At 51.0% G+C, this 139,511-nt stretch overlaps 5 protein-coding genes across 20 annotated transcripts; 3 read left to right on the top strand and 2 right to left on the bottom strand.

The window, feature by feature from the left end:
• Positions 1-4,976: 4,976 nt before the first annotated feature.
• Positions 4,977-25,190, top strand: LOC133629475 (immunoglobulin lambda-1 light chain-like). Its single transcript, XM_062020122.1, has 7 exons — positions 4,977-5,267; positions 13,428-13,447; positions 18,044-18,102; positions 22,694-22,978; positions 23,551-23,613; positions 23,940-24,056; positions 24,607-25,190. The coding sequence occupies exons 1-6, from the start codon at positions 4,977-4,979 to the stop codon at positions 24,053-24,055; spliced, it is 834 nt and encodes a 277-aa protein (XP_061876106.1). The 3' UTR covers position 24,056; positions 24,607-25,190.
• Positions 25,191-44,052: 18,862 nt separating this feature from the next.
• LOC133629479 (dolichyl-diphosphooligosaccharide--protein glycosyltransferase subunit DAD1-like) lies at positions 44,053-45,746 on the bottom strand. Its single transcript, XM_062020149.1, has 3 exons — positions 45,458-45,746; positions 44,714-44,864; positions 44,053-44,254 (listed from the first exon to the last, which is right to left on the bottom strand). Exons 1-2 carry the CDS (start codon positions 45,690-45,692, stop codon positions 44,734-44,736), a joined length of 366 nt encoding a protein of 121 aa, XP_061876133.1. The 5' UTR covers positions 45,693-45,746; the 3' UTR covers positions 44,053-44,254; positions 44,714-44,733.
• Positions 45,747-45,975: 229 nt separating this feature from the next.
• Positions 45,976-94,631, top strand: LOC133629473 (histo-blood group ABO system transferase 1-like). 15 transcript variants are annotated; one of them, XM_062020105.1, is made up of 14 exons: positions 45,976-46,080; positions 46,395-46,552; positions 47,370-47,496; positions 77,521-77,592; positions 77,902-78,092; positions 78,739-78,845; positions 79,816-79,872; positions 80,688-80,726; positions 81,673-81,711; positions 84,144-84,179; positions 85,321-85,455; positions 86,361-86,994; positions 94,237-94,323; positions 94,409-94,631. In XM_062020105.1, the coding sequence occupies exons 6-13, from the start codon at positions 78,781-78,783 to the stop codon at positions 94,321-94,323; spliced, it is 1,092 nt and encodes a 363-aa protein (XP_061876089.1). In that variant the 5' UTR covers positions 45,976-46,080; positions 46,395-46,552; positions 47,370-47,496; positions 77,521-77,592; positions 77,902-78,092; positions 78,739-78,780; the 3' UTR covers positions 94,409-94,631. The 15 variants fall into 15 exon arrangements, with proteins under 15 accessions (XP_061876089.1, XP_061876087.1, XP_061876091.1 ...); XM_062020106.1 differs by having other exon boundaries at positions 45,999-46,061; XM_062020103.1 differs by having other exon boundaries at positions 45,976-46,552.
• Positions 52,061-61,133, bottom strand: LOC104551214 (olfactory receptor 6B1). The gene is made up of 2 exons (XM_062020100.1): positions 60,187-61,133; positions 52,061-52,100 (listed from the first exon to the last, which is right to left on the bottom strand). The coding sequence occupies exons 1-2, from the start codon at positions 61,131-61,133 to the stop codon at positions 52,061-52,063; spliced, it is 987 nt and encodes a 328-aa protein (XP_061876084.1).
• On the top strand, positions 94,623-101,576 carry LOC133629474 (uncharacterized). Of its 2 annotated transcripts, XM_062020120.1 has the most exons (8): positions 94,674-94,748; positions 95,463-95,600; positions 95,844-96,020; positions 96,113-96,268; positions 96,530-96,631; positions 96,920-97,025; positions 97,149-97,205; positions 97,466-101,576. In XM_062020120.1, the coding sequence occupies exons 1-8, from the start codon at positions 94,716-94,718 to the stop codon at positions 97,618-97,620; spliced, it is 924 nt and encodes a 307-aa protein (XP_061876104.1). In that variant the 5' UTR covers positions 94,674-94,715; the 3' UTR covers positions 97,621-101,576. The 2 variants fall into 2 exon arrangements, with proteins under 2 accessions (XP_061876105.1, XP_061876104.1); XM_062020121.1 differs by lacking the exon at positions 95,463-95,600 and having other exon boundaries at positions 94,623-94,702; positions 97,466-101,574.
• The last annotated feature ends 37,935 nt before the right edge of the window (positions 101,577-139,511 follow it).

Consider the following 139,511-nt stretch of genomic DNA (forward strand, 5'->3'; position numbering starts at 1 on the left):
TAATCATGAGAAGGGGAAAATCATGGTCATGAGGGGAAATTTATGGTTGTGAGAGGAAATTCGGGGTCATGAGGTGAAATTTGGGGTCATGAGGTGAAATTTGGGGTCATGAGGTGAAATTCGTGGTCATAGGGAGATGAAATTCATCTGCTTCAGTTTGCAGCACTGTTATGTCAGCAGCTGAAAGCTGCTTTGACATCAGCATATGGAGAGGAAAAAACCCAAAGCTAATTACAGGGGAAGAGGGAGGAGTGGGGTGAAGTGTTTTAAGAGTTAATTTTGTTTCTCATCTCCCTGTTCTTACAGTTTATTAACAGATCAAACCTTTTTCCCCCCAAGTTGAGTCTGTTTTGCCCATGACATTAATTGCTGGGTCATCTCCCCATCCTTCTCTCGACACACAAACCCATTTGTTATGTTTCTCTCTCCCATGTCCAGTTTAGGAGGGGGAGTAATATTGGTGGGCACCTGGCACCCAGCCAGGGCTAAACCAGCACAGCCCCACGCAGAATTTACCATCCACAGTAGAGGTAAAGAGTAAAATGGGAAACTCTCAATGGGGTGGTCATGTAGGGGAAATGTGACACTTGTGAGAAACACAAGAGGAAAGAGAAAGATGAACCCAGCTGTCACTACCTGGAGTGACGGGGTAATAAATAACCAAATCAGTTATTTATTGAGTCAGTTATTTACTGTCAGCAGTGTCCAGTTTTGTTACAATGCCAAAGAATTCAAGCATGACAAATGAAAGACCATCTGTTGCACTTCAGGTATCACTGCTGGGTTCTCTCCTTTTGACACAAGAGCTTTATGAAAGAGAACATCTGATACAGAATTGTGAATAGGGATCCGTAACAAGAAAGGTTTTGCTGAGGCATATTTTCAGCTGGAGTGGAGTGGACTTCACTCTGTAAAGTTGACTTCACAGCTCATATTTCTTCACTTTCCTGGCAGAAGCAGCTGGTGTCAGTTATCAGATACCCATAGAGCTTGTGGAATCCCTCACAGTGCAGCTTTGTGAGGGCAATAAGGAGTTTCCAGTCAACACTCCAACGTGATGAGATTGACAGTGGCGGCTGGACACGAGCAAAGCAAAGACAAGGAGAGGAAAGAAGCTGCCAGGAAAAGCTTGCTGGGAGCTGACATGTCTGAAAAAAGACCTTGTTGAGGGGCTGAAGCCTTTGCTGCTCTGCAGGAGGCCGTCAGCGAGGCCGAGGCCGTGTGGCTGAGCTGGGACATGCACTGGAGGATGGCAAATGGAACACACACCTGCAGGAAGAGCCAGAAGGATTGCAATTGCAGTATGTCACTGCAAATAAGTTCCCTATTTGAGTGGGGATGCCCCTCAGGGTTACCCTCTGGAGCTGAGTGAAGGAGAACCAGCTGCTGCCATCCATGGGGGTGAGTTACATCAGTCTCTATGAAACAAGTCAGCTTTGACCTGTGAATTCAATGAAGCAGTGGCTGTGTAGTAAATGTTCCTCTAACTCCTTGCCTCCTGAAACAGAATGTGTGTCGTGGAAACAGATATTTTATCCTGATGGGGACTGTATCTACAAGATGTTTCCAATTCAGTCATATTGGTACTGTGCAAGAATCAGAGAATCTGTGATGAGCCTGGCTGGATGCCAGGTGCCCACCACACCGCTCCTCAGCAAGCCAGGGGAGGGGAGAAAATAAGATGGGAGCTTCGTGGGTTGAGATAAAAGCAGTTTAACAAAGAAATAGCAAAGCCAGATGTGTGAGAAGCAAAGCAAGGCAAAGCAAGATGTGCCCCTCTCCTTCCCATCAGCAGTGATGTCTGGTCACTCCCCAAGGAGCTGGGCTGTGGGACGTGGAACAGTTGCTTTGGAAGGCAAAAGGGGCTCACAAATGCCTCCCCCTTCCTGCTCCTCTCCACAAGTTTCTGTTGGTGTCATATGATGTAGAATATCTCCTTAGTCAGCTTGGGTTAGCCGTCCTGGCCTTGGCCCCTGCCGGGACACAGCTACTGGTGAAGGAATGCTGGAGGGACAGCCTTGATGCTGTGTGAGCAGCAGCCAAAACATTGATGTGCTATAAATACATGTTCCTAGCTACCAACAGAAGGCACAGCTCTACAAGGGCTGCTGTGCAAAATCAGCACCACCTCAGAGCCAATACAATGCCATACAAAGTTACAGGGCATCTCTGCAGCATGAAGGCAAGAGGTACCTGCGTTACCACTTCAGGAGATAAAGGTGATTGACTGCAGGAGTGTAGCAGGGCACTGTGCCCAGCAAAAAGAGATAAAAGTCAGGCTGGTTTTTAGTGCCAAAAGTCATTATCAAGGAGCCTGACTTGATCAAAGCCCAGTCTCATTTCTGTGGGATGTGGGATTCCTACTCACTCTTCTTTGGAGTGTGTCTGGAAATGCCCCCAAGAGTGGGGACTCCCCTCAAGGGTAACCCCAGGAGCTGAGTGAATGTGTCACCTGCTGTCAGTTGTATGGGTTAATAACACCATTCTCTGTGGAATAAGTCATCCCTATGAGAAGTGATGATCAAGCTTGCTTTGAACTGTTAATTCCACTAATAAGCAGCAGCTACAGTACAAATCCCGTGTAGGAAGTGTTCCTCTGACACATTGCCTACTTAAACAATGTGTTTCCTTTCCCAATGTGTTTCCTTTCCCTATGTGTTTCCTCTGAGACTGCATATAAAATACACTTCCTAAAACACACTCTCATGGTCCTTTTGGGATCTCACAGTGCCAGGGTGGGTGGTGGCACCAAGGAGAGATTCCCATCGCCATCCCTGGTGCCCAACGTTGGGTCACTGGGGCTACAGGTAGCACCCACGGTGTGCAAGTAGTAGGAGCTCAGGGCAGAGAGTGGCACTGAAGGGGACACCCCAGAGTATTCCCAGCTGCAGCAGCCATGAGATGATGGAGGTCAGGATCCTGCAGGGGAGAAGCAGGACACCAAGCAGGACAGCACCTTAAACTTCAGGGGAGGTATCTTTGCCCTCCTGAAAGACCTGCTGGGTGGAATCTCATGGGTTAGGACCCTAGAAGGTCGAGGTGCCCACAGAAGCTGCTTCATTTCAAGTGCCATGTCCTCCATGCCCAAGAACAGTGTATCCCCAAGAGTAGAAGATCAGGTGAAGGAGGTAAGATGCCTGCATGGATGGCCTTTGGTTCTTGTTCCTTCTCTTTTTAAGCTGCCAAGGTGTTGGTGGGTGGCTGCTGAATGGGGCCAAATAGGCCCCACACAGGCTCATAGACTCATCATGGGGTCACAGAGTCATCAGTGTCATAGAGTGGTCTGAGAGTCATCATCGAGTCATCAGAGATTCACAGTCATCAAAGAGGCATCATAGCTAAGCCATAGAGTCATAAAGTCATCATAGAGTCATCATAGAGTCACAGAGTCATCAAAGAGGCATCATAGCTAAGCCATAGAGCCATAAAGCCATCATAGAGTCACCATAGAGTCACAGAGTCATCAGAGTCATCATAGCTAAGTCATAGAGCCATCATAGAGCCATAAAGCCATCATAGATTCACAGTCATCAAAGAGTCATCATAGCTAAGCCATAGAGCCATCATAGAGCCATAAAGCCATCATAGAGTCATCATAGATTCACAGTCATCAAAGAGGCATCATAGCTAAGCCATAGAGCCATAAAGCCATCATAGATTCACAGAGTCATCAGAGTCATCAATGCCCCTTTGGCACCTGGATGGGGAAGCAAGCTGTGGATTGCATCCCCCCTGGCAGTGCTGTTCAGCTCTATCCTCATCCTCAGCTCCACTCCAACAGCTCTGAGGGTGAATTCAGGATCTGGCAGGGAATGCAGGACACCAGGGAGGGCCAGGACTGCCAGGTGATATCTGCAGCTCAGCACCAGCTAGACCTCCTCTCCTGTTTGGGGAAGACAATTGTTCCCAGCAGACAGAGGAAAGAAACAAGAGATGGGGGGAACACAAGAGTCTCCTGTAACAAGAAGCTCCCAGGAGCTGAGGCCCCCAGGGGAAGATGGGCAACCTGGGTGAGTAAGAAAGCCCCTGAACTGCCCAGGGTCCCAGCAGTGAGTGTGCAGCAGAGCAGGTTCCTGCAGCTGGGGAGGTGAGGGCTGCTCTGGGAGCTGAGCTGGAACAGCCCCTTCCCAGCACTGGCACCCCCAGGGACCCCCAGGGCTGGCTGCTGCAGCAGGGACAAGCCCACAAGGAGCCTCTCAGGCACAGCAACAACACAGCCCTTCTCTCCTCCCTTTGCTGCCCCAGCACAGTCGTTTCCTGCAGCTCTGGCAGCTCGGGGCTGGCAGCTGCTTTGCTCACTCTCTCTCACACAGCAAACAGGCAGCTTGCTCTCGCCATGCACCTGGGAGCCCTCATCCTTCTGGGGACACTCCTGGGTAAGTCCTGCCTTTTTTGAGCTCAGCACCTACTTCTTCTTCCCCTGGGACACCCTCAGCAGCCTCCTCAGACCATGTGGGGAAATGCTCTTGAAGGCCAGGAGAGCGCTGGGCAATGTCAGCTGGCATTTGTGGCTCTGCCCTGCTGCTCTCAAGGTGCTCTTGCTGTTGGGAAGCACAAAGGAGAGATCCCTCAGAGCCCTTCTCCATCTCCTCTCTGCCTTTTCAACCCTGCCTCTCTCTGCCTGTCTCTTCTGACCCACCTGCTCTCAGCACGGGAGCTCTCAGCTCTCTCTGCTGTCCCTCTGTTCTCCCTTTCCCATGCTCATCAGCACATCTGCTCACAGCTGCCCCGGGGCCCTTCAAGCTCCCATCCCACTGCCATGAGCAGGGCTCCCATTCTGTCTGCTGCCTGCATGTGTCTGCCATGGCCTCCCCTTTTCTCCTGCTTGCAACCCTTGCTGCCACTCAGCTCAGCCCTGCATGTGCTCAGGGAGCTGAGGAGCCCTCTGAGCTGACAGGGATGGGCAAGCAGGAGGAGTGTTGTTGCCCAGAGCCTTTCCCTGCACAGCTACTGACCTTCTCTTCCTTCCAGGCACCATGGGGCAGGTCAGCATCACCCAGCCTGAGAGACAAGTCACACTCAAGCAGGGACACACCTTCCAAACTACCTGCACTTACCAGAGCCCTAACTTTTATGGTTTGCTCTGGTACCAGCAGAGGAAAGGCCAAGCTCCCCAGCTGCTCTCCCTTCAGGCAAGATCTGCCTCCCAGGTCAATGGGCGACTCAGGACCGTGCTGAACACCACGGGGAAATACAGCCTCCTGCAGCTGGAGGCACTCAAGGCCTCTGACAGTGCCTTGTACCTCTGTGCTGTGCAAGACACGGCGGTGCAGGGAGCTGCCTGGGCTGTGCAACAACCCAGGCCAGGCAGGGGCTGCTCTTGCTCAGCTCCAAGAGTCAGTGACTGCAAGGGCCCCACTGCCCCATGTCGCAGCTTCTCTTTGCTCTGGCATTGATCAGAGCCCAGCTTGTGTCCCCACCTTGTCCCTGCCACCCAAGGCACTGCCTTTGCTCCTTGGCAACACGAGGCAATGCCCAGCAGCAAAAGGATTACTCAGAGTCCTAAGCTGGGATGCAGAAAACTTGCATGGCTCTGAGGTGGGAAACTTGTAGAGGAGGCAGCCAGAGCAGGGAGAGCAGCAGCAGCAGCTGCAGAAGGTCTGTGCCCATCACCCACAGGGGAGATGCCACAGGGCATCCATCTGCCTGCCCCACGCAGGGCCAGCGGCCAGCACATGCCCCAGCTTGGCTCAGGGACTCCTACAGCCCAGCACAACAGGAGATGGGAGAGAGAATAAGGCAGGGGAGGGAGATGTTGGCCATGATTGCAGAGCCCCCTGTGCCCTGCTGTGCAAGGGCAGCCCTGGCTGCTCAGCCTCTGCCAAAGCGATGCCATGAGCTGTGTCCTCAGCACAGAATCTCAGGCTGGGCTCCTGGGGTTCCTCCTCTGGGCTGGCCACAGTTACTTTAGCAGGGGGAGAAGGGAAAGAGAAGGGGCTCCAGAGTCACCTGTTCCTGAGGAGGAGGCAGGAGAGGTGGATGAGAGAGCAGGGACTTGGGCTGCCTTTTCTAGCTGCCCTTCATGGCTGCAGGACCTGAGGCAGCCTCTGCAGAGGTAACAATTGCCTGAGGCATTTCCAACACTGCTGCCTTTGCATTTCCAGCTCTGGGCCATGCCCATTGCCCAGTGAAGGCTGCATCTGAGCTCTGGGATGAAAGGTCCCAGCATTTCCAAGGCAGGAATGCAGCAGTGCAGGCAGCAGACTCAGCTCAGGTGCTGGAGGGGATAACACAGGCAACTGGTGTCAGCCTGGGCCACTCTGGTGGGGCTGCTGGAAGTGTCATTGTCAGGGAGAGGATCCAGCCATCCTCAGCTGGATGTCCCAGAGCTGCCAGGCATGAGGATGTGCCATGTGCAGCTCTTTCCCTCCTCCATCAGCTCAGCCTGAGGGTCTCTTGTTGTTGCCTCTGCAGCTGTGTGGAGTTTTCCCCATCTCTCTGGAGCTGCTTCTGCTGGGGAGCCAGTGTAAGCCAAAGCCTCTGCTGAGAGCATTGCCAGGGAGCTCTGCTGGGACAGGGCTGAGTCCCCTCTCTCTGGAGCTGCTTCTGCTGGGGACCAAGTGTAAGCCAAAGCCTCTGCTGAGAGCATTGCCAGGGAGCTCTGCTGGGACAGGGCTGAGTCCCCTCTCTCTGGAGCTGATGCTGGGCTCGAGCTACTCCAGAGCTGATGGTGACAGAGTGAAGCTTTTACCTTGTTACTTCAGAGATATAAGATGTGACAGCGCAAAGACACTGGTCAGTAAAGGGTTTGGGGACTGCAGTGGGTCCATAGCTGAAGTCAGAGTGCTGTGCTGTCACAGGGAAGGGGGGATATGAGAGCTTAGTCCTTCCATGTCTGAGCTCTGGAGAGCTGTCAGATGAACATCTGCATTCATTTCTGGGCACTGAGTGGCAATGAAAACGTGAATCAACTGGAGAGGGTGCAAAGGATTGGACTAGGAGTGAGTGATGAGAGGTGTGCAGCACATGGCCTCTGAGGCAACCTGGAGAGAGGTGCACCTTCCCACACTCGGCTCTGTGCCAGCAATTAACGGCCACTTCCCTTCCCCTCATCATCTGAGATATCTGGAAGGAACAGCATCACCCTTTGAGATATTTGGGTCTTTCTGTGCTGGCCACTAAGCACAAGCACGTTGCACTGGAGCAGATGCTGGGCTCGAGCTACTCCAGAGCTGATGGTGACAGAGTGAAGCTTTTACCTTGTTACTTCAGAGATGTGACAGTGCAAAGACACTGGTCAGTAAAGGGTTTGGGGACTGCAGTGGGTCCATAGCTGAAGTCAGAGTGCTGTGCTGTCACAGGGAAGGGGGGATATGAGAGCTTAGTCCTTCCATGTCTGAGCTCTGGAGAGCTGTCAGATGAACATCTGCATTCAGTTCTGGGCACTGAGTGGCAATGAAAACTTGAATCAGCTGGAGAGGGTGCAAAGGATTGGACTAGGAGTGAGTGATGAGAGGTGTGCAGCACATGGCCTCTGAGGCAACCTGGAAAGAGATGCACCTTCCCACACTCAGCTCTGCGCCAGCAATTAACGGCCGCTTCCCTCAGGGTCCCGCTGACACGGCTGCAAACTCTTCCCCTCACCACCGGGCGCGTTGCTGCGGGGTTCGTCCGGGCAGCAGCAGTCGGGGCTGGGCACAGAGCAGCTTGTGAGCGCTTTTCCCTTCTTTTCCCTCGGCAGTGGCTGCGGGCAGAGCTCAGGTGTAGCAGGAGCCGTGGGCAGAGACCACCGAAGGCATCGCCATCACCATCAACTGCTCCCACCCCAACATCAAGTTAACCGAGTTCATCCACTGGTACCGTCAGTTCCCGGGCCGGGCTCCCCAGTGGCTCGTGAGCTCTCTCCGAGGGTCCCAGGAGCTGCGGTCGCCGTCGGGGCGGCTGTGGGTGTCTGCAGACCGGCGTTCCAGCGGGCTGTGGCTCTCCAAGCCCCGGTGCGGGGATGCAGCCGTGTACCGGTGCGCGTTGTGAGACACGGCGAGACGAGCCGGGGCTGCGGTCGGACACGAACGGGGCGACACAGCGGAGCCGACAGCGCTGCCGCCCGCCGCTTGGGTCGCATCCTGCCGCGATCGCTCCCGAGCGCTCCTCGGGTCGTTCCTGGTGCAAAACGCATCGGCGTGGGGGGTGACTCCGCTGGAGGAGTTCACTAAATTATACCAGCCTGGGGCATGCTTTTGGGTGTCTGTGTTCCACTTGGCAAGTGGGCTGTCTGTCCTGGCTTGGACCCAATTGAGAAACAATGTGCTGGTCCTTTTTTGCCTCCTCGTGTTTTAGAGCAGGGAGGGAGGCATTGGAAGAGGTGTAGGCTCCTCTGAAGGTCTCAGAAAGGCAGGCCTGACAACAAATGTGTGATAAAATGTCTGGGTTTAAGGTCTAGATCGTTGAAGTTGCCAATCAGAGCAGGCAGCAACACTGAGCCCTGGGGAATCATGGAATGGTGGGGTTGGGAGGGATCTTTAGAGATCATCCAGTCCAACCCCCTGCAGAAGCAGGGTCACTTAGATCAGGTCACACAGGAATGTGTCCATGGGGGTCTTGAAGAGCTCCAAGGAAGGAGCCTCCACACCCTCCCTGGGCAGCCTGTGCCAGGGCACTCAAACACTGAAACAGTTCCTTCTTATATTTAAATGGACCTTTTTGTGTTCCAGCTTTGTCTCACCATCCCTTGTCCTGTTGCTAGATACTATAGGAAAAAAGGGATGTCCCAACCACCCACCATTCACATATTTGTAACTATTAATGAGATGCCCCCTCAGTCTCCTCTGCTCCAGACCAAGCAGCCCCAGGTCCCGCAGCCTTTCCTTGTATGGAAGATGCTCCAGTCCCCTGATCATCCTGGTGTCCCTGCACTGGCCTCTCTCCAGCACTTCCCTGTCCCTCTTGAGCTGAGGAGCCCAGAACTGGACACAGGACTCCAGATGAGGCCTCACCAGGGCAGAGCAGAGGGGCAGCAGAACCTCACTTGACCTGCTGCCCACACTCTGCTTGATGCCCCCAGGCTGCCATTGGCTTCTTGCCCACGAGGGCACGTTGCTGCTCATGGTCAGTTTATTATCACCCAGCACTCCCAGGTGTGTCTGTGCAGAGCTGCTCTCCAGCAGCTCACCCCCAGCCTGGCCTGGTGCAGGGGGTTGTTCCTTCCCAGCTGCAGGACTCTGCCCTTGGGGAGTCTCAGCACCTTCCTCTCAGCCTGCCCACAGCTCACTGACTGGCAGCACAGCCTCTGGGCAATCAGCCAGTGCTCCCAGTTTGGTGCCAGCAGGGAACTTGCTGAGGGTCCCTCTGTCCCCTCATCCAGGTGGTTGATGAAGATGTTGAACAAGACTGGCCCCAGATCCCATCCCTGTGCAACTCCACTGGCCACAGGCCTCCAACTCAGTTCTGTGCTACTGATCCCCATCCTCTGGTCTCTGTCATTCAACCAGCTCTCAGGAACACCACAGGTGACCAGCATCCAGCTGAACCTCACTCCATTTCCCACCACTCTCTGGGCCTGGTCATCCAGACAGTTCTCTCTCTATTTCTCCACTTAGAGGCTCCACACACCACGATTTTACTTGTCACAGTCTCAGTCCCTTTCCTCACCACTGTGCCAGCAGCATGTGGGGGAGCCCCAAGCCCTGTCTTTATGCCTTGCATAGGTGTAGAGCTGCACTGGGGATGGGGCTGCAGGTCCCTCCATTCCTGCTCTGCCGCAGCCAGCACTGAGCCAACCCCTTACACATTAAAATATCTTTCTTTCCCTTTTATTCGCTTCCTCCCCATCTCCAAGTCATTATGCACAGTCAAATACTGAGCAGCTGCTTCCAAAACGAAGGGCTAAAAGACACCTGAAACCTACATCTGTGTTTCCCAGAGCCCTGAAGGTTATGAGAAGCTGCTGTGCCTTCAAAAGCCCTCCCAGCAACAAAGAGCACACAGAAGCAGATGCACTCTACAGCAAGGGAGAGATGTTCCCTTACACAGAAGAGCTTACAAAGGGAGAGGAAAGGCATGACAACGTGCAGAAAGCCACAGAGACTGTCGCTCTGCTGTGAAGACAAGCAAAGGCAATGGGTGAATGGCCTTTGTTCTTGCCCTCCTCACCCCAGAGGTGTGACTGACACGTGCTCTGGAACCCTGTGCTGCTGAGAGTCTGGTTCTACAGTGTGCTGAGGGATTCTCAAGGAACAGGGATATGGGAGGCAGGAAAAATCATCTTCACCATGGCTGTGCCAGTGTGTGTCCTGCTAATCCAGTCAGGTGGATGTATGTGTGATTTTCCTTTTGTCTCTCACAGGTTCTAGTAGGCTACACAGAGGTCTGTGCTGACAAGATGGAGAAGGGACAAGGGAGAAATGCAGAGGGGTGATGGAAGTAGATACTTTCCTTTGGAAAGACAGACAGGTTTGGGGCAAACACAAAAGACAGAACAAGTGAGAGAAGGAAGCAAGCTGCTCTGCAGGTGTATTTCTGCCTGTGTTGCAGGTCTGGTTGGAGGTGATCCACCAAAGCAATTCTTCTCTGAGGTGTCAGCCACAGTTGGGAAGCGAGTGCTTCTGCCCTGCCAGTCCCCCAGTGAGGACAGGGACTGGAATCTCTTCTGGTACTGGCAGCTCCTGGGGCAAACACTGGCATTCCTCCTGCAGGCATTCAGATCTCCAGGGAATGACAAGTTCCACAAGGGCCAGTTCTCTGTGGAAAATGAAGCAGCTCCCTTAGAAGGGCTGATTCTGTCCTTCCAGGATCACTGTGCTCTGAAACACCACGTTAACATGAGCCCCATGTCCACTCATGCAAAATCTGCCTTGCCAAGGAACATCACAGGAGGGGTGAGGAACAGGAAAGCAAAGATGATGATGATGAAGTTACCCTGTGGTTGCACTTACTGTTTGACAGCACTGAGAACCCAAAGGTGATTTGGTTTGGGCAACCCAAGGACTCAGCTTGGCCTGTTCTATGAAGAGAACAAGGAGCCTCCTGCAGCTGCATCACGTCTACTACAAGAGGTTTTTACTCAGTAGCACGAAAAATGAAGTACACAGAGCATCATCAGACTGGATCTGAAGGACACCTGCTTGTGTCATGGCAGGAATGACAGGCAAAGACACCCAAAGGGTACCCTGGCAATTGAAACAACTTTCTCTTTACCCACCTCAGCTGGAGGGGTGGCACAGGGCAAGGAGCAACAGCGGTGTGTGGGATCATTTAAGCCTTGATCCCTGCAGACAGGGGATGGGAGAAGGGCCAGGATGGGATGGGGGGGAAGGGGTACAGGGAGAGACCCGCGAGTTGCCGCTGACAGCCAGTAGGATGGGAGCAGAGGGAGAGGGAGAGGGAGAGGGAGGGGAAGAGGGAGAGGGAGAGGGAGAGGGAGAGGGAGAGGGAGAGGGAGAGGGAGGGGAAGAGGGAGAGGGAGAGGGAGAGGGAGAGGGAGAGGGAGAGGGAGAGGGAGAGGGAGAGGGAGGGGTAGAGAGCGCAGGATGCCACTGTCTGCCTTTGCCTCCGACGCCCGTTGCTGGATCGCGGCCAATTTGGTGTGCACCACAACCCTGCAGTGTTTCCCTGCAGAACGTCCCGCCCCGCTCCGCCCGTGTGGGTGCTCGGAGGGGCGTTTGGTGCGGGGGGCCGGGCCGGGCCGGGGCGGCCGTGCGGGCTTCGGGCAGAGGCGCGGGCGCTGTGGCGGCGAGGGGCCGAGGCGACGGGGCGGGCAGCGGCGGGCCCGAGCTCGGCTCCGCTCGGCTCGTGTGCGGCCCCGCCGGGCCCTTGTTCCGCCGATGGCGGCCGGGCCGGGGCCGTGGCTGCTGGGCTTGGGCTTGGCCTTGGGGCCGGCAGGTGAGAGGCGGCGGGCGGGGAGGGCGGCGAGCCCGGGGCTGGGGCGGCGGGAGATGGAGAGAGAGGAGGAGGAGAGGGAGAGAGAGAAGGCGGGAGAGGGCGAGGGCGAGTGAGGAGGAGAGAGGGAGGAGCAGAGCGAGGGAAGCGCTGTGTGTCCGGCTTGCCCCAGTGCGGGAGCAGCCGCGGCTGAGCCCCGACGAGGGCCGGCGGGGCATTGTCCCGGGCGCGGGGCTTTGGCGGCCAGAGCGGGGTGGCGGCTGTGTCCGGGCCGGGCGGGGGGCGCTGGGGCGGCGGGTGCCCGTCCTCGGGCCGTGGGCGCGCCGTGCCGGGTGCCCGCGCTCTCCGTCCGTCCGTCCGTCCGCAGGCGTGTGGGCGCAGTGGACGCTGCTGGAGGCCGGCGGAGGGCAGCGAGCGCCCGGGGACTCCGTGCTCCTCTCCTGCCGCGGACACGGCTTCGACTTCGGAACATCCTATATGTGGTGGTACCGTCAGGCACCCGGCGGCAGGCTGGAGTGGGTGTCCCTTATCTACCGTGATTCAGCAGTGATTCGATACGGACGGGCAGTGGATGGTCGAGCCACGGTGTCCCGGGACGATTCCCGGTCTGAGACAGCTCTGTCTCTAAGTGCCCTGAGCCCACAGGACTCTGCCCGCTACTTCTGTGCTGCTCGTGTGCACAGAGAGAGGAAACGAAGCTGAGCTGTAACAGAAACCTCCTGGCTGAGCTCCAACTCTGGGTCTCGAATCTGGGCACTATTCCCACACTCTTTCAGTGCTGCTCCCAGAGAGATGTGTAGTTACAGCATCAGTGTTCCAGTGTTTGACTCCAAAAGGGACATTTTAATTGGTTTTGTCCCTTTCTGCCCTGCCCCTGCTGATTGCCATCTCCCCATGTCTTGGGCTGATCCTTACCCCTGACACACTCCAAAACCTTTTGTGCTTTGGAAACAGTTGTTGCTGTTTGCTTTGGTTCCCAGCAGGACAGGTACCCAGCCACAGCCCAGCTGGTGGGGTCTGTTAATAGCCCTGCTCTGCTTTTGGGCATGGGTCAGGTCCACTCAGTTCAGCTTAGCTGCCTGAGGACTGGGCAGAAGAAATGAGGGAGGTAAAGTGTCATTTGGGAGCTTTTCAGCACAATGAGGTATTCTGTGCTTGTTTTTCCCCCCAGATGTGAGACTGTAACAAGAGCAAGAGACAACCTGCCAGCCCTGGGGCCATCTCCAGTGTCCCAGCAGCACCAGCCTGCAGTGCAGCTCCAGTGGAAGGTCGGGGTGGCCCTACAGCACATCTCCTTTTGCCCAGCAGAGGTTTTGCTGCCAAGTGAGCTGTGGTGGTTTAGCCTGATGTCCACCCAGTCATAAAGTCACTGCCTCTCCTAAACTGGACAGGAAAGAGAGAGAAATACACCAAATGGCTTGTGAGCTGAGATAAGGATGGAGAGGTCACTCAGCAATGAGCATCACGGGCAAAACAGACTCAACTTGGGGAGAAAAAGGTTTGATTTATTAAAGGAACAGTAACAACAGGGAGATGAGAAATAAAACTGAATCTTAACAACACTTCTCCCCACCCCTCCTCTGCCCAGGACTCCCCTTCCTTCCCCCCAGCAGCACAGGGGATGGGGATGGGGGTTGTGGTCAGTTCATCACAGATGGACTTTTCCACTGCTGCTGCTCAGGGAGAAGCCTCCTCACACTTCCCACTGCTGCACCTTGGGGTCCTTCCCATGGGACACAGTCCCTCACCAACTGCTCCAGTGTGGCTCCTTCCCATGGGCTGCAGCTCCTCACCGACTGCTCCACTATGGAGCCTGTCACAGGGCAGCTCCTCACACCCTGCCCCAGCGTGGGTCACCCATGGGAGAACAGTCCCATAGGGACAGACTGCTGCAGCCTGGGGTCCTCACAGGGTCACAAGTCCTGACAGCAAAGCTGCTCTGCATGGACACCTCCCCCAAGGGCTCCCAGGTCCTGCCAGGAGCTCGCTCCAGGATGAGCTTCCATCAGTCACAGCCTCCTTCAGGCATCCACCCACTGCAGCCTGGGCTCCTCCAGTGGGTCTCTGCTCCCTGTGGCCTCCATGGGCTGCAGGGACACAGCTGCCTCAGCATGGGCTGCACCATAGGGGAGCCTTTTCAGTGCCTAAGCACCCTCCTCTCCCTCCTCCACTGACCTTGGTGTCTGTGCAGATGTTTCCACACTCTTCCTCCCTGATGCTGCTGCAAATTTGCAACTGCTCAGCAACTTCTCCAATCTGTTATTCACAGAGGTGTGACCTCCATCAGTAACTGGCCAGGTCTGGGGCAGGGGCAGGGTCCAAGCCCTAACCCTGTGAGCTACATGGGATGCCTCTGGCAGCTCTTTGTTTAAAGAAGCCACCCCTGGAGCCCCTCTGCTACCAAAAACCTGGCCCAGGCAAACCACTACAGCCTTCTTCAGGCTCAACAGCCCCAGCTGCTCCTCATCAGCCTTGTGCTCCAGCCCCTTCCCCAGCTCCACTGCCCAGCTCTGGCCACACTCCAGCCCCTCAGTGTGTCTCTGGCAGTGAGGGGCCCAGCACAAGGGATAATCCCTGCCCTGGTTCTGCTGGCCAACACTATTTCTGATACAAGCCTGGATGCTATTGATGTTTTTGGCTGCCTGGGCATGCTGCTGCCTCATGTTCAGCTGCTGACAATAAACACTCATGTCTTTTCTCTCTGGGCAGCTTTCCAGCCTCTGTGCCCCAGTCTGTAGCATTGCTTGGGGTGAGTGTGGTGATCAAGGGTGAGGGAGGGAAGATGTGGGCAGAGCTGGTCTGCAAGCAGAGAGAAGCTGCAGAAAGGCAGAGTGAGTGGCTCTGGCCATGTGTGCTGCTGTGTGTGTGGTGGTGTTCCCCATCACAAGGGGTGATGCCTCCTGGGAACTGAGCTCTCCCCTGTGCTCTGCAGGGCTCTGTGGAGCTGTGCTGGCTGCTGCAGACCAACCAGCCCCTGGCTCCCCTTCTGCCATCCCTGCAGGGCTCAGTGGCATTGGGCATCTGACCTCCTCTGCAGAGGGGGGATGGGGGATGCACCAATCTGCTGCTCACTCATCCTGTGTTGCTGGTGCTGTGCACTGGGGCTGGACACTGCTCATGGGGCACTGCAGCCCATCTTGAAAGAACAGGTTTCAGGAAGGGCAGAGTAGGGGACAAGCCCCATGTGCCTGAGAGAGGTCCTTGTCCCTGCTGTGCTCATTCAGAGCTGTTCCAGGGACAGGAGAGTGGATTCATCACCATCCCAGCTTGGGGAAAGACAAAGGGCTTTGTCCTTCAGGTGTACCCACTCTTTTGAGTGGATAAATCAGAAAAAGCTCCTTGTCTGACACAGAAAAGGAGAGAGGGGAAGGTGTTGCCTCCTTCCTTGTGTGGCCTGATTCCTGGTGCCAGCTCTGTTTCTCTGCCAAACTCTTTCAGCTGAGTTCACAGAGAACAATTTATCCTCCTACCAGTCCAGTGTCAAGTGCTGCAGCAGCATCACTCCAATCTTTGCCCCTTAGAGTGATCATGGTTGGTTTCTCCTCATTGAAGCAGACAAACACTGGCCAGGTGGCTTTTGAGCAACAGACCAAGGAATTGGTTGTGTGAGAGGCTGATGGAGTCATCAGCAAACAGCACCCTGGAGAAAGAGACACCATGGTTTCTGGTGCCCCATGGAAACAGGGTATCACCTCACCCCCCTATTTCTGCAGCCGCAGAGGGCTGGCAAAGGGCACAGTGTTTGCAACACAGGCAGGGCCAGGGCAGACCTGGAAAGAGGGGGGTTAAATCCATCCCAGGCAGTTGTTGTTGGCCTCAAGGCAAAGCACTTGCTGCACCTCTCTGAGCTGACTTTCCTGGCAAGGGGCATAGAGGTACTGCAACAACTTGTGGGAGGCTGTGATGGCAGCTGTGTTTCTGTGGCCAACCAAAGGGAAAAGGGTGTTCAACTGCATCTGAGATCCCAGTGACAAACTGTGTGTGTTCTCACTGCTCTGGGAAGATTTGGCAGCAGGCAAAGAGTATGAGAGAGAGAGCTGTAAGTACCCAGGTCTGTCACAGGAGGCATTTAGGGCTTGTTCTGTTTCTCCTGCCAACATTTCAAGAGACTGACACTGTCCCATCAGATAGTTCAACATCTTTCTGGGAGGAATGAGGGAATGAGGAGGAGAAAACACTTTGACACAGGAAAGGGAACAGCAGATGAACATGGCAATGTTCACAATGGAAAATACAGCAGCACTGGCACTAAAGATAGGGATTGGAAATGAGAAATAGAGCTTGGTGCTTAGTAACAAGAGTGATGCAAAGAGACACGTGGAGTAATAGAGTGTGGAACCACACAGGGCGGTGATAGGATGAGTTCATGCTGTTTCCTTGTGTGTCTTAGAGGATGCAGAAACTGCTCCACAATCAAATGAAAAAGCCAGCTTTAGTCAGGCATGACTAGATATTCCCCACCTTCCAACTCAGCCAGAGGCTTCTGTCAATCAATCAAGAGCCCAAAGCATGGTCAGCACTGTGGTCAAGAGCAAAGAGGCTGAGGAAACAATGGTGTGTGTCATCAGGAAAAGTCTTCCAAGACCCTCATGAGAATAACTCAGACAAGACACAGTAAAATCAAACAGGTGAGAACATCAGCACCTTCAGCACATGAAGCTGAGTCCATTAAACCACATCAGCTAATCCAACAGATCTCGTCCAGCTGGAGAGTTGGGCAGAGAGGAACCTGCTGAGGTTCAACAAGGACAAGGGCAGAGTCCTGCAGCTGGGAAGGAACAACCCCCTGCACCAGGCCAGGCTGGGGGTGACCTGCTGGAGAGCAGCTCTGCACAGACACACCTGGGAGTGCTGGGTGATAATAAACTGACCATGAGCAGCAACGTGCCCTCGTGGGCAAGAAGCCAATGGCAGCCTGGGGGAATCAAGCAGAGTGTGGGCAGCAGGTCAAGTGAGGTTCTTCTCTCCCTCTGCTGTGCCCTGGTGAGGTCTCATCTGGAGTCCTGTGTCCAGTTCTGGGCTCCTCAGCTCCAGAGGGACAGGGAAGTGCTGGAGAGAGGCCAGTGCAGGGACACCAAGATGATCAGGGGACTGGAGCATCTTTCATACGAGGAAAGGCTGCGGGACCTGGGGCTGCTTGGTCTGGAGAAGAGGAGACTGAGCTCAGGGGGATCTTATTAACACTTAGAAATATCTAAAGAGTGGGTGTCAGGAGGTTGGGACATCCCTCTTTTCTATAGTAGATAGTAACAGGACAAGGGGTGATGGGATGAAGCTGCAACACAAACAGTGTTGGGAGCCCTGGCCCAGGCTGCCCAGAGGGGTTGTGGATGCTCCTTCCTTGGAGCTCTTCAAGACCTCCATGGACACATCCCTGTGTGACCTGATCTAGGTGACCCTGCTTCTGCAGGGGGTTGCACTAGATGATCTCTAAAGGTCCCTCCCAACCCCAACCATTGTATGATTCTATGATTTTGCCTACTTCATCATCTTGAAACAGCATCAAGACTTTCTAAGGCACTAAATGACCCTCAGACACCAACTTCCAGAGCCCAGATAAGGCACATTCCTCAGGCTCCTGAGAACTGAAACCAGATTCAAGGGGAAGGAGATGGTCAGAACTGAAACCAGATTCAAGGGGAAGGAGATGGTCAGAAATGCTTTGAGATAGCACTAAAAGTCCTGATTTTTCATGTTCCTTCCCTGTTTACAGACATCACCTTTCTCTGTGTGGTAGATTGAGTCAGAAACCACTCAAGAAGTCACGTGGTTGTATAATCCAAACTCTGTGTAGTCAAGAAGCAGGAAGAGACAGTTTTTGCAATGAAATCCATCACTGTGAGGGCTGGGGGTACCACAGTGATATAAGCAGCATAGGGCCCTGTACAAAAACCTAGAGGAGGAAAACAGGCAACATATTTTGGGGGAGAAAAGGAGCTGGGTGGCTGAAATGATTAAGGAGGCAAATGCAGCATTGTTCTAATACTTCTATTTATCCTGGGGGTGCAGAGCTCAAAGCAGTTGTAAAAGATGGAAGAAAAGGAGACCTTGGGATTCCTGCCCTCACTTTGAAATCATTGAACTGGTTACTTAATGTTTTCTCCTTTCCAGTTTTGGAAGGAAACGTGGCCTCCTGGGGATGATTAGGACAAAGATCTGGCTTTTCAACTCCTGTTCTTACACCATTTGTGAATGCACAAGGAGAGTGAGTTATTGCAACACGTGTCAGCAGCGTGCTGACAAATAAGCTCGTCTTTGGCAGCGGGACGACTCTCACCGTTGAACCAAGTAAGTATCCTGCTCCTTGCAAAATATATTGTCAATATGGGGTGGGGGATGAAGGGATTTAATGGTTTGGGTTCATTGTAAGAACTTTCTGCTGCATTCATCCTTCTGTCTGGAGTTTCCAGCTTGAGTCTGCTTAGGAAGGCTTCACAGCAACAACTGGGTGGCTTTTAGCCATTGCTATTGCTCCATCACCCCCAAGCACCTGGTGTGCAATACTTAATGTGGTTGTGTCTTATTCCCAGTCTGGACAGCACTCTGGCCCAAATTTACTGTGAAGTGTCTTATCCTCCAGTGGATTTGCACTGCCTCATTTTGAGCAGGAATGCACAGCTCAGTAATGAGCTGACAGTGGAGAGATGTTTTGAGATGGATCTTTAGCTCTCAGGTATGAGAAGTTAGTTTTTGACCCTAATACCACATTTGTAGTGTCAGCAGGTAAATAATTCCACTAGCATGCAAACAGAGGAGAATCAGAGAATGGTAGGGGTTGGAAGAGACCTTTGGAGATCATCTAGTCCAATCCCCCCTTGTAGAAGCAGGTCAACCAAAGGTGGTTAAATATCCTTGGGCTTAAACTTTCACAGCTGCCTCATATCCAAGGCTGCTTAGAATGAAAGAAAATTGGCTATGAGGTTGCCCAGGCTTTGAAAATGCAGCTGTGGTGAGTAGGGATTACAACAAGCCTTAGTCCTTCCCAGCTCTATTTGGTGCCACCCCAAGATTCCCTGTGGGAGTGTGAATAATGGGACAGGAGATGAATTTGTTAGGTAGATCTTTGTTATCCAGGTGCATACCTTGAGACTTGCTGTGATGCTTCTAGAGGTCTGCAAGTCCTTAAAGTGCTGCAAGAATGGCCCATGTAAAACATATCTAAACTGCTCTTCCAGAAAGCCATGGGACTCCCTTAGTCCCAATATCTATCCCAATAGCTGTCCAGGACTGTTGAGTGTCTTGCATGGGAATAAATGTCTGTTTTGGAGCCATTTAAGTCCATTTCTAATTCCAAAGGGCTAAAGGCATACAAAGTTATCATTCTGGAGGAAGATCTGTTCTTTCCAACCAGCAAATCCTCAGTTGGAAGTGTAGGGCCAGTAGAAACTGCCAGATTCCATTGTTTTAACACCAGTCTGCATTGACTGGAAGCTGGTATTTGCTTATTTGTTTGTCAAAAGTAGCAAAAGATGCCACAGAGAATAGTGGAACGTGGCAAGAAGAAACACTCAACAAAAGACAGGGAGGGAGAATCATAGAAATGCCATTTCATTCACAGAAATGCTGGCATGCCACTCTTTATTTCTCACATAAAGGGTCCTATATGTACATAAATCAGTCCCCAAAGCAAGCAGCTGTAGGGATTTGTGTGTGTGTTTTCAGACAATGCAAAATAGTGGGGCTCAGTTGATGCTTCTGGAGCCTGATAAAGAAATCATTCTCTTTATCAACTGCAATTGCACTGTGTAGATTTGCTCCTGCTGAAGATCTTGCTCAGTGCCCTATGCCAGAGAAGCAGCTTGCTACTCTACTGACTGTTTAAAAATGCTGGAGATCAGAGAACACAAAAAGCCTCTTGTCAGATAACAAAGAAGCCACAGGACTAGCAGGCTCTGGCAGAACCATGTTACAGCACCTGGCAAGGAAATGTATGTGGGGGGAATAGCAAAATGAGCCTTTGATGTGTTTAACTATATGTTAAGGCTGGGCTTGTTTTTGGGAGCAGGACTCAACTGACTGGGGAGCTGTATCCTTTGTGTATGAACCTTGTCTGAGTTGTTCTTGTCTGGATTCTTACTTTTATTCCTTTCCCTCCTCCTTAAGCTCAGCCAGTGACTCCCTGATGCTTTAAAGTAGCTGCTTAGACTTTAGGCTTTCTGTGTATTACATTCTCAAATGCAGTTAGATGCTTTAAGTATTAAAGTCATGCTTTGGCAATCTGAAGGGAAATGAAGTTTCTGTGCAGGCTGACACTGAAATTCATATGAATTCCCATTATGTCAGGACTAGCAAGACAGCACTGAGATAAGGATGATGTACAAAAGCATTGAATGAAGTCTCATGGACGTTTCTCTACTAGTTTAATCTTGCTAAATGATTCAGAGTTGGGGTCCAACTGAATGTCTGATTCCTCTTTGGTATCTGTTTGCTGTAGGTGAAGCTGTGTCAGGGTACTACTTGGCTTGCACCTCAGTTCCTCAGTATTGGGGTATGGCATGCAAAGGGAGTAAAATCAGAGCCCCTTGATCAAGCCTTGAAATAGCACCCTGTATAGAGCAAAATGTTCCACCTGAAGGATCTCTTGACCAGGCTGCCATGAAAATTCAAAGCTTAATGCATCTCTTTTGAGCAAAGAGATCCATCAGCAAGCTCCTGACAAAGTGGACATGGAAATCTTTTCTTGTGTGTCTAACAAGCCTTCACCAGCTGAGCTCTTTCTGGCAAGGAAAGATGCTGGATGACTCCCTTCAGTTTCTTGGCTTTATCAGAGTTCACGTTGCTACTCTTGTCCTGACATTTGTATGTGGAGCCAGCCTGGTTTCTCCATCTTATCATCAGAGGGCAAAGATGGTTTCTTTTCCAATAAATCACAATGATTTGTTGGCTATTGAGGTATTTTGAGACCAATTGTCTCCTTCAAAGACATCCCCTTCAAGTTCATTACTTGTATGTCCAACGAAGCTGCTGCTGTGTAGTTGAAATTAAGCCTCTTGCAGTTGTGAAACTGAACTCTAAAACCCTTTTGAAAGTAAAAAAAAACCCAAATGTATGCAAAAGTTTCAGAGTAACTCTTTGGGAAGATGAGAGAGCAGGGATTTCAAATCCTCTGAAAGCTTGTCAGCATCTTGTAGGCTCTTTCAGAACTCCAGTGCTAGAGCATGATTGTCATGCCTTGAGCTTTGTTGCTATCTTAACACTAAAGCATTACCTCTGAAGGTTATTGTGATAATCCAAGGAAGCTTGTAAGAAGATTTCTCCATGGACATCCCAAGTTCATTGGTTCTTCCCTTCAGATCAGTTTATTACACAAATTCTGCATTATACCTCTACCTGCCCCTGGAGCTGTGGAACAAACAATATGTTGCAGCAGATCATAGAAGCACACAATGGTGGGGTTGGGAGGGATCTTTAGAGATCATCCAGTGCAACCCCCCTGCAGAAGCAGGGTCACTTAGATCAGGTCACACAGCGATGTGTCCATGGGGGTCTTGAAGAGCTCCAAGGAAGGAGCCTCCACAACCCCTCTGGGCAGCCTGTGCCAGGGCTCCCTCACTCAAACATTGAAAGGGTTTTCTCTTTGTATTTAAATGGAACTGTTTGTGTTCCAGCTTCATCCCATCACCCCTTGTCCTCTTGCTAGATACCATAGAAAAAAGGGATGTCCCAACCTCTTGACACCCACCACTGAGATAATTGTAACTAAGATGCCCCCTCAGTCTCCTCTTCTCCAGACTAAACAGCCCCAGGTCCCGCAGCCTTTCCTCATATGAAAGATGCTCCAGTGCCCTGATCATCTTGGTGGCCCTGCACTGGCCTCTCTCCAGCACTTCCCTGTCCCTCTGGAGCTGAGGAGCCCAGAACTGGACACAGGACTCCAGATGAGGCCTCACCAGGGCAGAGCAGAGGGGAGCAGAACCTCTCTCGCCCTGCTGCCCACACTCTGCTTGATTCCCCCAGGCTGCCATTGGCTTCTTGCCCACGAGGGCACGTTGCTGCTCATGGTCAGTTTATTATCACCCAGCACTCCCAGGTGTGTCTGTGCAGAGCTGCTCTCCAGCAGGTCACCCCCAGCCAGATGGATGAGAAAGGTCACATAAGAGTTTTTGTTGAACCAAGTACCAGTATTACTCTTTTTCATTGTCTCCTGCATGTGTTGGAATAACTCACAGCACGTGCAATGTCTAGTGAGGAAAACTTTCCCCCCAGCTGAAAGTTCTTGACCTTGTCAGAAACTCCTGGAGAAGTGGAGATGCACAATGCACAGACCTCTGATGGCTTCTCTCCTACTCCCCTCAGAGACAAAAGTCGTTCTTGCATCTGAGCATCTGTTATTGAAAAGATCAACCTTGTCCCCCATTCCAGCAGCAGCACTTCATTTCTGCAAGTGATGTCAGTCATTGGAGTAAGAAGCAACAAACTGACTTCTCTTTGTCCTGTTACTCTCTCTCTGGTTAAACCTTTTAGAAGATTTGGGGGAGGGAGAGTTAAGGACAACCAGTTATTCTCTCCTGTCTCATGAATATGCCAGACAGTCCTTGAAGTGTTATTTTTAGTAGTTAAGTTGTTGAGAAAGCAGTTATGAGTTGACTCTTGGAGTAGAAGGCATAAAAGTTCTCATTTACTTATCAAATAAAGAGTTCACACAGTAGGAATGAGCTTTGGATAAAGGAGGCTTAGAATCCTGTGAAGTTAAAGCCCCCATGGAAACCCTTACCCTCTGTCTTTTAGAAGCAGCAGGAAGAAATAATGAGGGGAAAAAAAGGCAGGTAGTCATTGGTGATGCCAGGAATTAGTCACTACACATGAACTTCAAGTGACAGCACTCAGGCAAGTTGGCAATCAAACCCAATCATGCCCAAACAATGCTGTCTTTTCACAGGCAATAGAAACCACTCTGAGCCTCAAGTCGTTGTGATGAAGTCAAAGCAACTGGAAGGAGATGGCAACACTGGGAAAGCAGCTTGTTTGGCAAGGAAGTTCTACACCAAGAACGTCACCTTGGAGGTGTCCTCTAGTGAAGTCATATACCAGCAAACTACACCCATCCTGTCACCAGAAGGGTTGTATGACACTGTTAAGGTGGTCAATGTGACAAAAGGCACAGAGGTGTCCTGCACAGCCAAATATGATGGCAGAGATGTTACAGCCAATGAGACACCAGCAGGTACAGTTTTGTGCTACAGATGTGACTTATTTCTTGGGGCAGCATCTTCTGATGCTGTTTCTCCTGCTAGTGAGGGCTGTGCTGGGTAACCAGCAGAAATGGGGAGGACACCTGGTACTTAAGCAAGTGGGGATGAAAGATATTTGAAAGCATAAGTGTTCTGAGCTGTTTAACAACTTTTTAGGGAGAAAAGTAAGGCACAATCTTGTTAAAGGTTTAATTATGACTAAATACTTGGCCCCATGGCAGCAAACATCTTGGCACAGCCTGAAACAGCCTTTCTAACCACAGCAAAAAGTTACAGTGGTGTCTTGAAAAAGGGGATTGTTTCTTTCCTCATGAAGCTCATTCAAATACCAATCCCCAAGCAATTCAACAGCTCTTTTGGCTTCTGCAGATGCATGGAGGAATGTTCTCCTCTCCATTAAGGTCAGAGTTAGTGAGTGGTTGGCTGAGCCTCAGGCTGTACTGCCCATGTGTTCCCATGGGAAGGCTCATGTGAACATTTTGTTTGGCCCTTTAAAAAAAATGTGACCATGGCTTTGTAACACATTTTCATTATCATGCTACAGAAAAGGAGGCTGGAGAATCAGCACCAGAGGACGTTTGCCACACCACGGACACCTCTGCACAAGGTCAGTTAGCTCAATAGGTGGTGAAGCCACATGTTGGTGGTAAATGCATGCAAATCTGTTCTCTCAGGGGTATCAAAATACAACATATTCATCAAACAGAACCTGCTTTTCCAAGGTTTAGCAGCAAAGCAATACAGAGCAACATAGCCAGACATCCCCCTCCCATGTTGTTGCCATGTATCTCTAGCATCTTTCCTTTTGCTGTTGTGTCTTTCCCCGAATTCATAACCTGTGGGTTTGGGTTTTTTTTTCCCCACTTTCTGACAGTGTCATAATGTTAAAATCTTGGCCATGATTTCTCTCAACTTTTCTCTGTCACTGAGCAGATGCTGAAGGGGAGAAAACCAACATGCTGTCTGTGGCTGTGTTGGGCTTGAGAGTCCTGCTGGCAAAAAGTATTGCCTTCAGTGCACTCATGAGCATCAAGCTGCTTCTCTTCTGAGGTAAGGAAGCACATAGCTTGAGCTGTAGAAGCACTGGAAGCTCATGCCAGGAATGAGCCCTTGTCTTTTTGTGCTTCTCTATCATTATACCTGTTCTCCTCCTCCCTTGAAATAACTCTTTGTTAGGTTTGTGGGGAAAAGAACAACAATGCTTAACTAAAACCTCACCCCCAACAACCACCAAAAGACCCACCTGAAAATGCTCCCAAACCACAAAGAAAACAGCCCCTTTCATAGCCAAAGCTCAGTTTGGATATGAAAGTTCTCACTCAGTTCTCACTTTGGCACAACAACTCAGGTATTGCCTGAGAGAGATCTCATGGACTATTTCCAGTGGTAGAAAAATGAAGACAAATAAGGGGTTAAAAGCAAGGCTCTGAAAACATTTAACATGTGAAGTAGTGGGAGGAAAGAGAGGATGGAGTCTTAAAGTATACAGAGAAGCATAAAAGATAGTCCAGGCTGAGTTTTGTGTCTGTCTTGGTCTCACAGCTATCAGACAAATGTAGCCCCAGTTGCATTAAATGTAGTATAAATGTCACTTTTCCAGCTGGTGGAAGCAAGGCAGCAGCACCCTGAAGAGCAGCTGGAGAGAGCTTGTCCCAACGGGTCAAACAGCCAAATCTGCTGACAACAACCATCCAGAAGGCAACAGAGCACCCTCCCCTCCAGACATTCCATACTGCTGAGTCCTGCCTGTCTAGCTGATTGGATTTTAAGGCTTGTAGCTGCTTTTGCTGTTTCTTTTCCTCTGTGAACTGAGGAGACTGTGTTTGTCCTCATTGCCCTGCTAAGTACAAGTTGATCCCCTCCACTGTTCTTGCCTCTGCATAGAAGCATCCAGCCTGCTTCAATAGCTTTGAAAAGCCCAGTCCTCATGGACATATGACCCTTTTAAAACAGCATTTACAGGCATGTTGCATTACTGCTGTACTACTGCTGGGAGAATCCAGGCAGAGCAGATGCTCTTTATAGCTTTAATGTTTCTTAGCTAGCTTTAACACCAACAGTTTCCTAGTGTGGATGAGAAGACCTGTGTTGGATGTGAAGTGATTCACCCAGACAATGTTGAGCCATGGAAGTGTTTATTAAACCTGCCATTTCTTCTGCCCAATGGACACAGCATTTTAGTTTAGTGACCAAAATAAAGCTTTGCTAAGCCTTAAAGCTGTGGTTTGTTCTGTGCTTTCTCTTATGACTTTGAGATAGAGATTGCTGGGAAAACAACAGATCTAATGACCAGTCAGAATAGAGATACAGATGAGGTCAGGGCTTTCAGATGCATCTTTTGCATGGTAACAGAGACACTTGCAATCAGTTAAAGACAGTTTGATAGGAGGGTGAGGGAGGAAAATGCATGCTGGTTTTTTTCCACTTAGTGATAGCAGCAACAGGCCATGAGGAATTGATGTAAGGGGGTGTGATGGGATGATAGTTCCCATAGCAACTTGGTTATTAGTGGAAAAGCCCCCAACACACACCCCTCCCACATCCTCTTTCTCTCCCAAACAACAGACAGGATGCTGTGGTCAACCTTATGACTAAGTTACACCAGGCAAGACTAAACCCCCCTTGGCTTGAAAAACAAGTTAACCACATCCTGAAGGGGGAAAGAAGGTTTTTCATATATTGACTCTTCTACTGATGGCTTTAAGACAGCTTCTATCAGTGATGGTGCTACAGCCTCTGGAATAACATGGTCACATCCTGCACAACACCTGCAGCAGCCACAAGAGAGGAGTGAGACTATGGGAGAGAAACACCCTTATAGGCATCAAAGTCAGTGAAGGAGGAGAGAATGGGGTGCTCTAGGCTGAGAGCAGGGGTCCCCTTGCAGCCTGTGGTGCAGCTCATGGTGAGACAATGAGATCTAATGCCATGCTGTTGTGTCAGACCACATTGCTTAAGGAAGAGACTTCCATCTGTATCCTTGGAAGAACATCCCTGGTACCATTTTGAAATGCCTCTATGCTAGCTGATATATTGTTTATAGCCTTTTCCTATTCACTTACCCCTAACCATGGGAGGAACCATTGTGCAAAGTCCTGAGGCTTTCTCACCCCTGATCTGTGTAAAAGCTTTAGATCTCACTTGGCTCCTCTCAGAACCAGTTTCTGCCTTCTAGGAAGCTGGAGGACCCAGGGGTATTGTGGAAGGAGATAAGCACGACCTTTTTACAGCTTGTGTGTGAATTTTGCCTGAGAAATAAGCTTTATACTATTGGGATAAGGTGGTATGAGGTTTATTAGTACATGTTAGTGTAAAGCTCTACATCAGTCCCCCCTTTCTTTATAAAAGTAGTAAATCCTTTTACTATTAGTACAGAGCTTCCTTATGGAGCACTCTGTCAAAGTACTTGCTCAAGCTTATGTCTTAGCTGGTGTTTCTCCCAGCTTGAGTAAGCATCCCCAGTGCTCTGACAGCACCAGAGGAAACATTTGATACTGATGGTGAATGGCAAAATCATAATTATTAGCAGAATTGTTGCCACAAAAAGTTGTTTCAACCAGGCAAAGTTAGGTAACCATGAGGTTAATTCATTCCATAACTCTTGGAATCCCCATGATGTCTTGAGTTACCTGGTGAGCAATTCTTGTTTGTTTCCACATATCTTCTAAATCTGCCTCAGTTTCTTTTTCTTGATTAATATATGCACAGCAGCTCTGGTTGATTACCATGCACACTCCTCCTTCTTTAGCCAGTATTAGGTCTAGTGCCATGCGGTTCTGTCGGACCACATTGCTTAAGGAAGAGACTTCCATCTGTATCCTTGGAAGAGCATCCCTGGTATCATTTTGAAATGCCTCTGTGCTGGCTGATATATTGTTTATAGCCTTTTCCTATTCACTTACCCCTAACCATGGGAGGAACCATCGTGCAAAGTCCTGAGGCTTTCTCACCCCTGATCTTTAAAACACCTCTTTCCTTCCAAATTGCTCCATGAGCATGGACAACTCTTGAGCACCTCAAAACCCAAAGGTTGTGATGCTTCTGTCAGGACCTTGGGCATTTAGGGATATAAAGGTAATTTCTTACCCTAGTGAGAAACTTTCCACTCTCTTGTTTCCACAGTTAGTGGCTGTGTCATGTTGTAGAGTCATAGATTGGGGGGTTGGAAGGGACCTCCAGGCATCATCCAGTCCAACCCCCCTGCAGAAGTAGGGTCACCTAGATCAGGTTGCATGGGAACATATCCAGGTTTGGTCTCTGATACAAAGCATTCAAGGTTAAATCTGCTGACTCAAGGTGATTTTGCTTCTGTCTCCTTTTTTGAGGACTTTTAATATCTTCAGCATGAGAACTGTGCTTGAAAAGTGCTTGTGCTTCTCTACTGGTTATAGAGGGACACTGGAGCATCTGTACTAAGGTCAGGTAGCTCACATGTGGAGGATATGGGACAAGGGGTGATGGGATGAAGCTGCAACACAAACAGTTCCATTTAAACATAAGGAGGAACTGTTTCAGTGTTTGAGTGAGGGAGCCCTGGCACAGGCTGCCCAGGGAGGGTGTGGATGCTCCTTCCTTGGAGCTCCTCAAGACCCCCATGGACACATCCCTGTGTGACCTGATCTAGGTGGGAGCTGCTTCTGCAGGGGGGTTGCACTGGATGAGCTCTAAAGTTCCCTTCCAACCCCACCATTGTGTGATTCTATGACAGTTACCCAGTGGGCTTTCCACCAGCTCTGCAGCTGTAGGGTTACATGCTGATTGATTCCCTCCAGGACAGGCAATAGTCTTCCCAAATGGAGTTTCTATCCATAGGTCCAGCAGTGCTCTTGATCCCACAGGCACATCACAGAGGTGTTCCCTTCAGCATGCAGCTGACTGTGAGTGACAATGAGCAATGTCTGGTCAGGGTTTGGGTGCCCAGCTTTGCCAATACTCTGCAAAGGTTTTTGTTAAGGGAGGAAATGCTGTGTGAGCACAGGAGCTGCTGCATATGCACTTGTCTTTGGCTCTGGAACAAGACTCACTGTCAGTCCATGTAAGTCCAACCCACTCCTGTGCTTTCTGCTTGCTTTGGGGCATATCATGGGGTGGTTGAGAGCAGCAGCATGGTTGGGTGTTTGCCTTATTCTGTGTAAGTGAGTTAATGCCTGTGTGTTGTAACCTCACCCAGCAGTTTGTCAAAGGCTCAGGAGAAGCCCACAGGGGAGGAAAAGCAAACAGAGCTCTCAGGGCAGGCTTGTGCTGGTGCTAAACCAGAAAGCACAGTGCAGGAGAGCTGAGCAGAAACATAGCACAGGCTGGTCAGACTCAAGGAGAAACCCCATGGGCAGAGTGTGCTTTTCCTGTTTTGCACAAGAAACCAAGAGAAAGCCATGGTACCACTGTGTCCTGCAAAGCCTCAGTGCCACTGAATGGCTGGTACTCTCCAAGCAGCCTGAGAAAGCCCCTGAGGTTCTGCCTTGCTCTGCTGCCCTTGTTGCAGTTCCCAGGGCAAATCCCAGCTCCTGGCCACGGGGTTCATCCCCCCTCCTGAAAAAAGGAAAGCACAGGAGGGGTGACTCACAGCTGAGCCTTAGGTTCTTGTCGTGGTGTGTGGCACTGTGGGACCAGTTACACAGGATGGCTCCAGTTTGGAGCAGGGACCAAGCTGCATGTTGTGCCAGGTACGTTTTCTCCTGCTTCTCCATGCTGTCTCCTCTTGCTGTGTCCCTACTTTTTAGCCAGGTGAAGACCAAAAAGAGAGCTCAGTGGCTCAGCACAAAGACACAGAAGGTGTTTCCTGAGCCTTGGGATGGTTGGGCTTGCTGGGGCCATTGCTATGGAAGGAAATGCTGTGTGAGTCTGACTCCAGCTACAAGCTGTTTGGCTCTGGGACCAGACTGTGCACCCAGCCCAGGGAGTGTGCAGCTCTCCTGTGTGTCCTCTGCCAAAAGTCCTTGAGTGTCCCACCTTTGTGCCCTGTTAGACATGTTGTGCCTGGGTCATGTTACAGCTGGGGATGGAGCAGGGGCACTCTTTCCTTGAGAGCAGACAGGGTGATGCATCAGGGGAGTTTCTGAGCTGGTGCACATGCACAAAAGCTCCTGCTTGGGGGAGAAGCTGGACCTGGAACAGTTGCAGGGACAGATCTCCCCGTGTTCTGGGTGGCAGCACTGCCTTTGAGCCTGTTGTGTCAGAGAGCTTGGTGGCACAAGGTCCCTGGCAGGGCTGAGGGGGGCATCTTTGTCATTACACGTGTCAGCACGTGTCTGAGGCACAGAGGGTCACTTTTGGAAGGGGAACTGTGCTTTCAGCTGCAGCCTCTGAGGAGCAAATACACACTGGAACTGCTTCACTTTCCTTCCTCACTGTTGAGCTGGGAAAGGTTTAGGACTGAACAGCCAAACACTTGCTTTGGGGCATATCCTGGGGTGGTTGAGAGCAGCAGCATGGCTGGGTGTTTGCCATCTCTGTGTGACCAGATGTGCTGATGGGCTTTGCTTGCAGGGAATGTGCCAGCTTGATGCAGAGCAGCCTTCCTTGCTTGGATTTTGGCTGGGATGCACAGACTGGCCACACAGCCAAGCCCAAAAGTGCCAGGTGCCCTGTGTGAGGCTGTGCTATGGCAGGGGATCCCAGCAGGGTTTGTTCTGCACTGGGAAGCAGTGTCAGTGCTGTGCTGTCCCTCCAAGGCAGGACAGGGCTGGGCAGAGGTTTGGGGAGAGCTGCTGCTTCTGCAGGGGCTTGCTGGGGCTTTTTGCTAGGGAAGGCAATGCTGTGTGACACTGGTGCTGGCTACAAGCAGCTGCTGTTTGGCTCTGGGACCACACTGTCCATCCAGCCCAGGGAGTGTGCAGCTCTCCTGTGTGTCCTTTGTCCAAAGTCTCAAAAGACTAAAGCCACCATCCAGCTGAGGAGGTGGGTTAATGCCTGTGTGTTGTAATCTCACACAGCAGTAGAGTCCTGGAGGCTGTGTTGTGACTTGACAAGAAAAGGAATTGGCTATTTGAGATGCAGAGCAAGCATTTTAACCCCTCAGCTGTGAAAATACCCACTTTAGATGGAAATCTGGGCTGAAAGTGGAGTTCCTTAGCTACCAGCTACCCCAGACTGGGTTCACGTTGCTATTCCAATCCCTTTTTGCCATTGCATTGCAGAAATGCTTTGGAGCAGGGATCATAAAGTGTTCCCTGCTAACTAAGGTGTAGGATCTTCCTAGCTCTGGACCTTGAGGTGGCTGGAATCCAATCTAGTTATTCCCATGCACTGAAACATGAAGGAGCCCATTTTGTAAAGAGCTGTCACACAGTGATGATGCTGGATGGGGAAAACTCACAACGGGGAGTGCAATCAAGCTTCTTGTTATCCCAGGTGAGCTGCCTCTTCTCTGACTCAAGGTGCACAGTGTGGACAGATTTGTGCTGTAGCTTCAGAAATAATCATGTAGTGGCAATTTGGGATGATTTTAATGTCCCTTGGGAAGATGTTTGGGCTTCAAGCAGAGTGTGGGCAGCAGGGTGAGGGAGGTTCTGCTGCACCTCTGCTCTGCCCTGGTGAGGCCTCATCTGGAGTCCTGTGTCCAGTTCTGGGCTCCTCAGCTCCAGAGGGACAGGGAAGTGCTGGAGAGAGGCCAGTGCAGGGCCACCAGGATGATCAGGGGACTGGAGCATCTTCCTTATGAGGAAAGGCTGCAGGAGCTGGGGCTGTTTAGTCTGGAGAAGAGGAGACTGAGGGGGCATCACATTAATAGTTACAAATATCTCAAGGGTGGGTGTCAGGAGGTTGGGACATCCCTCTTTTCTATTGTAGCTGTCAACAGGACAAGGGGTGATGGGATGAAGCTGCAACACAAACAGTTCCATTTAAACATAAGGCAAAACCCTTTCAGTGTTTGAGTGAGGGAGCCCTGGCCCAGGCTGCCCAGGGAGGGTGTGGAGGCTCCTTCCTTGGAGCTCTTCAAGACCCACCTGGACACGTTCCTGTGTGATCTGATCTAGGTGACCCTGCTTCTGCAGGGGGGTTGCACTGGATGAGCTCTAAAGGTCCCTCCCAACCCCACCATTCCATGATTCCTGTTTAATCAGCGTGCACCAGAAAAGTGTCCATCCTATGGAAAGGAAGAAAAAGTCCAAACAAGTGAGGGAGCTGGGAGAGATGTGACAAAACTCTGATGGTCCTTAGTGAGTGGTGCAGGTCTGGATTTGCCAGAGATGCTGGTGGGAAGGGAATTGCCCCGTGGCTCTTCTTTCTGGTGCAGGGAGGAAAGAGCAGCAGCAGTGGACATGGGGGTAGGATGTCACTGCAAGTGTGTGCATGGGCAAGGGTGGGATTCCCCTGAGCAGTGGCATTCAGGGGCATTGGGGATGCACAGGAGTGCACAGAGCTTTTTGCTATGGCAAACACCACTGTGTCTATAAATACTTACCAGCTGACATTTGGAGCTGGAACCAGGCTGGTGGTAAAACCAAGTAAGTTTTCTCAGGTCTGGGGCACTGAGTTCATTGGTGGAAAGATTCAACCCCCCCCAAAACCAAGGTGAATGTTTGCTGAGAGGGTGGTGAAAGGCAGTTGAGAAGCAGCTCCTGCCCAAAAGCAATGGGTGCTCTCTGGGTTGCTGTAGTGTCTGCTGGGTGCTGTAGATGGTCCACAGAGCAATGATGTGATTTTACAAGCTGTGGAGCTTTTCTGTGGGGCAACACAAGTGTTGAAAAGCTGTGAAGCAAGAAGGTGGGATGGCACTTAATAGAAAGTCATCAGAAGGATGGAAGAGCTTGGAGAAGGATGGAGTTGACTTGGAGAAGGCTCTGAGGAGACCTTATTGCAGCTTTGCAGCACTTAAAGGCAGCTTATGAGAAAGATGTGGACTGATTTCTTAGCAGTGGTAGCACAAGGGGTGATGGTTTTAAACTGAAATGGATCATAACCAGACTAGATGCAAGCATTTTGCAAAGAGGATGGTGAAGTGCCCACTGGTTGCCCACAGAGGTTGTAGATGCCCCATCCCTGGGTGCATTCAAGGCCAAGGCTGGACAAGGCTCTGAGAAACCTGACCTGGTTGAAGATGTCCCTGCTTACTGCTGAGGAGTTGGACTAGATGGCCTTTAAAAGTCTGTCCCAACCCAAAGCATTCTGTGCTCCCCTGACTTAGAAAAGAGGCACTTGTGGTGGTTGTCACCATTTGTAGCTGGTCTTTGCCTGGAGCAGAACCCCACCAAGGAACAGCCTATGTGTAACCTCTATAATCCTGGTGTTGGAATGGGAAGCTGACTGCCTTTCAGTTGGTTTGATGCACAGATACTGCATCATCCACAGCTATTGCAAGTGGAACCTGCTCACAGCTGGGACTCAAATGCAGCTACAAGGCTTTGCTTAGTGCTTAGTGCTGCTGTTGCACAGCTAAGGGAGAGTACAGGAATCCTGAAGGAATGGAGCTGGAATAGAGCTGGATTCTCTTTGCAACTGCCTGGGAAGCTTTAAGATCCAGGCAGAGCCACAGTGTGCCACCTTTTTGTAGAGGTTGACACCAGTGTGCCAATCAGGGATATGGGGAGCTCACATTTGGAGCTGGGACTCAACTTCTTGTTATCCCAAGTAAGTTTGAGCTTACTGTTCCATATTAACCCTGGGTCTGATTTGTTCATGGGGTAGATGGACTAGGGACTATAGTGGAAGCATGTTCCAACATCACTTTGGCTTCCCTCAACCAAATCTCAGTTGAAGTAGAGATGCTGCCCTGGAATTCAGGGAATGCTTGTCTATGGTGTGGCAGCAAGAATGGCCAGAGAAGATGGTAACATCCACACAGGTTCAATAGTCATGGCATGGTGCAGTCACACAAACACTGCTAAAAGCAGCTCCCACACAGCTGAAGATGAGATAAAAAGTGTAGCAGGTTGATAGTTTCTGGCTATGAAAGGTTTCAGACTTGGTTTTTGCAGCCTCAGAATAATATCTGGGGGTTATTGTGACTAATGGCTTAGAGATCAGGATCCCTAACTCAGCCTAGAGGAGTGTGTCATGATTTTGGGGGTTTAAAATCCAAAGCTGAAGTTGTTGCTCCATAGCAGTCAGGAACTAGGAAAAAACCCCTGTTGGGAAGGAATTGTATTTGTTTTGGTACTGGACAACTCTTTAGTCCATTGAACACTTGATTTCTCCTCACATACTGGGAATCTTCCTTTGTTAGAAGGAAGGAGTTTTGGTTCAGCTGATAATCTTCCCCTTTACATGATCTTGGAATGATTTTGGTAGTTTGAGTCCCCCAAGTGTAATTACAGAGGCAATGACAAAGGATGGTGCCCAGGATTATGCCTGAAGCAGCATACTCATGTTTGCAAACACTTGAGTCTCTGCACAGAAACGTTGTGCTTTGCATAACTTGGCTGATGCTGGAGTAGAACCTGGCTTCTTTTATCTGAGTGCCTCCAGACAGGAGCACTGGAGGTCTGGTTCAGGTACTAAATGTGCTGTAGACACCCTGGCATCTGTACAGGGCTGGCACATCTCACAAGGGACCTGTGGTAAGCCTTTTGGAACTTCCATTGGAGGACAGCAATCAGCACCAAAGCTCTTGTTAAGTCAGCAGAGCTGCTCCCCTGGGGTCAGGATGAGCCTGTGTGAGTGTGTAAGGGGCTGTGTATTTCCCCTGAGTTGGGCACTAGCTCCAGGCTGGCTCAAGCTGTGGAATGTGGTTTGGGGATATGGTTTAGTTTAGTGATGGGTCTGGCAGTGTGAGGTTAGAGGTTGGACTCGATGATCTTAAAGGTCTTTTCCAACCATTATGATGCCATGACAATATAATGCCCCAGGCTGAGGAATGGCAAGAGGATTGAAGACCTCTATTACACCAGTCCCAGTCTGGCCAGGGGTTCACATGGTTTGCTTTGGACAGGATGGAGAATGAGATAAAGCTCTATAATATGAACTGTCTGTTTAAACCAGTTCTGGCTTTGTACTGCAAGTTGTCTGGAGGAGGTTTGGGGAAGGCACAGGTCCCACTTGGAACAGGCTTCTGCTGTACCCTCCCTGACATGAAGCTCTGCAGATGGCTTTCTCTGTAGGCTGGTCAGCATCCAACAGCTCCTGTTCTTCCACCTGGAAGATAATCCTTCAGGAGAGATGAAATTGAGCAGGATGGACAGCAGAATGATTTTAGTTCTCAATCCCTCCTGCAAACACACATGCTGAATGTCAGTACAGCATCTCCAACCCATCCACCAGCTCACTGCGACAGAATAACAGGAAACATAGGTCACAGTGCTGTGGTTATCATAGCTGGTACTTTACCTGCAGACTTTCATAGCAGTGTGCAAATGTGCAATGGAACTTAGCAGAAAAGACTGCAGTCTTTTCTGGTGGTCAGAACCTGTGGTCAGAACCTGTGGTCAGAACCTGACCACAACCCTGAGCAGGAGTGAGAAATGAGTGTTGTGCAAAACAGCTGCTGCTGAAGCTGCCTGCAAAACACCACCAGACTTAACTTCTGTCTGCTCAAGACAAAAGCATTGCACAGATTGGAAGGGAGAAAAACACCCTAATTGGGACAGAGGTGGGTATGTAGCTCTTCAGAAAGCACAGTATTCATGGTGAGAAGCAGAACAGCTCAAGTCCTCCTCTTCTCTTCCATGTCCATGTACTCCATGACTACCCTGGTTCATCTGTTCCTTACACAGGGATCTACCATCAAGCTTTTTATCTGCTCCCATCTTCCTCTCTCTGAATAGGGAGTGGGGTCAAAGGAGTCAGAACACATATCAGACCATATTCTCCATAGTTGGGAAAGAGACTCTGAACAGGTTTTTCAAAGCCAGGGCAAAGCTGGAGGAGAAGAACTGATATTCAGAAGGGCCAGAGGATGAATCACTGGGCTTTGTGGGTCAGTATTTTGCTGGGACCATGCTAATAAACAAGAACCATTTCCCCAAGGTGCTGACCGCTGGCAGTTGAGCAGCTTATCTCAGTGACAGAAATACAGTTGTGCATTTGCATCAGCTTGTGGGACAGTTTCTACAAGGCAAGATTTAGCCCAAACTTTCCCCTTCTGAAGAAAATGTGGGAGCTAAGTTGTCTTCAGTGTTTCTACAGCATTGATCAGTGTGGTGTGTGAATAAGGATGAAGCATTACTCTAACCTCTTAATCCTGCACAGTAACACTTCACCAGTTTAGAAATGTGACCTGAAGCTCCAGTTCAAACCAGTGATTGTGAAACCCAGTGGAAAAAAGCAGCCAGAGAGCCTCAGATCTGCCTCTGGGCTACAGTGCATCTCTAATGATGCTTCATCTGCTCATTATGAGAGCATTGCAGTGCCCAGAACAGCTCACTGTTACCCAAAGATTCCTTCTCAAAGAATCAGACCTCAAGAGCTGGAAAAGATGAAATGTGTGCTTAGAGCACAAGCTTACAAAGATAACAAAACAGTTTAACCACAGGTATTGGGTTTGTGGGTGGAAAATCCCAGCCTGGCTGCACTGCTAGCAGAATCTGAAGCAAGGAGACAGAAACAAAGCCCAGGTAGCTTCTATCTGCAGCCTTTAGTTCTCCAAACCCTTCTCCTGTGGGGCAAAGCTGGGTTTAAAGAATCTTGAGCTGCACTGGGAGGTGATGGAACAGAATGGAACATTCCTGTGTTTCATCTTTCCTTGAATGCAATCCTGTGTTCCCACTTTGCAATGGGTTTTCCAGCCTTTCTCCTATGGGAACACAACTACCTGCACTGGTGGTGAGTGTAGACATCATTTGACTTGGCAGTTTTATTTGTTGCCATAGAATCTTTAAGGGTTGGAAGGGACCTTGAGGTCATGCAGTCCAACCCCTGTGCCAGAGCAGGACCAGCTAGAGTAGGTCACACAGGTCCAAGTGGGTTTTGAATGTCTCCAGAGAAGGAGATTCAACAACCCAATCTGGGCACAGCCCTCAGGACAGGAGGAGCTGGGGTTTTGGGTGTCAGTGGTGGATTTGATGACACGAGTTGCAGCAAGGGCTGAGTGCTCAGTTCTCTCCAGACAAGGGGGTGAAGCAAGAAGAGAATCCTCCCCAGCCTGTTGGACACAATCCTGAGCACCCAGGCCAAGGTCCAAAAGGAAGCCCAGGCTGACAGGCTGAGCTCAATGAGTGCTTAAAGAATGACTGGGTTAGGTGTGGATATCTAAGGTGGGGATGCATCACTTAAGATGCTCCAAGGATCCTGCCTGACCACTCTCTGTGTCTCCATAAGTCAACATAAGTGTCATGTAGCTCCTGCATCACCTGCATTGGATGCCTTAAAGTTGTCCTAGTGCAAGATTCTTGTGATGAGGCATCTTCCTGCTGGAATAATGGGAAGACTCCCATACCTAAGCACCTGCATGTTAAGGCTGAAGCAACTATGACTGTGGTCCCTTATCTAATGCCTCTTCTTTATTCCCAGATACAGCTCCATCTCCTTCAGTCTACAGGCTGCTCTCTAAAGATGCTGAGGATTTGGAAATGTGCCTTATCACAGATTATGCCCCTGAAAACATGACCTTTGGCTGGGGTGATAAGCAGACAAATGCTGTGGTGGAGGTGACAACACCCACCAATGAGCAGGAAGCCAGTTGCCTGTCAAGCTACTGGGCCAAGAGAGATGAAATGCAATGTACAAGCAAATCACAGGGGCTTTGGACAGCTGCAGCCTGAGGATCCTGAAAGTGGTAATGGCATTGTTGGATGTGTGTAGAGGGCTACAGGTCCCCTGGTCTCTGTGCTGTTAGATTTGGTCACATCTCCCAAGCCTGCAAGACGTGATGAATTATGCTCCCAGGCTCCAGAGTAACGTTGCCTTGTTGCCTCCTGTTCTCTTTTGCCTTCCTACCAAGCAACATCAAGGGTCAGTGGGCTGGTGCAGTCACAGCAGAGAGCCCTTAAGATCACACTGTGGGGGATAGAGATCTTTTTCCAGTGGGGCACTAAAGGTTTATGAGTTAACAAGTTGCTGCTTGTCCTGTAAACAGCAGAGATGAGTATTTATGGGAGGGTTTACTGGCCAGAAACTCTAATCCAGCCTTTCTAAGTAGAGATCTTGATGAATTTCTGAAGTACATTCCTGTTAATGACATTTATTGTTACTATCTGCAGGTGCCAGCCCTGTCTGTGTTACAGGGGTGTCTCTACACTTCAGGACAGGTATGTCCATGGCATTTTGGGAATGCTAAAGTTCCAACAGCAGGATTCCTGCTGCAGCAAGAAGCTCAGGCTGGAAGTTTCCAGAAGGGCCCAGAGGTTTTAAACATCAGGGCTGGAAGTCATTGGGTTGATGCAGCCTTCCATAGCTAAGCTGGTACTTTTATGTGACCAGTGCAGCCAGTGCCTGCATGCTCTTGCTTGGACCAGTGAAACAACTGCTCCTCATCACATAATGATTTAAGGTGCTGATATGAGTCACCCTTACTGGATGTTTGTCCACATTTCAGACTTCTAAAAGCTTGTTTTTTCCATTTTTGTGTGCACAAACACCTAATGAGCCAAAAGATAAGCTGGTGGTTTCTGCAACACGTGCTCAGAAGCAGGGTTGCACTGAAGATACCGTGCATCTGAGCAAGCTTTGCTGCAGCTCAGGGCTGGTGGGACTACAGCAGCCAGTGCTGGAGCCCAAGCAGTTGCAGCTCCTGCTCACTCAAAGGAGCTGAGCTCACCTCTGCACTTGCCCTGTTTGCAGAGTGTGGGTACCTTTGCAAAGGTGCAGAGAGAAAACAGACAGACAAATGTTTCCAAAACACCACCTGAGAAAAACTGTCTTGAGGAAACTCATTTGCTCAGGCATTGGAGAGACAGATTTACAGAGTTAAACAGAAGATGACTGATGACAGCTCCCTGCTTCCCCAGTGCAGATGGATGTGTTTGCAAGTGAAAATGGTTTGTAACTGAAGATTACAAGAAAATCCAAACAGGCTTTGTGTTCTTTCCATAAAATGCAACTTGCTTTCTCCCTGCCCCTATGAAAGGAGTCCAGGGAGAATCTGGCTTCATGGTACACTGTGTTTAAAAGTAGCTGGATGACTGTCAGACTTGCAGATTGGGTAATTGTTATTAAATGCAAACCCAGCCCTTGAGCACCAAGAAATGAGTCTCTCAGTGCAAGTCCTGCTCACCCTCTCCTTAGCTGCCCCTGCCTGCTCAATCCCACCAACTTCATCAACAAGTGGTTTTGGGTCTGTTTGGAAGTGAGCCTCAGTGCCCTTGTGATTTGTGTCCTCTGTTACAGATGAGAGCCTGAACATGCTGTCTTTATCTCAGCTGTGCCTCAAAGCAGTTCTAATGAAAGGGATGATTTTCAACGTGGTGATGACGATGCTGATGTGGAAAAAGAAGTGAGTGTGTGCATGGGAAGGGATAAGGCCTCAGCCAGAGAAGATCTGCATCAGTCACTAGCAGTGTCTGTTCATTCTGTTTATTCAGTCTGTCCATGTCACATTTGGCTACTGACAGTAAAACCCCCTCTGCTCCTCTGGCCACCCCTCACATCTATTTACCATTCCTCATCTACATACAAATTACACTTTGCTATTCTTTCTAGACATCTCTCCCATTTCTCCATCCATCCTTCCCTTGTCTGGGTGTTTGTCCATCAAGTTCCTCCCCTGACCAGTCTTGGTTTGGTGCTTATTAAGACTCCAGACTCGATCTATTCTTTTTGCCCCAGCATCACCTCTCTGTCCTCCTCCTGTTGCCTGGACACTTCAGGTCTACAACTGAGCAGCAGTGACCAGATTCCAAGCAATGATTCAACATCCCTTTATCTTTCTTTTTTGTATAGAAATGAAAGTTACCAGATGGTTCAGTCCTGAAGTACCAAAGCATCTGCTGAGGACTCTTCAACAGAGCATCGTGTGCAAGAGGGAGCACAGGCATGCCTGCTGCAAGGGATGCCACTTACACATGCATGCCTGCTGCAAGGGATGCCACTTACACATGCATGCCTGCTGCAAGGGATGCCACTTACACATGCATGCCTGCTGCAAGGGATGCCACTTACACATGCAGGCCTGCTGCAAGGGATGCCACTTACACATGCATGCCTGCTGCAAGGGATGCCACTTGCTCTTTCTGTGTACCATGTTGCAGTCTGAATTGCTTTACTTGCATTGTCACACAGCTACTCAACAACATGCTTAAAACTCTCATCATCCCTCCACCCCAGCTGCCTGATTGGTTTGGCATGACAGTGCCTGGGTTCATGCATGAGCATCCCTTGCTATAAATTGCCAACCATCACTGTTCCTTGCATTACAATGACACATGATTTCTGCTTGAGACACTGCTGGTTGTTGAAACCTGCAAGTGAGGCATCACTTGAGTGGGATTTGGTCCCATTTTTGGTAGCTTTCAGGTATGCACATCTCAGGGGGTGTGTATGGGAGTGTGTTCTGTTTCCCTGAGGAGCTTAGACTGCTGAGCACAATGCCTTGCTAGCTTTTGCTAGATCAGAGCAGGCTCCTTTTCCTTTCCACCCCCCACTAAGTTGAAGCCCTGCACTCAGGGACATTCCCACTTTAACACAGAACAAGAGAACCTCAGCCAGTGTTTGAAAGCCAGTCTTAACGTGCTGAGTCTAAACCAGCTTAAGTCTTGGCTTTGCATTGAGTCAAAACACAAACCACCTCCTTTTGCTCAGCTCTACCCATGTCAGATCTTCCCCCTTCCTCTATAAAATCAGTGCATGAAATCACACTGAAGTGTTGCCCCATCCCTGTGTGTGCTGCTTGCAGCTGCCAGCTCGTGCAGGGCACTGGCAGCCACACTGATGTCTTGGCATTTCTTTGGGCCTTTGGCTGCTATTAAACAATGCTCAAAAAAATCAGAAACTTGTTTGTCTTTCTGTAAAACAGCCAAATATGTCTGGCTTAGGGTGAGAAGAGCAGTAAGTGTCCAGTTCTGGGCTCCTCAGCTCATGATGGAGAGGGAAGTGCTGGAGAGAGGCCAACACAGGGCCACCAAGATGATCAGGGGACTGGAGCATCTTTCATATGAGGAAAGGCTGCAGGACCTGGGAATGTTTGGTCTGGAGAAGAGGAGACTGAGGGGGCATCACATTAATAGTTACAAATATCTCAATTGGGTGTCAGGAGGTTGGGACATCCCTGTTTTCTATTGTAGCCAGCAACAGGTGATGGGATGAAGCCGCAACACAAACAGTTCCATTTAAACATAAGAAGGAACTGTGTCAGTGTTTGAGTGAGGGAGCCCTGGCACAGGCTGCCCAGGGAGGGTGTGGAGGCTCCTTCCTTGGTGCTCTTCAAGACCCACCTGGACACGTTCCTGTGTGACCTGATCTAGGTGACCCTGCTTCTGCAGGGGGGTTGCACTGGATGAGCTCTAAAGGTCCCTCCCAACCCCACCATGCTGTGATTCTATGAAGTGTCTGGGTTCCTGAAGATGGATGCCTACTGCTATGGGGAACAGAGGCACCTGAAGGGTCCTGCCTCTCAATATTCCAAGTGTCCCTAGAGAACAAGGTCCCTGCTGTATGTTATGTGAGGGTGACAGCACTGGAACAGGCTGCCCAGGAAGGGTGTGGAGGCTCCTTCCTTGGAGCTCTTCAAGACCCACCTGGATGTGTTCCTGTGTGATCTAGGTTGACCTGCTCCTGCAGGGGAGTTGGACTGGATGAGCTCTGAAAGTCCCTCCCAGCCCCCACCATGATGACACCAGCCAACTGGCCTGTGCCTCCAGGTTGAGCCTATCAACAAGGCTGGAAAGGAAGTTTTCTCCTTCTGTGACAAACATTTCTCCATCTTCTTGAAGCACCAGAAATTCCCCTTGAGGGAGAAGTGAGCAGGGTGCTCTGAAAGGCACCTCCCTGCAAAGCTTGCACCTCGCTGGGGACCTTGCACTGGTGCCCCAGGTGCCAGGGAAAGCCCCACCAGACTGGATGCCTTCTACTTCCAGGTTATTTCTCACCCTGATGGATTCACAGCCATTGCAAGAACTCCTGAGTTGGGAAAGGCTAAAGTCTGAAGTGCTTTTAGGCAAAAGCCTTGGTGCCTGGTGTGGGAGAGGGTTCCTGTGTGCAGACCATGCCAGCATCCCTACCACAGGGTCTGACTCCACAGTGCTGAGCAGCAACACAACAGCCATCCCCTAGTCTGCCATGGTGCTGCCAGGAGTGACAGTGTCACTGACCTCTCCTGCCAAGGAGCAGCTTGAAACTTTATGGGTCTGTTAACCTGATTGTTTTATAGTACAGATGTCCAGGGACTCATTCTCTTGCCTTGACACAGAAGTCACTCTCGTTTGCCTCCAGCTGCAGACAGCCTGTGCAAGGCTCCAGGCAGCTCTTGGGGAGCTGAGATCTGCCATGGCACAGGGAGGCAGCTCAATGAAGCTGCCTAAACCATATTTGGGTTACAAAGCAAGTCACTTCAGGGATGTGGAAGAAAAGTTGCCACACTCCCTGACCTGCAGCACCTCCTTGGTTTCATGCCCATCTTGGCTTTACTTCTGTTGCACTTCACACCCACTCCCAGCTCTATGGGCAAGGAGGCAGGACACTGTGCTGCCTCTGTTCCCACATCCCAATTTCTTCTCTTCCAGGTGAAGCAACCCCAGTGCTGAGATTTGCTGAGCTGAGGGGAGGAGTGCACAGATAAATGTTGGGACTAAGGTGATATGTTTGCATGTGACATTCAAAACACTGAAGCTGTGGGTCTAGTTCAAAGATCCCCAAAGATATTGAGCGTTCAGTCTCCCATCACTTTGTGCCCTGACTCCCATCACAATGTGCCCCTGACTCCCATCACTTTGTGCCCTGACTCCCATCACCACTTTGTGCCCTGACTCCCATCACAATGTGCCCCTGACTCCCATCACTTTGTGCCCTCACTCCCATCACTTTGTGCCCTCACTCCCATCACCACTTTGTGCCCTGACTCCCACCACCACTTTGTGCCCTCCCTCCCATCACTTTGTGCCCTCCCTCCCATCACTTTGTGCCCTGACTCCCATCACTTTGTGCCCTGACTCCCATCACAATGTGCCCTGACTCCCATCACTTTGTGCCCTGACTCCCATCACAATGTGCCCTGACTCCCATCACTTTGTGCCCTCACTCCCATCACCACTTTGTGCTTTCTTGTTTACTTCAAGGAAGGAAAACCACAGTGCAAAGCACAGGCAGCAAATAACAGAGTCAGGGCAGGGTGTGGAAGGGGTCTCATGGCCCAGGTGGGGCAGGAAGGGGCTGCACCACTTGTTCCATGATGCCACCAGTGAGATCTGGGTCAGCTTTTGATGCTCCCCCACAGCTCACCACAGAACCCACTTCCTCTGGAAAGTGGAGCAGCAAACAAGGGCACGTGGCAGGAGGAGGAGGTGGTGTGTGGGTTGAGACACCTTCCCATCCTGCCCCCATAAGCACAACCAGCCCTTGGGTCTGAGGGAGTTGGTTGGGGAAGGATTGAGCTATGGATAGTGTGGGCAGGGGAAAGGAGGGGAGGAAACACATTGTATGAGTGGTGGGGAGAGAGCACACAAGTGAGTGAGCTTTGTGAGTGCTGACAGGTCTCTGTGCAGCTACACAGGTACTGAATCCATGCAGAAACATCTCAGAAGACAAGGGAGGAAGGTGGGGTGGCACAGAGTCTCCTCACAGTGGCAGGGAAGATGCTGCCATGGTCCATGGCCTCTCCTCTGTGCCAACTCAAGCCCCCAACACCTACCTATGGATAGGAGATGAATTTGCCTGCTTTCTAGGGGTTTGAGGGGCTTTGCTGCAGAAAGCACCCTGCCCAGTGTTTGCCATCTCCCATCAAACATGACCCTGTACACAGAACAGCCTCTCTGCTGCCCTCTTCTACAGTGTGGACTCAAGCAGCCTCCTATAAGCCTCCTGAAGCTCATTCAGATCATAGAATCACAGAATCATTTGGTTGGAAAAGAGCTTTAAGCTCCTGGAGTCCCAGCCCTGTCCTCAGGGGCACTGACCCCTGGCCCTCAGCACCTCACCCCACGGCTTTGGGGTCCCTCCAGGGCTGGGCAGTCCCCCAGCTCCCTGGGCAGCCTGGCACAGGGGCTCACACCCCTCTGAGGGAAACAGTTCTGCCTCAGCTCCAACCTCAACCTCCCCTGGGGCAACTTGAGGCTGTTTGTGTCCTTCCCTCTGTGCTGTCCTGTCCTTCAGGTACCACTGTAGCCCAGCTTAATGCCTGAGGCTGGTGGTGTCAGAGCTGGCAGCAGCTCTCTGTTCCTACTTCAGAGCCAGGCAGCATCCTATGAGACAGGACAGAGCCTGCTCCCTCATACCTGACCCTTCAGGGGCTCAATTAGCAAGAGGCTTAGGAACAGCAGGTTTCACACTTTCATGAGTTTAATGGCTGCAGCACAGCTGGAAATACAAAAGGAGGAAGGTGGTAAAGAGGATCCATAACCCAAAGCCATCAGACTCAAGCACCAGCAGACAAGCACTTCTGTTACACAGCCCCAACACACCTTTTACCTCTCCACAACAAACTGGACAAGTGTGAAGCAGCATCAGCACAAGGATGGAGCCTCATGCCTGAAGGTAAATTCTGCAGCCAAAGGTGTGGGGGAGGCTGGCTGGGGTTAGGATCTCATCCTGTGCCCATAATCAGATCACCACAGGGCTCTGACTTTACATCAGGACAAAGCAGCATTGGGACACAATGCAGGAGCACATCAGACTGAAGGAAAGCCAACACTGTGGGCAAGTGGCTGCACCAGTGCCCAGCCTTAGCCTGAGTCCAGCTGGGACATCCAGCTGAACCCCATGGGCCTGTGGGGAGACAGGTACACTTGGGGATGTACTTCTGCTCATGAGTGCTGACCACAGCCTAACCCAAACCTTCCACAGCTTGGAAGCCTGGGGCTACACTGGCAATGCAATTCCCAGAAGATAAAGGTGCAGCAAACAGGGAGATGGAAAGGGGAGGTGGCAGCTGGGTCTCCATGATTCCTTGTCTCCTGCTTCCTTCTGAAAGTGGGGCACAGAAACAAAACCTGCTGGGGAGGGAGGGTAAAAGCAGGGAGTTATGCCTCAGAGGGAACCTGAGTGTCAGAAGAACCTCTGTGCTTGCCACCAACAGGGAAAAGACTGCAGTATCACAAAGGGTTTTATTGACAGGCAGGATTACAGCAATGAGGTAATGTAAGGGGGCAGCAGAGCCCTCCACAGGGCAGTTTGTGGGGAAAGCCCTTGAGCATTGCCCTGCCAAGGAGGCAGGTTCAAGAGTCTGCTGCTGAACCACACGCCCTGGTGCCAGGCTTTGGCAGCAGAGCTCAGGAGCAATTCCAGACCTGGAAAGAGAGGAAGGCAACAGAAGCAATGTCTCTGCTAAAGGGAGAGGAAACATCCCACAGGCTCCAATGATCCTGTAGCCTCTGGCAATAGTAACAATAAGGCCTCTCCTCCACCTTCCTGCACCAAACTCTCTGTGTGTCCTAAACTCCCACCTCTGTCCTGCACCTTCCTGCACCAAACTCTGTGTGTCCTAAACTCCCTCCTCTCATCTGCTGAGAAACACCAGCCATGCCATGGCCTCAAACAGGACATCTCTGGGAGCTCCAGCTGCCAAAAGCCCTTTGAGTGAGGCATTTCTCTCAAGAGAGAGAAACACAGGTGGGTTTCTGTAACAGCTTGTCCTTGGCCAAGGTGAAGCCTGGAGCGCTGCCTCTCTTATTTCTCTCCCAACTCTACAACAGTACTGAAGCTGTGTGAAGTGTGCTTGCCCCTTTTGTGACCCCAGGGATCAGTACCTCACAGTGTGTTCCAGAGCTCAGCCAACAAAGTTGATGACCACGAGATGCAGGATGGTGCTGGCGAAGAGGAAATCAGCGAACGCCCGCTCGGGTGAAATGCCCTGGAACTGCCCCTTGTTCTGGGGGTTGATCTGGATCCGGAGGCAAACTGCATGGCAAAGAATGACACATCACAGAAGGAAGCCACAAGGCTTCCTGGGGCAGTTCAGCCCAGTCTGGGTCACTGTTCCACCAGGGCATAGGAACTCTTGTCTTTAAGGTGAGCAGGGGATTCACACGGGGCTTTATGCAATCAGCTCTCCCACTGAGAGAGCTGAGCCCTGAGAGGAACAGGCTTATAGCTGGATGGGCCTTGCACAGAAATGCACATTTCTATGGCCTCCACCCTGCGTGCTGGGGAGGGCTTTGGGTGCTGTTGTAGGAGAGCAGCACCTCAAAGCAGCCACTGCTTGGCTTTTGGTTTCATCACGGGGCAGCTGCTGAAGGAGCCCAGTACAAGGGGAAGCTGGGAGCCCTGGGCTGGCAGGGTGGCCAGGATGCTGCAGTGGGGTTGGAAGTGCGCTGCAGAGCTCCCCCAGCCCCATCCCCTGGTTCCCCTCCATCACGCCCCAGCGGGGAAGGTGCTGGGGCTGCCCTGGGGGCTCCGGAACGATCGCTGCAAGGGCTCGGGGGCGGCGCCGAACGCCTCGGGGAGCTGCTGCGGGATGGGGTGTCGGGCGGGGACACCGCGCGGGCACTGACCGCCGAGGATGAAGCTGCCGACGGCGGAGATGAAGCCGCTGAGGAAGGAGTTGAAGGGGAAGGTGCCGACGCCGAGGCAGTAGCCGAACTGCAGCGCGCCGCTCAGCAGCACGTACAGCAGGTAGGCGTCCAGCACCTTTAGGCGGCTGGGCGTGCCGCTGCCGTACTCGGACAGGCAGCGCCTCAGCACCGAGCCCAGCGAAGCCCCGGCCCCGGCTCCGGCCGCTCCCGACATTGCGATCGCTGCCGCCCGCACCGCGGAGCCCGGCGCGCCACCGCGCACGCGCCCTCCCGCCACCCCCGCCGCGCGCATGCGCAACACACGTGCCAACACGGCCGGTTCTCGCTCCCCCCCACCCCGACAGGCGCATGCGCAGGGCGATCCGCAGAGGCCACGCCCACGAGGTTAGGCAGCAGCCAATGGGAGCGCGGCGGCCGCTGTTGCCGGGCAGATTAAGGAGCGGCTCGCGCAGCCCGCACTTTTCCGCTCCTCCCTCAGCCTTCAGTCGACGGCGCGTCCCGCCGCGGCCCAGCCGTGAGGACCCGGCCCAGCCGTGAGGCCCTACCCTGGGGACAAAGCTGTTATGGAGGCGCTGCGAAGCCCGTAGGCACGCTGGCGGGACGTGAGCAGCGCAGAGAACCCCGGGGGGGAGGTGGGATCCCTCAGCCCCGTGTGAGGGGATGTGCCGGGAGTCAGAGCCAGGCCCATGGAAGCGTGTTGTGAGGGGCCGAGGGCTGTGGATCGGGGTGTACGCGGGTAAATCACCCCCCTGGGCACAAGGGAAGGGCAGTGAAAAGGGGGACAGCCCTGCTTGGGCATGCAGCCCTGCTTGGACATGACACAGCCCTGCTTGGACGTGTATCCGTGCTGGCCTCTAGAGGAGGCCGCCACCAGCCGTGTCCAGCCTTGTTTAAGCAAGGGACCACACCTCCACAGTCTCCTCCAGGGTTTGCTCTGTTCTTGCTGTCACCACATGCAAGCAGAAGGGGTGTCCTGGCTGAACAGGGAGCTTCAGCTGGAGCTCGGCAGGAAAAAGAGACTTGGAGGCCTTTGGAAGAAAGGGCAAGCAGCACAAGAGGACAACAGAGGATGCTGTGAGTCTTGATTGATAATAAGCTAAGTATGAGGCAGCATTGTGCCCTCGTGGGTAAGAAGCCTGGGATGCATCAAGAAGAGTGTGGGCAGCAGGTCAAGGGAGGTTCTGCTCCCCCTCTGCTCAGTCCTGTGGCCAGTTCTGGGCTCCTCAGCTCCAGAAAGACAGGGAAGTGCTGGAGAGAGGCCAGTGCAGGGACACCAAGATGATCAGGGGACTGGAGCATCTTTCATATGAGGAAAGGCTGTGGGAACTGGGGCTGTTTAGTCTGGAGAAGAGGAGACTGAGGGGGGATCTCAGTTACAAATATCTCAGTGGTGGGTGTCAGGAGGTTGGGACATCCCTTTTTTCTTCTGTAGCAACAGGACAAGGGATGATGAGATAAAGCTGCAACACAAACAGTTCCATATAAACATAAGAAGGAACTGTTTCAGTGAGGGAGCCCTTGCCCAGGCTGCCCAGGGAGGGTATGGAGGCTCCTTCCTTGGAGGTCTTCAAGACCCACCTGGACATGTTCCTGTGTGACCTGATCTAGGTGACTCTGTTTCTGCAGGGGGTTGCACTGGGTGATCTCTAAAGGTCCCTTCCAACCCCACTTTCTATGGTACAGAAGAATATTAGAAGGGCCAAGGCACAATTGGAGTTTAGGCTGGACACTGCTGTAAATGACAATAGGAAAAGTTTCTATAAATACACCAGCAACAAAACCAGGCCTGAGAGGAATCTTCATCCTCTCATGGACTTAAGGGATGCAGAGAGAAGTTTTGTGACAAGGGGTGGGAAACAGGCTGAGATACTTCATGCTTTCATTACCTCAGGCTTCAATGGGAAAACCATCTGTCCTCCCACAACATCACCCTGGAGACACTAGCTGCCCATGGCTTGGATGGACCCCCTCTGTGTTGGGTGGTGAAGTGTCTGTGTGGACAAGCCCAGAGAGTGCTGGTAAGTGGGGGTAAATTCAGTTGTTGGTCATTCACCAGTGGTGTTCCCCAGGGCTCAGTGCTGGGGCCTGTTCTGTTTAGTGTCTTTATCAGTGATTTGAATGAGGGGATTGAGGGCGCTGTCAGTCTGTTTGCTGATGACATGAAGCTGGGCAGGAGCGTAGATCTGTCTGAGGAAAGCTCTTCAGAGGACCTTGGCCAGGCTGGAGTGGTGGGCTGAGGGCAATGGGATGAGGTTTAACATGGCCAAGGGTTGGGTCCTGCTCCTGGAGCACAACAATCCAAGGAAATGCTCCAGGCTTGGGGCAGGGGGGGCTGGAAAGCTGCTGGAGGGAAAGGACGTGGGGGGTGTTAATTGACAGCAGCTGAACATGAGCCAGCAGCGTGCCCAGGTGGCCAAGAGGACTGGTGGCATCATGGATTGTGTTAGAAATAGAGTTGCCAGCAGGAGCAAGGTCTTGATTGTTCTCCTGCACTTGGCACTGGTGTGTTCAGTGTTGTGCCCATCATTACAAGAGGCACGTTGAGGGGCTGGAGCATGTCCAGAGCTGGGCACAAGAGCTGGTGAAGGGTCTGGAGCACAAGTCTGATGGGGAGGGGGCTGAGGGAGGTGGAGCTGTTTAGCCTGGAGAAGAGGAGGCTGAGAGGAGACATGATCACTCTCTGAAAGGGGGTTGTGATGAGGTGGTGGTCAGTCTCTGCAGTAGTGACTAACAGGACAAGAGGAAACAGCATCAAGTTGGCCCCAGGGGAGGTTGAGGTGGGAGCTGAGGAAGAACTTTTCCCATGAGAGGGGTGTCAGCCCTTGTGCCAGGCTGCTCAGGGAGCTGGGGGAGTGCCCAGCCCTGGAGGGATCCCAAAGCTGAGGTACTGAGCTGAGTGGTGGGGTTGGCACTGGACTCAGGAGCTCAAAGGTCTTTTGCAACCAAAACAGTTCTCTGAGTCTTACTGGCAACTGTTTGGACTATTTCTTAGAGTTTGAGTGTAATTGAGAGGGAAAAATTGAAGGGGCAGTGGCTTGGGAAACTCAACTTTTATTCTTCAACCTAAAGTAAAAGCTTTTGGTTTTTGCTGAGGGATGTTGTTGCTCTAAGGAATTGCTTGTTCTGAGCTCCCAGATAACACCTGTCCATCTGTGGTGTTAAAAAACATGTCCAATGTTTTATGTGCTGTGAAAGGGGAGTTATTTCGTGTCTTTTGAGAAGCAGGTATGAGATGATCCCTTCCAACCCCACCATTCTATGGTTCTATGGTAATGATGATGGAACCTTGCATTTTGCTGGAAAAAAAGCAATTAAAGGGAAATGATTTCATGGGAATGCTGTGATAAGAAGAGCTGTGATATCAGCATCCTGGCTTCTATGTACCCTTCTGTTGAGCATTGTGGAAGGAGGGTTTGAAGAAGGAAAACTGAGTGGCAGGTTTGATATGGGCTGTGAGCTTAGATGTTCTTGCTTTTGCTAGAAAGTCGTTCTTTAGCATCTGAAATGATTCCAAAGCCATGTTCAAAGATGCAGACACAACAAATAAAACCTGGTAGGTCTGAGTGCAAAATGAGACATGGGTCTGTCTTTAGGGCAAGGAGGACTGGTGTCTGGGAGAAAAAGAGGAGGGAAGGCAGTTGAAAACCTAAAGGAGTGAGATGAAAACTCAGGTTACAAGCAGAGAGAGAGTGTTCCATGGAACAGCACAGTAGGGAGATGAAGTGAGAAGCATTGGCCACCTTGACCTATGTTCTTCCCAAGCTCCTCCAGCATCTCAGCTGAGGTGTGTATGTGTCCAGCACCCCAACACCAGAGCACAGCTGTGCCTCAGCACCCATAGCTATGCTCTCTAGAGTATCAGAAGGGATAAGCAGGAGAAAGACAGCCATGAAAGGGCAGAACTAAACTACACATCTTTGTCTCTGGTTTTCACTATATAAAGATCCACTGGCTAAATCAGAGCACACCAGATGTGCCTCAGCCACCACAGCACCTTCCTCCAATCATCAGCATCAAGCAGTGACCTTTCCTGTGATGTTGCCTGGGAATAAAAGCTCAGGTCTGGGTGTCCCCTGTTCTGCCCCATATTGCTCCCCTCCCTATTCTCTGTGACATCCCTTCTCACAGGAGGGCCAGCAGAAAGTTCAGCTCTTTCACTCTTCTGTCTTCCATCTTCAACTCAAAGGAAGGAGAACATTGCCTGACTGCTTTGCCAATCAAAAGCTCCTGCAGTTCTACCTCCAGCATGCTGCCAGCTTGTGAATCATGAGTTCTCTTGGAGGTTTTGATGGCATGGATCTGATGTACACAAGTGCTTTATTTCCCAACCAGTGGTTTCACGTGGCAGTCCAGGTGTGGGAGTTGCTGAGGCAGCCTTGGCCTGTTGGGGTAAACTGAAGATGTCAGCAAGTGGGGTGCAGCAGGAGTGCTCCATCAGGAGTCACTGTTCTTGTGCCTGCTGCTGCCACCTCTAAACATCTTTTCTGCTGTGTGCACAGCACTCTTGTGAACACAGAAACCATAAAATCATAGAGCCATTTAGACTGGAAAAGACTCTTAAGATCACAGCTTCACCTGTTAACCCAACACTGCCAAGTCCACCACTAAACCATGTCTCTGTGCCAGCATCTTTGTGGAGGCCAGTAGCCCATTTTGCCAAAGCCTCATTTGGGAAGGGCAACCACTGTTGTGCTTCCTTCCCACTCCCAACTCTGCCCAAACCAAGGAGGCTCTGAGCTAGAGCTTTTCTGGCAGAGTTCAGCATGACACAGCTTCAGCCCAGCTAGTGTAAGACATAAGCAGTGAGAATGTGTCTGTACCACAAGACCCTGGCTGGTATCCCAGCATGGCAGCTGAGTTTAGGCTACACTTTCTGACCCATATTAGCTCTGCAGGTGCTGCCCATCTGTAGCACAGGGCAGGTGTTGGGCTCAGAGCCTGAAGATTCTTAGGCCAGTTCTTATGGGCTAGTTGTGACCCTTGTAGCAGCCAGGACAGAATGGACTCTTGTTTAGCTTCTGAGATTCATGCCAGTTGTTATACTCATCTTTGGGTTGCCTAAAACAGCTGTACAGAGCTTGGTTCATTTGTCCAAACATTTGAGGTGCCCAGGGCTGCCTGGACATTCTCAGCAGGCCACTAAATGTGATGTAGTAACCACAAGAAAACCCCCACTCTTCTGAGAGACTGGTAGGATCAGAGAGGGGAGCAGGGGCACTCTTAAACTGTGTGCAAGCTCATGTTCTGCTTTTCTTGTGAGAAAGGCTTGAGGTTTCCCTCCAAAGGGGTGAACCAGCACCAGTTCAGCAACTGCAACTCAGCTCCATGAGTGGGAGGGAGAGGAGCAGTGCCAAAGGGTCACTTGGTCAGTCTGTTCTACCTCCATTGTAACAAGGAGATAACGTTGTTGGAACTTGTTCTTACATCACTCAGAGGTAAACTATTGTAGTCCCTTACTTGGAGCATTGTCAGAGCTCTGGCAAAGGGTGGTGGCATATGTTGACCTCATGGTTTTCAAGGTGTAGTGTAACAGAGGACTGGGGCTGAGGTGCAACGTTGAACCTCTCTGTGTAAATCCCAAGATGAGCCAGATGAGGTTGGAAGGAGTGAGCTGTCAGCTAGGCTGGAGCCTGTCTGCAGTCCATGAAAGTGTCAGCAGGGTGTGTTGTGGTCACAATCTTGGCTGATGGTTATTCCAAGCAAAGCAGGACCTGTGCATCTACCAGTGTCTTGGAAGAGCAAGTTTGGAGAGATGGGCCCAAAGCTTTTCCTTTCCACATGCCATGGGTGCAGGGGAGAATTGCTGACTGCAAGGAGCACCTTCCCAGCACTTGAGGATTGCTGCTTGATACCTGCAAGGGAAGTTTGATACTGGAGAAGTCAATGGCTTTTCAAAGTTTGAGAGTTTCTGTTCTAATGAGCCCCTGGTGGGAACACATTGTCCAGCTGTGTTTGTAGTCTCACATCTCACACTGGGCTCCATCAAAACTTTTCCTTGCTTCTGCTCAGCATCTCTTCAAGGCAGCTTGCTGGATTTTGCCAAGGTGCAAAGTACCAGGGAGGCAGCAGCACACTCCTCAAGGGGCTCATTAGAATGCTGACAGCCATAATGAGCTCTGAGTTTGGTTTTCTGCCACTTCCCATAGAGTTGTAAGTGCTGTGTAGTTAATAATAAGCTCTCAGGTGTGTTTCAGTGAACACATACAGCATAATTGCAATTTGGCATTCGTTGTAGTTGTGTATGACAGGAAGAATAGAAATGAAGAAGCTCTGAAGGGAAATTAGTCTGGTTTATGTCCCTGTGGGAATCAGGCAGAGAGAAGAGTTTTGTGATCAAGCAACAAGTGGCCACAACTTCGATTCATGCTCTGGGAGTGAGACATTATTACTGTCTATTCTCTTGTCCCTGCAACCCACAGCAGTGTCAAAGGCTTTGTGTGCTCTAATCAGCACTGTCTTTGCTCTGTAGTGACTATGCACACAAAGGGAGGGATATTCATTGCCATTGCTAAAGGATTTCAAGGCCTGTTTTTATTCATAGTGCCTCTTGAAAGGGATCTGCCCTGCAGACATGCTTTTGTTTCACTCCAGACAGTGAAGAAGCTGGAGACTGGGGTCAGTTCTATCCTGTGGGTAGTCAGGAGACCTGGCTGCAGGGGTGGAGAGCAATGTTACTGGGCAGAACTAAGGAAAAGCCATTTATTTCTGTGAAAGACAAACCCCAGGAGAACATGTAGGGAAGAATCTATTTTAAGCAGAATGGGGGTATCAAACACACTTTCCTTTCCTAGTTATTTTAGTAAAATACAGTGAAGCTGGACCCTCAGAGAACTGATCCATCCATGGTTTGATGCCATCATTCCACTTTAAATGATCTGTACCCTTACCTTCTAGACTTGGTCCAAGAGCACAGTTCAACAGTGTTGCAGAAGAGTCAGGCTTTACAGCTTCTTCTGATTCATTTGTGGCTGAACTCAAGCTTGAGGTGAGGATGATTAAGGAGAGGAGTGCTTTGCATTGTAGGTGAGGTCAGAAGCTTATGGTGAGGTCTGTCTTGAGTCACAGGTAGTGCCATCATTATTTCTAGCTACTGAAGTCAAGCACAGATGAGGGAACAGGGGAAGCTGGAGTTTCAGCCTTCTGCACTGATGACCCCTTTGTCAATGCCCTTTGATCTGTGCTGGTAAGAGACTGTTTCAGCCAGCAAATGCAAAGAAGTCTCACAGGAGCACGTTTTAGAATGAACAATATGACTTGGCTTATGGAGAGGGCTTTTCTTTCCAAATGCCTTTCCTGAAAGTCAAAATCAAGGATGAGCTTCCAGGCAATCCACAGAACTGTAGTTGCTCTTTAACTAAATCCATAACAGAGATGAATGAGAATTGAATGGGAAAATGGGCAGCTCTGGTCCAGGGCTAAACCCAGCCAATGGAGAAATGTATGGACACTACCAATCTGCTATATAACTGAATGACCTGTCTCTTGCTGTGCCAGGCTCACCAGTCAGAGTGTCTCTAGTTTGGGATCCTTGAGAAGTTCAAGTATACACACAAACCAAACTGCCAGATGACATGAAGTTCTTAGACCATGGACCAAAGGGTGAGGGAGCCCTGGCCCAGGCTGCCCAGGGAGGGTGTGGAGGCTTCTCAGGAGGTTTCCAAACCTGCCTGGACACGTTCCTGTGCCTCCTGAGTGAGGGGAACCTGCTTTAGCAGGGGGTTGGGCTGGGTGATCTCTAGAGGTCCCTCCTGACACCTACCATTCTGTGATATGAAGAACTCTATGGGTGGAACAAAGAAAGCCTATTCATTTGTTGTGATACCTAGTTGAGACAACAGCAGAAGACTGGAGTAGGAATAGTTCCCAAGAGGAGAAGGAGGAGTTCCCATGAAACTTTCAGGAGGGTTAGTTTGAGATTTTGCTCATTGTTTCATACACATTGCCAGCTGCATCCCCCCCTGCCCCAAGTGTGCAAACTACAGGCACCTGTCAAACCTGTGCTCACATTTAGTAAGAGAGGAAAAGAAGCTTCACAGTTATTCCTTTAACCTTTAACTCTATTACCTTTAACTCTTTAACTCTTTAACCTTTAACTCTATTTTCAGTAGGATGAAGTTTAGCTCCTTTCAGAAAGGAAGGTGAGGAAGCTGAGCTTTGTGTGTGAGGTACCCATTGCTTTCCAGTCCTCTGACAACTATTTTGCTTACTGTTTAAGTTCTCTTCCCTCACCACTGCTGTGAGTGTTACCTGTCAAGTGTGGTGGGGAAAGGAGCCCACCTGCAGTTCATCTTTGTGTCCTTCCAGGTACCAGCAGCTGCAGGGAGATGCTGCCCTGAGGGAATTCCAGGGATTTAGATCTGCCCCATGGAGACAGGGAAGAGGTTTGGCAGAGCCTGTGTCCTCAGGATCCCACAGGCTTTCTCCAGGAGGGCTGCAGAGTTTAGCTGCACCTATGAGAGGGACACCAGCAGCAGGTGGATCCCATTCCTACAGAGCCAGTCTGACTGGATGCAGGAAGAGGTGACTCTGCTTGTCCTGATCCCTGTCTGCAGGCAACACCTTTGCTTTGGGGTGAGGTTGACCTCAGCTGTGTGTATGACTAGAAAAGCTAAGAATGTGATTTCTAAATGGCAGGAGTTAACGTGGAACCCTTCCTATCTGATGTGCAGTGTAGACAAATGGGCACCTAGAGAGAATTGTTTCCTTTAACACCTCTGTCCAAAAGAGGTGAGTGATGGAACTGATGTGCATGGGCCCTGCCTGCCTTGCTGTGCTGCCTCAGATGAGAGCATCAGGGCTCCACGTTGACTTTTCTTTGTAGCTCTTAGAATTATAAAGCTGGATGAGTTAATGATTCTCTCTCTTTTCATCATTTGGGCCATTGGATGAGACATGGCTACGTGGGAATTGGCAGGTGATGCACAGAAGGCCTGTGTCCTCCAAGAAGCCTCAAATGTATGTGGCTGTGGAGAATGCTTCAGGTCATCCAGAAAGTCCCCCAGTGCTTATTTTTGGGTAACTGAGTTGTGCAATTACTGTGCTGTGTCTATGCAGAGGTGAGATCAGAGTGGTAACAGATCCCAGGCTTTCAGGCCTGAAGGAACTGAATTAAAACCAAAGTGTTTTATCTGACTGTCTGCAGTGTGTCAGGCCTCTGACAGTGACAGATTCCTTCCTCCCATGACATCTTCCAGTGATGGTGTCAAGGGAGCTGTTGTCTTTAGGTCCAGTCAGCCCTTTCCTTCAGTGTTGTACATTCCCTGGGGAGAAGAGCTTTGTGCAAGGAAAGAAGGGTGAAGTGGGAAGAAGCAGTGAAACAGAAGCAGGAGAGGTTGTCCCAGTGAGTGGAGGGACCAGTGCATCTGTGGAAGATCTTAATGTAGTGTAAGGAGTGTGTGATCTCAGCTTCAGGGCAGCAGGAAGGCAGTTGTAGGGTGATATTTTGATAGCAGGGTCCTTGTGTGAGCAGCAGGCTCTGGCACAGGTCACTAACATGACTGGCATGGCACAATGCTCTGTAGTTTTTGTCTGCACAGCTGTGACAGAATCCTGAGTCAGGAGCTCTGGCAGGGTTATGGAACTCCTCAATGTTTAAGGTGAAGACAGAGGCATACAATATTCTTCTCATGCACAAGAAATCAAAGATGCTGCCAATCACAATCAGCATATCCTTTGAAATAAAGCATGCTTCCTTGCTTAGGATTGGCCATGCTTGACAAAACACTTGTAAAAAGGTGTAGGGACAAACCCTACAGGCCCTGAGGAAACAGCTGGTGTCTCCTAACCCCCCCTAGGGTGTCTGATTCTGAAGATGAATTGAAGATGGTGAAGTCCTTCAACCTTCCTTCCAACCTCCCTACCTTCCTACCTTGTAATAGAAGATAAAGCAACCAATACAGCAGTGGAAGTAATTATGGAGTGGAAGTAATCCATGGGCTGCAGGGGCACAGCTGCCTCAGCATGGGCTGCACCACAGGGCACAGGGGAGCCTTTTCAGTGCCTAAGCACCCTCCTCCCCCTCCCTCTGCACTGACCTTGGTGTCTGTGCAGATGTTTCCACATTAATAGAATCACAGAATGGTGGGGTTGGGAGGGACCTTTAGAGATCATCCAGTGCAACCCCCTGCAGAAGAAGGTTCACCTAGATCAGGTCACACAGGCATGTGTCCAGGTGGGTCTTGAAGAGCTCCAAGGAAGGAGCCTCCACAACCCCTCTGGGAGCCTGGGCCAGGGCTCCCTCACCTCTCAGTGAAATAGTGTTTCGTATGTTTAAGTGAAACTTTTTGTGTTGCAGCTTCATCCCATCACCCCTTCTCCTATTACTATCTACTGTAGAAAAGAGGGATGTCCCAACCTCCTGACACCCACCCTTTAGATATTTATAAATGTTAATAAGATCCCCCCCTCAGTCTCCTCTTCTCCAGACTAAACAGCCCCAGGTCCCGCAGCCTTTCCTTGTATGAAAGATGCTCCAGTCCCCTGATCATCCTGGTGTCCCTGCACTGGCCTCTCTCCAGCACTTCCCTGTCCCTCTTGAGCTGAGGAGCCCAGAACTGGACACAGGACTCCAGATGAGGCCTCACCAGGGCAGAGCAGAGGGGCAGCAGAACCTCACTTGACCTGCTGCCCACACTCTGCTTGATGCCCCCAGGCTGCCATTGGCTTCTTGCCCACGAGGGCACGTTGCTGCTCATGGTCAGTTTATTATCACCCAGCACTCCCAGGTCAGTCTCTGCAGAGCTGCTCTCCAGCAGGTCACCCCCAGCCTGGCCTGGTGCAGGGGGTTGTTCCTTCCCAGCTGCAGGACTCTGCCCTTGGGGAGTCTCAGCACCTTCCTCTCAGCCTGCCCACAGCTCACTGACTGGCAGCTCAGCCTCTGGGCAATCAGCCAGTGTTCCCAGTTTGGTGCCAGCAGGGAACTTGCTGAGGGTTCCTCTGTCCCCTCATCCAGGTGGTTGATGAAGATGTTGAACCAGACTGGCCCCAGAACCCATCCCTGTGCAACTCCCCTGGCCACAGGCCTCCAACTTGACTCTGTGCCATTGATCCCCACCCTCTGGGCTCTGTCATTCAGGAGCTCTCCATCCACCTCACTGTCCACCCATCCCAGCCACACTGCCTGAGCTTTCTGATGAGGATGTTGTGGGAGACAGTGTCAGAAGCCTTGCTGAAGTCAAGGTATATGACATCTGCTGCTCTCCTCTCATGTAGCCATTCTCCCTCCCTGTTGCTGCTGCAGTTCAACAACTTCTCCAGTCTGTTATTCACAGAGGCATTACCTCCATCAGTAGTTGGCCAGGTCTGGGGCAGTGGCAGGGTCCAGCTTAGAACTGACTGGCCCCAACCCTGTGAGCTACATGGGAAGCTTCTGGCAACTCTTTTTGTTTAAAGAAGCCACACCTGTAGCCCCCTGCTACCAAAAACCTGTCCCAGGCAAAACCACTACAGCAGTTCATACATAAGCCTGAAGTTACAGAGAGAAGAGGAGCAGCTGCAGTTCAGTGGGAAAACCCAGGAGAATGAAATACATGGCCCTGGTTTCATTCCTCCCAACCATTCTGTAGGGGAAAGACAAACCTGCAATAAATTAATGCAATGAAACCTAACCAGAGGGTCCTAAATTCATAGCCATGTGTGACAGCAGTGCTTCAGACACTGTAACAGCTGAGGTGCTTTGTTGCTGGGTTTGTAGGACTTTATTGTGAGGAATTGCTCATTTCAGGCTTTGTCACTGTGAAAATGTAAGCATGTGTTTCACTTTATACTCCATGGAGATAATTGGGCACTGGCAGTCCTATCTCATCTAAGACACTGGTGTAAAATAAGCCAGGTGCATCATGCTGTCATGTCCATCTTGTATAAAGAAGTGTCAGGTTATGAACTTACCCATTGACATTGCCAGTGCTTCAGTTTCTACATCTGCATGTTTCTAAAGTGATACCATGTCTGTTCCATGAACTGTGAGGGAAGGGCTACACAAGGATAGATGCAATTCTATGTCAGAATCTCCCAAGACATCTGAAGGATCCCAAGTGGGGTTTCTACATCTGGCTTTGAAGAGCCAGCACCACAAAGCTTACTGAGGTACAGAGGCACACAGAGCATCCCAGGTACAGCCTCATTGCCAGGTCATCACAGTTCTGTGCCTTGTTTGTGGCTACCTCAGATTCCTCCTTCAAAAATAAGAATGCCTCAAGCCTATGAGGTTAAAACTAAAACTCTTCTCAGCCTTCTGTAGTGGGAATTCAGGTGGAATCCATCACCTTAGTTCATCCTGGAGAATGTGATCAGTAGGGAACAGATGATGTGTGGGCTGTTTGTTAGCTGCATGATTTCTATTGACACAGATAAACCAACCCCTTTATTTACCTTTATTTACTCATAAGAGTTAACCTAGAAATTGCAGCTAGGCTCCCAGTGGAAGCAATCTCCTGTAGAGGAGGGATGCTGTTGTTTCCTCTGTGGTTAGAAGCCCTGAAGATGTGTAAGATGTGTGAGACACTGAACAATGAAGTAACATGAGCTAATGTCAAGTGGTTTTCATGGGGCAGAGGAAGTAAAAACCCCAAAGCCCTGAAGCAGAGGATGTGGCAATCACTCACCAAAGGCTACACTAGAAAAATATGGTAGTGCCCCAAATCCAGAGCCTTACCTATTTATCAGGTTTGGAGTAGATATGTAGGAGTTAAGTGATACCCTGGAGTTAACTGTACAACCTCTGAATGGCCAAACTGTGTCTTTTCTGAGTAGCAGAGTACAGCACAAGTGTTCTCTTCTAGTCAATGTGAGGCATGTAACAAAAAGATCTGTGTAATTCCACAGAGATAAAGGGGTTTGAGGCTTCCCACTCCATTGGTAGCATTTGTCTTTCCTGACACTGCAGATACAACAAGGAAAATATTCATCATCCCTCATTTCAAGGCCTGTTGTGAGGTTATACCTCTACAAGCTAGTTAGCTTGAGCAGTCAAGAGAAAGAAGCTTTGGGTGGGGATTGTCTCATCCCGAAGACAGCAGTTAAGACACAAGTTACTGAAATTGTGCTCTGGAAAGGATTGACCCATTAGAAAACAATCTTACACAGTGAGCTGGACTGGAACTGTCAGTGCTGGGCAAGATGAATCCCAGCCCTGGCTACAGATCTTCCTACATGCAGCAGCTTAACTGAGCTGCAGAGTTAAGGATTCAGCCACTGATCTTCGTGTCAGCAATGAGATACTGACATCTTCATTTGTCCCTCTTTCTGCTCTTTGTTAGCTACTCCTACACTACTGAAGGGATTAAGAAGAACCAAAGCAGGGCAAGGGGTGCAGAGGAGTGCAGTTGATGAAGCTCTGGGCAATAGCCTCTGTAACTGTGGGCAAGGTGAGAAACACAAATTGTGCTGAAATGGCTGCAGATGGCTATGTTTAGGAAACTGGATCCTGCCTTTGTACTTAATCATGTCAGTAGATCTCTGGACACTCTTTTTATATTGTTTAGAGATCTATTCAGTGCCCAGGATAGATGTCTGTTATTGTTTTGAGCATCCCAGAGTATCCAAGCATCTTATAGATATGACACAGGTTCTGTGTAAGGCCAATGTCCTCCTCAGACAACAGCTAGAGGACAGCCAGCAGAGTCATTTCAAGGGGTGCTAAACACAAAAGTCTATTTCAGTGTTTCAGTGAGGGAGCCCTGGCCCAGGCTGCCCAGGGAGGGTGTGGAGGCTCCTTCCTTGGAGGTCTTCAAGACCCACCTGGACACATTCCTGTGTGACCTGATCTAGGTGAACCCGCTTCTGCAGGGGGTTTGGACTGGATGGTATCTAAAGGTCCCTCCCAACTCCACCATTCTGTGATTCTATACCTCTGTGATGCCAGGCATCTGACACTGTGATGTATTTAACAAAATAGCCACACTCCCTAGAGTAAAGGAATTTATTGGTGCAGATGTTGACAGCTGAGATGCAGCCACTGGCTTGTAAAATACACAAAATGCCCAAACTGTGTATTTATTCCTGTCCAAAGTGACTTCAGCAGAGTTTGTTAGAATAGAAAGTAATGAGAATGTCTTAGAACATGGAACAGAGTTGTTCTATTTACGGAGACAAGGACTGAAAGTCTTCAGTTTATGAAGAGTATTTGTTTTGACCTCCCTTAAGAAGCTGGGCTTCTCCCAGTCTACTATCAATACTTTCTTTCCTTCTGCTGTTAGTCTCTTCCAGGCAGACTCAGGTTCCTGAGCCCTTGCAGAACATGGAATACTGTGGAGTGCCTGAGACCTCCTGTTTTAGAGAGGGAGATATGGTGTGGGAACTGCAGAAGAGACCATTACCTTTGTCATTGCATCTGTAGATCTTGTAGGTCTTTAAAACATGAGGCCTGTGCCTATAGTTGAGTTGCCTGTGTAGGTACATGCATCTCTCCTTAGGTGTCAGGTGTTACCTGGCATCGTGCACGTGCTATTAACAGAACACTCCAATGACATGTCTGCTTGTTCCTTGAAGGGCCAGGGAGTCAAATCAGTTAACTATTGTGCATAAGCCTTCATCATCTGAAGGTAATAGGTAGAAAGGTGACTCCTTGTTGAGGATAGGTAGTTGTGTGTGCCTCAGTTACCAGCATGATGACAACTGCAGTTCGACAGACAAGCTCAGTCTTAAAACCTTTCCTTCTAATTGTCACACTTGTCGATAAGGAATGACCTTAATGGTGGCCAGCAGTGGACTGAGAGACCTTGGGGACTGTCTGTCTAACACTGAAGATGTTTTTCAAAGCCCGTTTAACCTCCTGGTTCCTCAGGCAGTAAATGAAGGGGTTGAGCATGGGAGTGACAATAGTGTACACGACTGACACCAGCTTGTTCAGGTCAGAAGGGTGGATTCTCTTGGGCCGAGCATACATGAACAGCATGGCTGAGAAGAAGATAATGACAACAGTGAGGTGAGAAACACAGGTGAAGAAGGCTTTCTTCCTGCCCTGGGCTGTGGAGATATGCAGGATGGTGCTGATGATGCACGTGTAGGATATAATGGTGACAGAGAGGGGAAGCAGCAGGATGAGCAAGGCCAGGATGAAATCCACCGTTTCAGCTTTTGTCCTGTCAGCACACGAGATGTTCAGCAAGGGGCTGATGTCGCAGAAGAAGTGGTTGATGACATTGGAGCCACAAAAAGACAGCTGAGAGATGAAAACCACTTTCAGCAGAGACATGGAGAAGCCGGTGAGCCAGGAGCACGTGGCCAGCTGCAGGCAGAGCCGGCGGCTCATGACGGCCGCATAGCGCAGGGGGTTGCAGATGGCCACGGAACGATCGTAAGCCATGGCTGCAAGGAGGACACACTCGGTGCAAATAAGGGAGCTGAAGAAGTAAAGCTGGGTCATACAGCCCCCAAAAGATATGTTCCTGCTTTCAAGGAGGAAATTCATGAGCAGCTTGGGAACGGTGACTGAGATGTACCAAGCCTCCAGGAAGGAGAGGTTGCTGAGGAAGAAGTACATGGGCTTGTGAAGCTGGTGGTCCATCCTTATCACTATAATTATGAGCATGTTTTCCAAGACAGTCAGCATGTAAGCCACCAGGAATATCACAAAGAGCAGCATCTGAAGTTCCATGAGAGCTGGAAATCCCACGAGGATAAATTCCTGGGGTTTCGTACTGTTTTTCTGCTTCATGGCAAAGGGCACGTGGCATCCAGCTCCAGAGAAAAAGGAAGGACAATAAAAGAGAAAAAAGGGAGTCTTTTAAAAGCTGAGTATTCTAAACCCAAAGAAACAGTGAGAAGAACTGCAGAGGAAGAAAGAAGAAAAGCAGACTGGAAGGAGGAAAGTGAAAATAAGAGGGGAAAAATACAAGGAGAGGGAGAAAAGGAAGAACATCATCACAGTCATGTCAGTATGAAGACATAAGAACAAATTCAGTGTGGGTTTTGTTTATATCTGGTTCATAATTAGTGGCCTAGATTATTAATGAGATCCTTATGTGCTGAATGCCCATGTAACAGCTGGATGTCCAGTTATCCCTAACCTGCAAGGAACACTGATGCCTCTGCATGGCTTAGGCAAGTGAACTTAGTCCTGCAAAGCCAAGTCATAGAATCATAGAATCACAGAATAGTGGGGGCTGGAAGGGACCTTTAGAGATCATCCAGTCCAAACCCCCTGCAGAAGCAGGGTCACCTAGATCAGGTCACACAGGAACATGTCCAGGTGGGTCTTGAAGACCTCCCAGCAAGGGGCATCCACAGCCTCCCTGGGCAGCCTGTGCCAGGGCTCCCTCCCTGAAACACTGAAATAGTTTCTTCTTATGTTTAAGTGGAACTGCTTGTGTTCCAGCTTCATCCCATCATCCCTTGTCCTGTTACTATCAACTATAGTAAAAAGGGATGTCCCAACCTCCTGACACCCATCCTTTGTGGAGCAGAGCTTGGTCCCTGCTACATTATCCCAGCACAGAAAGCCTCGAGATACTCACTAACTGAAACAGGCATTTACAGAGAGCAATATGTGTTGTTCAGAACACATAGGAAGGTGAATTAGGTGCTGAAGGAATGCATTTCTCTGTCTGTGTTGCTTCCCCTCCCATCCCCTGTTTCTATTCCTCTATCCACCTTTATAAAAAACAATGACAGGTTAATTTTCCTGTCCAAGGATCAGATTCTACAGGTTCAAAATGAAAAGGAAAAAGCCTTTCTCACGCTGGAAAATGCCCAATCCTCTGCCCTAACCTCATGGGCCACTGATCTAAGAAATGCTTCTTCATCTGGTTTAAAGCTCTACTGGTGTAATACTTTATTTCAGCATATACAGAGAAGCAAAGGAACAAACCACCTCTTCCCACCTCCACAGAATCACTCGAGACAGCATAGAATAAACTATCTTCAGTGGTGGAACCTTCATAAAACAATTCATTGGCAAATTGTTCACCTTACACATCAGTCAAATCTCCCTCAGCTAAGCAAGAACAGGAGAGTGACAGCAACTGTCACTCCTCCTGGAGCAAATATCTGTGCCATCTTAACATGAGAAGCCTATACTGAGAAGCTGGAATCCACATGCTGACATGTAGGTAGCTATCAGTTATCTCAGCTTTCCTTCTTTGGAGGGAACACAGATCCACAGGCATTTCCAGGCAATACTGCTTTCATTAAGAGGAGAAGGGCTAAGATAGGTTGGTCCTTCTGTGTCAGCTTCTTTGTTTACTCCACAAGTGTGTGTCAAACAAGCAGCTCAGATGTCTAGATGTGTTGCTCAGTGCAGTTCACAGGCATGCTGTAGGTGTTGAAATGCCAGTGGATTAGTTCCTCCTTGGAAGGAGGTGGTTACCCTACAAAGATTCCTGAAGGGGAATAACAGTGAAAAACTTTCTTCTCCTCTTACCTTCATCTCCCTTCAGCAGTGCCTGTGGTCTGACAGGGGAAGACAACTGTTCTCCCTTATTTAACTGAAGACACCCAAGTGGTGAGAGCTCTGCAAAACACACTGATGTGGTGGCTTCTTACCAGGTCATAAAAATAGGTTCAGTATAAGAGTGCATGGGGGATAAGTAATTACTCATGGGAATTTGGTGTTTACTTTGCCTTTGTGTAGCTGAGGTATCCAAGAAGGAAACTCCTGAAGGCTAATTCTGGCTTTCTGAGACTCTCTTTGCAGCATTTGCAGTTCATGAAGCAAGAACCCAACTTAGCTGCTGGGAAACATGTTCTCGAAGTGCCTATTCCTCAGTTATCTACTGGTGATCCTACTGACAGAGCTTACTCAGGAAACTGTCCAGAACTGTGTCATGAATCTGTGTCTGAGTATTTAGCTCTTACTGTGGCTACATGATCAAACTGTGTTTTCATGAGGCAAACCACCCTGCAAACAGAACTAATTTGGTTGGATGTTTTGTGGCTGTTTCAGAACCGTGTGTGGGTCTGGCAGGTCTCACTTGAGGCCTTTGGAAAGAACCTGTCTGTAGGGAAGGAGCCTCCCACAGCTGAAATGTCTTTGTGAAAGAGCCTGCCATCATTGTCCTTGAGCTGTAGCAGAGCCAACCAGCTCCCCTTTAGACCAGATCAAGATGTAACTCCATGGCTGGCTTCTAATTACTGTTTACTATAGGTAGTACAGGCAAGATTTCTCTGGCCTGCAAATTCCTTAAGCACTGTATCATCAGCCTTTGTCCTTTCATGCCACTTTACAGGATACTCAACACCATGCTGAGAGACATAACTAAGAAGAATTCAATGCAAGTCTGTCATCATTGGTGTTCCTCAAATCAAACACCAAGGGAAATCAATTCCTCACCATCACAAGCTGTCCATGTAGCCTGGGGTGCTGTGCAGTGTGAAAGCAACTTGTCATGAGGCTGAAACCATGCAGGATGCAGGACAAAGACAGATCCCAGGAGGCAACAGGCTTAGGACAGTCTGGTGATCAGTGGAGACAGCTGGAGGCAGGCAGCAGTTCCTACTGTACTTAGAGGAGAGTTAAGAGCCAGCCAGAACTGCTTCTCAGAACTGAAATCTGAACTCCTGAGACTCACTTAAAGCTCCACAGATGTTTGTCAGATATGTTATTTGGATTTGGGATGATCCATTTGGCTTACTGTGTGAATGGGATTCTGTGGTAAATGCTTATAGAAAAAATATAGGGCTTAGGGGATGTGTGTGTGTGTGAATGCATGCATCACCACAATTCATCTAGCCCATTGCCTTCTCTGTGTGTGTGATTGCATGCAGACCAGAATTCATCAAGCCCATTGCCTTCTATGTGTGTGTGTGTGTGTGTGTGTGTGTGTGTGTGTGTGTGTGTGTGTGATTGCATGCAGACCAGAATTCATCAAGCCCATTGCCTTCTATGTGTGTGTGTGTGTATGTGTGTGTGTGTGTGTGTGTGTGTGATTGCATGCAGACCAGAATTCATCAAGCCCATTGCCTTCTGTGTGTGTGTGTGTGTGATTGCATGCATCACCACAATTCATCTAGCCCATTGCCTCTGTGTGTGTGTGTGTGTGTGTGTGATTGCATGCATCACCACAATTCATCTAGCCCATTGCCTCTGTGTGTGTGTGTGTGTGTGATTGCATGCATCACCACAATTCATCTAGCCCATTGCCTTCTCTGTGTGTGTGTGTGTGTGATTGCATGCAGACCAGAATTCATCTAGCCCATTGCCTTCTGTGTGTGTGTCTGTGTGTGTGTGTGTGTGTGTGATTGCATGCAGACCAGAATTCATCTAGCCCATTGCCTGTGTGTGTGTGTGTGTGTGTGATTGCATGCACACCACAATTCATCTAGCCCATTGCCTCTGTGTGTGTGTGTGTGTGTGTGTGATTGCATGCATCACCACAATTCATCTAGCCCATTGCCTGTGTGTGTGTCTGTGTGTGTGTGATTGCATGCAGACCAGAATTCATCTAGCCCATTGCCTTCTCTGTGTGTGTGTGTGTGATTGCATGCACACCACAATTCATCTAGCCCATTGCCTCTGTGTGTGTGTGTGTGTGTGTGTGTGATTGCATGCATCACCACAATTCATCTAGCCCATTGCCTGTGTGTGTGTGTGTGTGTGTGTGATTGCATGCATCACCAGAATTCATCTAGCCCGTTGCCTTCTGTGTGTGTGTGTGATTGCATGCATCACCACAATTCATCTAGCCCATTGCCTTCTGTGTGTGTGTGTGATTGCATGCACACCACAATTCATCTAGCCCATTGCCTCTGTGTGTGTGTGTGTGTGTGATTGCATGCATCACCACAATTCATCTAGCCCATTGCCTCTGTGTGTGTGTGTGTGTGTGTGATTGCATGCATCACCACAATTCATCTAGCCCATTGCCTGTGTGTGTGTGTGTGTGTGTGATTGCATGCATCACCACAATTCATCTAGCCCATTGCCTGTGTGTCTGTGTGTGTGTGTGATTGCATGCACACCACAATTCATCTAGCCCATTGCCTTCTCTGTGTGTGTGTGTGTGTGTGATTGCATGCATCACCACAATTCATCTAGCCCATTGCCTGTGTATGTGTGTGTGTGATTGCATGCACACCACAATTCATCTAGCCCATTGCCTGTGTGTGTGTGTGTGTGTGTGTGTGTGTGTGATTGCATGCATCACCACAATTCATCTAGCCCATTGCCTCTGTGTGTGTGTGTGTGTGTGATTGCATGCATCACCACAATTCATCTAGCCCATTGCCTTCTGTGTGTGTGTGTGTGTGTGTGTGTGTGTGTGTGATTGCATGCATCACCACAATTCATCTAGCCCATTGCCTTCTGTGTGTGTGTGTGTGTGTGTGTGTGTGTGTGATTGCATGCATCACCACAATTCATCTAGCCCATTGCCTCTGTGTGTGTGTGTGTGTGTGATTGCATGCATCACCACAATTCATCTAGCCCATTGCCTTCTGTGTGTGTGTGTGTGTGTGTGTGTGTGTGTGATTGCATGCATCACCACAATTCATCTAGCCCATTGCCTCTGTGTGTGTGTGTGTGTGTGTGTGTGTGATTGCATGCATCACCACAATTCATCTAGCCCATTGCCTTCTGTGTGTGTGTGTGTGTGTGTGTGTGTGATTGCATGCACACCACAATTCATCTAGCCCATTGCCTGTGTGTGTGTGTGTGTGTGTGTGTGTGTGATTGCATGCATCACCACAATTCATCTAGCCCATTGCCTTCTCTGTGTGTGTGTGTGTGTGTGTGTGTGTGTGTGATTGCATGCATCACCACAATTCATCTAGCCCATTGCCTCTGTGTGTGTGTGTGTGTGTGATTGCATGCACACCACAATTCATCTAGCCCATTGCCTTCTCTGTGTGTGTGTGTGTGTGATTGCATGCATCACCACAATTCATCTAGCCCATTGCCTCTGTGTGTGTGTGTGTGTGTGATTGCATGCATCACCAGAATTCATCTAGCCCGTTGCCTTCTGTGTGTGTGTGTGTGTGTGTGATTGCATGCATCACCACAATTCATCTAGCCCGTTGCCTTCTGTGTGTGTGTGTGATTGCATGCATCACCACAATTAATCTAGCCCATTGCCTATGTGTGTGTGTGTGTGTGATTGCATGCACACCACAATTCATCTAGCCCATTGCCTTCTGTGTGTGTGTGTGTGTGTGTGATTGCATGCACACCAGAATTCATCTAGCCCATTGCCTTCTGTGTGTGTGTGTGTGTGTGTGTGATTGCATGCACACCAGAATTCATCTAGCCCATTGCCTTCTGTGTGTGTGTGTGTGTGTGTGTGATTGCATGCATCACCACAATTCATCTAGCCCATTGCCTCTGTGTGTGTGTGTGTGTGTGATTGCATGCATCACCACAATTCATCTAGCCCATTGCCTCTGTGTGTGTGTGTGTGTGTGATTGCATGCATCACCACAATTCATCTAGCCCATTGCCTTCTCTGTGTGTGTGTGTGTGATTGCATGCATCACCACAATTCATCTAGCCCATTGCCTGTGTGTGTGTGTGTGTGTGTGTGTGTGTGTGTGTGTGTGATTGCATGCATCACCACAATTCATCTAGCCCATTGCCTGTGTGTGTGTGTGTGTGTGTGTGTGTGTGTGATTGCATGCATCACCACAATTCATCTAGCCCATTGCCTTCTGTGTGTGTGTGTGTGTGTGTGATTGCATGCATCACCACAATTCATCTAGCCCATTGCCTGTGTGTGTGTGTGTGTGATTGCATGCACACCACAATTCATCTAGCCCATTGCCTGTGTGTGTGTGTGTGTGTGTGTGTGTGTGATTGCATGCATCACCACAATTCATCTAGCCCATTGCCTCTGTGTGTGTGTGTGTGTGTGATTGCATGCACACCACAATTCATCTAGCCCATTGCCTTCTGTGTGTGTGTGTGATTGCATGCACACCACAATTCATCTAGCCCATTGCCTGTGTGTGTGTGTGTGTGTGTGATTGCATGCACACCACAATTCATCTAGCCCATTGCCTGTGTGTGTGTGTGTGTGATTGCATGCATCACCACAATTCATCTAGCCCATTGCCTGTGTGTGTGTGTGTGTGATTGCATGCATCACCACAATTCATCTAGCCCATTGCCTGTGTGTGTGTGTGTGTGTGTGATTGCATGCATCACCACAATTCATCTAGCCCATTGCCTTCTCTGTGTGTGTGTGTGTGTGTGTGATTGCATGCATCACCACAATTCATCTAGCCCATTGCCTCTGTGTGTGTGTGTGTGTGTGATTGCATGCATCACCACAATTCATCTAGCCCATTGCCTCTGTGTGTGTGTGTGTGTGTGATTGCATGCATCACCAGAATTCATCTAGCCCATTGCCTTCTGTGTGTGTGTGTGTGTGTGATTGCATGCATCACCACAATTCATCTAGCCCATTGCCTCTGTGTGTGTGTGTGTGTGTGATTGCATGCATACCACAATTCATCTAGCCCATTGCCTTCTGTGTGTGTGTGTGTGTGTGTGATTGCATGCATCACCAGAATTCATCTACCCCATTGCCTCTGTGTGTGTGTGTGTGTGTGTGTGTGTGTGTGATTGCATGCATCACCACAATTCATCTAGCCCATTGCCTCTGTGTGTGTGTGTGATTGCATGCATCACCAGAATTCATCTAGCCCATTGCCTCTGTGTGTGTGTGTGTGTGTGATTGCATGCACACCACAATTCATCTAGCCCATTGCCTATGTGTGTGTGTGTGTGTGTGATTGCATGCACACCAGAATTCATCTAGCCCATTGCCTATGTGTCTGTGTGTGTGTGTGATTGCATGCACACCAGAATTCATCTAGCCCATTGCCTATGTGTCTGTGTGTGTGTGTGATTGCATGCACACCACAATTCATCTAGCCCATTGCCTCTGTGTGTGTGTGTGTGTGTGATTGCATGCATCACCACAATTCATCTAGCCCATTGCCTTCTCTGTGTGTGTGTGTGTGTGTGATTGCATGCATCACCACAATTCATCTAGCCCATTGCCTTCTCTGTGTGTGTGTGTGTGATTGCATGCATCACCACAATTCATCTAGCCCATTGCCTTCTGTGTGTGTGTGTGTGTGTGATTGCATGCATCACCACAATTCATCTAGCCCATTGCCTGTGTGTGTGTGTGTGTGTGATTGCATGCATCACCACAATTCATCTAGCCCATTGCCTCTGTGTGTGTGTGTGTGTGTGATTGCATGCACACCACAATTCATCTAGCCCATTGCCTTCTGTGTGTGTGTGTGATTGCATGCACACCACAATTCATCTAGCCCATTGCCTGTGTGTGTGTGTGTGTGTGTGATTGCATGCACACCACAATTCATCTAGCCCATTGCCTGTGTGTGTGTGTGTGTGATTGCATGCATCACCACAATTCATCTAGCCCATTGCCTTCTCTGTGTGTGTGTGTGTGTGTGATTGCATGCATCACCACAATTCATCTAGCCCATTGCCTGTGTGTGTGTGTGTGTGATTGCATGCATCACCACAATTCATCTAGCCCATTGCCTTCTCTGTGTGTGTGTGTGTGTGTGATTGCATGCATCACCACAATTCATCTAGCCCATTGCCTCTGTGTGTGTGTGTGTGTGTGTGATTGCATGCATCACCAGAATTCATCTAGCCCATTGCCTTCTGTGTGTGTGTGTGTGTGTGATTGCATGCATCACCACAATTCATCTAGCCCATTGCCTTCTCTGTGTGTGTGTGTGATTGCATGCATCACCACAATTCATCTAGCCCATTGCCTCTGTGTGTGTGTGTGTGTGTGATTGCATGCATCACCACAATTCATCTAGCCCATTGCCTCTGTGTGTGTGTGTGTGTGTGATTGCATGCACACCACAATTCATCTAGCCCATTGCCTTCTGTGTGTGTGTGTGATTGCATGCACACCACAATTCATCTAGCCCATTGCCTGTGTGTGTGTGTGTGTGATTGCATGCATCACCACAATTCATCTAGCCCATTGCCTGTGTGTGTGTGTGTGTGTGATTGCATGCATCACCACAATTCATCTAGCCCATTGCCTCTGTGTGTGTGTGTGTGTGTGATTGCATGCATCACCAGAATTCATCTAGCCCGTTGCCTTCTGTGTGTGTGTGTGAATGCATGCATCACCACAATTCATCTAGCCCATTGCCTTCTGTGTGTGTGTGTGTGTGTGTGATTGCATGCACACCAGAATTCATCTAGCCCATTGCCTTCTGTGTGTGTGTGTGTGTGTGTGATTGCATGCACACCAGAATTCATCTAGCCCATTGCCTTCTGTGTGTGTGTGTGTGTGTGTGTGATTGCATGCATCACCACAATTCATCTAGCCCATTGCCTTCTCTGTGTGTGTGTGTGTGTGTGATTGCATGCATCACCACAATTCATCTAGCCCATTGCCTTCTGTGTGTGTGTGTGTGTGTGTGATTGCATGCATCACCACAATTCATCTAGCCCATTGCCTGTGTGTGTGTGTGTGTGTGTGTGTGTGTGATTGCATGCATCACCACAATTCATCTAGCCCATTGCCTCTGTGTGTGTGTGTGTGTGTGATTGCATGCATCACCACAATTCATCTAGCCCATTGCCTGTGTGTGTGTGTGTGTGATTGCATGCATCACCACAATTCATCTAGCCCATTGCCTGTGTGTGTGTGTGTGTGTGTGTGTGTGTGATTGCATGCATCACCACAATTCATCTAGCCCATTGCCTTCTCTGTGTGTGTGTGTGTGTGTGATTGCATGCATCACCACAATTCATCTAGCCCATTGCCTTCTGTGTGTGTGTGTGTGATTGCATGCATCACCACAATTCATCTAGCCCATTGCCTGTGTGTGTGTGTGTGTGTGTGTGTGTGTGATTGCATGCATCACCACAATTCATCTAGCCCATTGCCTCTGTGTGTGTGTGTGTGTGTGATTGCATGCATCACCACAATTCATCTAGCCCATTGCCTTCTGTGTGTGTGTGTGTGTGTGTGTGTGTGTGATTGCATGCATCACCACAATTCATCTAGCCCATTGCCTTCTGTGTGTGTGTGTGTGTGTGTGTGTGTGTGTGTGTGTGATTGCATGCATCACCACAATTCATCTAGCCCATTGCCTTCTGTGTGTGTGTGTGTGTGTGTGTGTGTGATTGCATGCACACCACAATTCATCTAGCCCATTGCCTGTGTGTGTGTGTGTGTGTGTGTGTGTGATTGCATGCATCACCACAATTCATCTAGCCCATTGCCTTCTCTGTGTGTGTGTGTGTGTGTGTGTGTGTGTGATTGCATGCATCACCACAATTCATCTAGCCCATTGCCTCTGTGTGTGTGTGTGTGTGTGATTGCATGCACACCACAATTCATCTAGCCCATTGCCTCTGTGTGTGTGTGTGTGTGTGTGTGTGTGTGTGTGATTGCATGCACACCACAATTCATCTAGCCCATTGCCTGTGTGTGTGTGTGTGTGATTGCATGCACACCACAATTCATCTAGCCCATTGCCTTCTCTGTGTGTGTGTGTGTGTGATTGCATGCATCACCACAATTCATCTAGCCCATTGCCTTCTCTGTGTGTGTGTGTGTGTGATTGCATGCATCACCACAATTCATCTAGCCCATTGCCTCTGTGTGTGTGTGTGTGTGTGATTGCATGCATCACCAGAATTCATCTAGCCCGTTGCCTTCTGTGTGTGTGTGTGAATGCATGCATCACCACAATTCATCTAGCCCATTGCCTGTGTGTGTGTGTGTGTGTGATTGCATGCACACCACAATTCATCTAGCCCATTGCCTTCTGTGTGTGTGTGTGTGTGTGTGATTGCATGCACACCAGAATTCATCTAGCCCATTGCCTTCTGTGTGTGTGTGTGTGTGTGTGATTGCATGCACACCAGAATTCATCTAGCCCATTGCCTTCTGTGTGTGTGTGTGTGTGTGTGTGATTGCATGCATCACCACAATTCATCTAGCCCATTGCCTTCTCTGTGTGTGTGTGTGTGATTGCATGCATCACCACAATTCATCTAGCCCATTGCCTTCTGTGTGTGTGTGTGTGTGTGTGATTGCATGCATCACCACAATTCATCTAGCCCATTGCCTGTGTGTGTGTGTGTGTGATTGCATGCACACCACAATTCATCTAGCCCATTGCCTGTGTGTGTGTGTGTGTGTGTGTGTGTGATTGCATGCATCACCACAATTCATCTAGCCCATTGCCTCTGTGTGTGTGTGTGTGTGTGATTGCATGCACACCACAATTCATCTAGCCCATTGCCTTCTCTGTGTGTGTGTGTGTGATTGCATGCATCACCACAATTCATCTAGCCCATTGCCTCTGTGTGTGTGTGTGTGATTGCATGCATCACCACAATTCATCTAGCCCATTGCCTGTGTGTGTGTGTGTGTGTGATTGCATGCACACCACAATTCATCTAGCCCATTGCCTGTGTGTGTGTGTGTGTGTGTGATTGCATGCACACCACAATTCATCTAGCCCATTGCCTTCTCTGTGTGTGTGTGTGTGATTGCATGCATCACCACAATTCATCTAGCCCATTGCCTGTGTGTGTGTGTGTGTGATTGCATGCATCACCACAATTCATCTAGCCCATTGCCTGTGTGTGTGTGTGTGTGTGTGTGTGTGTGATTGCATGCATCACCACAATTCATCTAGCCCATTGCCTTCTCTGTGTGTGTGTGTGTGTGTGATTGCATGCATCACCACAATTCATCTAGCCCATTGCCTCTGTGTGTGTGTGTGTGTGTGATTGCATGCATCACCAGAATTCATCTAGCCCATTGCCTTCTGTGTGTGTGTGTGTGTGTGATTGCATGCATCACCACAATTCATCTAGCCCATTGCCTTCTGTGTGTGTGTGTGTGTGTGATTGCATGCACACCACAATTCATCTAGCCCATTGCCTTCTGTGTGTGTGTGTGTGTGTGATTGCATGCACACCACAATTCATCTAGCCCATTGCCTTCTGTGTGTGTGTGTGTGTGTGATTGCATGCACACCAGAATTCATCTAGCCCATTGCCTTCTGTGTGTGTGTGTGTGTGTGATTGCATGCACACCACAATTCATCTAGCCCATTGCCTTCTGTGTGTGTGTGTGTGTGTGTGTGTGTGATTGCATGCACACCACAATTCATCTAGCCCATTGCCTGTGTGTGTGTGTGTGTGTGTGATTGCATGCATCACCACAATTCATCTAGCCCATTGCCTCTGTGTGTGTGTGTGTGTGTGATTGCATGCACACCACAATTCATCTAGCCCATTGCCTTCTGTGTGTGTGTGTGTGATTGCATGCATCACCACAATTCATCTAGCCCATTGCCTCTGTGTGTGTGTGTGTGTGTGATTGCATGCATCACCAGAATTCATCTAGCCCATTGCCTATGTGTCTGTGTGTGTGTGTGATTGCATGCATCACCACAATTCATCTAGCCCATTGCCTCTGTGTGTGTGTGTGTGTGTGATTGCATGCACACCACAATTCATCTAGCCCATTGCCTATGTGTCTGTGTGTGTGTGTGATTGCATGCACACCACAATTCATCTAGCCCATTGCCTTCTCTGTGTGTGTGTGTGTGATTGCATGCATCACCACAATTCATCTAGCCCATTGCCTTCTCTGTGTGTGTGTGTGTGATTGCATGCATCACCACAATTCATCTAGCCCATTGCCTGTGTGTGTGTGTGTGATTGCATGCATCACCACAATTCATCTAGCCCATTGCCTGTGTGTGTGTGTGTGTGATTGCATGCATCACCACAATTCATCTAGCCCATTGCCTGTGTGTGTGTGTGTGTGTGTGATTGCATGCATCACCACAATTCATCTAGCCCATTGCCTGTGTGTGTGTGTGTGTGATTGCATGCATCACCACAATTCATCTAGCCCATTGCCTCTGTGTGTGTGTGTGTGTGTGATTGCATGCACACCACAATTCATCTAGCCCATTGCCTTCTGTGTGTGTGTGTGTGTGTGTGATTGCATGCATCACCACAATTCATCTAGCCCATTGCCTCTGTGTGTGTGTGTGTGTGTGATTGCATGCATCACCACAATTCATCTAGCCCATTGCCTTCTGTGTGTGTGTGTGTGTGTGATTGCATGCATCACCACAATTCATCTAGCCCATTGCCTCTGTGTGTGTGTGTGTGTGTGTGATTGCATGCATCACCACAATTCATCTAGCCCATTGCCTCTCTGTGTGTGTGTGTGTGTGATTGCAAGCATCACCACAATTCATCTAGCCCATTGCCTTCTGTGTGTGTGTGTGTGTGTGATTGCATGCATCACCACAATTCATCTAGCCCATTGCCTCTGTGTGTGTGTGTGTGTGTGATTGCATGCACACCACAATTCATCTAGCCCATTGCCTTCTGTGTGTGTGTGTGTGTGATTGCATGCATCACCAGAATTCATCTACCCCATTGCCTCTGTGTGTGTGTGTGTGTGTGTGTGTGTGTGTGTGATTGCAAGCATCACCACAATTCATCTAGCCCATTGCCTTCTGTGTGTGTGTGTGTGTGATTGCAAGCATCACCACAATTCATCTAGCCCATTGCCTCTGTGTGTGTGTGTGTGTGTGATTGCATGCATCACCAGAATTCATCTAGCCCATTGCCTATGTGTCTGTGTGTGTGTGTGATTGCATGCACACCACAATTCATCTAGCCCATTGCCTATGTGTCTGTGTGTGTGTGTGATTGCATGCACACCACAATTCATCTAGCCCATTGCCTATGTGTCTGTGTGTGTGTGTGATTGCATGCACACCACAATTCATCTAGCCCATTGCCTATGTGTCTCTGTGTGTGTGTGTGTGTGTGATTGCATGCATCACCACAATTCATCTAGCCCATTGCCTATGTGTGTGTGTGTGTGTGATTGCATGCATCACCACAATTCATCTAGCCCATTGCCTTCTGTGTGTGTGTGTGTGTGTGTGATTGCATGCATCACCACAATTCATCTAGCCCATTGCCTTCTGTGTGTGTGTGTGTGTGTGTGATTGCATGCATCACCACAATTCATCTAGCCCATTGCCTCTGTGTGTGTGTGTGTGTGTGATTGCATGCATCACCACAATTCATCTAGCCCATTGCCTATGTGTGTGTGTGTGTGTGATTGCATGCACACCACAATTCATCTAGCCCATTGCCTTCTGTGTGTGTGTGTGTGTGTGTGATTGCATGCATCACCACAATTCATCTAGCCCATTGCCTCTGTGTGTGTGTGTGTGTGTGATTGCATGCATCACCACAATTCATCTAGCCCATTGCCTATGTGTCTCTGTGTGTGTGTGTGTGTGATTGCATGCATCACCACAATTCATCTAGCCCATTGCCTATGTGTGTGTGTGTGTGTGATTGCAAGCATCACCAGAATTCATCTAGCCCATTGCCTTATATTAGTTACCCAGTTTTATGATGCCTAAATTAGGTGGAGTGACTCCTATCCTTCGCATAAGTGAAGTAATTCCTGTGTTGCTACTGCTCCACCTCTGTTGATTGCAAGGAAAATTAAAGTCTTATGAAAGAACAGACTCAGCATTTAAAATATGCAACCAAGGTGGTTCAGAGTCCCAGGACAGCTCAGCTCACTCCTGCCTCTACCCACTGTGGTTTACCCCTCCATCATGACAGATGACACCCAGTGTAACCTCTGTGGCTGGGCACTGTCTCCCCTGAAGGCATGCACACCTGAGGCACTCAGCAATCATCTAAGGGCATCTCATAAATGAGGCATCTTTACAGTAGTGTCAGTGCATGGAGAATGAAGAGTGGAGTGTCCAGGGGTTAACTCCTATCTCCTGGGACCATTGCAGTGCAGAGCTTAATCACTCTGATTTAGTTAATTGGTTCTCTTTGGTACTACCTGAATTTAATGTGTCCCAACTCGTTTCTGTTTCCTCTTCTCTTTAGAAGTGTGCACAGCTAAGAACTGCTCTGTCTTCCAAGGGGAAATGCTGTTTGCCCAACCTGATGCCTTCTATGAGTGCATAACTGGCTGGCTGGATGAGGGGAGAGCAGCAGATGTCATCTGCCTTGACTTCAGCAAGGCTTTTGACACTGTCTCCCACAACATCCTCATCAGAAAGCTCAGGCAGTGTGGCTGGGATGGGTGGACAGTGAGGTGGATGGAGAGCTGGCTGAGTGACAGAGCCCAGAGGCTGGTGATCAATGGCACAGAGTCCAGTGTGAGGCCTGTGGCCAGTGGAGTTGCACAGGGATGGGATCTGGGGCCAGTCTGGTTCAACATCTTCATCAACCACCTGGATGAGGGGACAGAGGGACCCTCAGCAAGTTCCCTGCTGGCACCAAACTGGGAGCACTGGCTGATTCCCCAGAGGCTGTGCTGTCATTCAGTGGGATCTCGACCAGCTGGAGAGTTGGGCAGAGAGGAACCTGCTGAGGTTCAACAAGGACAAGGGCAGAGTCCTGCAGCTGGGAAGGAACAACCCCCTGAACCAGTATAGGCTGGGGGTGACCTGCTGGAGAGCAGCTCTGCACAGACACACCTGGGAGTGCTGGGTGATAATAAACTGACCATGAGCAGCAATGTGCCCTTGTGGGCAAGAAGCCAATGGCAGCCTGGGGGCATCAAGCAGAGTGTGGGCACCAGGTCAAGGGAGGTTCTGCTCCCCCTCTGCTCTGCCCTGGTGAGGCCTCATCTGGAGTCCTGTGTCCAGTTCTGGGCTCCTCAGCTCCAGAGGGACAGGGAAGTGCTGGAGAGAGGCCAGTGCAGGGCCACCAAGATGATGCCATTGGCTTCTTGGCCACGAGGGCACGTGAGCTTCTGAAAAGCTTCTATTCTGAGCTTCTGAAACCACAGAAAGTTAAATAAGAAACATCTTTCTAATGTTTTGATCCCACCTCTGTTGTCAAACAACACTTCTTTCTTCCCTCTTGTGCTTTGTTTCTCTTGGAAACCACTCATTTCCAAGACTTCCACCACTGCCATTGGTATTGTCAGTGTAGGTGAGACAAGAAAGTAAGAAAGACTCAACAAAGCTCGAGAGAAAGTCATTAAAGGTGATTTTTCTTCATCTCTGCTTCTGCTTCCCTCATGTAGCTAGAACCTCACCTCTCTGCTTTTCTCTGACTGGTTGGAAACAGGCTGGATTGCAGGTGCTGTGAGCACTTGTAGCTCCTGTAGACATCCTGCAGCTTCTGCTGAGTGAAAGATGTCTCAGGATGGAAAGTATCACCCAGTATGTGATCCTTCAAAGCCCAAGAGAACTAAGAGCAAAATTAGAACCTCAGGCACTTCTGTTCTGCTGTCAGCTCCTAATCAATCACGTGGTGGGTAGCTCTGAACGATAAATCACTTATCAGTGCCTTAGTTTGTCCCTGTGTAAGACAGTGATTATACTGGCCTCAAAAATGACCTGAGGTTCCACAGGGAAAGTGGTGCCCAAACATGTTTTGTGTGACCTGATCTAGGTGAACCTGCTTCTGCAGGGGGGTTGGAGTAGATGATCTCTAAAGGTCCCTTCCAACCCCCACCATTCTGTGATTCACATCTGCCCCTTCTAAGCAGATTGTCATTCAGAAGCAGGAATTCACTGTGGAAGGTTCATGGTTATATGTAAATATCACATGGGACAGAATTCCTTTAGAGGCCAGAATCCTCTGTCAAAGTATGGGCAAATCAAACACTGAAGCACTCCAGAAGAGACCACAGTCCAGTTTCCAGGTAGGCTGGTATCCACCTTGGCAAAGAACTTCAGTTTCTGACTTAGTCTAAGCAAACCTTGGTCTGTCCAGGACACACACCCATGTGCCTCACACAGGTTACAGAGCACTGGACTCGTACCTTCTGTTTCATGCAAGTGAAACAACACTTTTCTGGGCTCTTAACTTGTTGTTACTGCAAACAGAAACCTCAAAGAGCCACCAGCCCATCAGACAGAGATGCTGTGGTGTGTTGTGGATGTAGCCATCAGCTTTAGAGGGATTTAACCCTGTTGAGCCAGAGCCAGGTAACTTTGTACCCCTTGATCTGGGGGGCCACAGATCACTCAGGGTAGGGTGTTATTATTGGCATACTTGTGGATAGACTTGGTGTTTGTTGTGTTTACTGATACACTAATGGCATATATTCCCATAGCTTCAATGATGGATGGACACCAACACTTTTGGGTGTCTGGAGAGCAAAGCAGGAGGATGCCATTCGGGAAAGGTAAGTCTGATTGGGACCTGCTAGTTCTCATCCCCTCTCCCTGATTCCCAGTGTTCTGTTAGTTAGTGCTCCTTCAGGAATGTAAATAGTAACAATATAGGTGCAAGAGAACTCTGCAAGATGCCAAATCATTTTGCATATGTGACCACTTAGCTCCATTTCCATGCCTTGTTTTCTTATTAGCATTCCCCTACCATTTCTTTAGATCACCTCTTTCAGTGTTACCTCCCTGCTCATCAGGAATCTCAGTGATGCAGTGTTAGGGGATAAATGGTTGTTGCAAGTTCCTTCTTGTTACCCATTCCTCAGGAGGCAGCACTCCCACATAAGGTAAAGAACTGGGTGGAGGCCCATCCTTTGGCCCTGAGCCTAAGTGTTGACACAGGGCTGACACGCAGATGACTTGTGCTGAGGCTGGTTCAGCTGGTATGTGAGCAGAGATGAAGTGGAGGAGGAAGAGAGCTGGAGCTGCTCAAGTGGAGGCATTGAGAGCACCATAGGTGAGTACTGTGGCTAAGGGGGTAATAGGCTGGGGCTAGGGCATGGTGGCTAGCAAAAGTGGTGACATGTGGAAGAGATGCTCAAGAGAAGCTGAGAGCAGGGGAAAGTAATATGGAGAAACAAAGAATGCTGAAGTCTTCCCAGGAGGCTGACACAAAGATTGACTGAACCACAGTTGTGGACAGCCACAGAATGGATGGGGATGAGGAGCTGACTTAGAGAAAGGGATTGCAGCCTTCCATTTAGAAAGACAAGAGGTTTGCAGGGGTAAGAGACACGGTAGGAAACACTAGGAGTCCAAAAGGATACACAGGATGAATGGGAGGTTGGAGTAGAGAAGATAAACAGCAGAGTGAGCACTGGCCAGGAAAGGAAGAAAACCTGATCCAGAGAAAACCTAACTGAGAATTACTTGTTTGTGCATGATAAAGTGATACCACTGTACTACCACTCCCCAGGGAGAGCTCAGTCTGTGGAGTATCTATTGCAAGCAGCTAGAGTCGATGATAGATACCGAGGTGTAAAACGTGCCCACTACAAAGCCTGTTTGCTCTCTGCATTGTGTCCTGACCTGCTGTCCAAACCAGGAGGCTTCTTCAGTGTTTAATAACTACAGTGTTATCTGTGTGGGGTTTTTTTCTCTAGTGACAATCCAGGCTCCACAATCTCCTTTTGAACACCAACAACATGGGAATCACAAAGTTACACGGACTGGCCATTGTGCTGACAGCAGGAATCACAGGAGCCATCTGGTGGGTGTTGAACCTTTGGTAATGATTCTCAGCAAGTGTGTATTTCAGTTGCTCAGCTTGAGTGATGTTTCTTGTGGCTGTCCTTGAGCAGATGCAATGTAAGTACTTGCACAAAGCTACATTCCTAATCCCTTCTCGTATTCAAAGGACCCAAATAAGCAAATGTGGACACTTTGCATCTGTTCTATGAAATTCTAAGGAGCCCAAGTGTGCATGCTCATGTTTACATCGTTGATGACACTTCTGGACTGCAGATCAGCAGAGTTCTGGCACAGAGCTGGTGCTCTGTGGGGTGGTACTAGCTGTGTTTATGCTGCACAGTGGTCAGCCCAAGTGTCCCTTGGGTTATGTGTCCCTGGAGCAGCGTGCTGCTGCCATGCTTTCATAGCAGGTACTCAGTGCCTTGGAGCCTGGCATGAGACCAAGTTGAGGAGATCTGGGGATGCAGAGTTTGATGCAGTAATGTTGGAAGACTGTTCCAAATGGAGGAACTAGGAGAAGCTTTTCATCCAGGTACTCTGAGGCAGAGCATCCTTTGCTGGTGATACGATTTGGCTCACAACAGAGGAGATTCCACATACATGCCAGAGCAGAGCCAAAGTCATGGTGTAGATGCCTCACTCCAAAAGAAGACTTAGACTGTCAGCTTCTAGGAGCAGCCCTGAACAAGCTCTGATGTAAAGCAGACATCTGTCCTTTGGCACAAGTGGTCTGAGGCCTCATTAAGTGCAAATTAAATCATCTACAGATCTTCAGAGTGAGTAGATCTGCAGGTAACACCAGACTAGACAACTCTCTTGAAACAACAGAGCTTTACACATCCTCATCACCAGTTTGGCCCCACAAATAGGTGTCCTATCAGCTTTTACAGCTCTGATAGTTGTACAGTTTCAGCCAGAAAGGGGGTGGAGGAGTGGTTGATGTGTTATTGTCCTTAACATTGACTCATTGCTTGCTTTCTTTCTCCAAGGTACCATCACCCTTTCTCCCAAGCCAGTGATCAGAAGCCCACAGCCTCCTCTGAAGAGTGTGTATTGCTTTAAGGGACTGAGTTTCCTTCTGCATGCCCTGCAAGATTCAGCATGTGTGTTGTTCTAGGCCATTAGGATAAGACTCAGCTGATAAGACCAATTCTTGAGCAGAGGAGAGCCCTAGAAATGCTTGTTTCCATTTGGTCACGCTGCAGTGACCAGCTGAGATGCAGACATCTCTACTGTGAATGCCTTGAGCTGGGTGAACAGACTCAGATCCCAGAGGTTTCATTAAAAACCTCAGAGGTTTTCCCTCAGAAGAGGGAAAGGCAAATAAATTGAACCAGCTCCTGCAAAACCATGTAGTGAAATACAGCTCAGCCCACCTGCTTTAGACATCTAAAAGTTGTGTCTCTGTAAGGAAGTGTCCTAGGCCTCCTCTGTACTCATTAGAAAGAAATGGACCTTGCCAGAATCTCTTAGCTATGGATCTAGAGATAGTGTGTGTCATGTTCTTAACCAAATAGCACTTTGGACAAGGAATTATGTGTCTAAATCTGGAGCTGCTGTTGTAAGAGAATGTAAATGCAGAGACATGACCACCAGGATCCACCAGTAAATCCTTTGAAATCCATACAGCTGCATGTTAGGAGGAACAAGTTAAAGGAGTTATACCATTAAGTTTTATTTCTAGATAATAATAGGGAAAAGCTGTTGTTATTTGGTCATAGGTGTGTCTTCAGTGACCCTGGTTCCAAACCATTGCCTTGAAAGTGAAACTTGGGCTGTAGAGCACTGCATAAGAAAGCAGGTTGATGTCCCTGGTACTGTTTTCATGAACCTGAAGTTCTTTTCTGTGTTTTGTTTTCAGTGTGACCAACATGAACCAGAGCTTGTGTCAGCTTTCAAGGTAAGGACCTCTTACCTCTGCTGTCCCTCAGCTCTGACCTGTGGATACATGTGGGTATCTTGTTAAACATCTGTCCTTGTCCATGCTGAATGTCCATGCTGGTGCCAAAGCTGGGTCTTCTGTTCTCTAAGAACAACCAGCTGCTGTTGTGCTAAAGGTTAAACGAATTTGGCAGAGAAGAAACCCCTTGTGTTCCAGTTTATCCTCAGAGGGTGTGGGGGTGGCCAGGCTGAGGTTCTGAGCGGGACCTGTTTTGGTGCTGTAAGTCTGGGGTTGTTCAGTATCTCCAGCACAATTTCAGGTGCACAAAGAGCATCTAAATAAGAAATGACTCTCTAGAGTGTCTCATTTAGAGAGTCAGTGACTCTCAGTTTCTTGTCAAGCCCTTGGTGCAGGCCACTGTTGGAATCTCACCCAGTGAATGTCCCTGATGGGGGGAGAACTTCAGTCCCTCGGGCTTGATTATCTTAGAGATCTTTTCCAACTGAAGTGATTCAATGGTTCTGTGTGTTACCTGGTGCACAGTGAAGGCATGCAGCACTACGCCCAGCAGTGATCTATGAACTGTGTGGAAGACATTTGGCCTTACTGGACCAAATACTCTGTGTGTAGTAGTAGAATGGAACTTCCTGAGGGTACCCTGCAGGAACCTGCTGGAGATAAGCTTAACATAGATTATTTTGCATTCAGCCTTCATCAGACCAGCTGAGTAGTGTGTCTGAGGAGTGTTGCTTAAACATAGTTAACATTGTATGTAGAGGTGAAGCCATCAGTTGTGGTGGAGCCTTAGTGACTGGGTACCCACTGACACTGGATCCAAGGGGAGTACTGCAGAAACACCTCAGGATCTCCTGTGGGGCTCATCCCATCTGGCTTCACAAAGGAAAATCTGCAACTGCTGTGCCCTGAGGTATTTCTGTGTCTTTCCCTTGTCTCTTATTTACAGACAAGCAGACTTAAATGAAACATCTTCCATGCTTCCACGGTAAGGATGAGTTTTCTGGCTTCATTCACAGGATATGATGTTGTTCTCATGGCTGTGTCACAAGTCAGAACAGCTGACAGCCTGTCTGGATGGACAGCAATGGATGCATGTGTAGGTGCCCTTTCAGGAACCATGGACAAAGTTTTGTGGATGCAGCATCTTTTGCTTGTTTGCTTTCAGAAAGGAAATTGTGCAATGACAGTGACTGCTGAAGTGAATTTGGTTTGCTCAGAGCTTGGTTGATTTTTTCCCCTTCCCCTGCCACCTCACATCTCAGAAGCTAAACAGGAAGAGCCCTTGGCTGATGCTGCTTTCAGTGGTAACAGTCAGCACTCCAGATGATTTGTAAATGTCTGTGGAAAGGCACTTTTAGAGCAGTGGGGTGAGTTATTTTGTGGAATTGCCTCTTCTAGAGCCACTAGCTCTAGAAAAAGTAGCAAAGAGAGATGGATGTAGTGGAGATGTTCAACAAAGGCCACAGGGATGATGGAGGGGCTGGAGCATCTCTCCCATGAGGTAAGGCTGAGAGAGCTTGGACTGTTCAGGCCGGAGAAGAGAAGGCTTTGGGGAATAACTTCTTAACAAGGGAGGCTGCAGAGAGGCAGAACCAGGCTCTTTATAGCGGTGCCCAGTGACATTACAAGAGGCAACAGGCACAAACTGAGACACAGGAGGTTCTGTCTGAACAGCTGAAACAAGCTAGCTGAGAGGCTGCAAAGTCTCCCTCCTTGGAGATGTCCAAAAGCTGTCTGGATGTGCTCCTGGCCCTGCTTGAGCATGGGGTTGGACCAGAGGTTTCTTCCAAACTCAACCATTCAGTTGTTCTGTGAAAGATGATGCTTGACACATTCACAGTGAGGTGTCTGAACTCTGGTACTTGTTTAACTTAGTTTCAGATCTAGACATTGAAATATATTCAACATTGATGCTTAATTTTCTTCTCCCAGATGATAACTTTCCCCACTACAAACCTAAAAGGAAGGAGTTCATTTTTGCTCCTGGGAGCTCCTAAGAAATATTACTCTCTGTTATTTGTTCTGTTCTGGTTGTATTCAGGAAGATGCTTCTCAGCTGAAGCCATCACCTGGCTCTCCACCTCTACTGGTGCTGTTTCTAACAGTCCATGTTATGCACAAACTCAAGCACACCTGGCACACACCTTCCCACTGTTAACAGAGGGACTGGTTTGGATGTGTTCAGGTGGAAAATATCTCATCCTTCACAGAGGCCTCGAATGATCCCTTTTGCATTTAGTGATCCACAGGCCCTCTGGACTGCATGAACTGCTTCCAGATAGTGTCTGTGTAAAGCAACTGAGACACACGTTCCTGTGACTGAGCAGACTCTGGTTATTGAGTCAGTGAAACAAAAGCCTTGCAAGGCAATATCCTGCAGGATTTCTCCCTCGGCCTCTATTGCCACCTTATGGTGTGTGTGAGGAATAGCTGCTGCATGTCAGACACGGTACAGCACAGCTGCCTCCTGCCAAAGTGTTTGCAGAGACCTGACGTGGTCTCTTCAGTTTAATTAATCGTGTTAAAGCAAGATGAGTCCCGTTGGTTAAGGATGAAGGATTTCTGTCTCCAGCCTGTGGTGAAACCAAATGCAGATATGAAAGATGCCAGCACATGTAACAGCACAGTGGTCACCAAGCCTGGCCCTGACAGAGCAGAGCTTCTGCATGAGCAAGACCAGCATAAACAACTCAGGCTGCCTGATGCTACTCTTCTTTCCTGCTCATCAGAGCTGTAGTTCACAAGTGGACAAACACATCCCCTCGTTCTGATGTTCCACAGGGATGCCTGGGAGCTCCTCAAAGCCTAGAGCAGACAGCAGCTGTGTCCAGACTTAGGCACAAAACAGACTTATCCAGCCCCAGCTTGTCTTTCCAGATTCTGGTCTCCTCCTGCTCACAGGCTTGAGCAGTTTGACACCTGCTGACATACCCACCTGCATGGACAAAGTAGAGAGCAAGGTCACAGAGGAAATAAATGGGCACAGAGTCCACAAAGAAGATGGGGCAGACTGTAGTGATCAGGGCTCAGGGCTGCACCAGGCTGGTGCAGGGTGACCAACAGCCTGTTGATTGAATCTCTCCAGTCTCTCTCTCATTGCTTTGGCTCTTCCACTGAACAAAAAGATTACACATTCCCACAGTTTGTTTCAGCCCACCAGTTGCTGACTTCAGAGTTCCTTTGGTTGTGTTTTAATAAGCTACTGCCTGTTGAGGTTTGTGTGCCTGGGTTTTGATCATGTCCCTTTGTTTCTTGTCTGTGGATTTGGTGTTGAACTGCCACTAACCAATGTCTTCTCAAACCAGAAATTTTTACACCCCACCTCTCCTTACAGTCCCTGTTGCTCTGTTATTGGACTGTAGTGATAATGGATGACCATGGTATGCCAAGATCACACATACTTTTTCTTTTCTACAGTTTATTATATCCTGAGCCTCTTCTGACAAAACCAAGGTAAGCTTCATCTTTTAAATCTGAAAGGACTGAAAAGAACAAGAGGGTGTGTCAAGGGTTGTTCTTCTCAGGTAACTTCAGGAATTGCCCTTATAATTTTTAGGTTATGTGGTAAAAGACTCAGCTCTACACAACACAGAGGAGCACAGAGGGGCAATGGGAAGCAGGGGACCCCAGCAGCCTTAGAAGAGAAACAATTGCAGTGTGGAAGTGCCCACCAAGGCTGTAACAAGACAGCAGTTGGCCTTATTGTCCAGGCATGAAATCCACTGAGATGAGTCAAAGGGAAAGGCTGTCTAGAGCAACTTTCAGACTGCATATATATGTACATATATACCTGGGTGTAATATGTGTGGTCTGAGGGGTTTTTTACTGTCATTCTCAGCAGCTGAAAGGTGGACAGGATGGCACTGCTGGTGCCATGGTTGCACAGTGCTGTGTTTCATGTCTGCACTACCTGTGTAGCCAGACATACATGTGTATGTTGTATATGTGTGTGTTTACTGGGAATACGTTCTCAGCTTTGCTGCTGGCTGGACCAGGAGACACTGAGCTGCAGCAGCCTTGCCTCTGCTGAGCTACCAGACTCAGCAGTTCCCCTAGCAGTAGCCACCTTGAGCTAGTGACCCAAACAACCAAAGCACTGAGTTACATTCTGCCAGCTTCAGTTTTCAAAGGAACTCAAGAGTTCAAGCCCATACTTGTGTCTAAGTCCCCTGGATGTGTGTGTGGTTTGCACAGTTGCTTGGACTCTGATATCTGCTGGACTGAGCCAGTGGTGTTAGATACAAGGATGAAATGCTGGGTGGACACAGATGGTTAAGCTCATGGTCAGGTATGGCTGTGTACAGTCAGCTGGAGCTGTAACCTTGTCGACAAAGGCTGAATCGGGAGCACAGGTTCTAAGTTTACTCCTGCTCTACCTTGTAGAAAAGCACATGATTTGGAGGCATCTGACTTATTTTAGATGTCTGCTCCAGGGCAGGATGACTCAGATTTCACTGATGGTGACTCCTAATGATTTCAAAAGGAGTCTGGGATGACCAGTTCAAAGCTAGACCTCCCCTGGTGAAGCTTGTGTTTGCCTTCATGAATTCTATAGGCCATCTAAAGACTACCTTCCTTCTCAAACCCCTTGCAGGAGGCGAGATGTACTGGTGTTGACACCCTGGTTGGCTCCAATTGTCTGGGAAGGCACATTCAATAGAGGCATCCTGAATGCACAGTATATGCAGAAGAACCTGGTCACTGGAGTGGTCACTTTTGCTGTTGAAAAGTATTGATTTGTCATGTATTTCTTGTCAAATACTTCAACCTCTCACCTGCCAGTGGTGCTGCAATGCTGCTGGTGGAGCAGGAGTGAGGAAGTTCCAAAGGCAATGAGCAGCTTTTGGCTGGGATAAGCTTATCAGTGGCAACTTCTCAAGCAAGGCAGCTGTCTGTGCAAAAAGCAGGAGGCATTGCCTTGCAAAGGGCAAGAAAACACTTGTAAGAATGACTATCATTTTGATAGGAAGAAGGAAAGAGAGAGAAGGAAAGTTACAGCCCCTGCTGTGTTTCTAACAGGATTTGCCTCTAACCTGGGGCAAAACCCCACCAAATTCTGCCAAGTTGAGATTATTAATGGGTTCCTGGTAGAAATTAGAATGGAAACATTAGCTCCAGTGAAGTTATCAACCATGCAACTGTAGCTTGTCATTCTGGGGGACGGTTCTGTTCCTCTTTGAGTAAAGAGCTCTACTCCCCCTGTCTCCACTGAGCGTCCCAGAGTTAAATGGAGACTTCATGTGTCTCAAGGCAACCAAAAGGATTCCACTGATAGTTTTAATCCTCTCTATGAAAGAGAGCAAAAGTTAAGCTGCAGAAAGAGTGCCAAGGAGCCAGGGTACATGTGAGAGTGAAGGGTGAGGAGAAGTATTTATGCTGTGCCAGTGGCACTAGGGAACAGCTTGTGCACAGTGAGCAGGAAAGGCCATCAGGGTACAGGATAGTGAGAACTGGTCAATGGTGCACTGCAGCAGCGTGGGGAAGGGTTGAAGGGGTAGCAGCCATGTTGAATAAAGAGCACTAATATAAGAAAGGAGGGGTGGATAGAGCAGGAGAAACGAAATGGACTTGAGAAGCCACCGTCCTGCGTCAGGAAGAACCTCTCTCCACTCTTTTTCTGTCCTTGTCTCTCAGATATGTCCAGTTCATAAAAGGGTTCATGAGCTCTGCCAACAAATACTTCCTTGCTGGGCACCAGGTGAACTTCTACTTGTTCACAGACAATCCTGAGCAGATCTCTCACCTTCAGCTGGCCCCTGAGAATCACCTTTTTGTCATCCCTGTCCAGAATCACACGCGGTGGCAGGACATCTCCCTGAGGCGAATGGGCATCATCAGCACGTACATCCAGAGCCGATTCCAGTACGAGGTCGACTACCTCTACTCCATAGACATCGATGTGCAGCTGGTTGAACACGTTGGTGTGGAGATCATTGACACACTGGTGGGGACCATCAGCTCCTGGCACTACGACACACGGCGTGAGAGCAAACCCTACGAGCCACGCGCCGAGTCCCGCGCTGCCGTCCCTCAGGGAGAAGGCGACTTCTATTACACAGCCAGCTTCTATGGGGGGAGCGTGGCTGAGGTCTACAGACTGACCAGAGCCTGTTTTAAAGTCATCCTGGAGGACAGAGGAAATGGCATTGAAGCCAGGTGGCATGATGAGAGCCACCTCAACAAGTATCTGCTGGAGCACAAGCCCACGCGCCTGCTCTCGCCGGAGTACTGCTGGGATGCAGAGCTGAGCCGGCCCCGCATCATCCAGGTGAAGAGGATGTGCTCTGTGAGCAGGGCTGGCAGGCAGTGAGCTGCTGCAACAGAGCAAGCAAGGAAGCAAGCAGATCACGAGTGTCAAGGGAGTAAAACAGACATGCAGGTTACAGTCATTGATTTATCTGTTATTGTCTTTCTGATGCTACTGGGAAAGGTCAAATAGAGACCTTCTCTGTTAAGCCAGCCTTTATTGCAGTGATGGGTGGTGAGAAGCAATGATCTCTGTGCCTATTTAACTCCTGTCTTCAGTGCTCATGACTCCTGTGAGCCCAGGATCAAGCTCCACGTGGGCTGTGGTGTTCTTGCCTCTAGATTTTACAGCTGGAGTCGTTAATCCAGGCACATCCTTTTCTTCCTCCTTCTAATACATTCATGATTAATGTTTTAGCCTCTGCTTGAGTCATGCCTCTCACACAGCAGTTTGTCACAACACAGAGTCAGCTGTACCCACTCATACAGCACCAGCAAAGCTAATAATCCCAACAAAACGTGTTTCAGTGCTGTCTGGAAGAAGCCTGGATGTACTGAGGTGCCAGGGGAAAAAAGAACCCATCATATGCAAGTGCCAGTCCAATCAACAGGTCACTTCTGTGTCTTAGAGACACATACCCCTCATGGTCTTTCATTCATAGTCATCTCAGATACAACAGCACTTACAGGTCAGTTTATAACCAGTAATAACATAAACCCAGATACAAAACCCCAGAGCAGACAAAGTCAGAGCTTCTAAAAACAATCAGGTTTGATTCTAAAAGTCAGGTCAGCAAAGCCCCAAAACAGAGGGGTCACAAGTCCCTTGGTCCTTGTAAGGGTTATGAGAAACTTAAGTTACAGACAAAGCACTCTCTGATCTTTCTGCCAAGGTCTGGAGGCCCCACAGGGTCTCACTTTGTTTCAGGATACTGCTATGACTGGTGAAGTGTGGGATGAGGGAAGGGAGCCTATGGAAAGAATTCCCACATGCTCAGCTCCAGCAGCAAGCCTCTTGCTGAATGATACTTGAGCCACTGGAACCAGCTCAATGGCACAAGTGAGAGCAGGAGGCAGCACAGCCAGACCTGACCCCTGAGGACACAGGAAGAGGTCAGGCTATGCAGGGAGATTTGGTGGGTGGGACAGTCCATTTGTCTGAGTTTTCATGCTGTCTGTTATGAATGTGTTGCTCTGTAAATCACAGCTCTTTGCCTTCATGGGTCAGGCTCTGTGAGGCAGAAGGAAATGCAATGCAGTGCATCCAGAAGAACCCCCAGGCACGAGCCAGTTTCTCACCAGGGAAACAGTGAATAGGGGGCTGTGTATTTTCATTAGCATCTCAGGGAGCACAAGGGAGGTAGTTGAACCTGCCCAGGACAGTGGAATACTGACAGACCAGGCCAGTCCAGTTGGCTGTGTGCAAGTTGTGGTGGGTGGAACAGGCCAAGTGTCAGGCTGAGGTGGGGCAGTGACAGGTAGGAATCAGAAGGGAGCAGTGTGTTCCCACCTAGGGACTAGGCTGCAGCAGGGGAAAGCAGCAGCATAGGATGAGAGGGATGGACTCTAGAGGTGATGGGTTACATTGAGAGGACCAGGGTGTGGGATATGCAGGCTTCTAAGGAAATACATATGGACTAGGCTAGGCAGTGGGCCAAAGTGAATGTACTGGAATAGGGCAGCATTCATAAAGGTCAGAGTAGTGGGCAAATATGAAGCCTGAGCAGGTTAGCTGTGATGCAAAAGTGAATCAAGCTAAGGAAGGAGACAAAGTTCTCCACTGCCAGTGAATTTCCCAGCTGTGCACTAAGCCATCCCCAGAAATGTAACTCCAGCAATTCCCATGGCAGAGTTCTGCAGGTCTGTTGGAACTGTCTCCCCCTCACCCCCAGCTTCCCCTTCTGCAGCAGCAGCCCCTGAGCAGTCAGTGCTCTCGTCTCTGGAGACGGTGCCTGCAGCACCCAGGCTACTGCTTCCATCTGCTGCCCATCAGTGCTCATTGCAACTCACTTCTTGGGGGGTCAGAAAGCAGGAACAGCTGAAAGCAGCCACCAGAAGCAATCTTCCCCCAGCCCTGTCACACCAGGATTACCCAGTATACAGAAAGGCTGAAGTTTGTGTTCAGGAGATGAAATCAGGACATAGTACACAACTGAGGAATGAGACAAGGCCTGTGGCAAGGCACATGGGGAGAGCAAACAGCAGCACAGGCTGGGTGAGGCAGAGGAGAGCTGAGTGTTGATAACCATGGCCAGGGAACTCAGTCACCTCACAGGCCAGCCTGGGGGAGCTGTTTATTGTCAGCTCTCTGAAGATGCCAAGTTGAATCTTACAGCCTCCTGCAGTCAGATTCATCAAAGACCCTTTGCAGCAGCTGCCTTCCCAGGCAGATCTGGAGACACTTTCAGGAGTGATTAACTCCTAGAGCTGGAGTAGGACACTGGAGCAAAAGCTTCAGGGCTTGACTGACTGGGATACTGGTGTGCTTGGAACACAGGTGAGGTTAATGCCCTGTAAGGTCACTCATTGCCTTCAGATGGTCATGGTTGTGCCCAGCCAGCACAGCAGCAGCACCACAGTGTCTCGAAATGGGAGGAAGAAGATCACCAAGGTTGTTGTGGATGGAGACAAGGGCTGGGAGGGCTCACTGCTAGTTATGGTTCTGGGCCAAACAGACTCCAGTGCTCGACTGAGAGAGGAAAGGAGGAAAGGTTATTCTACAAGGAACAGAACAGAAGCAAAAAGGGAGCAGGATGGTGAGAAAATGACAAGCAGAGCTTTAAGATCTCCCTCTCCCATCCCTCCTTTCTTCCCAGACTTAGCTCACTGCTCCCCAGATCTCTGCCTCCTCCCCCCTCAGTGGCTCAGGGGGGCAGGGAATGGGGGATGTGCTCAGTCTCTCACAGATGGGCTCTGCTGCTTCTCTCTGCTCAGATGAGGATAACTCCTGGCATCCTTCCCCTGCTCCAACACAGGGTCCCTGCCCCAGGACACAGTCCTGAATGAACTTCTCTGGTGTGAGTTGTTCCCACAGCTGCAGCTTCTGCCCATACAGGGTCCTTCACACAGGACTCAGACCTTGGTGAATGTCTCTGCTGTGGGTTCTCCACAGTTTCTGCAGTTACAGGGTCCCTCTTTCAGGACAAGGTCTCTTCTGGGCATAGTTTAATGAGCTGCTTTGTTGTGGGTTCCTCCCCAGTTACAGCTCCTGTGGATATTGGGTCCCTCCCACAGGACACAGCCTCCTCCAGCCACAGTCACTGGCCCTGGCTCAGGGCTCTTAGAAACATCAATCTCTGCCCCTGATGCAGAATCTTTAGCAAAATGCAAACAAATCCCAGCTTCACCAGGTCTCTCTGGGGGATGCAGGGGAGTCTCTGCTCCAGCACACCTCCTCCTCTCTTCCCTCACTGACTTTGGGGTCCACATGGTTGTTTCTCTCACTCTTCCCACTCCTTGCACCACCAGCAGCTGGAGAAGAAGGGACAGAAGGAGGAAGAAATAGCAAGAAGCCTCCTCTCCTGGCTTCTTAAAAAGTGATCATGGAGGTGTCTCATTGGCTCAGCCCCAGCAGTGGGTCTGGCTCAGAGCTGGGAAGGGTTTTGGGCAACTTCTTCCAGGAGCCACCTTTACAGCCCCTTCCCCCAAAACAGTGGTGTCAAACCAATCCACAGATGTCAGTCTCATTACTTTGATGGGGCCCAGGCTGGGAGCTGGCCCTGGCTGCCATGCAGAGGCACACTGTGTCAGGACTGGGGAGAGGAAGGTGTCTGTAAGGCAGGAGGGTATAGTCCCTTCCCCCTCACTCTGAGCCTCTCTCCTAATGCTTACTTGTGTGAAAAAAAAACAGGGGAGGGGAATCAGCACATCAGCAGGAAAGGATTCCAATGTACATCTTTATCTATTGGTAATGATGAGAAAGAGGAGGTTAATCTGAGGGTTTCCAGGGAGCTCATTGATGTTTTGCACCAGGGTACACAGGGGGGCATCCTGCTCCTTCTAGTGGAGAGAGTCTTGTTTTGCACTGCAGCATGGGGCTGTTGAGCCTGATTCTGTAGGACTACATTAGCTTTGGTTAAAGCAATTTACCCCAGCCAGGAATGAGCTGTCCCTTGTGGAGAAGCCATCATTGCTGCATTTGGCCCTTGCTCCTGGGAGCTGTTTAACCACATGATGCTTTCTCTGGCCAAGGTCCTATTTGCATGCAGTTGCATGTTGGCTTGGTGACCCCAGTGCAATGTCCTGATAGCCCCTGGAGCCCTTCAGAAGTTTTTGAAGAGCTTTATCTCCATCCAGCTGTGATGTTACAAAGGGAGGCTGGTGTTCCCAGCCTCACCTGGGTTTGCATTGATGTGGCAATGCCTTTTCCTTCAGACAATTAAATACAACTACCCAGAGCTAACAAGGACTTCTGGGATGAGACTCACTCCTGAGAGTAAAAACTTTCCTGCTGGTGGAAGCTTCCCCTGGGAGCAACTCAGCCAGACACAAGGGCTCAGTTAAAACTTGGTGAAACTCTAGTGCCTGGGGATGGGACAAGAAACAAGGGATGCCAGCAAAGGTGGATCCTCCCCTCTGAGAGATGGAGACCAACCCCCTGACTGTCATCTCAGTGCAAGTCCTTCAGCTCACAAGGCACTTTATTCTCTGATTGCACCAGCAGTTGCATGAAATATGTGCTTTCACAGCTTCAGGCAGTGGTGAGATCTGCAAAGGTGATGAATTGATTGTCTTGGTGCCAGCTGATCTAATTAATGCTCAAAAAACCTTGTTTGGGGTTTTTTTAATTGATTTTTTTCAACAGGAATTAGAATGTGATTAATGGCAGAAGTGTTGAGCTGCTGAGAAGAGGCACACCTTCATTCTTCTGTGGAATTGCAGGCTCTCAAGATAAAAAAATCCATCCCATCACCCCTTGTCCTGTTACTATCTACTATAGAAAAGAGGGATGTCCCAACCTCCTGACACCCACTCTTTAGATATTTCTAAGTGTTAATAAGATCCCCCTGAGCTCAGTCTCCTCTTCTCCAGACCAAGCAGCCCCAGGTCCCGCAGCCTTTCCTCGTATGAAAGATGCTCCAGTCCCCTGATCATCCTGGTGTCCCTGCACTGGCCTCTCTCCAGCACTTCCCTGTCCCTCTGGAGCTGAGGCGCCCAGAACTGGACACAGGACTCCAGATGAGGCCTCACCAGGGCAGAGCAGAGGGGCAGCAGAACCTCCCTTGACCTGCTGCCCACACTCTGCTTGATTCCCCCAGGCTGCCATTGGCTTCTTGCCCACGAGGGCACGTTGCTGCTCATGGTCAGTTTATTATCACCCAGCACTCCCAGGTCTGTCTCTGCAGAGCTGCTCTCCAGCAGGTCACCCCCAGCCTGGCCTGGTGCAGGGGGTTGTTCCTTCCCAGCTGCAGGACTCTGCCCTTGTCCTTGTTGAACCTCAGCAGGTTCCTCTCTGCCCAACTCTCCAGCCGGTCAAGATCCCACTGAATTTTGTGACAACTGTGGTAAGCAGAAGGCCAAAGCTAAGGGAGCTGGTCTATACTCAGCTCTGCTATACTCAACTATAAATAGTAGTGGCATTTTTCACTGTGAGGTGAGGGAGCCCTGGCACAGGCTGCCCAGGGAGGGTGTGGAGGCTCCTTCCTTGGAGCTCTTCAAGACCCTCCTGGACATGTTCCTGTGTGACCTGATCTAGGTGGGAGCTGCTTCTGCAGGGGGGTTGCACTGGGTGATCTCTAAAGATCCCTTCCAACCCCACCATACTATGATTCCATGATCACAGTATCTTAGGCTGGAAAGGAGTCATAATGGTCACTGGGTTCACCTCCCTGCTCGCAGCGTGATTACCTAAAACCCATCCATACAACAGAGCCTTGTCCAGACACCCTGTGAATTTAGATGTTTGTCCACCATCAGTTTTTACAGTCACCTTTCTGGAGGGTTGTTTTTTCTTCCTAGGGCAAGAGTTCATTTTGTCAATCGGTATCTTGAATCAAATAGTCTGTTCTAATGGCAAACGTGGCAAACAGACCCTTACCAAGGTGAGAAAACGACTTGGAAAGGTCCCAAGCTCAGATCCCCAAACCTGAAAAAGGAACAATCAGGAAATGTCAAGAATACCTCTGTTGTTGTGGGAGTTCTCGTTCCCTTCCTCCCCACTAAAGGTGTAAAATATGTCTGATAGATGCGTTCCTGCTCATCACAGGATTTGTCATTCCAGACCTGTTTCTTACCACTCTTATCTCAGCGTCTTGGGAGCATTAAAGCTTCTTCTCTTGCAAATGTAAAAGAAACAGGGAGAAGGGAAACATTCTGTCCATGCAGATTTGGCTCCAAGCTGCACACTCTATTTAGTTCCAGATAAGAAGTGATTTCTATTATCTAAAACCAGAGAGGAAGACCTACTGTATCTCTAGCAGAGTCAGAGGAAAGTGCCTTGCACCTTTCCAGCAAGTAGGCGTTTCAGCAGTTGGCATCCATGTACCTGTGGGTGCAGAATCCCAGAGGGCAAGACAAGGCACAGTGGGACCAATAAATGAGTGTTTTGTACTCCTCTGGAGACAGCCTGGCCTGTCTTTTCCTGCAGTTAGGCAAATGGGCTTTACTCCTCTCAGTTGTAAAGAGAACAATCTTTATTCCTCCTCCTCTTAGTGTTGTTTGTCTCGTTTAGTTCTGCTATTGGTAACCTGTAAAATCATGGACTGTAAAAACACTTTCCATGTTGTGAAGGGAACCACAAGCAGTGAGAAGTTCCTGTTCTGCAAGAATGAGGCCTCTTGTCCCCTAAATTCTCTGAGACTTACTCTCAACCTCAGCCTCACCAGTTTGTCGTGGTCTGGGTGAATTAAATCTCTCAGGGAGTGACACTTCAGATCCTCGTTCTGAGGAGCCCATTCCTACAGAACTACACCCAGTGATCACTGCTGCCTTTTAGCCAGTTGTATCAATGTTTTCACGTTCTCAGAATAATGACACTGAAATAGAACAGATCATAGTGACTGCCAGGTTTGTAATTGAAAGGTACAAACACTTGGACTAGAGGTGACTTTTGGGGTACAGACCAGGCCATGGGGTAGGGGAGAATGTCTCAGGGACTTGTGCTTCACACAGGGACAGCAGCTGACTTACTTGACTGCTGGGTGGTGTTTCCTTCCATGCAAGCCATGGCACAATGTCTTGATGAAACCCTTCAGGAGGGACAACCCTTCAGGACACTAAGAGATGGAGAGGTGGGTAGACTAATCATTTTTCATCCATGTTCCAGGTCTTGGTTGTGCACCAGGACGAGGGGTTTTGGCTCTGTGTTATGTGCATGCATTGGGCACACATCATCTGGACAGTCTTTGATTAGGTGAACACCAGCATTTCCTCTTGGAGACAATTTCCAGTCCAGGTCATCTCCCTTCTGATCTCTCTCTGTTTCTTCTCTGATCCAGACAGCGTTTCATGGCCCACTCCTTGTGCTCCCTGCCAGGCCCTGAGCTGGATGGAGGTCCCCGTTGCAGCGACCACGAGATGGTAGAGTTCAAGATCCTGTGTGGAAGAGGCAGGGCACAAAGCAGGACACTGACCTGGGATTTCAGCCGAGCCGACTTTGGCCTCTTCAAAGATCCACTTGGTCAGATCTCATGGGATATGATTCTAGAAGACAGAAGTGCCAATGAGAGCTGGTCAGTCTTCAAGCACCATTTCTTCCAAGCCCAGGATCAGTGGGAAAGGAGGAAAAGGAGGTAGGAGGCCTCCATGGATGAGCAAGGATCTGCTGGGACAACTCAGGTAGAAAGCAGCCACCTATGAGAGGTGGAAACAGGGGCTGGCTTCTTGGGAAGAGTGCAGGAACATTGCCAGGGCAGGCAGGGGTGCAACTAGGAAGGCCAGAGCCCTTCTGGAATTAAATGTAGCCAGGGATGTTAAGGACAGTGTGGTAGTTTGAGCCTGGCTGGTTTCAAGCCTTCAGCAAGCCAGTCCTGGGCTTTGCCCACCCTTCCCTGGCTCAACGGTGTCTTTCCCCCCCCCAGTCTCTGCCAGGGAGACGTTTGGTGCTTTCAAAATCCCTCAGTGCCTGCGGCAGCTGCTGAGCAGAGAGCAGGAGCACCCTGCCATGGCGTGCCTGGCTGAGGTGAGCCTGACAGCCGGGCACAGATGAGGGGGGAGACTGATGAGGGGGGCTGGGGCAGAGGGTGGGCTCTGCCATGTTCTGTTGGCCCCTGGCTGCTGGGCTGACGTTGTCCCTCCCCTGTGCTTCATGCCAGCCGGGTGCCAGCTCTCGCTCTTCCCTCGTGGCTCGTGAAGGCCCAGCTCTGGGCAGAGGGGAAGGGCTGAGTGATCGGTGCCTGTGCCCTCAGTGCAGGGCAGGAGCCCAGGGGCTCTGCACAGCCTTTGGGCTGGGCTGCCTGGGATGGTGCCCGTGCCTGGTGCTGCGGGCTGGAGCGAGCCCTGTGCGGTGCTGGGGTCCTTCCAGCACCCCCATCACTGCTCGCTGTGTTTCAGCTCCTGACCTGCTTTGACATGAAGCCTTATGGTGAACGTGTCCTGCAGCTGGCACCAAGGTACCTGCAGAGCAAGAGCAGTGTGATGCGGTGCCTGGTGCTCAGAGCCCTCAGCGCCCTCTGCCACGAACCCGCGATGGTGAGCAGGGGGCAGCCGCTGGAGCCGTGCTGGGGGCCTGGGGCTGGGTGAGGGGACCTGGGGGACACAGCTGGGGCTTGGCTGTGCTTTGGGAGCTCTGGCAGCTGCTGCCAGCCCTCCTGCCTCCGCAGTGGCCCTTCAGGACAGGTCTTTGGCTTCTGGGTCCCGAGGCTGCAGCGTGGGGTTGAACTGCTGGAGCGGTTTGGGCAGTGCAGCTTTTGAGGCTTCAGCTGTTGCACACAGGCCAAAAGGATGTGGATCCTGCAGAGAAGGCTCATGGAACTGCTGGCAAGTGCAGATGGGGAGGTGATCGAGATGACCCTCTACTTGCTCAGAAAGATGCTCCAGGCCATGAACCACCCACTTTGCTACACCATCGGTCTGGGGCTGGCTCGGAGGCTCCCGCCACTCTTTGACCACGTAAGGTTTTGTGCCCCCCACCACTGGCACTGGCTTTTCAAGTGTGCCTGCTGCAGTCAATGCTGAGCTCTTGCCCCTTTTCTTTCCTCCAGGACAACAGACATGTGCAGCTGCTCTCCCTCCAGCTCTTCCAACACGTGATGGAAGGTATGGACAGTAAGGGAAGAAAGAAGCTGAAAGAGCAAGTCATCCAGAGCCTGATCCAACTGCTCTGCACCCTGCACGATGAGAACCAGGAGGTGGCAGAGGTGAGGAGCTCTGACCTGCCCGTGTGCCCACGGGAGGTGTCTCAGCTGCCTCCTGCCCTGGCACTGCCCAGACCTGGGGCCTGAGGTGGATGCTGCCCCACTCCTCTGCCTGAGCTCCAAACCTTCACTGACAGACACATTCCCCAACAGCCGCGTCTTCCCAGCCGGGGCCAGGAACAGCCCTGAGCTCTGCCCAGGCGAGGGGCTGCAGGTCCTGTGCCCTGGGCAGCGGTACCATCTCCCTTCTCTGTGTCCCTGCAGGCCTCTCAGGAAACTTTGCTGCAAGCTGCCAGATTCCTGAAGAAGAGGAAGCTGAGCCAGCTGCTGGAGAGGCGGCAGACATGGCCAGCGTTCAAGTACCTGGTAAGGATGGCACCCAAACGCCAGCCCCAGCCTGGGCAAGCTGTGCCCCTGCCCACTGCTGCAGCCCACTGCTGCAGCCTGCAGCCCACACACACTCCCTTCCCTCGGGCATGTGGCACTGTGGCACTTCTCCAGGCTGCTCTCCCTCCCCAGGGCCAGGGATGTCAATGGAGCACCGGCACCGGCTGCTGCTGGCTGGGCAGGGGAGGCCAGTGCTGGGCACAGGGATCACTCAGCCAGAGGGAGAACTGGGACAAACCCTTTGCTTTGTCTCCCCACCCTCTGCAGCTCTCCGAGAGCAGCAGCTCCAGAGCCAGCCGGTACGTGCAGCAGGCGCTGTGGTGCCTGCAGAGCCGCAAGCCGTCCGTGCAAGAGGCGGCCGTCAGGTTCATGGGTGAGACACGACCCCTGTCCCTCCCTGCTGCTGGGGGCTCCCTGCACCCTCTCCCAGCCCTGACAAGGGCAGGGGGGTGTGTGTGTGCCTGTGGGGCAGCTGTGACCCGCTGTGTGTTCCCAGGGCTCGCCGGGCAGCGCCTGAAGGGTCAGCAGAAGGAGCTCCAGGTCATCCATGAGGGTGAGTGAGGGCAGGGGGGTGTCAGAGTGGGCTGGTGGGGAGGAGGAAAGGCCCTGGGCCGGGAGCTGCAAGTGGGAGAGCTCTGCCCTTGTGCAGACAAGGGCTGGTGTGGGCAGAGCAGAGAGACGTCAGGGGATTTGTGGGCAGCACCTTCTGACTGATCCCATTGGGAAGGGCTGGGTGAGGTGGGCCTGGCAGGAGAGGTTCCTGGTACTCGCCGGCCCAGGCTGTGAGCTCAGCTCTGTTCCTCTGTGTTTCAGCCCTTCAGAGCATGCCAAATGACATCAGCTCTTCACTTGAGAACCTGATAGCTGAAACCCGTCTCATCCTGAGAGCTGTAGATGGAACAGCTTCCTCCAGACCCAGTCTGCTGGCCTGGCTCCGCAGGGCCTGGAGTTTCACTTCCAAGAACTGAAGGAGCTCCTCAGTGAAAGCCTGGGGTGAGAAGTGGAGGCTGGATGGCATTAGGGTACTGTGGAAGTGGCAATTAAAATCACTGCAATGGTGACATGGTTTGTGGCTGCTGGGGAGGGAATAGGATAGATATGATCATCACTTTGGGAATTGTGTCACTTTTTGGGATAAATGTGGGGTTGTTTAACTTAGTGATGCTGGTTTGGTGGAGGTATCCCCTGCACAATACACAATATCTGTTGTTGTGACTGAGTCCTGACTCCAGAATCCTGACCCAGCTGCACCTCACCTCCCACTCCTGGTGAGGAGAGTTAGAAAGCAAAGGGGGTGTCCTGGTTTAGGCCCATCAGGGAACAAAAGACCACGATTAGCCTCAAGTAACAAAGACCTGAGGATTGCCAAAGGGCAGGGAGAGCTTAATTGCCACTTAAGCTCCAGGACCTTAATTTAGCCAGAGATGTTAATGACAGTAATGAGGCATTTTTCAAGTACATCAGCAGCAGAAGGAGGACGAGGGGGGATGTGGCCCTGCTACTGAACACAGAGGCTGCCCTGGGGACCCAGGATGCAGAGAAGGCCCGAGGACTGGATGCTTCAGTCTTTACGGCCAAGGCTGACCCTCGGGAAGCCCAGTCCAGCAAGGATAACATGATGGCCAGGACAGCAGAAGACTTGCCCTGGGTGGAAGAGGAAGAGGTCAAAGACTTGTTGGCCAAGCTTAAGGGTCATAAGTCAATGGGTCCTGATGGGATGCATCCTAGAGTACTGAGAGAGCTGGCTGATGTGATTGCTAAGCCTCTCTCCATCATTTCTGAACAACCATGGAGCACAGGTGAGGTGTCTGAGGGCTGGAGCAAGGCCAATGTCACTGCAGGCTGCAGCAAGGACAAGCCAGGAAACTCCAGGCCAGTCAGGCTCACCTCCATCCCTGGAAAGGTGATGGAACAACTCATCCTGAAACTGAACAGCTCATAGTGAAACTCAAACATATGAAGGAAAAAGTGGTTATCAGGAGGAGTCAACATGGCTTCACCAAGGGGAAATGCTGTTTGCCCAACCTGATGCCTTCTATGAGTGCAGAACCAGCTGGCTGGATGAGGGGAGAGCAGCAGATGTCATCTACCTTGACTTGGTCTCCAACAACATGCTCATCATAAAGCTCAGGCAGTGTGGCTGGGATGAGAGGACAGTGAGGTGGATGGAGAGCTGCTGAATGACAGAGCCCAGAGGGTGGGATCAATGGCACAGAATGGAGTTGGAGGCCTGTGGCCAGTGGAGTTCCACAGGGATGGGATCTGGGGCCAGTCTGGTTCAACATCTTCATCAGCCACCTGGATGAGGGGACAGAGGGACCCTCAGCACGTTCTCTGCTGGCACCAAACTGGGAGCACTGGCTGATTCCCCAGAGGCTGTGCTGCCAGTCAGCAGGATCTCGTCCAGCTGGAGAGTTGGGCAGAGAGGAACCTGCTGAGGGTCACCAAGGACAAGGGCAGAGTCCTGCAGCTGGGAAGGAACAACCCCCTGCACCAGCACAGGCTGGGGGTGACCTGCTGGAGAGCAGCTCTGCAGAGAGAGACCTGGGAGTGCTGGGTGATAATAAACTGACCATGAGCCAGCAACGTGCCCTCGTGGGCAAGAATCCAATGGCAGCCTGGGGGCATCAAGCAGAGTGTGGGCAGTAGGTCAAGGGAGGTTCTGCTGCACCTCTGCTCTGCCCTGGTTGATGAGACCACTCTGCCTGAAAGGGTAGAATGGCCCTCGAAAGGATTTGCTTGGTAAGGGTTAATCGTTTCTGGGAACCTGCCTGAAAGGGTTGGCTCCTTGAAGCGTAGGAACCTGCCTGAAAGGGTTGGCTCCTTGAAGCGTAGGAACCTGCCTGAAAGGGTTGGTTTCATGAGAACAAAGCGCTGGTTTTACCAAGCACATTCTGTGTTTAGAGTAAGCGATAGTAACAGTACCAGATGTCTTGTAGTCACGGAACATGCATTAAAGGTATGTGGTAAACAACATCATAAATTTTGTAAAATAATACTTGATTGTTTTGTAGCATATAGAAACTGCACATATTCATATTGTTTGTTGATGTGAACCGATGATCTTTGCGATATGTACTGACTATAAAAGAGCCTATGAAGAAGTAATAAACTATCACTTGCCCTAAGAGCAGTGGTCCGCCTGTCCTTCATCGTCCTGGAAAGAGCTGGTCTCTGACAAATGGTGCCGAAACCCGGGAAACTCGGTTGCCTTTGACCAGGGTGAGCTGCCTCCGAATCAACAGAACCGCGGTAAGGATAAGGGGAAATAAAGGGGGGCAGAACTACTAGGAAGGTGTAAAATATAAGAAAGTAGAAATTTATCTCAGTAAAATAAAAACAAAAATCCCTTTTGTGTCTTAGATTTTCCGTTGACCAAGTCTGAGACTAAGTCTGGATCCAGCCGCACCTAAGCCCTTTCTATAAGGTGTCTTAGAAAGCAAGGGGGTCCAGACTGAACCTCGTGACTCAACGGTAGGGCTCCCTCATATTCAGCATTTACAATTTAAAATATGGGACATGTACATAGTACGGAAAGACAGCTGTTTGTAGCTATGGTCAAGACATTGTTAAAAAGTCGAAATATATCTGTAACCACCAGGCAAGTGGGTGGATTTTTAGAATTTATAGACACTGTGTGTCCTTGGTTTCCGAATAAAGGCACTATTAATTTAGAAACATGGAATAGGGTCGGTGAAAACATTAAAGGCTATTATGCTGCTAACGGCCCTGATAAGATCCCTATAGATGCTTTTCCTTTATGGACTTTAATTAAAGAATGTTTACAAGGTGATACTGAATATGATAAATGGCAACGACAAACACGTCCTCGATCTCGTTCAGCGGATTCAGGTTTAAAACCTTCTGCTCTTATTAATCCCGGTTCACAACCCTCTGCTCCACCTGAATATCCAGCAATAATCAATAATGAACAAAAAGATATTCAGGAATCTAATTTTAAAAATCCCTTTCTTATGTACTCAAATAAGGGAGGTAAAAAATGCCGACCATTAAAACAAAGCAAAAGTACCTTGAAAACTATAGAATTATCTGAAGAATTATCTTCCGATGAGGAAGCTGAATTAGAAAAAGGGGCTGCTCAATATCACCACGATAGTGATGAGATTCTTGTTCAAGCACCTTTTGTGCCTAAAAAACACCAAAAAAGAGAACCTATAGTTTTGCCAGCAATAAAAGCTGGTAAGCGCCCTCCTCCGCCTGATATTTATCATCAATTGTCACCCCATTCTCCTTTACAATTAACTTTGATGCAGGCTAGACAACAAGGAGAAGACGTTGGCGGATTTTCTAAGATGTTGCATGCATATCCTATAACATATACTCCCCATCCTAATCAGGCTAACCTTAGAATTGCTATTCATATTGCTATTTCTTTTTCCAATCTTAAAGAATTAAAAACAGCTGCTGCTCAATATGGTGCAACCGCACCATATACTACTGCTATTTTAGAAACAATTGCAGCTGAGGTCCTTCCTCCTTGGGACTGGAAAGGTTTAGCTAAAGCTACCCTAACAGGAGGAGAATATTTGCTATGGCTCACGGATTTTGTAGATTCTTGTTATGATTATTCTCAAAAACCACATTTTCGCCAGCAAGGAATTACTCATGAAATGTTGGCTGGTACAGGACCGCATGTTGATTTAGCGCAACAACTAGCTTATCCTGCCGCAGCATACGATGCCATTAGAGAAATTGGCTTAAAAGCCTGGAAGGGATTACCTAGACATGGAACTTCTAGGGAAGAATTAACTAAAGTCCGACAGGGACCAGACGAACCTTATCATGATTTTGTATCTCGTTTGTTACAAACTTCATCTAGGCTCATACAAGATACTGATTCAGCAATGATTTTAGTTAAAGAATTAGCCTTTGAAAATGCTAATAATATTTGTCAATCTATTTTAAGACCTTGGAAAAATAAATCAACACTAAATTACTATATCAGATTATGTTCTGATGTTAGCTCTGGGTATATTCAAGGCATAGTCACTGCCGCAGCACAACAGGGCAAACCTGTTGAGCAAGTTTTAGCTGCAATGCAATTTAAGAAAAACAGAAGGGTTGCAGGCCCTCCTGGTAGTTGTTTTCATTGCGGACAAATGGAACATCAAGTACGTCAATGTCCTAATAAAAAAATTCCAAATAATAATGGAAAAAATCCAGGTTTATGTCCGAAATGCAAAAAGGGTAATCATTGGGCTAATGAATGCCAATCTAAATATGATAAGAACGGAAATTCTTTGATACAGCCGGGAAACTTCTCAATGGGTTTGCCCCGGGCCCGTCCAAACAAACAGGGGATGTACCCTGTGCAGGTGCAAACCTCAGAGCACCAGCTAAACAATCCATTTCACAACTCCACCGAGCCACCAGTCACAGTGCCGGACTGGACCTGTGTTCCTCCTCCCACTTTGTATTAACACCTGAGATGGGGGCACAAGCTATCCCAACAGGGATATATGGCCCGTTACCTGCAGGAACATGCGGTTTGGTCTTGGGACGAAGTAGTCTGAGCATGAAAGGATTGCGAGTTATACCAGGCCTAATTGATTGTGATTATGAAGGAGAGTTAAAAGTTATGTTACAATCTGAAACTTCTGTCTTTAATCTACCTGCAGGAACAAAGATTGCACAGTTGCTTTTAATTCCTTATGTTTCATCTATAGGAAAAGCTGATTCCCGCATTCGGGGAACAGGCGGTTTTGGATCTACTGACGTTTATCTTTTACAGCCCATCAATCATCAGAGACCTGAACTTCAGTTAACTATTAACGATAGAGTTTTTACAGGACTCTTGGACACCGGAGCAGATGTATCGGTAATGACTTTAAAACAATGGCCAAAAGAATGGCCTTTACAGCATGCCTCAGCTGATCTAAAAGGAATTGGGGTTGCAAATTTGCCTCTTCAAAGCTGTAAGATTTTAAATTGGACGGATAATGAGGGACACTCTGGTACCATTCAACCATATGTACTAGAAAGCTTACCTCTTAACCTCTGGGGCCGAGACATCTTGACACAAATGGGCGCATACCTCTATACGCCTAGCAGTTAGCTTGATAAATTTATCAGTAACTATGTATGCAGATAAAATCTGTTGGAAATCAGATCAACCTGTTTGGGTTGATCAATGGCCTTTAACTAAAGAAAAGTTGCAAGCTGCTCGTCAATTAGTAGCTGAACAATTACAATTAGGTCATATAGAACCTTCCACATCACCATGGAATTCACCTATTTTTGTTATAAAAAAGAAGTCGGGGAAATGGCGACTTCTCCAGGATTTGAGAGAAGTTAATAAAACAATGTGTACCATGGGAGCGTTACAACCTGGTCTACCCAGTCCTATTGCCATTCCTCAAAATTTTGAAAAAATAATTATTGACTTAAAAGATTGTTTTTACACTATCCCCTTACATCCAGATGACAAATGTCGATTTGCTTTTAGCACTCCATCCATAAATTTTAGTGAACCTATGGAACACTATCAATGGAAAGTATTGCCCCAAGGAATGGCTAATAGTCCTACTCTTTGTCAAAAATTTGTTCATGAAAGTATAAAAGCGACTAGACAACAATTTCCTGATGTTCTTTGTATCCATTATATGGATGATATCCTTTTAGCAGCCTCATCTATCGATAAGTTGCAACATGCTTATGCTCATATTGAACAGATGTTAACTAAACATGGTTTGAAAATAGCACAAGAAAAAGTACAAAAATCATATCCTTTTCAATATTTGGGGTTTCAACTATATCCTAAATCTTTTATGCCACAAAAAATTGCCATACGAACAAATTCTTTGACAACTCTGAATGATTTTCAGAAACTTTTGGGAGACATTAATTGGCTCAGATCTTTTCTTAAGTTAACGACAGCCGATTTGCATCCTCTTTTTAAAATACTTGAGGGAAACCCTGATCCTACTTCTCCTCGCAAGTTAACAGAAGAGGGAAAACAAGCTCTTCGATTGGTTGAAAAAGCCATAGAAAATGCTCAATTACAATATGCAGACATAACAAAGTCTTTCTCTTTATATATCTTGCCTACAGTAATGTCTCCTACAGGAGTCTTGTATCAAGACGGTGTTCTATGTTGGGTACATGGATCTCACTCTACAAAAGGAGTTCTTGTTTCGTACCCTCAAAAGATAGCAGAACGAATTAAACAAGGACGAAAGTTATGTATTACTCATCTTGGGAGAGAACCAGCAGTAATTGGAATTCCATACACACCTGCTCAAATTACTTGGCTGATGGCCACTGTAGACGATTTTGCTATAGCTTTAGCTGCTTTTCCTGGAGAAATAACACAAAAGTTTCCTTCTGATAAAATTCTTAGTTTTGCTACCTATCATTCTTTAGCTTTTCCTAGGGTTGTTAAAGGAGCTCCTATAACAGGAGCATTGACTGTTTTTACAGATGGATCATCTAATGGACAAGCAGTTTTGTATACCCCTACAGATCATTATGTTTGGAAATCAGAGAATGTTTCTGCACAAATGACTGAGTTGTATGCTATTTATCAAGCACTGTTGAAATTTTCTGAACCTTTGAATATCTATTCTGACAGTCGTTACATTGTCACTTCATTACAATTTTTAGAAACAGTTCCTGTCATAGCTTCTAAAGTTTCTTTTATACAACGATATTTTGGTTTGATTCAATCTCTCTTAATAATAAGAGATGCACCTCTTTTTGTAGGACACATTCGTAGTCACTCTAAATTACCTGGACCTTTGAGTCACGGCAACAATCAGGCTGATTTGTTAACTCGTTTTACTGTTGCTACTGTTGCAGAAGCCCAGCGTTTGCACTCTCTGCATCACTTACCTGCAGCTACTCTACAACGTATGTGCCATATCTCTCGAGAACAAGCCAGAGAAATTGTTCGAACATGTTCTTCGTGTGTTTCTTTTTTACCAATTCCTCATTATGGAGTTAATCCTCGAGGTCTTTTACCTAATGATCTCTGGCAGATGGATGTTACTCATTATCCTTCTTTTGGCCGCCTCTCTTATATCCATGTAACCCTTGATACTTTTTCTCATTTTGCAGTAGCTACTCCTTTATCGGGAGAATCAGCCGCACAAGTGATCTCACACTTATTACACTGCTTTTCAATATTAGGTATACCAAAGACTATCAAGACAGACAATGGCCCAGCATATACTAGTGCTAAATTTGCAAAATTTTGTGCTCATTTTTCTATAACACATAAAACAGGGATTCCTTATAATCCACAGGGTCAAGGCATGATTGAACGCTTTAATCTTACTCTGCAAACACAACTAAAGAAATTAAAAACGGGGACATGGGGGATTAAGGACACTCCTTTGTCTTTGTTAAATCATGCTCTTTTTGTTTTAAACTTTTTTACTCTCGATGCAGCTGGCCTTTCAGCTGCTGATCGTCATTGGCAATCCCCAGCTCAGCAGAAACCTGCAGTGTTGTGGAAAGATCCTATCGATGGATCTATGAGAGGCCCTGACCCAGTTTTATTATGGGGAAGAGGGTATGTTTGTATTTTCCCAACAGATGAGCCTGTACCTCGGTGGATTCTGGAATGCTGTGTTCGACATGCCAAAAACGAAAACAGGCAAGCTCCGAAAGAGGTTTCAACGCCTAATGCTGACACCACGACAACCTCGACAACAACAACAAAATCTTGATTACTGGTCATCATTGAATTACTCTATTTACTCAAATTTGGAAAGCAGTAGGAGCAATGGATCGAGCTGTTTTTTGAGCAGCCAATATAACTTGGCAACCATCCTTATCTGGTATTACAATGCATCGAATTACTAATATTACTGAGATTTGGTTTCAAGCATGTGTACCAGAATCTTATGTATTTTTGAGTGGATTTACACTAATTATAAATACAACAGATCACTCTGTAAATTGTACAAATTGTGTTTTATCTAATTGTGTTAACTCTTCTATTTTGAATTTTGTTATGTTAAAACAACCACCATATGTGTTTTTACCCGTCAATTTAACACATGATTGGTATGCTGATGAAGGCTCTGAAGTGCTAACTATTGTGACTCAAGCACTTATGCGTCAAAAACGAATTGTAGGTATGATAATAGCAGGAGTTCTTGCGATAATAACTGCCATATCAGTTACTACCATGGCTGCCATATCTTTAACTACTAGCATTCAAACTGCACAATATATAAACAATATTTCTGAAACTATGATTGATACTTTGAAAGAACAAGCATTATGGGATGATAAGATTGAAAGAAAATTAAATGCGTTATATGACACAGTTAATCTTATGGGTCAAGAAATTCAAGCTTTAGCCATCAAAGAATCACTGTCATGTCATGCGGCATATAAAGGCATCTGTGTGACACCAGTTCAATGGAACCAATCTTGTTATGATTGGCCTAAGATACAAAAACATTTGTCAGGAATATGGAATAATGCTAACTCTTCAATTAACCTAAAACAATTGCATGGAGAAATTCTCTCTTTACAAAATATAGAAAAATTGCAGTTACCTCTTGCCCAACGTGCTCACGATTTTGTTAGCATATTAAAGGCTTCTTTTCCATCACTATCTTCATTTTATAAAGGAATCTATGGCCTTATAGGAGCAGCTTTATGTATAGTGGTATTGATTGTAGTATTGCCTTGCATGTTCCGTACAAGATATGATATGTTAAAACAATCAAGTATAAAAATTAAAAAATTACAACTAATGACTACACAACATGTTCCTGCTACAATACATACTGAATAAAAAGAAAAAAGGGTGAAATGATGAGACCACTCTGCCTGAAAGGGTAGAATGGCCCTCGAAAGGATTTGCTTGGTAAGGGTTAATCGTTTCTGGGAACCTGCCTGAAAGGGTTGGCTCCTTGAAGCGTAGGAACCTGCCTGAAAGGGTTGGCTCCTTGAAGCGTAGGAACCTGCCTGAAAGGGTTGGCTCCTTGAAGCGTAGGAACCTGCCTGAAAGGGTTGGTTTCATGAGAACAAAGCCCTGGTTTTACCAAGCACATTCTGTGTTTAGAGTAAGCGATAGTAACAGTACCAGATGTCTTGTAGTCATGGAACATGCATTAAAGGTATGTGGTAAACAACATCATAAATTTTGTAAAATAATACTTGATTGTTTTGTAGCATATAGAAACTGCACATATTCATATTGTTTGTTGATGTGAACCGATGATCTTTGCAATATGTACTGACTATAAAAGAGCCTATGAAGAAGTAATAAACTATCACTTGCCCTAAGAGCAGTGGTCCGCCTGTCCTTCATCGTCCTGGAAAGAGCTGGTCTCTGACAACCCCCAATTTTATCCCACTTTCAGCCATTTTTTACCCATTTTGACCCATTTTTTACCCATTTATTGCATTATCCCCCAATTTTATCCCACTTTCAGCCATTTTTTACCCATTTTGACCCATTTCCCCCATTTTTCACCCATTTTTGACCCATTTTAACCCCATTTATTGCATTATCCTCCAATTTTATCTCATTTTCAGCCATTTTTGACCCTTTTCGACCCATTTCCCGCCATTTTCAGCCATTTTTGCCCCATTTCCCCCATTTTTGACCCATTTCCCCCCATTTTGACCCATTTCCCACCATTTTTGACGCATTTTTGCCCCATTTCCCCCCATTTTGATGCATTTTTGCCCCATTTCCCCCCATTTTCGACCCATTTCCCCAGCCTCCAGCCCACGTTCCTGGCCCTGACCTCGCTTACGGCGGGACACGCTGTCCGCACTCACCTCTCACACACCTTTCACCACTTTTGACCCCATTTATCTCATTGTCCCCCAGTTTTATCCCACTTTCAGACATTTTTGACCCATTTTGACCCATTTATTGCATTATCCTCCAATTTTATCCCACTTTCAGACATTTTTTACCCATTTTGACCCATTTTTGACCCATTTATTGCATTATCCTCCAATTTTATCCCACTTTCAGCCATTTTTGACCCGTTTTTTACCCATTCCCCCCATTTTGGACCCATTTTTTACCCCATTTATTCCATTTCCCCCCATTTTTGACCCATTTTGAGCCATTTGACCCATTTTCGACCCATTTCCCCCCATTTTTGACCCATTTCCCTCCATTTTCAGCCATTTCTGACTCATTTTCGACCCATTTCCCCCCATTTATCCCAGTATCTCCCAGTTTTATCCCATTTTTGATGCATTTTGACCCATTTTTGACCCATTTCCCCCCATTTTTGACCCATTTTTTACCCCATTTATTCCATTTTCCCCCATTTTTTACCCATTTTGACCCATTTTTGACCCATTTATTCCATTATCCTCCAATTTTATCCCACTTTCAGCCATTTTTTATCCATTTCCCCCCATTTTGCCCCATTTCTGCCCCATTTCCGCCCCATTTCTCCCCATTTCTGCCCCATTTCCACCCCATTTTGCCCCATTTCTGCCCCATTCCCACCCCATTTCCCCCCATTTCTGCCCCATTTCCACCCCATTTTGCCCCATTTCTGCCCCATTCCCACCCCATTTCCCCCCATTTCTGCCCCATTTCCCTCCATTTTAACCCATTTTTGCCCCATTCCCGCCCCATTTTTGCCCCTCAGCCTGCCCCCTCCAGTGCCAGGTAGATCCCCACGGGACAGTGGTCGCTGCCCTGGGCCCGCTGCTCGATCCTGCTGTTGCACAGATCCTTCCTGCCCCTCTGGGACCACAGGCAGTAATCCAGCCTCCAGCCCACGTTCCTGGCCCTGGCCCCGCTCAGGTAGGTCCAGAAGGTGAAGGCGTTGGGCAGCGAGGGGTTAAACATCCGGAAGCTGTCGAGGAAGCCGGCCCCCAGCAGCTCCCCGAATGCCTCCCTCTCCTCCCGCGTGAACCCGGGGCTCCTCTTGTTCCCCGACGGGTTCCTCAGGTCCAAGGGCTGGTGGGTGACGTTGAGGTCGCCGCAGATGGCGACCGGTTTGGACCGGTCCAGCTGGGACACAAAGGAGCGGAAGCGCTCGTCCCAGGCCTGCCGGAAGCTCAGGCGGCCCAGGCCTCGCCCGGAGTTGGGCACGTAGACACAGACGACGCGCAGGGCAGGGAACTCGGCCGTCAGCACGCGCCCCTCGGCGTCCAGCTCGGGGTCACCTGGCAAGGGGACACACAGACGGGTATAAAAAGGGGCTTTAGGGGCCCAAAAAGGGGCTCTAGAGGCCCAAAGTCACTTTAGTCCTCAAAAATCAACTTTAATGGCCTAAAAAGGCACTTTAGTGGCTCAAAAAGTCACTTTAGAGGCCTAAAAAGGGACTTTAGAGGCCTAAAAAGTCACTTTTGTACCTAAAAAGGGACTTTAGTAGCTTAAAAAGGGGCTTTAGTGGCCCAAAAAGTCACTTCAGTGGCCAAAAAGGAGCTTTAGAGACCTAAAAAGTCACTTTAGGGGCCCAAAAAGGGTCTTTAGAGGTCAAAAAGGGGCTTTAGCAGCTCAAAAAGGGGGTTTAGAGGTTTAAAAAGTCACTTTAGAGGCCTAAAAAGTCACTTTAGAGGCCTAAAAAGGGGCTTTAGAGGCCCAAAAAGTCACTTTAGTGGCCAAAAAGTCCCTTTAGAGGCCCAAAAAGTCACTTTAGAGGTCTAAAAAGTCATTTTAGAGGTCAAAAAGGGGCTTTAGAGGCCTAAAAAGTCACTTTAGAGGTCAAAAATTCACTTGAGTGGCACAAAAATGGACTTTAGAGGCCTAAAAAGTCACTTTAGTAGCCAAAAAAGTCATTTTAGAGGCCCAAAAAGTCACTTTAGTGGCCAAAAAGGGGCTCTAGAGGCCTAAAAAGTCACTTTTGTAGCCAAAAAGTCACTGTAGTGTCCCAAAAGTCACTTTAGAGGCCTAAAAAGACACTTTAGTAGCTTAAAAGAGGGTTTAGAGGTCTAAAGAGTCACTTTAATGGCTCAAAAAGTCATTTTATTGCCCAAAAAGGGGCTTTAGAGGCCTAAAAAGTCACTTTAGAGGTCAAAAGGGTGCTTTAGAGGCTCAAAAATGGACTTTAGAGGCCTAAAAAGTCACTTTACTGGCCAAAAAGTCAATTTAGAGGCCCAAAAAGTCACTTTTTGGCCTAAAAAGACATTTTACTGGCCTAGAGTCACTTTAGAGGCCTAAAAAGAGGCTTTAGAGGCCTAAAACGTCACTGTCGTGGCTTTAATGGCTCCTGAGGGCCCCAAATGGCCACTTAAGGCCTCAAAATGGCCACTTAAGGCCTAAAAATGGCTCCTAAAGGGCCCCAAATGGCCACTGAAGGGCCCCAAATGGCACTTAAGGCCTCAAAATGGCTCCTGAGAGCTTCTGGTGGCCATTAAGAGCCCCAAATGGCCACTGAAGGCCTCAAAATGTTAGCATTACTGTATATGGAAAGTTAGAAGTAGTTAGGCTAAGGTCTGTATCGAGGCCTAGTGAGCAGTGTGGGATGTTGATGTAACCTAGCAGTCTAGGGAACTAGTGGGGCATGCTGAGCTTGTGCATTCTTGCTTAAATAAAGCAAAGAGATTAGTGAAGAATGCTGAACACTGAATCTTGTTTTCTCAAAGAAATCGTTATCTCTTTACCTGTTTACCTGTTTGTTATCTGGAAATTTCTGGTTGTGGATTCAGATAAGCATAGTCTCAAGTAACTACATGAAAGAGCACGACATAATCCTAAAGTCTAAGAAAACTGGTAAACATCACGGGGACCTGATGAAGTAATCATTTGTGGAAAGTATATAAACTCTGTGAAATTTTCTGTTAGTGGGGGCTCTGACTTTGGACACCAGTCCTCAGGTCCCTGGGGCCCTCAATAAAGCACCGCATGAAACGACCTCGGTTGTTTTGTGTTTTCCTTTGGGAACGGGCAGCAACAGGGACCCCTCAACCTCCCCCACTCAGCCCGTGGCGATGGGAGGGATCCAGCTGACCCCTCCATGCACCCCCATGATGGGACCCCAAGTGCCTCACTAAGAAGGTCGCGCGTAGCCCCCCACCCCCCATCTCAGGACCCCTTTGGGGGGCGTTTTTATCCCCCCAGCACCCATCCTCTGTCCCCCTCAGCACCCTGACTCCCCTCCCAGCACCCAGAGCCCACCCCAGTGCCCAGACCCCCTCCCCAGCACCCAGAGCCCACTCCCAGCACTCAAACCCCCTCCCCAGCACCCAAACCCCTCTCCCCAACCCCCTCCATAGCACCCAGAGCCCTCCCCCAGCACCCAAACCCCCTCCCCAGCACCCTGTCCCCCCTAACCCCCTCCCAGCACCCAGACCCCCTGAGCCCACCCCCAGCACCCAAACCCCCAACACATAACCCCCTTCCCCGGCATCCCAAGCCCTCCCAACCCCCTCCCCAGCACCCTGATCTCTCCCAACCCCCTCCCCAGCACCCAAACCCCCTCCCCAACCCCCTCCCCAGCACCCTGAGCCCACCTCCAGCACCCAAACCCCCTCCCCATCACCCAAACCCCCACCCCAACCCCCTCTCCAGCACCCTAGAGCCCTCCCAACCCCATCCCCAGCACCCTGAGCCCACCTCCAACATCTAAACCCCCTCCCCAGCACCCAAACCCCCTCCCCAACCCCCTCCCCAGCACCCTGAGCCCACCTCCAACACCTAAACCCCCTCCCCAGCACCCAAACTCCCTCCCCAATCCCCTCCACAGCACCTAGAGTCCTCCCCCAGCACCCAAACCCCCTCCCCAGCACCCTGAGCCCACCTCCAGCACCCAAACTCCCTCCCCAGCACCCAACCCCCCCCCACAACCCCCTCCCCAGCACTCAGCCCCTCTCCCCAACCCTCTCCCCAGCACCTAAACCCCCACTCCAACCCCCTCCGCAGCCCCCCAACCCCCTCCCATTCCCGTTTACTGTGTGTGGGGGTCCCCCATAACCCCCCTCTCTCCTCTCTCTCTCCTCCCCCCTCCCCAGACGACTTCGAGTTCCTGTGCAACGTTCTGCGCCCCCCGGGCTACGCTGCGCCCCCCTTCGAGCACCCCCCCCCTTACGCCCCCCCCACCTCCCCCTTACAGCCCCGACTATTTCGGGGGGTCCCACCTCGCCCCCCCCACTCTGCCCCCCCCCGTTCCGAATACGACCCTTACTCCTTCGGGGCGGGGCTTGGCACCATCGGCGCTCACGATCCTCTTTACGCTCCCCCCCCGGTACGAGGGGGATGATTTTGAGGCCCCCCTTTACCTTTCATCCCTCACCGACCTCGGGGACCCCGTTATGAACCCCCCGACCCCCACCCTGACCCCCACCCCGACCCCACGCCTGGTCCTACCAAGCCCACGGAGCCTTGGTGGAGGAGGAAGAGGAGAAGGAAGAGCAGGAGGGTGAGTTTGGGGAGGGGGTGGGGTGGAGGAGGGGTGGAGGGGGTGGATTTTGGGGTGCTGACCCCCAGCCTGACCCCCCCAGCCCCAGGGGAGGAGTGTGGGGTGCTCAGTGGGTGCCGCCACGGGCGCTGCGTCCGGCTCCCCGACGGCTTCACCTGCAGCTGCGACCCCGGCTACCGGCTGGACCCGGCGCAGCTCGACTGTGTCGGTGAGACACCCCCACACCAGCCTGAACCCCCCAAAACACAGACACCCTCACACCAGCCTGAGCCCCCCATAACACAGACACCCCACACCAGCCTGAGCCCCCCAAAACACAGACACCCCCACACCAGCCTGAACCCCCCAAAACACAGACACCCTCACACCAGCCTGAGCCCCCCAAAACACAGACACCCCACACCAGCCTGAGCCCCCCAAAACACAGACACCCCCACACCAGCCTGAGCCCCCCAAAACACACTGTCCCCCAAAGCGAGCCTGAGCCCCCCAAAACACAGACACTCCCACACTAGCCTGAGTCCCCCAAAACCAGCCTAAGCCCCCCAAAACACAGACACCCCCACACCAGCCTGAACCCCCCAAAACACACTGTCCGCCAAAACCAGCCTGAGCCCCCCAAAACACAGACACCCCCAAACCAGCCTGAGCCCCCCAAACCAGCCTGAGCCCCCCAAAACACAGACACCCCCACACCAGATTGAGCCCCCCAAAACAGACACCCCCAAACCAGCCTGACTCCCTCAAATCAGCCTGAGCCCCCTTTCAGTCTGACCCCCCCAACCAGACTGACCCCCAGCACCCTGACCACCCCCCAACACCAGGAGCCCCCTTTCAAGACTGAGCCCGCCCCAGCACCCACAGCCCTGCCCCAGCACCCAACCCCCTCCCAAATTCCCTCCTCGGCACCCAAATTCCCTCCTCGGCACCCAAATTCCCTCCCTATCCCCCTCCCCAGCACCCTGAGCCCTCCCCCAGCACCCAAACCCCCTCCCAAACTCCTTCCCCAGCACCCAGCCCTCCCCAGCACCCAACTCCCCCTGCCCAGCACCCTGATCCCCTCCCTCAGCACCCAACCCCCTCCCTAGCTCCTTCCCCAGCACCCAAACCCCCTCCCTCAGCACCCAAACCCCCTCCCTCAGCACCCAGAGCCCTCCCCAGCACCCAGCCCCCCTCCAAAACTCTTTCCCCAGCACCCACACCCCCTCCCTATCCCCCTCCCCAGCACCCTGAGCCCGACCCAGCACCCAAACCCCCTCATTCAGCACCCAAACCCCCTCCCCAGCACCCTGATCCCCTCCCCAGCACCCGGGTCCCCTCCCCCAGCACCCAGAGTCCTCCCCAGCACCCAAACCCCCTCCCTCAGCACCCAGGCCCCCTCCCAAACCCCCACCCTCAGCACCCAGGCCCCCTCCCAAACCCCCTCCCTCAGCATCCAAACCCCCTCCCTATCCCCCTCCCCAGCACCCAAATCCCCTCCCGAGCACCCAGATCCCCTCCCTAGCTCCCAGGGCCCTCCTCAGCACCCAACCCCCCTCCCTCAGCACCCAAACCCCCTCCCAAACTCCCTCCCCAGCACCCAACTCCCCCTCCCCAGCACCCTGATCCCCTCCCTCAGCACCCAACCCCCTCCCTAGCTCCCAGGGCCCTCCTCAGCACCCAAACCCCCTCCCTCAGCACCCAAACCCCCTCCAAAACTCCTTCCCCAGCACCCAAACCCCCTCCCCCAGCACCCAAACCCCCTCCCCAGCACCCAGCCCACCCCAGCACCCAGCCTCCCTCCAAAACTCCTTCCTCAGCACCCAAACCCCCTCTCCAGCACCCTGAGCCCTCCCCATCCCCACCCCCATCCCATCCCCCCCCCAATACCCCATTAACCCCTTCTGTGCCGCCGCCCTCCCCAGACGTGGACGAGTGTTCGAGCCCCCCCCGCTGCCAGCCCGGCCGCTGCCTCAACACCGCGGGCTCGTTCCGCTGCCTGTGCCCCCCCGGCCTGGCCCCGCCGCTGCCGACGCCCCCCCGCTGCCTCCCCCGCGCCTGAGCCGCCCCCCGCCGTATTTATTGTGTAGATCAAGAGATTTAAGGCGGGGGGGGGCGGCATTGTGGCCCTCGGGATGATGGCGGGGGGGGGGGTACCTATGTGTGTCCCCCCCTTGGCACCCGCTGTGCTCCCCCCTCTCAGTGTTGGGGGGTCGCGGGGGGAGGTTTGGGGGACCCCCCACCCCAACACACACTGTTACAGAATAAAGGTTTTGTATAAAATGAGGGGGGTTTGTTTCGCACCCCCCCCCGTGAGAAATGGACGGGCCGAGGGGAGGGGCGGGGCCTGGCGCTGAGGGGAAAAGGGGCGGCTTTAGGTCTAAAGGCGGGAAAAAGGGGGTTTTGAGGGGATAAAGGGGGTTTTGGGGTCTAAAGGGATAAAAGAGGGGTTTTGAGAGGAAAAGGGGGGGTTTGAGGGGAAAAATGGAGGTTTTGAGGGGAAAATGGGAGGTTTTGGGGTCTTAAGGGATAAAAGGGGGGGTTCAGTCGAAAAGGGGATTTTGAGGGGATAAAAGGGGTTTTGAGGAGAAAATGGGAGGTTTGGGGGTCTTAAGGGATAAAGAGGGGTTTTGAAGGGAAAAGGGGGGGTTTGAGGGGAAAAATGGAGGTTTTGAGGAGAAAATGGGAGGTTTTGGGGTCTAAAGAGATAAAGGGTTTTGAGGGGAAAAAGGGGTTTTGGGGTCTTAAGGGATAAAAGAGGGGTTTTGAGGGGAAAAGGAGGGTTCTGAGGGGAAAAATGGAGGTTTTGAGTGAAAATGGGAGGTTTTGGGGTCTAAAGGGATAAAAGAGGGGTTTTGAGGGGAAAAAGGGGGGTTTTGGGGTCTTAAGGGATAAAAGGGGGGGTTGAGTCAAAAAGGGGGGTTTTGAGGGGATAAAGGGGGTTTTGAGGAGAAAATGGGAGGTTTTGGGGTCTAAAGGGATAAAAGAGGGGTTTTGAGGGGAAAAAGGGGGTTTTGAGGAGAAAAACAGGAGATTTGGGGATCTTAAGGGATAAAAGAGGGGTTTTGAAGGGAAAAAGGGGGAGTTTTAGGATCTTAAGGGATAAAAAGGGGTTTTGAGGTGAAAAAAGGGAGGTTTGGGTATCTTAAGGAATAAAAGGGGGGTTTTGAGGGGAAAAAGGGGAGATTTTGGGGTCTTAAGGGTTAAAAGAGGAGTTTTTGAGAGGAAAAGGGGGGTTTTAGTAGGAAGGTTTTGAGTAGAAAAAGGAGAGATTTGGGGATCTTAAGGGATGAAAGGGGGCTTTTGAGGGGAAAAAGGGGGGTTTGGGGGGAGTTTTGAGACAAAAAGTGAGGTTTTGGTGAAGTTTTGAGGCAAAAGTGGGAGTTTAGAGGAGTTTTGAGGGGAAAAGTGGAGTTTTGGTGGTGTTTTGAGGGAAAAAGTAGGTTTTGAAGGGAAAAAGGGTTTTGAGGGCAAAAAGGGGAGATTTTGGGGTCTTAAGGGATAAAAGGAGACTTTAGAGGGGAAAAAGGGAGAGTTTTGGAGTGTTAAGGGTTAAAAGGGGGGTTTTGAGGGGAAAAAGGGGGTTTTGGGGTCTTAAGGGATAAAAGAGGGGTTTGAGTCAAAAAGGGGGGGGTTGAGGGGATAAAGGGGGTTTTGAGGAGAAAATGGGGAGGTTTTGGGGTCTTAAGGGATAAGAGAGGTTTTGAGGGGGAAAAAGGGGGGTTTGGGGGGAGTTTTGAGCCAAAACGTGAGGTTTGGTGAAGTTTTGAGGCAAAAGTGGGAGTTTAGAGGAGTTTTGAGGGGAAAGGGGGCGTTTTGGTGGAGTTTTGAGGGAAAAAGTTGAGTTTGAGGGAAAAAGGGCTGGGGTGAGGGGAAAAACGAAGGATTTGAGGGGAAAAAGGGTTTTGAGGGGAAAAAGGGGAGATTTTGTGGTCTTAAGGGATAAAAGGAGACTTTTGGGGGAAAAGGGAGAGTTGTGGAGTCTTAAAGGATAAAAGGGGGGTTTTGAGGGGAAAGGGGGGGAGATTGGGGATCTTAAGGGATAAAAGGTGGTTTTGAGGGGAAAAAGGAAGGTTTGGGGTCTTAGGGGATAAAGGGCAAGATTTGAGGGCAAAAAAGGGGGAGTTTTAGGATCTTAAGGGATAAAAAGTGGTTTTGAGGTGAAAAAAGGGAGGTTTGGGGATCTTAAGGGATAAAAGAGAGGTTTTGAAGGGAAAAAGGGGGCATTGAGGGGAAAAACGGAGATTTTGAGGGGATAAAGGGGGGTTTGGGGGTCTTAAGGAATAAAAGGGGGGTTTAGAGGGGAAAAGGGGGAAGTTTTGGGGTCTTAAGGGTTAAAAGAGGAGTTTTTGAGAGGAAAAAGGGGGTTTTAGGAGGAAAAATGGAGGTTTTGAGGAGAAAAAGGAGAGATTTGGGGATCTTAAGGGATGAAAGGGGTCCTTCGAGAGCAAAAAGGAGGTTTTGAGGAAAAAATGGGGAGTTTTTGGGGTCTTAAGGGATAAAAGAGGGGTTTTGATGGGAAAAGGGGAGTTTGATGGGAAAAATTGAGGTTTTGAGGGGAAAACGGGAGGTTTTGGGGTCTTAAGGGTTAAAAGAGGGGTTTTTGAGGGGAAAAGGGGGGGTTTGAGGGGAAAAAAGGAGGTTTTGAGAGGAAAGAGGGGAGGTTTTGGGGTCTTAAGGGATAAAAGGGGGGTTTTGAGGGGAGAAGGTGGAGTTCAGTGGAGCTTTGAGAGGAAAAGGTGTGTTTTGGTGGGAAAAAGTTGGGTTTTGAAGGGGTTTTGAGGGAAAAAGTGGTAGTAGAGATTTGAGGGGAAAGGGGGGTTTTTGATGGAGTTGTGGTGCAATTTTGAAGGAAAAGTGAGATTTTGGCAGAGTTTGGAGGGAAAAAGGGGGTTCGGGGGGCTTTCAGAGTAAAAAAGTGGGATTTTGATGGAGTTTTGAGGAAAAAAGGGGTTTCAGTGGAGTTTTGAGGAAAAAGTGGGGGTTTTGTGGTGTTTTGGAGGGAAAAAGTCATGTCTTGAAGGAGTTTTGAGGGAAAAAGTAGGATTTTGGTGGAGTATTGTGGGGAAAAAAAGGATTGGAATTTAGAGGAAAAAGTGTTTGTTAGAGTTTTGAGGGGAAAAGTGGGGCTTTGGGGGTTTTGTGGGGAAAAAGTGGGGTTTTTAAGAAGTTTTGAGGAGAAAGTGGGAGTTTAGTGGAGATTTGAGGGGAAAAGCGGGGTTTTGAAGGAGTTTTGAGGGAGAAAGTGGGAGTTTAGTGAAGAATTGAGGGGAAAAGGGGGTCTTGAAGGAGTTTTAAGGAGAAAGTGGGAGTTTAGTGGAGAATTGAGGGGAAAAGGGGGTTTTGAAGGAGTTTTGAGGAGAAAGTGGGAGTTTAGTGGAGATTTGAGGGGAAAAAGTGGGTTTTTGGTGGAGTTTTGAGGGAGAAAGTGGGAGTTTAGTGGAGATTTGAGGGGAAAAGTGGGGTTTTTAAGGAGTTTTGAGGGAGAAAGTGGGAGTTTAGTGGAGATTTGAGGGGAAAAGTGGGGTTTTTAAGGAGTTTTGAGGGGAATAAGTGCAGTTTGGGTGGGAGTTGAGGCTGGAGCTGAGGCAGAACCGTTTCCCTGAGAGGGGTGTGAGCCCCTGTGCCAGGCTGCCCAGGGAGCTGGGGGAGTGCCCAGCCCTGGAGGGACCCCAAAGCCGTGGGGCTGAGGTGCTGAGGCCGTGGGTCAGTGCTGGGCTGGGCAGGGTGTGGGGAGCGCTGGGACTGCAGCAGCTTCAGGGGCTTTAACCACCAAACAATTCCTGATTCTGAGGGGAAAAGTGGCGTTTGGGTGAGGTTTTGAGGGGAAAAGTGGGGTTCAGGTGGGTTTTTGAGGGGAAAGGTGTCTTTTGCTGGAGTGTTGTGGGACAAGATGTGGAGTCTGGCTGGCTGTGAGGGACTTTGCTCGTCCCTTTGGCTGCGGGAGGGGTGTCAGTCGCATGCAGGACGGCTGCTCTGCCAGAAGGAGGGGCTCAGAGACAAGAAATCAGCGGCAGAGCCCGAGCGGCAGAGGAACGCTGACAGTCGCAGCTTTCCTTCCCCTCCAGAGAGATGCCAGGGGACCCTTTCAGCCAGCCGAGTTCTGCCTCACTTCACTCTTTTGCGGTGTGAGGTGTCCCTCATGGTGCACAGCGAGTCTGCTCAGCCCACCCTGCAAACGCCAGGACGCTGAGGGACAGAAGGAAGCCCTCAGCCCCGGGTGTCCTACCCTTGTAGAGAGGTCCTAGGATCCACGTCAGCCAGCCAAGTTCCACCCTCCCAGCCCTTGCTGCCTGACAGGCTGCTCTGAGACCTTCCTGAAGGGCTGGGGGCTTTCTCCTGTCCCTCCGTGTCCATCGCGTCGTTGTTACAGCCTGGCTCGGGCAGCGCCGAGCCCAGAGGCAGAGCTGGTGAACTGGCAGCGGCTGCCCACAGGGGAGCCAGAGCCCCGCACAGCCAATGGCAGCGCAGGAAGCGGGCTCAGCCCTGATTGACGTGTGAGCGGCGGCCAATCAGAGGCGGCAGCGCCTCAGGGAGGGCGGGCCCAGCCACGGCTGTGGCAGCCCCGCAGCCAATCAGAGACATCATCGCCTCAGGGAGGGCGGGCCCAGCCCAGGACAGAGTGACAGCTCCTCAGCCAATCAGAGAAAACGCTGCCTCAGGGAGGGCGGGCCCAGCCAGGGCAGGGACAGCCCCACAGCCAATCAGAGGCGGCGGCCCCTCAGGGCACAGAGGGAAGGTGAGGCCAGGGAGCCCAACATGGCGACAGGGGAAGAAAGGAGAGGAAGGCGGAGAGGTCACTTGTGAGGGATCAAACTGAGGCCTCCTGCAGAGCCGGCCTCTGCAGCACCCTCCCCGCTGCTTTCCCAACTGTTCTGTTACAGCCAGTGTGTGTCTGTGGGAAATGATTTGTGCCCAGTGTGTGAACCTAAAAGGTTTGAAGCCCCTCTGGTGTGATGTGTGTGAGGGAATCAGTGTCCAGGGCGTTTGAAGCCCCTCTGGTGTGATGTGTGTGAGGAAATCAGTGTCCAGGGTGTTTGAAGCCCCTCTGGTGTGATGTGTGTGAGGGAATCAGTGTTCAGGGTCAGGAAAAATGTGGGTAATGTGTGTCAGTATTCTCCAATATTTGTTCAAGGTCAAAGCTTGGGTTGATGGTGACATGCCATTGAGGAGAGAAGAAGAGATTTGGCAGAAATGTGCCATAAACCCTATAGCCTGAAAAAATCAGCCTGGCCTCAAGTTAGCTTGAATTGGGGTGATCCTAAAGAGACAGACAGAATTGGTCAAAGGATGGTTAGAAAGTGATAGAAGAGATGGAAGTTGTCAAAGAGATAAGAGCCAATGGAACTAGAGTACAGAAATGTAGGCAGGGGCAGAAGGAACAGCCCAGCAGCTGCGGGGGAAGATTGCAACAGGCCCTGTGAATGCGTGGGGAACAAATCTCCAGGGTTTTCATCATGAACTGGCAGCAAGTGTGTGTGTGGGGGCCTCAGACTCTCTCATCTCCATTGAGTGAGGTTGTTGCAAATGTGCTGGGGCAGAAAAACTTCTCTACACCAAGTCAGATCAGCAGAGACATCCTTCATGTGACAATGTGCTGGGGACACGGGATGGTTCCCAGAGAGGCTGGAAGCTCCTCGCTTCTGCTGCCATCGGTGCAGGGAGGGAAGGCCCGTGCAGGAAAAAGCCCCCGTGATCCCTTGTGCCCTGCAGCGCTGCTCCCGAGGGCCACCCCCAGCGACTCCTGGAGGGCCACCGGTGCGGCGCTGCTGCCGTACCGCAGCTGGGCAGGGTCCCGGCACAGCTCCATCCGTGGCCTCCGCCGTGGCTCTGAGCCACGTTCAACGGGGGCCCTTTGTCCCTGAGGGCTTTAGTGCAGCACTTGGATGGTCGTCTCCATCCGGCAGATTTCCTCTTGTCCAGTCTAGGGGGAGTTTGCGACTTGGTGGGCACCTGGCACCCAGCCAGGGCTAAAGCAGCACGTTTGATCACAGCCCCGTGCTGCAGAGCTGCTCCTCCTTCACTGCCTCCGCTGATGTTTCTTTTTGGCAGCCCTGAATATGAGAAACACATTGAACGTGATCCTGAAGGGCCCTGGAGCTACTTTGTTCCTTGGGGCTTCGTCATAACATGGAGGACTTGCTCTCCTCTTTCTCCTTGCTGAGCTGCAATAATCAGTGAACTCCACGAAACGGCTGCGGAGATCACGGCCCCGCGTCGCAGATCTGCTGCTCTCTCTCTGCATCTGCTGAGTTTCCTCCTTGGGTGTGGGAACCCCCATGGAGGGGACCTTGGAGGACCCTGGAGCTGTGTCATTGCTGGGAGCATGGCCAAGAATGTCAGGACTGCTCTTCCTCTTTCTCCACCTTCCTGCTGAGTGCTCATAGTCCCCGGGCTCAACGCTCCAGCTGTGATCACCGCTGCCCCACTGTGGGGATCTGCTGCGAGCCCTCTGCCTGGCGCTGCTGCTCTCATCGGGGGATGAAGGGCTGTGTGTGTGCTTCTGTCTGTTGCTGCCTGCTGTCTGCTGACCAGACAGCGCAGCACCAACGTGTTGGCCGGGGCCTGAGCAGTGGCATTTCTCACTGCTGGGGGTCCGTGGCCAGGTGAGGTGCAGACGGCCTGCACGTGCCACTGGGGCAGCTGCCTGGCTTAGCTGGCTTCTGCTGGCTGTTGCAGGGGAGCTGCTGCCCTGTGCAGAGTGCACTGCCGTGTCCTGCAAAGAGAGCTGTGAAAAGGTCCTGTCCTTTGCTCCTGAAAGGACCACAACTGTGGGGACTCTCCAGAAGCTGTGCGAGGGGACAGCTCAGGCCCTCCCAAAGCCTCCCCTGGAGGGGGAAAGAAGGGTCAAAGGCCAACAAGCAGGATGCATCTAGGTGGGATGCCTTGAGAGAGAGAAGAGTTGTGGCTGTCAAGAAAGCTGCAGCGTGGGAGGGTGAAGAGTTGCAATGCAAGAGCCCAGAGAGAAACCCACTGTCCCTTTGGCGCCCTGAGCCACCTCACCAGAGTTACCTTGGTGTGTGAAGGCAGACCCCGTGCTCCTACAGAACCTGCCTTCTGGGTGCTAGACTGCAACAGCCTGAAGAAGGAAGAGATATATAATGCCATGATGAAGGAAGAAGCTCTTTCTGCAGGTTTCAAATCAGAGCTCCTGGGGAGAAGAAAAGACAAAGGATCTTGCTTTAGGGCTGTTCTGGACTGTTGAGTCATTTCCTTGGAGCAGCTTCTGCGACAGAGTGAAGACTTAACCAAGTCTACAAATGGGAATTGTGATTGGGGTCTTGCCACCAGTTCTGCCCCTGTCACAGCACGTCCTCATCTTTCTGCCCCCCACAGCCTCCATTCCTTAGACACATAGAATTACAGAAGGGTTTGGGTTGGAAGGGACCTGAAAGATCATGGTCCAACTCTCCTGCCACATGCTCTGGGCCACTTTCCTCTAGAAGAGGTTGATCAAAGCCCACTCCAACCTGGCCTTGAGCACCTCCAGTGAGGAGGCACCCACAGCTTCTCTGAGCAACCTGTGCCAGGGTGTCAGCACCCTCAGAGAAAGAATTTCTTCCTAATATCTGACATCAATCTTCCCTCTTTCCACTTAAAATCATTATTCCTCCTCCTATCACTACCTTCCCCAAGAAAGAGTCTCTCCCTGTCCTTCCTGTAGGCCCCCTTGAAGGGCTCTTCTCTACATTAGCCAGCTGCAGAGAGTAGACAAGTAGAGGCTGACAGCATGGCAACAGCCCAAAGTCCAGGAAGGGATGAGAAGGACTGCGGTGGGAGAGTTCAGACTGCTCAGCACTGAATGCTACAGGGAGTTAATTAGCTAATTGTCTCCTAGGACAGAAAGAGAAACACTCAAGGGGATAAGAAGAAACACAGCAAGGCCGGGGAAAGGAAACATATTCTGGACACATTCTTGTAAGACTTGCCATTACCTGACATAAAACAGTAAATAGGCTTGCTGCCTCTGAACTGTATTGATGTCACAAGGAGTCACAGACTCATCATCCATCTTGTACCACTGCCCATTGCCAGCCTGTGAAGAAAGACGTTGCTGTCTGCAGAGGAGCTGCAGGGTTTCTCCACAGAGACACCAGCAGACAGCTGTAGGAGCAAGAGGAGGACCAAGCAAATCCAACCCAGCTCCTAAGGAGTCCTTCTCCCCCCAGACCTGGGCTGCCAGGAGCCCTGCCCTGCCAGCTGCTCTTCATGGCACACGTCTCTCCCCTGCTGGGAAGGCTGTTGCTCGGTACCTTTGTGTAGCAGAAATAGTGTCCCGAGTCACACGTGGAACCGGCGTGCACCAGGACAGCGTATAAGCTGTAGACGAGCGGCTCTGCAGGCACCTCAGACATGTAGGGCCGAAGATCCAAGCGCTCAGGGTACCCCACAACCTACAGAGAGACCAAGAGGGATCAGAAATGATCCTGAACTACTAGATGCAATAGCCCCCAGAACGTCATGGTTTGGGTGTCAGCAAACTGCTCTGGGCCAAAGCCGCCCTCTCAGAGCAGAGGAGATGCTCATCTCCCCACGGGAACTCTGGTCTGCCCACGGCAACTCTCGTGTCCCCAGCAGGCAACGGCAAGAACCAAACACCAGCAACGTGTGCAAGAGCATCCTGCTTTGGGGAACCTGCTGCTCCAGGGAGAGAAGGTTGTTGCCCTCCAGTTGTGTACATGCCTTGCAGATCTTCCTGCCAGTGACAGCGTCAAAGCGTTTCAGGCACACTGTGAGAACCCTGGGTGCACGATGCACTGTGACCCTCTTGGAGACGGCAGCCAGCTTGTCACACCTTGGAAGCAAGCACAGAGACCAGTGCCTAAATGCACCCACTTCTCCCCCAGGAAGGCCAGGCAAGCACTCGTGGCTTACACAGCCTTGTGTCACTGTCAGCCTTAGTCAGTACCAGAAGGCCTCGTGACAAACAACCCGCCTCTCACTCCTGTGCAAGAAACCTACATGACAAGGCGACTTCTGCTGGAGGCCATGCAGCACCTTCACGGCAAACCTGCTGTTAAGATGGCATCAGGGATCATCTTACCTGCTACAGTGAAAGCAGTTTCCACCATCCAGCTGCTCTGGTTTCACAAAGTCCTTCAGAGCTGTGGTGACAGATGAGGCTGCCTGGAGGAATGAGAAAGGAGAGCCCTGGACTTGGAGCAACACCCTTGCCCAAACACTTACAAGAAGGTGACAAGGAGCCCCAGGCAGCTGACACAAAGGAGACCCCTTGGGAGCCCACAGGCAGTGTCCAGGGGAGGCAGAGAGAGGGTATTCTCCTCCCCAGAAGGACACAGCCGTTCTTCTTCCCACGAGCCACCAAGCTCTCTGGTGTTCACAGCACACGTTGTTGAGCCAACTGCATGGATTCCAGAAAGCAGCAGGGGCCTTGGGATACCCTGGAGTGCAATGATAAAGCCTCTTACCTTTATATCCACAGGGACATCCAGGAAGGCCTCGTAGGAATCAGAAACTGCATTGCAGCTCAGGCACGTGACTGGAAGGCAAGGGAAAAGGCTCAGCCATAGGGCAGGTCGAGCAAGGCTGCCAGTCCTTCCTACCCACTACGCCAGTCACACCAGCAGCTGTTCCTCACCAGCTGGCAGAAGGACACAGACAATCCCAAGGAGAGTAATAGTCATGGGAAAGTACCTCTGGATCTCATCTGTCCTCCAAAGATTTGATGGACGATGGTGGTCTCTTCAGAGGCGGCGTCCAAGCTGGAAAGAAACAGCAAGGGCAGAGAGTTACCAGCTGCGTGGGACTGGCTTTGTGTGAAAGCCCTGAGAGTAGGGTTTCCTTGACGAGAGCCCATCAAGGAGCCCAAAGGGGCTGGGAACGTGGGAAAGGCCGTTTGCTTGTGCTTACTCGCTGATTCCTCTCAGACAAACTTTCTGCATGGCATCGACAGCAGAGCGTAGGAACTCGTGGGCATCTTCCTGCCTGCCCCGCTGGAATTGTTCTCCTATCACTAAGAAAGAAGTTAGTAGTTCTCTTCTCCAAGAAGGGAACAAAACCTCTAAAAGCAGCTTCTGTTGTGAAAGGACTTACGTGGAAGGACATTGATGAAAGCCAAAGGCTGGAGCACCTTGCCTGAGGAATGCAGGACCATGTTAGCGTGGGCTTCCATTCTGCACATCATGCAGAAACCTTGCTGAAGACCTGAAGAGGGAGAGAAGAGGGAGGGCAGGAAGATCCTCAAGTCAGCCAAATCTCCATAGCAATGGGAAATCCATCTGAGACCTGGGAGCTGTAAGGAGTCTCCACTCCTCCCCAGGTGTCAACATCCCCAGGAGCCCTGGACAGTTTAATGACTAGAAAACTTTCTTGAGAGAGATGCCAAACTGACACAAGTGTCTGTGCAACCAGACAAGAGAGTGGAAGTGAGAGGAACAAGAGAGCCAGGGCTAGAAAGAGGTGCCTTTCTGAAGAGGAGCACACCTAGACGGGAAAAGAGGCTTCTAGGCTTGAGTGTTCCAAGCACAGCAAGTGGTGACTTTGACCCAGCAGGGCTGCTTTTCTCCTCAATCAAATGCCAGGCTCTGGGAGCCCTTGAGAAGTGCCCAGGGGACTGCCAAGGAGATGTTCCTGCAAGTACTCACAGGACTGGCTGTGCTCCCGAGACAGCAGGTAGTTGGCCAGAGGCGGGGTGTGCGTCAGGCACTGCAGCACGGAGTTGAGGAAGCACGTGTTGCCCATGTTGTAGAGTCCTGCTCCAATGCTCTGTCCTGGCTGCCAGTCCATGCAAAGCTTCTCCGGGGGAAAGAGGATCCGTTCTGGTGGAGCCATTCCCTCGGCAATGACTGCACAGAGATGGAATTTGTCAGAGGATGTGACCACACTCTGACATCTTCAAGGCACATTCAAGGCTTTTGACACTGTCTCCCACAACATCCTCATCAGAAAGCTCAGGCAGTGTGGCTGGGATGAGTGGACAGTGAGGTGGATGGAGAGGTGGCTGAGTGACAGAGCCCAGAGGGTGGTGATCAATGGCACAGAGTCGAATTGGAGGCCTGTGGCCAGGGGAGTTCCAAAGGGATAGATTCTGGGGCCAGTCTTATTTAACATCTTCATCAACCACCTGGATGAGGGGACAGAGGGACCCTCAGCAAGTTCCCTGCTGGCACCAAACTGGGAGCACTGGCTGATTCCCCAGAGGCTGTGCTGCCAGTCAGTGGGATCTCGTCCAGCTGGAGAGTTGGGCAGAGGAACCTCCTGAGGTTCAACAAGGACAAGGGCAGAGTCCTGCAGCTGGGAAGGAACAACCCCCTGCACCAGGACAGGCTGGGGGTGACCTGCTGGAGAGCAGCTCTGCAGAGACAGACCTGGGAGTGCTGATTGATAATAAAATAAATATGAGCCAGCAATGTACCCTCGTGGGCAAGAAGCCAATGGCAGCCTGGGGACATCAAGAAGAGTGTGGCCAGCAGGACGAGGGAGGTTCTTCTCCCCCTCTACTCTGCCCTGGTGAGGCCTCATCTGGAGTCCTGTATCTAGCTCTGGGCTCCTCAGCTCAAGAGGGACAGAGAACTGCTGGAGAGAGGCCAGTTCAGGGCCACCAAGATGATCAGGGGACTGGAGCATCTTTCATAAGAGGAAAGGCTGATGGACCTGGGGCTGTTTAGTCTGGAGAAGAGGAGACTGAGGGGTGATCTTATTAACATTTATAAATATCTAAAGGGTGGGTGTCAGGAGGTTGGGACATCCCTCTTTTCTACAGTAGCTAGTAACAGGACAAGGGGTGATGGGATGAAGCTGGAACACAACAAGTTCCACTTAAACATAAGAGAACACTATTTCACCGTGAGGGTGAGGGAGCCCTTGCCCAGGCTGCCCAGAGGGGTTGTGGAGGCTCCTTCCTTGGAGCTCTTCAAGACCCGCCTGGACATGTTCCTATGTGACCTGATCTAGGTGACCCTGCTTCTGCTGAGGAGTTGGACTGGATGGTCTCTAAAGGTCCCTTCCAACCCCCACCATGCTGTCATTCTATGATTCTATGATCTTTGACAGGTCGAGTTCTGTGGAGTGGGACTTGGGACACCCAGCTCTAACCTCCAAGCCAGAAACCTTGGGGACACCTAACACTGCTGTGGGCATTTACTGGGGAAGAAAGCGTTCTGGAAGAGAGTCTGTTCCCCTGCTGACGTTGCTGACAGTCACACCTCCCTTTTCCATCTTGTCTGCAGCAGTGACTGACTGTCAGCCTCTCCTTGAACAGCTGCCTCTGCCCTGCCTCTGTCTCCCTTCCAACCACCTCAGTCAGGGTGGGCTTCCTGCACCTCTTGGCTGAGCCCAAAGCCTCAGATGGTGCCGCAGCCCCACTTTTGACCTGTTCTACTCTGTTGTAAAGAAAGAAGGTTTAGCAAATAGGAGCTCCACCCTGGTCAGCCCAGAGAAATCTCAGCCTCGACATCAGGAGGTATAGACCAGCCTCTGCTCTCACCCCCTGTCTACCTGCTCTACAGTCTGTCCTGAAAGGTAAATCATAGTTACCTTTGCAAGAGGATGGTAGTTGAGGAGAAGTGAGGAGGAAACGACAAACAGCATAAAAAAGCTGGAAGGCGAGTAGCGAGGGAAGGAGCTGAGTTGTCCCGAGGGCAGCACAACTGTCCTGCTGGGAGGCCCAACTGGCTCTGGCTGTCCCGCTGGGAGGCTTTATAGTCCCTGGCCAGCTGAGGTCACAAACGCCGGGTGGGGTCTGGAACAGCCCCTGTGTGACATCAGCAGCGCCCAATGTTCTCTGTCTCCCTTGGCGACGGCCACAGCGCTGCCCCTCCCCTGGGATGGCCTCTGGAATCACAGAAGGGCTGCAGGGAGGAGGCAGCTGGGGAGCAAGAAATCTGCTCCACAGTGGCTCCCTGGGACACCAGCACAGAGGCTGGGACAGAGCAGAGACTGCGTGGGCAGCCCTGTGAGCTCTTGCAGAAGAAGGGAGCTGCAGTGTACTGTGGAACTCACATGCTGCATGTTTGTGATGCCAGGAAAGTGCCAACCAGGACTCAGCAGCCAATGTGACTGTCAAGCAGGTGTTTCTGGCAGCGCTGGGCACACAGGGGATGGCTCCACCAAGTGTGTGCCCTGCTTAGAGCAAAACTTTCCACATGTGCCCAGACTAGATCTGCATGTTCATTGCACTTCTTCATGAGTTCCCCCCATTGTCCTGCCTCAGTCTGCCCAGGCCACAGCTCCCTCACGCCTCCTTCGCTGGGCCTGGGGCCATTGAGGATGAAGATCTGAGTCTTCCTCACAGTGTGTTTTTCACCTTTGGCTTCCTGGTGTTTGGCCAAACCACAGGACAGGCTCAGCAGTTGCTTCTTCACTCCTCTCACTCCCCCATTGGAGTATGATCACTCACAAGTGACCTCTCCTCCTTCCTCTCCTCTTTTCCCCTGTTGCCATGTTGGGCTCCTTGGCCTCACCTTCCCTCTGTGCCTCTGACTGGCTGCTGCTCACACGTCAATCAGGGCTGTGCCCGCCTCCTGCACTGCCATTGACTGAGGCCACGCACGGGCTGCAGCATGAGGGACACTCTGTGTGACTGTGGGCACAGTCCCTACTGTGTCCAGCACTCCCGGGTGTGCTGAGCTTGGAGAGAAGCTCCACACTCAGCCCAGAGCTGGGGGAGGCCATTGGAAGTGTGCAGGGCTGTAGATTGGTGCTTTAACTGGGGCACGAAGCCCATTTCTAACGTCAGCACAGCCAGCTGCAGCTGCCTCCGTGTGTGAAGTCCTCATAAAACATCCACCCCGAACTCTGCTTTGATGGTGATGGGTGTGGCAAGAAACACCATTTCTGAAATGGACATTGTGAACAAGAAATTCCATCCCTGGGTGACACGACGTGGGTCAGGCCGGATGGATCTTGGACTGGCCAGCTACAGCTTAGCACAGGAGCCAGACAAGTCACTGGAGCGTTATTGACCCTCTGTCCTGCATGGGAAAGGAGTCCAGGCAAAGGCCAATATTGGGGGCGAATGAAAAGAGCTCCTGAAACAGACAAAGACCCTGATCCTTGCACAGGGCCTTCCACAGCAGCACAGCTTGGTCGGGGACTGCAGAGTCTCCTCTTCCCAGGACTAAGGGCTCTAGAAAACCGAGTCTTGAAAGCAAATGTGACTTGGCAAGAAAAAACTGTGTCAGGAGCCACTCAAAAGGGATTCCATAGTATTAATAAACAGGCTCAAGCTAAGAATAAAACGACACTGCAAAACAGGCCAGGCCTAGCTTTGCTCTTAGTGAAAGAACAAGGAACGTGTGGCTCTCTTAAATGAGACCAAGACCACTGCTGCATCCAGCTCCCAAATACAACCAGCACCTTGCAGGAACAGCTGAATGAGATGAGAAAAGCAGCAGCAGGCAGGAGAGCACCCAGAGATGAATGGAACAACATGCCCCAGGAATTGGGTGGATGGTCCTTGAAAGCCCGGCTGGCTGCCCTGATGGAAGGAATCATCTTTGTGGTCACAGTCACTGTTGTTGTTAGAGTTTGCATGGGGTGGATGAAAAGAGGCAGCAAGAAGAAGACAGGGAATTTGAGAGAAACGGCTTCCAAAGAGGGGAATTGACAAGATCAGTGGGTGTGCAGGGGCACAGCTGCCTCACCTGCCTCACCAGCTCACAGGGGAATCTCCTCCAGTGCCTGGGCAACTCCTCCCCCTCCTTCCCCACTGACCTCGGTGTCTGTGCAAATGCTGTTCTGACATTCTCACTCCCTTCTGCTGCAGCAGCTTCTTCCCCTTCTCCAGTCCGTTCATCACAGAGGCCTTACCTCCATCACTCACTGGCCAGGCCTTGGGCAGCAGTGGGTCCATCCCAGAGCCGACTGGCCTTGGCCCTGGCAGATACAGGGGAAGCTCCTGGCAGCAATTAGTTCAAAGCAGCCACCCCTGGAGCCCCAATGCCAAACCTGTCCACACAAACCCACTGCATCCCGTTCCATCAGAGAGATGCTGTGAGCGAGTGTTCTGGTTTAGCAAGGAGCAGCTTTTGGCTTAGTAACAGGGGGAGCGGGTTGCAGTGAAGACCCGGTAAAGAGTTTGCGGACCCTCCCCTGGCTCCTGGGTTCACACCCACCTCCGGCCCGGCTGGGCCAATCTGGCGCCTCTGCCATCACTATTTAGGGGACGGTAATTTGGAATGCGAGGCAGGAGGTGTAAGAGGGATACAAGATGGAGGCGACCACGCGGACCCTTCAGCCAGAGGAGGAAGGAAGGAGGAGCAGTAGACCGGAGACCCTTCTGCAAGCCGTGGCGAGAATGCAAGCTGTGCCCCTGAAACCTGTGGAGATCCGTGGCAGGACTGAGAGCCACCAGCAGCTCCATGTGAGTGAGCCCGGACGGGAGAGGGACTGTGTGGGGAGGGGCCATGGCCCAGGCCGTGCTGGAGAGCCTGCACGCCGCAGAGCAGCCCCACATGAGAGGCAGAGAGGAGCTGCAGCCTTTGGAATGGGTGCACGTCGGAGCAGCCCGTGCAGGGCTGCCATGTGTGTGAGTTACCCCACGGGCTCGCAGGGAGGACTGGTGTGGAGTTCATCCGTCCTAAGGAGGGACAGAGGGCAGAAGCTATTGGGAGCAGACTGACTGAGACCTCCACTGCCTGCCCCCCCGAACCGTTCAGGGGGGGACAGGGTAAAAACCCCGGGATCAGGGCTCTGAGCCCGGGAAGAGGGGAGGTGTGGCGGGAAGGTGTTCTTAAAAAGGCTGGTTGGACTCTTCATTGACGTATTCCTCTGTGTTGTTTCGTTTTGGTTATGTTTTGGGTTTTTGTGGGTATGTTTTAGTTGATGTTGCATTAAATTATTTTCTGTTTTCTTCCCCAAACCAAGTGGCCTGGTCTGCTTTGTCCTGAACCTTCAGCGGCAATTAAGCTCTCCCTGCCCTTGAGCAATTCTCAGCCTCTTCGGTACTTGAGGCTAATCGTGGTCTTTGTTCCCTGATGGGCCTAAACCAGGACAGCGAGCCAGCTCTGAGGAAGCCTTGCACACGCTGCTCGATGGGCTGCAGCTGGGACAGAGCAGGTTCAGACCTGAGCTGCAGGGAGAGGAACCCAAACATTTCCAGAGCAACATTGTAAGCACAGACACCACCAGCAACAGCAGGAATGATCCATATCCTGAGAAAGACAGTTTAACAGAGAAAAAAAGCAAAGGCTGTGTGTGGCAGCAAAGGGGAACAACAACAGTTCCTTCTCTCCTTCCCTTTGACTCCTGCTGCCCAGCCCCTTTGTGGGAAGAAGGGCCTCAGGATGCCCTGCAGCTGCTTTGGAAGACAAATGACTCAATGACTTCTCCTTCTTCCTCTGGGCTTGTGTTGCTGAGCAGGGCACCCCAGGGCATGGAATCCCGCTGGGGTCAGCTTGGGGCAGCTCTTCTGGCTTTGTCCCCTGCCAAGCTCTGGCCCAGCCCCAGCCCACTGGCCTTTGCTCAGGGCACTTGGAAAGAGCTTTGCTGCTGTGCCAGCCCTGCTCAGCCAGAGCCAAAGGGCTGGTGTGTCAGCAACACCTTTCCAGCTACAAACACCAAGCAGAGCCCTGTGAGGGCTGCGCTGGGGAAATGAAACTCCATCCCCAGCAGACGCAGACAGGCAGCGAGAGCTGGTGGGGCTGTGGCTCTCGCCTGGCCACAGCAGCTCCTGCTGCAGCCCCAGCACCCCGCTGCCCTCCTCAGAGCCCCTCCAGCTCCTCTGCATCTCTCGTGCCTGGGGCTACAAGCAGGAGTGGGGCAGAAGCCCCGTGCCCTTGCCACAGAGGCAGCTGACGGGATCCTGGGCTGTGGCGGCACAGTGTGGGCAGCAGGGTGGAGGAGGTGACCCCTGGCCTGACCTGGCACCGCTGAGGCCCCTGGATGACTGTGGCCAGTTCTGGGCTCCCCAGCAGCAGAGAGCATTTGGCTGCTGGCACAAACGATGGCTTGCCAGCTTGGCAGAGAGCGGGGGCCTTTGTGTGAGCTGAGCTGTCTCCAGAGGGACAGGGTGGGCTACAGCTTCTCTCCTGCTCCCCTCCAGCTTGCGTGCTCCAGCAGGGGAGCTGGGGCTCTGCTGTGAGGACAGCCTGGGTCCAGCTGGGCCGTCCTGCAGGCAGCAGCAGAGGCCAGGAGTGGCCCAGCTCAGCACACTCAGGGGCCATGGGAAGGACACCTGGAGACAGGGCTGATTGTTCCAGCTTTAATGTAAACCAACAGCTTTTCAGGTGGCTGCATTTCAGAAGAGAATCTCCCTTCTGCCAGGCTCAGTGGGGCCTGAGGCATCGCCACCACCGGCTCCATCCTGAGGGTGGCTTCTTGAGAGATGTCAGGACAGAGATGGTCTGAGTTGCCAGGGAGCTCACTGAGCGTTCAGCATCCCGTGTCAAGGGCTGGAGGGCTGCAAGAGAAGGAAGCAGAGCACAGACATGAACCCCCCTGCCTGCAGAGAACCCCAGCAGTGCCCTCCAGACCGTGCCCACCCAGCCGCCTCTTGCCCTGGCCAGGAGGAGCGGGTGAGACAAAGGGACCTGCTGGAAGCTGCTGCCCAGGAATGCCCCCTGTGCCCCTGGCATCTCTCTGCCCCTCCAGTGTTCTCCTGGAGCAGGGCCGTGCTCTGTGCCCTGCCCCACCAGTCCCGACCAGCACAGCACTGGCCCTACTCACCGGTGCAGATGTCCTGCAGCTTCTGGCGTCTCAGGGGCTTTGGGTGCTGTGCAGCAACACCTGGGGACAGAGCTGCTGTCAGAGCTGCCCCGGGCCCGGCCCCCTCCTCCCCCTCAGCAGGGACGGCCCCAGGGAAGGAAGGGGAAGCAGGGCAGTGGGACTGACAGGCAGCCTCCAAGCCAGGCGTGTGGGCAGGGGGAAGGCAGGAAGGCACAGGGCCAGGCTGCCAGGAGAGGGGCCCCAGGGGCTGTGGCTCACCCAGGAACCTGATGGCCGCCGCTCGCAGGGTTGGTTGAGTGTCCTCCAGGTACAGCGCGCTCCGACGCAGGCACTTCTCTGCCCTGCTGCTGTCCTGCCCCAGCTGGAGAGAGCACAAGGACAAGGGCTGGTACAGACCCTCCCCAGCCATCTGCACCAATCCCTCCTCCCAGCACCCTCCTGGCCCCTGGCGATTGCCGTCTCCCAGCCAGGAGCCCTGTGGGGCTGACGTAAGAGACGCAGGCAGAGGGGGTCTGGGGGTACTGAGACCCCTCTGTCCCACTGCCAGGGCTCACTTGGGTCTCCTTCAGCACCCTGGGCTGGGGAGGGGAGAGAGAAGAGCCCTTGGTGGGCCTGTGCTGGAAGGAGGGTGCAGCTCTGGGCTGTGGGCTCCGGGCTGGAGCAGGGCAGGCGAGGCACAGCAGCACAGCCCTCACCACAGAACTGCCCGTGGGGCAGCCCCCTCCAGCCCGGCCGGGGCCTTGTGGGTTTCCCTTACCAAGCACTCTGCAGCCCAGTGCATCTGACTTGTTGCAAGCGAGTAGCTGAGCTTCCTCCAGCCCAGGAAGCTTGCACAGGCCAGGAGGGTGTCCTTGGAGGTCTGCAGAAAAGCAGAGGCTAGAGATGGCACCAGGGCCCAGGGAAGGGACGACTGGTCATCCTCCTCCTCCTCTGGGCCAGGCTGGGAGCCCTTGCCAGCCCCTTGTGAGGAGAGGCAGCGGTGGACAGAGGCTGAGCTGGGCGCAGGGTGCAGGGAAGGATACGGGGCAGCCACCACCTCCGGGATCTGCTGCTGCCGGCCGCAGAACAGGGATCCTGAAAGCTGCTGAGCTGCCGCTGGGGATGGGGCAGGCCCAAGGGCACAGGAGAGGAGAGCCCAGGGCTGCAGGCAACGAGGGCTGGATGCCAGAGAGCCTGAGCAGGACGCAGCAGGAGCAGCTCCCCATGGGCATCGCCGGCAGCGGCTGCCCCAGCTCCTCCCACCCAGGCTGCTGGCAGCAGAGCTTTGATCCTGGGAGTCCCCCCTGCCTCAGGACCCCAAGGTGACACACATTCCAGTGGGCTGACTGCCACCAGCCCCAGCCCCCGAGGCCCCAGCCCGCCCCGTGCTGCCAGCAGACCCTTCCCCACACCACTGGGACTCTGTGACATCCGTACCATGGCCACGGCCGTGTCCTCATCATTCATATGGAACAACAGCGGGATCAGGCTCTCGCTCACCATCTGCTTCAGCTGACTCCTGCTGTCCCCCTTCACCATGTGCATCACGTCTCCAAAGAGGCTGATGGAGATGTCTCGCACCTGGCTGGACTCCTGGGAGGGAGCAGGACAGGAGGACTTGAGCAACAGCCGCTCCCTTGCCCAGGTGAGCGGGGCATTGCTGTGGCCCATGGGGAGGGAGAAGCTTTGGGGTCAGCTCCTCGAGGCAGGAGCCGTGGGACCTATTTGCAACCCTGGCTGAACAGCCCCGGGCCCATGAAAGGCCACACAGGAGGAGTGAGGAGGGGAGCAGAGTCGTCCTCCCAGAGGGGCCATCAGTGGGGCTCAGGCTCCACAGCTCCTTACATCATCAAAGAGGTGCAGGAGCTTCTCAGAGAGCTGGAGAGCGATGGGGCTGGCCTCGTGCGCCTGCACAGCCACCAGCACATTCCTGAAGACAGCCAGAGCCTTCAGCTTGATGTCAGCGCTGCCATGCGACATGATCTCCATGATGTCTGGCAGCAGCATCTGCATGTTTCTGGCCTGTAGGAAACACACAGTTTTGCCTTTGTGAAGTGCTGAGAGACCCTCCCTGCCCTGGGGTCACTTGAACTACGTGCCGCTCACCAGCTCGGGGTCCTCTGACAAGGTGACGAGGCCTCTGAGCAGCAGTGAGAGCACCGGCGTGCGGGGACACCTCAGGAACCTCCAGGCTCTGTACAGCTTGGCCAAGTCCTCTGTGCCCCTGTCGATGTAGGCCAGCAGCTGCAGGAGAGATGGCAGTGAGGGAGCGGCAGAGCCGGCCGGGCTCCGTGCGGCTCCCGCTTCGCAGCGGCATCTCAGCGCCAGGGCAGCGGGGCAGACAGCCCGTCCTGGGGGCGGCTGGGCCCGTGGGACCTGGTGTCTGGTCCAGCTCCTCCTGCCCTCCCGAGAGCCGGCACAAAGGTGGCACCAACGCGGGTGCTGACGAGTGTCCGGGGTCCCAGCCTGTGCAGGGGCCGTGCAGAGCTGTGCCCCAGAGCCAGCCGCTGCTCTGCCTCTGGCTCCTGTCCCTTCCCAGCCCCAGCCCTGCCCCAGCCCCAGGGCTCCAGCCCGCAGAGGAGGCTGCAGGAACCGACTCCTCACTCACCGCAAAGGGACAGATGCCGGTGTCCTCCACACCAGAGCCCAACACCCTGTGTGGCTGCCGCACCTGCAGCGCGTCCATCACCTCCATTGCCACCCTCAGGGTGCCGTGCAAAGGGCCAGGGGCCGAGAAGATCACCTCCAGCATGGCCAGGGCAGTGCTGCAGAGCCAGAGCCTCTGTCAGCAGGGCTGCCGCAGCCACCGTGCCGTGCCCGCCCGGCCTCGGCACCGCCATGGCTCTGGCAGCCACCCAGCCCCTCTCCCCACGGGGAACGAGCCCTGATGGCTGTCGGGGTCGGTACCTGTCCCATGCTGGAGAGATGCTCAGCAGGCTCCTGCCCACCTCGCTGGGGTTCCTGTTGCTCAGCAGGAGCAGGAGCGACTTCAGTCTGTGCCACGATGTGTCTGTGTGCACACGCTCCATGGCTTTGTGGATGCACCTCATGATGCTTGGCACCTGCAGGGGACACAGGGGAGGATGGTGGTGCCACCGTCTGCCTCTGAAACCTCTGCCCTTCCCAGCTCTCTCTGCTGCCTTGAAACAGCCTCAGATGCCCGAGAGAGCTTGGTCAGGGAGGGGAGGAGGAACAAAGCCTGGCAGGGCTCACGGGAAGGACAAGCCAGCCCCAGGGCACTTACATCCCACAGCCAGGAGTCTGGGTCACTCATGGCCACGTCCAGCATGTCGCTGCCCAGTTGCCTGTCATGGGCTTGTGCTGATGTTAAGGCCTCAATGGCTGCGAGGACGCTGTCTCTCCTCAGAGCAGCCTGCAGGTTGGGAGGGAGGGAGGGAGGGAGGAAGGAAGGAAGGGAGTGAATGAAGAGACATCCTGCCCAGCACCCCCATGGTGCTGCTTGGCTGAGCAGCACAAGCAGCTCTGGCAAGAGGTGCCAGGCAGTGCTGGCTGCAGCGCCCAGGACAGCTGGAAGCAGGGGCTGCAGCCTCTGCAGGGTGGAGGATCCCAGCGACTCTGAGCCCCTCTGCTCACAGAAGCATCCTGAAGATGCCACACACAAGAGTCCCAGCAAGGCCAAAGCTCAGTACCTCAATCCCAGAGTTGATGCTGCTGCTGCTTGAAGAAACAGAGGGGATGCTCTCAGGATCCAATTGCAGCTCCTCACCCTCTGGATGCTGCTCTGGCAGTGTCTCATCTACGTGGAGGGGAAACAGCAGAGTCAGTGGGACGCATCAGCTTTGCCAACCACCTCCCCAGAGGGTGGGAAGAGCTTTGAAGCCAGCGTGGCTGAGCAGGGGGAGGCTGTGTGGGGGGATGAAACGCTGCCATGCCCCTGCCCACGGGACGGCTGCTGCCAGCGAGCCAAAGAAACGGGCTCCCGGCACCGAGCCGGCCGCGCTCGCTGGCCCCGGCCTGCCCAGCCCTGGGGCCCCTCACTCACCCATCTGCAGCAGCCGGCCCTGGATCACCTCGTAGGGCTCTGGCAGAGAGCTGCTCCCCTGAGGAGCCCTGTTTTTCTTCCTGGCCCTCCTGGGGTGTCTGGGGGTTGTCTCCACCATCCTTTGAGGAGCCCTGTTTTTCTTCCAGACCGTCCTGGGGTGTCTGGGGGGTGTCTCCATAATCCTTTGGGGAGTCCTGTCCTCCCAGGCCCTCGTGAGGTGGCTAGGAGGTCTCTCCACCATCCTTAGGGGAGCCTCATCCTCTTCACAAGCCATCCTGGGGCGGCTGGGGAGTCTCTGTGCCAGATGGAGGCACGTGTGGGTTAGAGGGGAGAGCAGCTGAAGGCGAACACCTCACAGCGTGGGCTGCCGGGCACAGCAGGCAAAGCCAGGGGCTGCTCTCAGGGTCTCCTGAGCAGTCCCCTGCTCCTGCCCTCTCCCGTCACTGTCTCCTCAGACACTGCAGGGCCACAGCTGCCCTGGCTCTGGGGGTGTCACACAGGGCCCATTGTGACACGGCGCCGGGCGGGAGGGGCCCCGTGTCCATGGCGATGGGGACCCACAGGGGGACGAGTCCCTGTGCCAGGCCCTGCGCTGCTCTCTGGAACCTTCCCTGCGGCTCTGCTGCTGTCGGGCACTTCCCGCATCTGTGTTGTGGTTTAGGCCCATCAGGGAACAAAAGACCACGACTGGTTTCAGGTACCAAAGACCTGAGGATTGCTAAAGGGCAGGGAGAGCTTAGTTGCTGCTTCAGGTCCAGGACAAAACCGAGCAGGCTGCTGGGCCTGGGGAAGGAAACAGAAAAGAATTGAATGCAACACCAACTAAAGCAAAACCATAAAACCCTAAAACATAACAAAGAGAACACAACACAGAGTGGTACAACGATGGAGAGTCCGACCAGCCCTTTAAGACCACCTTCTCCCCACTCCTGCCCTCTTCCCGGGCTCAGAGTCCCGATCCCAGTGTTTTTACTCCAGCTCCTCTCTGCCTCTCGTGTGGGGCTGCTCTAGGCCCACAGGCTCCAGCACGGCCTGGGCCATGGCCCCTCCTCACACAGTCCCTTGCCCGTCCGGGCTCACTCACACGGAGCTGCTGGTGGCTCTCAGTCCTGCCATTGCCCCCCATGGCTTACAGGGGCACAGCTGCGTTCTCACCGCGGCTTGCAGAGGGGTCTCTGGTCTGCTCCTCCTTCCTTCCTCCTCCTCTGCCTGTGGGATCCACATGGTCGCCTCTATCTTGTATCACTCTTAAACCTCCTGCCCAGCATTTCCAATCCCCGTCCCTAAATATTGTGGCAGAGGCGCTGGATTGGCCCAGCCGGGTCGGAGGTGGGTCTGAACCCAGGAGCCAGGGGAGAGTCCACAAACTCTTTACCGGGTCATCACTGCAACCCGCTCCCCCGGTACCAAGCAAAAGCAGCTCCTTGCCAAACCAGGACAGGTGCCAGCAGGGAACTTGCTGAGGGTCCCTGTGTCCCCTCACACAGGTGGCTGATGAAGATGTGGAACCAGACTGGCTCCAGAACCCATCCCTGTGGAGCTCCACTGGCCACAGGCCTCCAACTCCATTCCAGGCCATCGATCCCCACCCTCTGGGCTCTGTCATTCAGCAGCTCTCCATCCACCTCACCTCCACTCATCCCAGCCACGCTGCCTGAGCTTTCTGAGGAGAGTTCAGGGTCTCAGGGAGCTGCGGGGCCGCGGCTCTGTGGTGAGTGCAGGAACTGCAGCTGCTGCCTCGGGCTGAGCGTCGGGCTGCGGGCGCTGAGCAGTGACACCGGGCAGCGCTCGTTGCTGTGTCCCTTGGCCCTGGCTGTGGCTGCTCGCTCGGACTGTGTTCTATTACACTGTCCTTATCTCAACCCACAGGCCTCCAGAGCTCTCTCTTGGTTCTCGTTGCCGTGCTGCTGAGCTGGGCAGCCGTTAACAAACCGTGTGGTTTGGTTATTGACAACCAGGGCTAAACCACCACCCCCCTCACCCCAGTTCCCCCCCAGGTGTTGAACGTCTCGGTGCGGGTCCAGACGTTTGCCCAGGCCCTGGAGCTGAACAATTGCACCGTGGCTGAAACCCCTTTGGAGGGGATGTTGGGTTTGGCATTTCCAGAGGCGGCCGCCAGCCCCGCGCTGCCATCTCCAATAACATCATGTGTCAGCGCCTCTGGAACAGAAACATCTTCACCTTCCGCCTGTGCAGGGACAGGGGGACCCCAAATACCCGCTGGGAGCCCCAAGTACCGCCCTAAAAACCCCAAATGCTCCCTTAAGATCCCAAAACCTCCCTGGTAAATCCCAATTCACCCCCAGTAACTCCTTGTGCTTCCCAGTTCATGTCCAGTAGCCCCCAGTAGGTGCCAGTTAAAAAGTCTTCAACACCCCCAAGACTCAAGGTCTGAAAAGGACTCAAAAGGCCTCAAAAGGCCCCAAACTCCCAGCCAAAAGCAAACATTTGCTCCAGCACCGACATGTTCAACACCTGGAGAGGATTTTGGCTTCCCAGGGAGAGGGGCTTTGAGGTTCCTGGGGGGAGGTTTGAGAGGAAAAAGCATGTTTTGGTGGGAAAAAGTTGAGTTTTGAAGGGGTTTTGAGGGAAAAAGTGGGAGTTTTGTAGATATTTGAGGGGAAAAGGGGGTTTTTGGTGGAGTTGTGCAATTTTTAAGGAAAAGTGAGATTTTGGCAGTGTTTGGAGGGAAAAACTGGGGGTTTGGGGGGCATCAGAGTAAAAAAAGTGGGATTTTGATGGAGTTTTTAGGAAAAAAGGGGTTTCAGTAGAGTTTTGAGAAAAAAGTGGGGTTTTTGTGGCGTTTTGGGGGTGAATTGGGATTTACCGGGGAGTTATTTGGGGCTCCTGAGGGGTGAACTGGGGGGTACTGGGGGGCACTGGGAAGTTCTGGGAGTTACTGGACGTTACTGGGCAGCTCACTGAGGTTTCTGGGGGCTACTGGGAGCCCGCCCCGTGCTGAGTGTGTTGGTGCCAGAGCAAAAGCTGAGTTGCTTGACATGGCCCAGTGACCCGAGTACTTCATGGTGGCATTTCTGTGAGCCATGGTTACAGCATTGATCTCAGGCAGATGGGGTTTTATTTCCTGAGGACGGTTCCCTTTCTCTCTGTGTATGAGCAGGTGGATCAGCACAGATCAGCAGGTCACCACCAAGGCTGCCATTCCTGTAGCCTGCCGTGTGCCCTGGCATCTCTGTGTCACATTTCTGGGGAGGATCTTGCCATAAGCTAATGCAGCTGATTCTTGCTGCCAAACTGGAGTCCTGTCTCTGGTGTAAGGATGTAATAGCAGGGGTGCACCGACTGGCTGAAGATGTCTTCCTCTGCTGATGACTGATGGTTCAAGGAAGGAGTGTAGTCCAGGCTTCATCTTTGTGGTACCTGTGCAGCAGAGACCAAACAGCTGAGGACTTGCTCCTGCCCTGCTCTGTTCTCTCGCTGCATCTCTGAGAGGAAGCGGCGACAGAGCAGAAACGGGACGTTGAGGGGGGTTCAGTTGCACTGAGTGTAGCAGGAGAGAGCAGTGTCTGTGCAGGGATGGATTTGCACAGGAGCCCTCAGCGTTTCTGCTGCCCTTAGGGAGAACTGAGCGAGGGCTGCGAGGCCAGAGGACGGGCTGTGGGTGAGTGCAGAGCCAGGGCAGCCGGGCTGTGCCCCTGCCTGCTGCCCAGCGCCCTGTTCCTGCCCCTTTGTGCCCGTCCCCTGTGAGCCTGCACAGCCCCAGCCCCTGCTGAGAGCAGAGGGATCCCCCTCACACCACTCCGTGTCTCGCCCTTGCTCAAGCTCTCAGCCCCCCACGGCCAGCCAAGGGCACTGAGGGCTCATTTCCCCGCCCAGCAGCACTGTCTGTGCCTCAGTGTGTCTGTGCTCTCTGTGGGGCACTGACACAGCACAGAGATCCCAGCCAGAGCTGCTGTGGCCCTGCAGAGGAGAAGGCTGAGCTCAGGGGCCC

Source organism: Colius striatus, unplaced genomic scaffold, assembly GCF_028858725.1.
Source record: "Colius striatus isolate bColStr4 unplaced genomic scaffold, bColStr4.1.hap1 scaffold_46, whole genome shotgun sequence".
Lineage (NCBI taxonomy): Eukaryota > Metazoa > Chordata > Aves > Coliiformes > Coliidae > Colius > Colius striatus.

What these genes read in the sequence shown, in the direction of transcription:
- LOC133629475 (XM_062020122.1), top strand. Translation starts at nt 4,977, where the DNA reads ATGGGGCAGGTCAGCATCACCCAGCCTGAGAGACAAGTCACACTCAAG. An exon ending in CACAGGGGATGGGGATGGGG is followed by an intron (nt 13,448 to 18,043) that starts GTTGTGGTCAGT and finishes AACACGTGTCAG; the next exon opens with CAGCGTGCTGACAAATAAGC. An exon ending in GACTCTCACCGTTGAACCAA is followed by an intron (nt 18,103 to 22,693) that starts GTAAGTATCCTG and finishes GTCTTTTCACAG; the next exon opens with GCAATAGAAACCACTCTGAG.
- LOC133629479 (XM_062020149.1), bottom strand. Translation starts at nt 45,692, where the DNA reads ATGTCGGGAGCGGCCGGAGCCGGGGCCGGGGCTTCGCTGGGCTCGGTG. An exon ending in CGGCAGCTTCATCCTCGGCG is followed by an intron (nt 44,865 to 45,457) that starts GTCAGTGCCCGC and finishes TTTGCCATGCAG; the next exon opens with TTTGCCTCCGGATCCAGATC.
- LOC104551214 (XM_062020100.1), bottom strand. Translation starts at nt 61,133, where the DNA reads ATGAAGCAGAAAAACAGTACGAAACCCCAGGAATTTATCCTCGTGGGA. An exon ending in ACAGTCCCCAAGGTCTCTCA is followed by an intron (nt 52,101 to 60,186) that starts GTCCACTGCTGG and finishes CCCACAGGATAG; the next exon opens with AACTGACCCCAGTCTCCAGC.
- LOC133629473 (XM_062020103.1), top strand. Translation starts at nt 78,781, where the DNA reads ATGGGAATCACAAAGTTACACGGACTGGCCATTGTGCTGACAGCAGGA. An exon ending in ACATCTTCCATGCTTCCACG is followed by an intron (nt 81,712 to 84,143) that starts GTAAGGATGAGT and finishes TCTTTTCTACAG; the next exon opens with TTTATTATATCCTGAGCCTC. An exon ending in CCTCTTCTGACAAAACCAAG is followed by an intron (nt 84,180 to 85,320) that starts GTAAGCTTCATC and finishes AACCCCTTGCAG; the next exon opens with GAGGCGAGATGTACTGGTGT.
- LOC133629474 (XM_062020120.1), top strand. Translation starts at nt 94,716, where the DNA reads ATGGATGAGCAAGGATCTGCTGGGACAACTCAG. An exon ending in AGAACCAGGAGGTGGCAGAG is followed by an intron (nt 96,269 to 96,529) that starts GTGAGGAGCTCT and finishes GTGTCCCTGCAG; the next exon opens with GCCTCTCAGGAAACTTTGCT. An exon ending in GCTCCAGGTCATCCATGAGG is followed by an intron (nt 97,206 to 97,465) that starts GTGAGTGAGGGC and finishes TCTGTGTTTCAG; the next exon opens with CCCTTCAGAGCATGCCAAAT.